The 122,885-nt window shown below is 45.2% G+C and overlaps 1 protein-coding gene and 1 pseudogene across 1 annotated transcript; one reads left to right on the top strand and one right to left on the bottom strand.

The window, feature by feature from the left end:
• Positions 1-19,525: 19,525 nt before the first annotated feature.
• BAALC (BAALC binder of MAP3K1 and KLF4) lies at positions 19,526-93,630 on the bottom strand. Its single transcript, XM_054590067.1, has 3 exons — positions 93,442-93,630; positions 32,413-32,579; positions 19,526-19,913 (listed from the first exon to the last, which is right to left on the bottom strand). Exons 1-3 carry the CDS (start codon positions 93,599-93,601, stop codon positions 19,803-19,805), a joined length of 438 nt encoding a protein of 145 aa, XP_054446042.1. The 5' UTR covers positions 93,602-93,630; the 3' UTR covers positions 19,526-19,802.
• LOC129084050 (CCR4-NOT transcription complex subunit 7-like) lies at positions 56,669-57,293 on the top strand (annotated as a pseudogene).
• Positions 93,631-122,885: the final 29,255 nt, after the last annotated feature.

Here is a 122,885-nt window from a genome sequence, read left to right as displayed (position 1 = left end):
TCCCCATAGGAAATTTCCAGGGCATCTGGGTTTTCCATCTGGTGACCGGTAGTTGGTTCAGGAAGGTCGCCCCACATCCCTCTCACCTCAGTATCAAAGCATCTTCAGGCCTGCTGGCCTCTCTTGGCTACTACCGAGGCCCTCATAATGGAGCGGGAAGGGCTTAGGAATGTACATTTTGGATGTTCTTCTGCACTATTCGAGGGTCATAGGCTCTCACACATGGTTGTGTCAGGCTGCCAATTGTATATGGATATCTCACCACACGGGTCTGGGGAAAGGCCACGAGGTCATCACCTCCCAGGTCTTCACCAAGGAGCAAGGCAGAGAACCTCTGCTTCTGGATCCCCCAATCCATTTGAGATTTCTCTGGAGGATCTCCTGGGCACAGGAACCTGCTTGGGACCCTCAATACCCATTTGTTCCTTGATTCCCTCCTCTTTCTCTCTTCATTACCTAGTCCAAAGGATGTTTATCTAATCTAGGATTTAAAACAAACAAAAAACTTGCCCTTGCATCATCAAAGACTCTTCTCAGTTTATGTTTATGATATCAACTTTATACCTTGAGTTCTTCAGGGGTATGGCAGAGATTGCTGTTTGCAACCCTATATCCAGTCTCCCTTTCCACTTTAATAACAGAGTGTTGATTTTATTTAGATCAGCTGTGTGCCCTATAAAAGATTATATTTTGGGGGCTCCCGTGTCCATGTGACTAAATATTGGCAAATGAAATATGAACATAAGTGTTTTGTGGGACTTCAGTGGTGGCTGTATGATCTGATTCAAGAGGAAAGGATGCTCTTGGCCTTTTCCTGGTTCCTCTTGCCTTAGATGTGGATATAATGGGCATTACTCCAGCAATCATCTTGTACCAGGAGGTAATCTTGCAGCAGCAAGCTAGTACTAGGAGACAGAAGCAGATTGAGTCTGAGTATCTGATGACAATATCAGCTATACATTACCAGACTTCTTTTATAAGAAAAAGAAATAAATTTCTATATAAATTTCTTCTGAGAAATAAATTTCATTTTCTGTTTTATGAAGAAGCCAAACCCACTCTAAACAATGTTTAACAAGATTAACAAGGGTGTTTTTGAAAACGCTTCTCTCTCAAGCTATTTTGTCTGTCATGCATTTCCAATGTCTACATTGCAACCCAAAAGGTAAAAGTGGACTCATTTTCTTTCTTTGCATTTATATTCTAACAGCCTTTCTTTAAGAGCCATAAGGAGGACATCTTGCTGCCTGAAAGAGTGGAGAAAAGAAGGGCAGTATTAATATTTCAAAGTGTTGTCCTTACACATGAAATTTATCCAAGCAGTCACCATGCCTTGGACCAAAGCCTGGAATTTAGAACCTTAAAGATCTAAGAGAAGCCCTACAGAGATATGAAAAGTTATGAATAAATTTGGTAATATCTGAAAGCAGCTCTTCAGGAGTTTGTTTGAAAACAGCGGCTGCAAACCACATATTCTGAACTACCTCTCCCAGCTGCTACTCAATACCCTAGTGTTCTCCCCTTAACAGCGGAGGCATCAACATCTGTATCACATTTCTTTGTATCTCCTATTGAATTTCACATTCTTAGTTAACATTTGGTTATTGGTATGGAGCTTATCCGGTTGCCCCTTTAATGAATGGCACAACTCATCAACTTCATGAATAACTTACCACTCCTCTGTGTTGACACTTACAGCAAATTCTTCCTTCTTAAGGAAGTAATAGTTATTTAACCATGGTTAACTAAATTAAGTTTCCGAAATAGGTATATATCACAGGCATGTATGTCTATCTTAATTTTATTTTTTCTTGCAAGGTTGTGATTAATTTGTTTACTTAATTTGGTGGTATAGACATGGATTAACTCAGAAATCTAGAGAAATAGAATTAATTCCAATAAAAGTTCAATTTATATTAGAATACAATCAAATAAAAGTAAAGGAATTTGTTTCATCATCAAGAATTACCCTCCCTTTGAAGATTTACTTCCTCCATTTACTAAACATTCATAAGACATAATTTCAAGTTTTACAGTAAATAAATTAATTTGATTCTTTGATCAGACACCACAGGAACAACCATTTTGACAGGGAGGCCATGTGACATACTTTTTTCAGGATAGTCTTTTTTTGTTGAATTAGTATGTTTATGTTCTCCCTATCCCACAAGGAATATCACTCAAAAGAATATACACAATCCCAATAAAAATAAAATACAGAATCAGGATCCAAAAAATAAAAGGGAAAATCAAGATCAGGTTAAAAAATATGTAAGTACATAAAACCCAGGAACCTGAGCCAGCTATTGTTTCCCATTTGTCTCTGAGCTTCCGGAAAGCCAAAGCAAAGGACAAAGCACAGTGCCACATAATTCTCATTATTAGAAAAAAGGAAGCAGACAACTTCCTCAGGAGGCACATGTTTTGACGTGGCACCAAATTCTCAAAGAAATTTATCATTTGGGACTTTATGGGGGCCCTGAGTTGCACAGTGGGAAACTCCTCAACAAACTTCACAAAGTAGCAAAATGTTGTGACTCACTTTTACTTTAAACCAAAGCTGAGGAAATAACCCTTCATCAAAATTCAGTGAATGACCTCCCAAAATTGGACAAAGCTTTGAAGGAAATTACTATGAATGTCACTTTTTAAAAAATCATGTTCAAACAAGTTTGGAAACCACTGAGTTAATCAAAGTCAAGCAGGGTTGGTTGTTTGTTGCAGGATTTCTTGGAAATGTTGAAATATTGTGCATTGAGAGGGCTGAGGGGACTATGTGATGCAGTGTTTCTTATTTTACCACAGAATTTTTCTTCTGAGGTTCACCTATGAATAATCTCTGAATCCTCTGACACATAGTTTGTTAAGGGTGAGCCATGGTGAATTGACGGAAGTACAATGACGGGGCAGTGCAGACGCACCTGTGTTAAAAGCAGATGCTTTGATGTTGGGCACATTTGGGTACAAATTCTGTCTCTGACATTTACTAGTTGCATTATACAAACTCACTGAGCTTTCATGTCCTCATTCATGAAATGAAGTGTATTTATTAGAAATGTGTGTGGTGCAAGGAACAAAAATTCTGTCAGAGTTAGAGGTTTATTTTTCTGATATAACAAGACCAGGGTTCAGCGACCCAGGGCCAATGTGTCTCTTTGTGAATATTGCCTGGGTCTAGGTTCTCTCTGTCTTTCTGCTTTGACATCCTTAGCAAGGAGGCCTGTCTTCATGCTTGCTGACTCATGGTTGCAAAATGGCTGCTGCACCTTCAACCTCACATCAGCATTTCAACCATGAAAAAGGAGGAAAGGTATATAAATTACTCTTGAATAGTCTATACATAGTGTCAGCCATAGGGGAATAATAAGAGACTCTCCCTCAAATGATTATTTTGAGAATTAAGTGAGATAATGACTGTAGGGTATTTACATAGTGCCTAGTACTAATGATCAACAAATATCAGTTATTAATATGCAGAGGTTGCCTTGGACTCAGTGTGATACAACTGTAGCATTTAGAGCACTTGGAAGAGTGAAGAACAGTCTTCAGCCAATGACCACTAAATCCCCCTTTTCTCAGGGGGCTAATTGGAGCAAAAGATCAGACTCATACTATTATTCTTTTAAGACTCTGGAACATGGGCAGGGAGAGATACTAGCTGAAAGCAGATGCTCTGGAAAGCAGACAAGCAGGAGGGAAGCTGGCACCCTAGTGCACCAGTAAGAAACCAGCAGGACTCTCCACAGGGAGAGACTCATTCCATCCCCATGAGGACGCATGCCGTCAGGTTCCCAGGCTAGAATTTGATTAGGAAACATTTTGATGACAAAGTTTGGTAAAATCCAGTAAATTTCTATATCACAAAATATAAACAAGATGATTATATTTTGAAAAGTCTCAATTCTAAATGTTCTGTCCCATTGTCAGGCCCTGGGTATAATGAATAACTATATCTAGAGATAACATTTCGAAATGTTTATTAATAATCTATTAATAAATTTATTAATAGATTATTAATAAACCTACATAAATCTAATATTGTAACTGTAGATTCATTCTTTTTCTTAGTTTTTTGGGGGAAATATTGGAATAAATGTTATATATATGAGGGGAAATTCATTGGCAATTAGAATGAAAAGAGAAAAAGCGTTACAAAAATAACTTGGGACTAAATTTCATAAGTAATGAAATGCAGGTGACAAGGAGGGCAATGACACTGATGACAGTGGCTGAGGCCTAATCAACACCTGCTATGTGCCAGACACTGTTCTAAGTGCTTTGCAGGTCACGTCATCAGTTCTAAATAAGTAATCTTGCCCACATTTTTAACATCAATAACTTAGAGTGACCATTTTGTGCCCAGCAGCAGCACTTGGTCCTGACATCGAATCTATGATGTCCCTTTGCACTTTTACTGTTCTCATTCCACAGATGAGGAAGTCGAGCCTTACTTAGCACGACAGCTACGTCGCTAGTACCTGAGGTGCTGGAACTTGAGTAGACACCTGTCCTCCTCCTGAGCCTAAGCCCTTAGACCACGCTTTATGATATAAAATATATACTTGTATGTGCATAGCTTCTATAAGAAAGTTTTTAACCTCTTTTCTTTTAAAAAAATGAATTAGGGATTTATTTCTAATGAGTCGAGCATTGCTCCACGGAGAGACAAAGTCTGGACTAAATGACTCAGGTTCTCCTCTAGCTACACAATTTTTTTTTTCATCACAGTATCTATCTATATCCTTTAACAAGGGGGAGGGAAAGCAAGGCAACAGTGAGTCATTCCCTGTGCCAGGCCAGCTTCTCATTCTTTGGTGCTGAGAGGAAAAAGATCTGACCCAGAATCACCAAACTGTTTGACTCTCTGCTCAACTGATTTCCAGCGAAACAATTGGCTGGGCCACATTCCACATGACCTGATTTATCTCAAACATCAGATCATTCTCTTTCTTTCCTCTTCTCTCCCCAAACCCATTCTTCTCCTCTGCCCTTTGAATTCTTTGTTCCTTTCTCCCTCAGCCCATCCAGCGGTTTTTCTGGTATCTCAAGTTCATTGCCAGAGAAGGTCACATTGAGCCCTCAAAAACTTAACGTGGAGTGTGAGTCATGTTCTTGTGAGCAGAGCTTTTGTTGTTTCCTGATGGCCCCAGGTGACATCGTCTGCCTTCACAGCTTTCATTTCAGGACATTTAGAGAGCAATCTCAGAGCTGTTTCCACTTGGGTGGACAAAACAGGAGTCTGGAGGAATAGGTGCAGTATCTGGGTTAAATTACCTTTTGCCAAAATAAAAGAACAAAAATTATCTTGTTCCACTCAGTATTTTCAAATGTTGTTTTGTTCTTTAAAGTTGTATACTTCCTATGTTCAGGGGCCCAGGGTAGGCTGCCTCAAGATACCCCACAATGGCATGTAATTATTTCAAACTAGAATCTCCTGAGAAGCAACAGGAATGAAAGGAGCTCTCTAACTCTTTTCTGTCCCCCTAAAGCAGGAGATCAGTCTCATGTGATAGGTGCCCTCCCTTCTCCTGAGGGCTGAGGGACAGCAACCTTCTCACAGGAGTTATAAAATCCAAAGTTGAAAATCCCCCATGTAAACAAGGCTGGTAGCACCCGTACTAAGTTACTACCTAAGCCCAAACCTGGCTTAGATTCCCTTCTAATGAGCACTCCCTTTCTTGGTCCTGTCAATTTCTCACAAATTTATTGTTTCTTTGTCTGAAAAGTATAAAAGCATGACTAGTTTTATAGTCTGAGCCTCATTATATGATCTGAGCATCATATGATGATTCTCCTGTGCACAGGTATTAAATTGGTTTTTTTTCCTCCTGTTAATCTAGCCTTGTGTCAATTTTGTTTTATTATTAGTCCAACCTTAAGAACTAAAGAAGGGGGGATTCTCCCCTCCCCAACACCACTGATAGCCACCATTGGAGAACAAGCAAATAAAAAGAACATAAAGAATAAAACCCAAGTAGTTTATGATGTCTAAAAACACCTCAGCAGAGCTTAGATATATAATTTAAAAATGTAGATTCTATAGTATGGTGTTATAAGATTTAATAGTAATAATAAAACCCAGAATATCCTGAGAGCTCTGATTATGGACCTGTGCTTTGCAACCCTTATATATTACCCATCACAGAGCAAACTGAAATTTGTCCTTGTCTTCTCTTCCTGTCTACCCTGACCTTCCTGTCTACCCTGACCTTCCCAAATCTGCCTTCTCTTCCCTTCTAAACAGAATGGCTTGCCCTTCTTTTCTAAAGCAGTATCACTTGAACCTATTAAAAGTGATCTAATATAAAAGGGTGGAAGAGGACAAATATTGATAACAAACTTATTCTGTGCCAAGCAATTTCACATTTTACACATTAGTTAATCTCACTTAACTTCAACACAAGCCCATTAGGCAACACCTCATCTTCTTTTGATGGAGGAGGAAATTTAGGCCTAAAATCTTTTAAACAATTCACCCCAAGTCATACAACCAGTAAATGGTAGAATTAGGATGTGAACCAAAGTATGTCCAACTCCAAAGCCTGTGTTCTTTCTTCTCTATCAGTGGTTCTCAACCCCAGCTTCATAACACTGTCACCTGGGGAGCTTCTAAAAATATGCTGACACCTCCTAAAAATAAAAATATGCCCCACTCTAACCCACTTAAATGAGAATTGCTGAGAGTGGGCCTGGTTTAAGCATTTTTTTAAAGCTCCCCCAGTTATTCTCATGTGTAGCAAAGGCTGAAAAATCTCTGTTCTATGCTCAACTCCATGTTAAATACCAAGGTTGGAGAATGAACAAACTATTACAGAGTCAAAAACATATATGATTAATGTGTAACAACCTATAGGTTGTGAGGTTCTTTTGACACTTATCCCAAAAAGGCTTTACTTCCCATTTTATTTGCTGCTGCAAGAAATGCAATCAGCATAGTTTTTTGGCAACTTGAATTTGGAGTAGGAAACTGAGCACAAAAACTCAAACTGTTTTTCTCCAGGTTGCCTCAGTAGTAAACAGAGTTTGGTGGGATAATAAGAGAATTTTCAGCCTTTCGTGCAATCCGAGAGTCCTGCCACGTCTACTTGCCCACTGCCCACTGCCTGCTCTGTTCTAGCAGCTTGATGCCAAAGCCCCAGGTGCAAATGCATCTTAAACCTGGGGCAGATCAGAAATTGCTTCCCACCTTGTTTCAACACCCATGTTTCTGAAAGACTTCATAAAAGCTAAGGAGATTATGCCCCAGCTTGTAACAAAAATTTACCAAGAAGGAAGAGAGAACTAACAAGTTCTACCATCTTTGGATGTATCGAGGTGAAGGCTGGTTGCAGAGAAACCTATCATGATGTGTATGAATCCTCAGAGGCAGAAGGTTTGAAATTTCTCCCTTATAATCTTCTCAGGATCTTCTGAAGGCGTCAGCATTTAAAAGTCAACGATCCTTGTGGCGGGACAGCTCTGCAGCATGGAGATACCAGGCAATGAGAGCTCAGAAGAGGAATTATTGCGGGGAGAGGGAAGAGAGACAGGAAGACTCTTTCCGAAGGAGCAGAGAACACTCAGCCAGCACCGCAGTTTCTTTGATTGCCCTTCACTCTGCAGGTGCCAAGAAGAGACAAAAAGCATTTGCAAGAGCTTTGTCTTCATGGGGAATAAAGGCAACGTCCTTCAACTTCTGTCTCCTAAACCGAAGAAGTAATCCGAGGACGGGGAGAGCCAGACAGCAGCAGGCTGGTGAGGAAGACGTCTGCAGCAGGCCCGTCTACCAGTTGCCCTCAAATCCTCTAAGTGGGGCCGCCTGCTTTGCTTCCTCGCCTAGCCAGGTGTGCTATCAGAAGGTCAAGGGGCTGTTGTCTTCCCTTTTCTCTGGGTTAAGGACTAACTTTCAAGTGTGCAAGCTGAGTCAGAGCCATTCGGTTTGTCTTACTGTGTAAGGAAAACGAGCCTCCCTTAACTGAGTTTGTGTTTCTAAATGGTAAGTTGTCCCTGCTCCCAGTATCTCAACAGAAGACATGTCAGTGACTCAAAGCATCAGCATCTTGATTTCCCAAAGAGAAAATTAGTATTTGTAACTGTCAGAAATATGATTGATCATAAAAGCTAAGTAAATAGGGCTATAAGCAAGCACTTTGAAATATATCTTTGTAATTGAAAAAACCCACTGGTTTTTGTTTCTTTTTAGAAGAGGAGGTCGTTTAGACTCGACAGCAAACCAGAAAACTATCAGTTCGTTTTTGGGGCGGACCTACCTCGTCTTCCCGAGTCGTCCCCCAGTGCCGCACGCCCTCCCCAACCCCTTCAGTCAGGCTTTGGAGTTTTAAAGGTGCGGTCCTGAGAGGGGAGGGCGTCAAGAAAACCCCAAGACACATTTGTAGGATTGAAGTGAGACGGTGAAGGGACTCGAGGCTCTTTCCCAGGTGAGCCCCAGAGGGAGGGCAGACAGCGACAGAGAAGGAGCAGCGTGGCCTGTCTGGGCTGCGGGGCCTGGATACCCCCGATGCTACTGAGCCCAGCCTAGCACAGAGCAGTGCAATCGCCTCAGCGGGGCTTAAGCTGCACCAAAGCACGGAGGGTCTTGGCAGCAGTTTCCTGCGCCCAGCAAGGCTTAGATGCCACAGAATATTTCCTGTGCACCCATGACAGTGTCAGAGAACCGCTGGGTCAGGAGGGGCCTTGTAGGCTGGAAAGAAAAACCGTGCAGCCCAAAGCCCCATGCTCCCTCGCGGGAGTAGGTTACCCTCCTTCCACCTGGGTGAATGAAGACTACATTGTAATCAAAACTAGAACTTGATTAAAAAAAAAAAAAAAATTGTTACATTTCTCGAAAGCCTGGTGTGCGGACTGATCTTCAAACCGGCCGCGGTGTCCGGCGCAATCCGCACCGTCTTCCTTGCGGACTCAGGATCTATCAGTGTACACAGTTATCAGGCCGTCCAGCTGGGCCCGCCGCTCCTCTGCCCCTCCCTGCCATGGAAAGCACATGTTTAGTGGAATTTAGAGGTCTTTGGGTAAAGACAGAAAAACACAAAGTCTGCTCCTTACCTCCTCACATTTTTATCTACAGATGAGAAAACATTTCCATATATCATTTGTTTCTGTCTATTTTATGGTGTAAACATCTGTTTTAGGCATTATTACATTTTATTTCCAGAAATCCATCTTCATAATCTTTTCATACAATCTTAAGAATGTTCTGCAACTTTTTCTCTCTAAATTCTTTAAAATCACAGCATGATGCTCCTCTTAATGAGACACCAAATGGCATCATCCTGAGCTTACAGTTTCCTTGCATTTCCTTGTCCTAATAGCTGGATGGAAGCTAAGGTTAGTGGATAAAAAAGTAGACCAGGAACAGGCCAAAAAAGGACTTTAGGGAGGAGAGCACTTTGTGTCCAGACTTCAGAATGGTCCTTCTTCCCTGGGTCGTCACCTGGAATATCTTACCTGACCTGGCCGAATGATTCCTCTAGGTCTTACTGTCTCCAGGCCAAGTATCTCTGCTTCCTTTGGCTTTTATCTAGGTCTTCTGGCCAAGAGGCCAATTCCCACAGCTCCACATAAATTGTTCAAGTTCCTAGGAACCTGTGCAACGTACAGGCTATCACAGGCCCTCAGATAGTTTGTTGCTGCTTGGAAAGTTGAGATCACAGCCAGTTGATAGTCCTGGTTTTAAAAACTAGCCAAGAACTCCTAATTACATGACTTTACCTGAGTTATGCAACAACTCTTTAATATAATTTATTTTATTTTCAATTACAGTTTACATTCAAGATTACTTTGTATTGCTGTCAGGTGTACAGCATAGTGGTTAGACAGTCACATACTTTATAAAGTGTTCCCCCAATATTTCCAGTGCTCACCTGGCACCTCTATGAAACAATTCTAGTGGGTCACTGCCACAAACGAAGCGATCTCAAATGTAAGGGTATCTGCCACTTCCCAATGAGAAGAATCAAAAAATTTTTTTGAGCTGATAGAGAAACTGACTAAAGGTGATGGAAGGAGCCCAATTTTGAAGCAGATATTTGGCAAGCCAGTCTTATTAGAGGGTAGCAAGTGCTCTTGTGGCAGGATAGGAGGGAAGCTCAGAAAATTCCTTGGCTAGTGGAATGGGGAAACTGAGACAGATAGCTGAACAAACTGGCCAAGCAATTAACAGGCAGATACAGAGGGTCACCAGGGCAGAAAGCCACAGGGAGCCTAGCAATGGGCAAAACTGGTGCCTTTCCTCCACTGGCATATCACTGGGCATTCAGTTAGAACCCCTGACCTTAACCTTCTCAAGATATCGCCTAGGCCTCAGTTGTACTTCAGTGCCAGGCCCAGAAAAGCAGCAAAATCAGGCAGGCAACACCGAGGACCAGCTGCTATAACTAATGACTCCCTGCCCACACCTGGAAAAGCTAATGAACGGTATTGAGATCCTCGCCTAAGACCGCTGAACTCCCAGCCTTTAAAACCCTCAAGACTGAAGACCCCGAGCGTGCCTTGCCCTCCCCCATACTCTTCTTCACGCCACAGGCGTGCATCTCCTAAACTCTAAGTGGGCCCATGAGATTTGCAACCGGGGGGAAATGGGTAGAAGCAGCTGGTCCTGGGCTAAGCCCCTGAACCTCTCTCCAAGGCCCCCTTTTCTCTGACTTTCCAGTGAGCTGACAGCAGCCAGCCTAGGCTTCTTTCCCCTAACGTTTTTCGAGAGCCAAAGCAGCACAGCCTAGGCTGTCCTGTTGCTTCTTCTATTCTAGGCCCTTCCTTGTTTCACTGTCCCCAGCTTTAGTAAACGTACTCTCACAATCGCCTGGACTCCTGTTGTGGAATCTTTCCTACACGAAGTCAAGAACCCACACGCTACAGGCCAGCCTGAGGCAGACCTGCTTCGGGCCGGTCCCTATCCAGTAACGCTCTGAGCAGATCCGCATTTTAGAAAGGCAGTTCTGTCAGCAATGTGGAGTCCAAATTAGGCGGGGCGGTAAGAAGACTTCTGCAGAAATCCAGGCGAGGTGGCCTGCGTGAAGGTGGTGGTTGTGAGAGAGCGGAAAAAGCAAATGTGAGAGACGGCTGGAGAGCGTGTGAGGCAGGATTTGATAAGAGAACAGTCAGAGCCAACTCCGGGTTTCTGTTTTGGACAGTTTGGTGGAGAGTGGGCCATTGACTGTGAAATGCAAGACAACTTGATGAGAACAAATTTATGGAGCTCGGAGGTGGTGGTAGGAAGGGAGAGAGAAAGGCAAAGGGTGGAAGAGAAAGGGTGTGACCGCAGTATAAGCAGAGGGTCAGGAGAGGCAGCTGCGTTTGGGGAAATTTATTCTCTCCTGCCTCTCTCCTACCAGCTTACATCTCAATATTGACATGAGGGTTAATCATGGGGGACCATCAGAATGATTCTCTTTGTTGCTCTGATTATTCCAGGAAAACATGGCAATTACCGCTCCGTAATTTCCTCTCAGGGAAGACTATTTCTCTTTCAAAATGAACATAATATTTCATTGACAGAATAAAATTGAACAGAATGAAAACTATCTTCCTTTGAAGACAAGAATAAACAAAGTCTCTGACTGCAATCACTTCCGCCTCAGGTGCCATCACCAAAGGAGAGAATGGCTAGGAGATCATTGGCCTAGGAATAAAGTGATCAACTTGTCCTGGCTGCCTGGGAGTTAGGTGGTTTTAGTGCTGAAAGTCCCACATCCCCCAGTCCCTCAGTGGTAACCCTTCCCAGGAGTTAGACTTGGATTCTAATCCTGATTCTATTGCTGACTGGCTGTGAAAATGTGGGACACAGTTTTTCTGGGCAGTTTTCTCATCCTTAAATTGAGGGAAAGAACGCTCTGTACAGTCTCTCCTGACATGAGCTCATGCAACTCTATGAATTTAAATATCATGCATTGCCAGTGTGATATTGCGATTTATAATAAGAAATATATATTTGGTCTTTGTCAGATTCTTGGCACAGAGCTCCTAAAACCTGTGCAATTTCCTGAGAGCTGAGAGCAGAACTAAAAAATGTTTTGTATTATGCGAATGAGGTGACTTTTAGAAAACCCCTAGACAACCTAAGGTTGGGGGCTGGTTACCAGGGAAACCAACACGTGATTAGGGGATTCGAACTCTGGTTCCACCTAGTGACCTAGTAGGAGAGAGGGACTGGAGATTGAGTTTAATCTCTAATGGCCAATTATTTAATTCATCATGCCTGCATAATGAAGCCTCCATGAAAAGTAGGGTTTGGAGAGCTTCCATGAGGGTGAACATGTGGAGAGGTGGGGAGAGCAGTACCCCCGGAGAGAGCATAGACGCTCCATGCCCTTTCCCCCATACCTAGCCCTAGGCGTATCTTCCTTCTGGCTATTTCTGAGTTACATCCTTTTATAGTAAATCAGTAATCTAGTAAGTAAAATGTTTCTCTGTGTTCTATGTGTTGTTCTAGCAAATTAATGGGACCCAAAGAGGGGGTGTTGGGAACCTCTGGTCTATAACCCTTCAGCCAGAAATACACACAAGTAACAACCTGAACTTGCAATTGGTGCCAGAAGTTGGGGTGGGGTGAGGGGGGCAGTCATGTGGGGCTGAACCCTTAACCTCTGAGATCTGGAAAGATCTGAATTTCATCCACCAGGCCTTGCCTGTGTCCTGAAAATTTCAGGGTTGGATCACAGTTCAACAATAACAGATTAGAAATCACACTCATGTTTATCTTTATATGCCGGGCACTGCCCGAAGTGCTTTACACACATATCCTCACTAAATCTTCCCACTGCTGTGAGATGCTGTTAGCAAACAGGGGCATGAGGAATGAACTAATAAACAGTGAAACTGGGGTTCAAACCCAGGGAATCTGATTTAAGACTCCATCACAGGGTTTTAAAGACACTGATTCTGTTGACCTGCTAGGCCAGTGTTTCCCAACCCTGGCTGCACACGAGGTCCTTGGAGAAACTTTGAAACATCTTGATGTCCAGGTTGCAGCCTAGACCAATGAAACCAGAATCCCCGGGGCTGGCACCCCAACATGAATAGTTCTGAGAGCTCCCCGGGTGATTCCAGTGTGCAGCCATATTGCAAACCATCGTGCTAAGCAATCACAATTATTTCCAACTGCTCCTTGTTTTTTAACTAGAAAACAATTCTGTTCCATTTTGTTCCTTTCTACAAGCAGTGGCTAAGAGGCTATAGCGTGCAAGACACGGTGCTGCCCCTGCACTGACATGTCCTCTCTCCTTGGGGACCTAGCTAGCCCAGGTCTTCATTATCCTAGTACCCAGAGGAAAATCACTTGGATTGCTATTAATCATTTAGATTACTTTTACTAAATTATGTAACACTTAGGTTTTTTTAATACATTTCAGAAAGACTCAAAATTTGATTAGAATTACCGTCAAAGGAATTTTACTATTGTGGCACAATTCAAAAGATAGCTATTACCTTTGTAATTGTTAAGGGAGAAAATTTAAAATAAACGAAGGCGAACTTTGGCAGATTGGTATCTAGGGTGCTATCATCGATCCTGACGTTAGCACTGACAACTTGGAAGTGCTGAGACACTAACACTGTAAAAAGGGCTGTGAAATCACTTGCTATCCATTGTGACAGGAAGGAAATTAACATTTATTGAACACAGAGCATGGGTTTTTATAAATAGGCAGACATTGGTTCAAATCCCAACTCTGCCATTTAATAGTTAAGTGGCCTTGGGCCTTTAAGTCTCAGTTTCCTCATCTGTAAGGTGGGCCTGACAAGTCAGGCAGGACTACTTTATTGATTAGAGAGAATGTGTGACGCACCTAGTACTGTACCTGGCACAGGGCCATAATTATTATTATATGGCAGACAGCATGTTATCTACATGTGCTATCTCACTTAATCCTCACGATCCACTCTCAAAAAAAACAAAAACAACAACATCAACAACAACAAAGTGCTGTTATTTTCACAGACAGGACGTGAGCCTCAGAGAGGCTCCTCTATTTGCCCCAAGACACACAGCTATTAGAGGCCAGGTTAGGATTAGTCTCCTGCACCTGAAGCCTGTGTTCTCTGTTTTCCCCGGCTGTCTGGCTGCCACCTCCTGTTTCATAGGCCACCCCACTGCTGACTTATCTACTAGAACAGAAGGAAATATCCTCTGGATAATGACATGCAATTAAGAAGGCAAACAAAAATCTTCGGCTATCTCCCTGGCACATGGCAATGTTATGAAAAGGGCTATTTGGATCAGAAAGGGCAATAGTTATCCTTTCCTCTTTAAGGTGGAGTTCCACTTTGAGAAGGCCCAGCTAAGGAACTAAAACTGCAAAGCTCGCTGAGGCAGTAAGTGTACAGACTTAGTTTTTTGCTGGGTGATGTGCTATCTGATCACATCAGAATCTTCTAACAGTTTCGTATTCCCAAGAGAATTAAGTATACATTTCTTCTGATTCTGGCTTTATGTTCTTCTATTGGCAGTGGGGTAAGGGGAGGTTCTAGGACCAATATGAAGGAATTTAAGGATAATTAAATATTGACGAAATAGCTTAGGAGCTCACTGCAAGGGAGACTGGGAACTAAGCCCAGAGGGGTGGACCATCCTCCCCACCAAAAACACCTTCTCTCACCCCATCTCACCCTACTTTACCAAGAACCCTCTTGATCAAACCAAAAAAGTAGAAATCACACTGACTCCTCACTTTTCATCGCTTTCTACAGCTCATCGATCGGCAAATTTTAATGTTTCCCTTTCCAAACTGTACTCAGCCCTCACCCACTTCTACCCATCCCCACAATCACTGCTCCCTTCCCGGTCACTGCCGTCTCTCCCCAGGGCCCCCGCGGGAGTTTCCTAAGTGCTCTCCCTCCGGCCCAGTCTCCTATTCACATCCGATTCAGCATTCACGGCCATCTTACATTGTTGTCACAATCTACGTGTCTCTGTTGTGTCTGTTTCCTCCATGGGGATACCAGCTCCCTGAGGGCAAGGACCAAGTCTGTTTTATTCCTCCCGTTACCCCAACTTCTGGCACACTGGAGCTTCTTGGGAAATGCATACAGGGTAAACGAGAGAGGGTGTTGATACATAATTTTAAACGTTAAGTTATATCTGAAATCTGCCAGCTCGCAAAGTGCTCCTGAGATTGACTTCCTAGACTAGTGGGAAAAGACTCCTGAAAAGAACATGAGAACGATATATTGGGGACAGTCTGGAGCAGGGCTTTCAAACACAAAGGCCCCAGGGCTCGAGCAGGGAACAGGAATGGGGAGGCTGTCTTAGGCAAGCCACAGTGATGAAGGCGGGGTCACAACCTGGAGACCCCCCAGCTTCAGCTAGTGCAGCTTTATCAGCTCCAGCTGACTGTTTCTGAGGGGCAACAGGGCCTAGGGGTCAGAGATGCTCCAAGTTTTGAAAAGAAGATGGAAGGTTTATGTATCTATTGGAATTAGGTCTAGCTGTGAGTAATGAGGCAGCTTAGATGAGGTCAAAGTGTATTTCTCTTTCTCAAAAAGACAACTGGAATGTGCAGTCCCGCGCTTGTAAGGGGCCAGTGGAATCAGGGACCCAGGCTTCTTCCAATTTGTTTCTCTACATGGCATGTCTTCCATTCCCAAAGTTACTTCACGACCTAGTGGACGGCTGTGGCTCCAGCCATTACCTCCTCCTTCCAGGGAGCAGGAGGGAAAAAGGGAAAAGAAAGGGCCTGATCATTCTTTTATTAGGAGACTTCTTGGAAGCTTTCAGGCCTCACTCATTTCATTTCATTGGCCAGCACTTAATCATGTAGCTACTCCTAGCTGGAGAGGAAGCTGAGAAGCGTATTCTTTATTCTAAGTGGGCATGCGCCCAGCTAAGGAAGAAAGGGAGAATGGATATTGGAGCTCTAAACTAGGAGTCTCTGCCAGAGCAGGCTTTTTCTGTAAGTTTCTCAAGTTTTAACACCACGACAGCCAAATAAAGAATGTCTGCCACCTGGTGTAGCAGAGCGGACAGTTTTATGAACCCTACTTACTGGAGCAAATTTAGATGGGATTCATTTCTGTGGCATGTGCACAGCCAGAATGCAGCTAGTGCAGGTTATAAACAGGTAAAAGTTAGCAGGACTTAGATAGGAAGCTCAAACAGGAGCCTGTTCAGGGACCCTAGGAGATGGGGATAGGGTGGGAGTACCGTGGGGAGCGGGCAGCAGGAAAAGGCTGAGGACACAGTCCTTCACCTGCACATCCAAGAAGTGCTCGGTGAGCTGGCAGAATGGGGAGGTCCTGGCTGCCGCGACTCCCCTCTCCTTTAGGCCTTCGCGGCAGTTCCGAGGGGGGCAAGTTCAATCTCCTTGGAATCATGTAGAAGTCTTTCTTCTTTCTGACCTTCACCAAAGGTGCCGGCAGAATCATCCCTCTGAGGGAATGAGCTCCACCCAAACCCCCTAAGAGCTCACTAGCCCTGTCTAGTTACTGCCACTACCGTCTTAGACTTGGACTCAGTGTTGTCTCAGGCTCCAGGGCAATTCCCCTCCAAGTGGCTGAGTCTCCCAGCCATGCTTGACCTTCTTGCCAGGAAAGGTACCAGGTACCATGTTATATGATGGAAAAAGCACTGGATTTGCAGTCCCAAGTTCTCTCTCTTGAATTGCTGTTCCATCACTTGCTGGTTGAGCGGACCACAAATATAATACTTTTATGACTATAACTTGGCCCTAATAGTGTTCTCCTTACCTATTTCACAAAGCCTTTTGGAGAACGCATAGGGTCACTTATGTGAAAGGTCTTTACTTAAAAGAGAGAAAAAATCTAAGCAGCTCTAAATACAAAATTAAGGTCCCAGTAAAGATTCTTTGTAACTGTCCATATGTTTGAAATTGAGAACTTTATCGACACAAACTTTGCAAAAGAAAGTGTTACGCTACTAGGATAGTAAGAATTAGTTCCTATACACATGAACATTTACCAGATAAATTTCCGGTAACATTGTTTAGCTTCTGGTCACTGTCTTGGTGAAATCTAGATCTTTTTGCAGAGGGGCAGGTCATAAACGTCCTTTATTCCCTTCTCCCCCAGAAGTGAGAAACTATTTCTGTATACAGGGTCTAGCAGAAATAATGCCTGCTTGAGTGTGGTTGGTAGGGTAATATGGGTGTTACAATTCATAGTTTTAATTTGAACATTTCACCTAAAATGTCATATGGTGTGCTTGGGTGTGATATTGTTATATTACAGAATTATATGCTTATGATTTTGTAATAAAAAAGGACGTTATTTGTGCCAGACCCTGTACTGGGTTGGCCAAAAAGTTCATCTGGTTTTTCTGTAAAATGGCTCTAGTAGTGCTTAGTTGTCTTTAACTTCATTCAAAACAATTTTGTTAGATTGTATTGTGACAGCTGCCACATCAGTGTGCATTTTAAAAAAATTAAAATTGGTGAATTGTTGTCTAGCCATTTTAATGTTGAAGGTAGAAGAAAATACACAACATTTTTGGTATGACATGCTTTATTATTTCAAGAAAAGGTAAAAAATGCAATTGAAACACTAAAAGAGATTTGTGCAGTGTATGCAGAAGGTGCTGTGACTGATCAAACGTGTCAAAAGTCGTTTGCAAAGCTTCATGCTGGAAATTCCTCATAGAATGATGCTCCACAGTCAGGAAGACCAATTGAAGTTGATAGCAATCAAATTGAGACATTAATTGAAAGCAATCAATGTGATATGACATGGGAGACAGCCAACATACTCAAAATATCCAAATCAATAAAGTTATTGGTGAAAATGAAAAACGTGTCTTTTGTTTTACAGAAAAAACCATATGGACTTTTTGGCCAACCCAATAAAACAGAGACTCCCTCTCAAGTTGATAAATTAAAAAAAACACGCAGCAGCTAAATGGTGGAAAACAAGGTTGTAAAGAGAAGCTCGGCTTCGCTTGTGGCTGACAGCAGTGACCGGTGCAGGAAACGCCCTGCACAAAACACAATGCACATGCCCTGGGAGACTGAGCCCTTCAACTTGCAGGAGCAATGCCAACCTTTGACGGCTGGGGGCTCCTGCTGAGTAATGCCGGCGGGGACATAGGAGTCACAGGTTTTACTTTTACTTTATTATACTTATTTAAATGTTCAAAACATAAAGTTTCTGAAAAGCCCTTTCTCAAAGAATCAGAAAATGATAGAGGCTTGGGAACATTGCAGTTTCATGTATGGTGAAAGTCTTGTACAGTGACTAGGAGGCAACCCAGAATTTAAGGCAGAAACCTGCCCTAAATATAAAAGTGAGATTACTCTGCAGGGCAATTCACAGCACAGTGTCTCAGTCAGTATCCTCATTATTAAGTCCACTGTCAGATTCAAGATACACAGTGGTGACTAGTCGGACTCCAAATCTCTCAGCATCTGCATGGTCCCTGACACAGGGTTGGCATTTAATGTTTAACAGATAAACAATCTACTGAATGAAGGAAGACAGGAAGGACAGAAGGAAGGGAGGGAGGAAGTAGAGCGGGAGGAGGGCACACTGCCCACTTGTGTTTGAGAAATAACAGAGTTGGCAGGTAAGGAGACTGAATGTCTGGATTGTAACCTGCTGATGTCAATTCTCTAGGCTATGTTATATAAGCACACACCATCAGGCTGCCTGTTTCTGCTACACATGGAGTTTATTGGTATCAATTGGTACAACTTTAGTCCGTCCTTTCCTAAGCACATGCTACATCACTTTGGAGTAAAATGTATCCACTTTACCATGTTTAAAGAAATGCTAGAAAATTTTATTTCTATTAAAACATATATATATATATTTGTTTTTTTACTGCATTAGCTACCTGGTTCCCAACACAGTGCATGTCAATCTAATGTCAGTGTGAATGCATGTCCACCAGCTACTGACTTTCTAAAGCGATTCCTTTGCAGATACCAAAGTGGCATCGTCCTGGGGCTGTGCACAGAGAGGGTAAGGGAAACCCCGTGTGCAGCCAGCATGTTCTGAATTTACCTCCCTCTTATGAGCAGTGTCCACTCTTGAAGTAACAATTGCAAATGACCTGATCAGAGAGAGAAAACATTCAAGAGCACAAGCAAAAGGAGCTGGAAAGCTATAAAAAATGCAAATCTGGCTAAGCTATCAGGGGCATCCTTGATTGAACGCATTGACTGCAGCGACTGTTGTGTCATGGCTCAGCGGCTGACGCGGACACCAGCATGGGGTGGGGGTGTTGAACGCAGAGGAATGGGTGTGCCTGCATCCTAGAGACCTCCCAAAGGCCAGCCGTGGGTGTTGGTGGGGTTAGCATGAGCTCAGGAAACAAGAATAACAGGGAGTTTTCCTGTTTCTTGATTTCTCATGTATCTGCGTTTGAGGTCGGGTGAGAGCCAGCTTTTACGGGAGCACAGTACGCTTGTGACGGTGGCATTCAAAAAGAAAGAATGGAAAGTAGTGCCTGAGACGGTGTGCACTACTGTGACCAGGAGGGCGCAGAGCTGACGTGGACTCTTTCACTCTTGGCATCCACCCCTGCTACCTTCTCTGCGTCATAAACTGGCCTGTGGCTTTAGCTCAGCACTTCTAAGCCCGATCTAAGTGCAGACGTTGCAAAGAAGAAAACCGAACTGCTCATTTTCAGTTTATTACCATATGTGAGTACTGTGCCAATACATTTATGTGAAAAGCAGGAGGCTGAGGATGTCCCAATAGCTCAGGCAGCTGTTGGCTGCTGGGTGAGACAGTCTCTCAAGGCACTCAGCAACGTTCACAGTCAGCAAGGGGCACCCACTTCTTCAGGGTTCCTTGATGGGGTCCAGTATGTGACGGGCACCAAAGAAGTCCATCTGCCTTTCTAGTTAGACACTCTGCTAGTTGACACAGTTCTTTGTGATTCTTCGACTTCTCTCCACCTGTCGGACGCTGTCTGTCATATTAATGGTGACTTCTTTTGCAGGCATTCGCTTAGCATCTCTTTTAGCCTGTTAAAAAGTTTAACACGGTGAATTGAGTTACTAGGAGGTATTCAAAGGTCCTCACATTTGCATTAGCCTCTTGAGATTGTTAGACACACACAGATGGACACACACACACACAGAGGCAGCAAGAATGACCCACAAGAACACATGCACATGTGTTCCTGTTCATAGGCTTCTCCATTGAATCTCTAATACCAAAAGCCTAGCACTGAGTCTGGCATAAGGCATGCTTGGTGAAACATTGTCGAATGAATGAATAAGCTAAGGTCCATCAAAGCGTAACATGAAAGGTTTCACAGCTGGTTTCAGTAGAGCAGTTAAGGGTTTTTGAACTTTGGAGTCAGACAGGCTTTGGTTTAAACACTGACTATAGAACACTATGGGCACATTTTTTCTAAGGTCTCCAGCCTTTAATTTCCTCATCTGTAAAATGGGGAATAATAATAGTACCTTCCGCATATGGTTATTTAAGGATTAAATAAGGTAATTTATGTAAGGTACTTAGTGCAATCCCTGTCACTAAATAAAAATGAAAAAAAAAGGACTTAGTAAGTATAGTAAGTAAAAAAATAGTAGAGTATCCACTCCCAAGTGAAGATACACCAAGGATAAAATTCCAGAATTCATTTTAAATACTAAAGCATTGACTAAACTGTAAGTTCTTCAATCATATGTGCCCAACCCCCCACCTGCCCCCAAGAAGAAACAGCTTTAACTAGTGAAGGGCAATTCTGTACCTATTCTACTCAATGACCACATGCTTGGTACATGTATGAGATGTGCTCTGTGAGTCGTCCCCATCGTGGATGGACAGAGACATGCCACCGACCCCCATTCCAGGAAGGACCTTCTGCCCAGCCGCTGGAGGTGAGTCAGCAAAGAGCCTCTAGCTGTCCCTTAAGAATGGCTTCAGCTGCAGAGAGCCACCTCCCCAGGGCCTTGTCCTTCCCAGGGCTGCCCAGTGAGGGGGCGATGAATGCAGGGATACAAAAGCCTGGCTATTTGGCCAAAAGCGGCCCGACAGGACATTTATCTTCAAAGCTCCACATGGGGTGTGGTCAGCCAACACCATAGTCAGGCCTGGACTGTGACTCAACTTCCCCTGCTGGCTCCTGCTTCCAGCCCTCCCTCCCACAGGCGGTGACTGGGCACTTTCAGTGAACATCCCGTCTAGTGACATCTCAGAGTCTGCTTCCTGGGGAACACATCCAGTGTCTGATCTGCAGGAGCAGCTCCCAAAGCATGAGTATCTCCCTATGCTGGGTGTGAGTCTACTGATGACAAATGCAAATATTTAATACAATACAGCCCCCGAACGCAAGGCAACTACTTCACCTGTAGTTCATCCAAAGAAATGGCGGGCTCTCACACCACTGGAGAGAAAGAAATTGCTCTGTTGTCTTTATTAACAGATGACATGTAGGCTTCTCTCATGTCACCCAAACCCTGTGTCGTAGCTGTTGGTGACGCCCCTCACAGGTTTCCTTTACTTAGCTGGTGCATCCATCCCCCAGCCGCGGGGAGTGTCCTCTGCTAACTGCTCACAGCAGCACCCTTCTTTTGAGAGCTGTCTTCATCTGACTGAAGGCACTTTGCCAGAGGTGCCCAAGAGGTTACATCCTAATTCCTGGAGACAACCCAAAGCCAATACTTGATTGTAGGGGCCACAAAAGGGTATTCCTTTTGCCTCAAGGATTGTAAATCTATGATGCCACTCATGCTCCGGAGCTCCCCTGGGATCAGGCTGGGGCCCCACTCCAGCTGTTCAGCTGGGTTGACGTGTTTGCTCAGGTTGGTCCTCTGCCCCACCCTGCTTTCCCCACTCCTTATGGGTTTCACCTGAGACTCTCTCAATCACTCACTTGTATGAGAATCCTGATGCAGGCTCTGCTTCTAAGGAACCTGACCCAAGGTAATATTCTATAGGAAATTTGAGGGATGTTTAAGGATAATTTTGAATACAGGCAATTTTAGCCTTATTCATTGACTGCATGAGTTAGGATTTCCTCTTCATGTTCCCACAGTAGCTAGCACAGTCTGAAACATAGTGGGCTCTCAATTTAACTTTGAGTGAATGGACAAATGAATGCATAAGCACACCATGTTTGTCCTCGTACCCTTGCTTCAACAACCTGTAGTCAGCGCTGTCTAAGGCGTCAGTCTGACACTCAGCTCTTTCAAGCCCAAACTGGCACCAGGGCTAGTGGTGATGTTGATGGGTTTATTTTTCCCTAAAAGCAGAGGACTCGTAAAGTCCCACAACCAATCTTGTTTCCTAAAGAAAAGTGTGGCAATTATGAGGCTAATGCCATCTGATTTCAGGTGTTACTGTATACAAGCTTTGAGGACTGGGGACGGACGGCCGACACAGAGGCCTGATTGAAGCGAGCCAAGCTGACAGCAGCATTCATTCCCCTCCAGCGGGGGGGCGGTACGAGAGCTTTCCCGAATGGAAATGTAAATTTTCCGAACTGCCTAAATGCTTTCCTTAGAGTTGTTGGCAAGATTTCACCAAAGAGTATTAAAGATTATACACAGGGAATGTTCTCCTCTACATTTTAGTCTGTTTTTCTAAGCTTAAAAATCTAAGCAAATATTCAGTAGATAGTTGATTCTTAATTTGGCAACTAAGTAAAGAGTCAAAGGCTATAAAATAGGCATTCCCAGAACAGCCACAGAATATGTATGGTATCAACTCAAATACAAGGGGGGCAATTTCTTAAATCTGGGTATCAAAAGAACAGCTTTGGTGCCAGAGAGACCTAGATTTAGCACAAGGCTTTGCCACCTACCTGTTTGCCAGCACAAGACCTGTTGTTTTAACTTCTGAATCTCAGTCCCCTTCTCTGAAATTGGGGAAATAATGCCTGCTTCTTAACTTGTACCAAGAGAATTAAGCATGTCGTGCAGCACTCCAGTGACAAACTCCAGTTTGCCAGAGAATGACCTATTTTGGTGCTGTTGTTGTTGTTAAGCTTTTATTTATTTATTTTTAGAGAGAGGGGAAAGGAGGGAGAGAGGGAGAGAAACATCAATGAGTGGTTGCCTCTGACACGCCCTCAACAAGGGATTTGGCCCACAACCCAGGCATGTGCCCTGAGTGGGAATTGAACCAATGACCTTTTGGTTCACAGGCAAGCACTCAATCCACTGAGCCACACCAGACCAGCCAGGGCAGAATGACCTGTTTTAAAATAAAGTCCTGCATCCTGGGAGCCTCCTCACACAGTTAATTACCTGAATGATAGCCATTAACATTAACCCTACTCACAAAAATGATGGCAGTCCAACATACTAAATTTACATAGAAAACTCGAATTCTTCTGGAACTATAACTATGTCTACTTCTTTTAAACAACATCAATAATAACCCTATAAGATATGCACTTGGATAAAGGACAAACTGGAGTTCTGTCTTTCAATGATGGGCACAGGTTTCATGCCACAAGCAAATCCATTTTCAAATAATTGAACTGTATTTCATTTAGAAAAGTAAACAATTGGAACAACAGTGCATTTTATAAAAGAGAAGCTTTCAGGTCTGAGGCATTAGTGGGAAGGCGCCCACCCCTTTAACGGCAGCTCTGATATTCAGGGGGTCAGGCACTATAATTAGAATTTAGAAAGCTCAGGTTTCAAGCCCAAATGACAGGGAGAAAGAATACGAGAAAGAGAACCATGATGCCATATTATTTTCTATAGAAGTTCCAAGAAGTCGCTTTGCCCTTCTATGAGAAAAGAGCAATACAGACATACAAAGCAATTATGTCATTTTTTTCCTTAGGGTCTATGAATTTTTTAAAAACATTGATGTTTTCCCCTCTGATGTGGTTTTCAACCCACTAAACCTTTTTATTTAACCCACCCTCTTTATTTAATGAGAGGGAAAACAAACAAACGAAAAGTGCCTTATTGCAATTGCTGGTTTAAAAAAAAAAATCTTATGGTTCTGAACTCAATGATGACAGAAGCCTGCGGGGCACCTTTAGCTTTTTTGGCTGTCCGCTAAGTCAAGTCTTCATCCACTTCTAAAATTCTAGTTTGGTGAGTTTTATCACCACTTACTCTTGTTAATGGGCTACCTCTTGTTTCTCACTCAGTTTTACAGCTTTTCAGTTCCCCCCTTGCCTCCTTGTGACTTCTGCAGGTTTGGTGCTCTGTGAATCATTGATTTCAGTCCCCTTAATACTGCCTCTTTAATTAGAAGTAATTTATTGGCTGCCATTTCTCAAGGGTAAGCAGATGGACTGTGATAACTTCCTGGCAGCCTCAACCCCAGATGGACTTGTTCCTCTTGGGGTTGAAAGTCAATGCCCCAGACCATTCGCTGCAAAAGAGGGGACAGCTGGCTGCTCCAGGGACGCCCGGACTCAGGAGCGCTGCTAAATCTGCTCAGCCTTTTCTCACTCTCCCCGCAAATGGAAACAGAGATGTTTCCACAAATATATCTATGTCTAACATGAGGTTGGAGGACCCTTTTCATAGTTCCTTGCAGACAAAAAACAGCTGAGCTTATGATTTATCAGACACTGATTTCCTTGTGTAACTATTATTTTAAATATAAAAGCAATACATAATTATGGTAAAAGAAATCCAGAGGAGAGGAGGACACAGTGGAAAGCAACAGTCGCGCGTGCTGGCCACCCCGTGCCTCGCCCAGAGGTAATGGGTGAATGATTTCTTATGGAGTGTGACTGGGTTTCCTAAAGCACACCCAAGCAGAGGGCTACCTCATTCTCCCTTCCTGCACTCTGTTCATGCTTCCTGGCCTTGAACCGTGGCTTGATTATAGACTTATTTGCTTGCTAACTTGCTTATTTTCTACACCCTCAGAAAATTATAAGCTTTAAGAAAGAAGGGACCCAGTTGGTTGTGTTCACCACAGTATCCCCAGCGTCTAATTTAGTGCCTGTCCCGTAAGAGACACCCAACAGATCATCTGATGGAGAACACATGTGTGAATATAAATCTTAGAGAGAGGGAAAAAATCACTGGAAATAGAACCTGTTTTTGTTGTCCTGCCTCAATTCAACTTTCCAACATGGTTCAGGTATGCTCCTAATTGATTGTTCCTTGCACTGTTCCTAAGAGATGACTGGGACTGTTACTGTGTTCCCATTCCTGAGAGGTAGCTGAAGTCACTCAGGCCATACAGTTTGCCCAAGGCCAAGGTCAATATAGGTGGTGAGCTGAACTAGAAGCAGTGGCTCCAGCTCCCACGTCCAGCCCCTACAACTGCCACAGCTCACTCCAAACCCTCCACCGTTCGGTTTCAGGTAACGGGAAGGAAGACCGTGGGGCCTGAGGCAGGCAGATCTGGGTTTGTATTCCGACACAGCCAAGCCACTGCTCCCTGTGCCATGCCGAACACCGCCTTTCCAAGCGTGTATTCCCAGGTGGGGAGTGAAGCCTCTTACCTCTCAGAGTTCTGAGGGTTAAAGGTAACGCCATACAGAGTGTGTCTGGCTCACAGCAGACACTCTGAAAATGCTAGTTGTGTCTCTCCTCCTTCCCAGAAGATTAAAGATTGAGTCTTGTCAGCTGTAACTCAAGACATTTCTCTTCTTTTCAGTCAAATCCCATTAAAGAGAGACACACAGATGATAACAAAGTTGTAACTATTCCCGAATTCCATGATTTATTTGCTGCTGCTTCATAAATTTTATGGCATTCATGTGAGGTCAGGAAAAAATTCAATCTTAGCAAGTCCACCAGGGGCCAGGTTGCTGCCTACAAAGACAGGGATCAGAATATGCCTCAGACAAAACTCCAGAGCCTGGAGCAAATCCTGTGCAATGCACAGCCCCATGCAAGGTACTCACTTAGGCGAACTCAGCCTGGGGTTTTTATCTCTCAGGTATCAAGTGCCAAAAGCAGGTGTTGCTTTGCAACTTGAACCTCAGATAGATCAAACACTAGGAAGGCGGTAGAACCTGCTTTAGAAAAGCACTGGGCTCCCACAGGATCACATGGTGGTGGTGCTGGAGGGGCAATAGGTGGAAGTAGGAGGGGCTACTTTCTGATTTTAATGAAGTATTAGGCTAGTCTCACTCAATCAACATGTAGTTGGTGAGTGTTTACAAAGCACCTAACTCTGAAGTCAGCTCAGGGGGCAAGGGAAGAATCCATAGAAGGAGGAGGAGGTTTCTGTCTCAAGAGGCTTCTAATAGAATTGGTTTTTCTGCAGACACTTCATGATAGTGAGTCTCACAATTCTTCATCTACATAAGGTAGCAGCCAGTAGAAAGATACTTGGTGGAAATCACTACACGCACACACCCCCTGCCCCCGCCCCCACATTCCCTAGACTGCCAGGATTGAAAGAGTGAATACCTCCAGTACCCTTCTAAGAGGTCACGCTCTCTTGGGTTTTCCCCAATAGTTTATTTTACTTTCTCTCTCCTTTTAATGTCACGTTTTCGTTTTTCTAGGAGAAATTCGCATTTACTTTGCACACTCTTCTCCGATACCTCATATGACTGCCATCCAGGAGAAATTCTGGGCGGCACAAACCTCCTTTCTGGGTTAGGCCTCTGGCTCTGGCCACAGCCATTTCTGTAAGGCTACACCCATCATTCCTGGACTGGACCAAGCCTTGCCAACAGTCAGACACTGCAGGGAGGGAGAGTAGGAGGAAGAAGGTGAGCTGAGAATCAGTCCAGGCATTGGCTAATCCCCTTAGCATGGGGTCTGGTCACTTGGCCAAGAATAATAAAGCACCTCAGAAAGATGCAGCTTCTGAAGACAGGAAGCTCACCGGGAGGCCCGCCACATGCTCCGAGCTTCATCTGCGCAGAGCCATAGCCACCTACAATTTCTGCCTTAGCCGAATGCTTGAAGAGGTGGTTCTGGGAGAGAGAGTCCTAAGCCTGAGGAAAGGGCACATTCCGGTTGGAGAGTGAAGATTTGGAGGCGGCCAGAGTTCCTGAACAAGTAATTAACAGGAGAGAGCAAGCCACTGCAGAGCTTCCTTTTGTGCTGTTTGATGAGCTCAGGAAAGGAGCTGGGGAAAGGGGACTGAGGCAACGATTCATCACTGATGTAGAGCTGAAGGGGCCCCGAGTGCCTAGAGGAAAAAGGTGCCACAGAGAAAGAGAGCTCCCCACTGAGACAGCCAGTTCCAATTTGTGAAAGATCATTTTTGTCACATTGCTTTTGCCAGTCAGCACCCATTAACACCAGGCATACAACAGAGGCCAGAGGGAGCTGACAGAGGAAAGGTACGGTCTGTTTGATGGAACAGAAGTGGAGCGGGCTCAGAACGCGAGATGCTGCTGTTTGCCAGCATTGTAGCCCCTCATCACACTTCAGAAAACGGCCTGAATGCGGGGTGATTTTACCTTTGTGAAATGGAGTGATTGTCGTCACCTACCAGCTACTTCAGAGCAAAGGATGTGCATGCCTTTTCTACCCTTGGGTGGTCGGTCCTGGAACCTAGATGGCGCCTGGTACCTATGCGGTGCTTGGTAAACAAACAGTAGATGAATGAGCCCAAAGACTGCTTCTGGGAACTGGTGAGAAAGTTTCCAGGCCTAGCAAGGATCAGCTCTAACGCACAAACACGTTTTGGGTCTGGATGGGGATGCGACAGGCGGCACACGCGTGAGGATGCATGCTTCGTGAATGCATTCTTCTGGGGAAGGGGAGCTTTAAAAAAGCACCAAAGACCCATCAGGCAGGCGGCCTGATGCCATACAGGGCACACTATGCAATGCTGACAGATCACCCTGGGGGAGCAAAGGAAGACAGGAGAGGGTGAGCAGATACTGCCCAAGCCAGACACTGAAAATGCAGGAAGCTTTCGCCCAGAGTATAAGAGACAAGCTAGGAAGAAGTGGTAGGTCAAAGCCCTGGAGGGAATAGGAAGAAAACTAATTTCCTTGGACAGATTCTAGGCAGCAGAGAGCTGTGATAGTCAGAGATGGCTCTGCTGACAAACACTGAAATCAGAGGGACGCTCATGCTGTAAACCGACACCTTAGAGAGAAACCTTTGCCATAGCCCTTCAGGGACTCAGGACATCTGGTGGCTGGAGAGGTCTTGGCATAGGAAGCCCACTGCTGCACTTCAGCAACAGTCTGAGCACTGCAAGTTATCTTTCCCTGACCTTGTTTTAAGACAGTTACAATGTAGCCATTGTTCATTGAATTGTGAAAACAAAAGCTACAGGGATGGCTTATCGGTTATAGGCAATCTGCCCAGGGCGCTTTGTTGGTTGGGTGAGTGCGGTCCTCACTCTCAGCGACACCGTTTCCACAGCTGCCGGAGTCCCGGGATCTGGGTCCATCTGGCTCCGCTTTAATTCCCACCCAAGATCCCAGCGTCTGTGGGTGTGGACTGAGGGGTGCCTTTCTCAGCTCTCTGCAGGCCTCCATTTTCCTTTGTGGGTTAGAGACAACCATGTGAACATCTTAGCATCACTGTGAGCATTAAGTGAGATAATGTAACAGTGTGCTTAGCACCCTGTTCTAAGCCTAGAAGGCTCTGCCTAGAAGGACAGGCCTAAGGAAGGACTAAATCCCAGTAACTGGCCTGAAATTCTTATGTTCCACAACCAGAATTCATCACCTGCCCGTGAGCATGTACACAGGCATAGCCACTTTGGGAAACTGTCAGAATCTATTAAAGCTGCATACATCCCTACCTTGTGAGCCAGCAATTTCACTGCTACATATAAATCCCAAAGAAGCGAGTTTCCACAGAAGGGCATTCACAAGAATGTTACATGGAAACAACCTAAGTGTCCTTTGACAGATGATAAGATACAGAAGATGTGGTACATACAATGGAATACTACTCAGCCATTAAAAAGATGAAATGCTGCCATTTGTGACAACATGGATGGACCTTAAGGGTATCATACTAAGTGAAGTCAGCCTGATGGAAAAAGACAAGAACAGTATGATTCCACTCATATGTGGGATATAAAACACAAAGCAACAAATGAACAAACAAACTCTAGATACAAAAAACAGAATAGTGGTCACCAGAGGGGAAGAGGATGTGGGGAGGACAGACAGAGTAAAGGGGGAGGGGGTCAAACGTACGGTGATGAAAGGAGACTAGGTTTTGAGTGGTGAGCACACTGGAGTGTACACATGGTGTGTTACAAAGCTGTATACCTGAAATTTATATAATGGTATTATTAACCAATGTTATCCCAATAAATTTAATTTTTAAAAATGTTAATGGCCATGCTGTTCAGAATAGCCCCAAACTGAAAACAGCCCAAATGTCCTTCCAATAGAATGAAATATATATAATAAAAATGAGGAAATTATTGCAACTTACAGCAACATGGATAATTCTCAGTAGCATAATGTTGAGCAAAAGGAGGCAGACACAACATGCTGTATAGTTCCATTTGGAAAAATCTTGAAAATAAACAAAACTGGTGTACAGTGCTGGATGTCAGGAAAGTGGTTAGGCTGTGGGTGGCGGGTGGTGCCCAGGGAGGGGATCAGGAGGATTCCTGTGCCAGGGACAATGCTCTATGCCTTCATACAGAAGATGGGTATGCGGGTGTGTCACCTTATAAAAATGCATTGAACTTATGACTTGTGCATTTTCCTGTGTGTATGTTATGCGTGGTAAATTACATCATTGCTCCTACCCATCTCCCTGCTGGGAGCAGAGTACACTTCCTTGCCCTTCTGATGCAAAGCTTGTCTATGTTACTTGCTTTGGCCAATAGGAGGTTGGTTGCTATGATATGAGCAGAAACATGAAATGTGCCTTGAACAGTTAGGTTTTGGCCCTCTTGGGTTTCTGCTGTCAGGGAGGAAAAAAAAAAAATTCTTTATGCCCTTCAGGGTTCTTCTGGCTGGTTTAAGAATTCTATTGACATGAGCCAGATTAACAGGAGAAAATCAAGTTTCGTTTCATACCTATTGAGGTCTCACAAATAGGGGACCTAAAGAAATGATTCAAGCAGGCAGCTTTTATACTTTTTTAGACAAAGAAACCATAAATTCATGAAGAATTGAGAAGACTAAGAAACTTAGGCGTGGGTGCTTAATCCGCGAAGAATCTAGGCAATGTTTATTTACACAGCCCTCTCAGCCCAGGATTCCCTATCTCTGCAGACAGGGAGGTCTTTCACACAGGAGGTTTCTTTCCTGCTTTCAGAGAGACAGAGAACAGTCAGGCAGTCCTTTCTGCACCAGCTGTTTCTTAAGTAACTTTAATTAAAAATCATCAATATGCCAAAGTGGCATATTTTAGGGCAGCCTGCCCTGAGCCCCAAAACTGCCATTGTCATGAGAAGAAGATACCTCAGAAAGCCACTGCTGTTTTGGACTGATTCCCAGAATAAGACACATAGAAAAGGAGGTTCAGTTAGACCTGGAGCCTGGAGTCAGGTCTAGCTCATTCAAGTTGCAGCTGATTATGAAGGGGAAACAAAGATTGCTGTTTTAAGCCCGTGAATGTTGTGTTTTTCAGTACTATTATGACAACAGCTGATTAATACACATGATTCTTCAATAAAAAAGTACTTTATGATCTCTAGGCTCCCCCTTTCAAAATAGTCACCTGTTTCAATTTAAAGTTACTAACACCCACCTCCAGCACTTAAAACACCCACCTCCAGCACTTAAACAGCCTAGTCATATCATGCAATTAAACGAACCTCAGTTTCTCTGTCTATAACATGGGGATGATGCTTACTTCCCAGCGCTCTTGGGAAGGTTTATTGAGTGAGCAGCTCCAAAAGTGCTCTGTAAATTGCAGCACACAACTTTAAAGTGATGGATGACGAGGGCTGGAAGTGAGGTGGGAAAGCAAACGTGTGGGCCATGTCACACACCAGGCCAAGCTGCTTCCTCCTTACCAAGGTGCATCCTGGCCCAAAGGGTAAGGTCACAAGTGTGGGGAGTAGGCTAGGGGACAAATGTCAGGGTCCATACGAGCGCTTCTGAGTGTAGTTCTGTGGGGCCCAGTCTGCCCTGGGAGATAGCACTGACAGGGCTTCTAGAAGGCCAGTTTAGACACAAGCAAAGTAGGCATTAAGAATCCTGGGAGGGCCACTGCAATCTTCCGATCTACTCCCTACCCACTACCTTCTACGGTGCCCATGAGTGCTTCATTTAGTTGGGTTTTGGCACTGTGTGCCTAACCATCTCTATGAATCCTTACTGCCTTGCTTTTTCTTCTTTTTTTAAGCATGTCTCACCTGAGGACATGCTATTGATTTTGGGGGGGGGGGGGGGGGGGCAGTGGAGGGAGGGAGAGGGAGTGAGAGGGAGAGAAACATTGATGTGAGAGAGAAACATCGATCGGGTGCCTCATACGCTCCCCAGCCAGGGACTGAACCCACAATTTAGGCATGTGCCCTGACCGGGAATCAAACCTGCACCCTTTCGGTTTATGGCACGATGCCCCAACCGATTGAACCACACTGGCCAGGGCCCTAGTGCCTTTCTTATGGCACTTCTCAGTTCACAAAGACCAGGCCCATCTGTTCTCTCAGTTTGGTATGACTTCTGTTGTGTGGATAAGGAACTTGAGACTCCGAGAGATGAAAGGGATCTCTGCAAGGCTACTCAGTTAATGAATGTCAGAGCTGAAGTTACAACAGGGTGTTTTTTTTTTTACCAAAGCTTTGAACGGTAACTCATGGACATGAGCAGGAATTCTATCATTCCATGACCGGCTGTACCCTCAGAAAGCAGGTGGCATAGGCCTGAGGGGACAGGACCAGTAGGTTTTGACAGGAAAGAGGGGAAAAATGGGTTTGGAGTATCCGGTAAGCAGTGGGCTTTGACTGGGGGTGGGGACGGGCATGAGGAGGAAGAGGGAGGGAGACAGACAGGGAGTGGAAGGAGGAGGAGCCTCCAGAGCCTGAGCCTGCCTCCTATCGTGTTCATTCCCACGGGAGGAGCACTTCCTAACAAGAGCTCTGGGAGGAAAGAAAGGATCAGAAAGGATGCTAGCTGGGCCAGGGACACCACAGTCCTACTTCCTTTCTAACAGCAACGGTCTGGGGGTGATGCTGCCACCATGTTCTGCAGCTAGAGTCCCCCGTGGGGCCTCCCACTGCCCACCTGCTGGAGGGTCTGAGGTAAAATGGCAGGCCAGTCCCCCATGACCACACTGATCATCCTTTTCACGTTCCCTGCCTGCTCCCCACCCTGCCAGCCCCTGAGACTGGCTGACTGTCTGGCCTGAGACTCGTTGCTATAGCCAGCACAGTCCTCGTTATCCAGATAGTGAGACAGGAACGGAGCTGTATTTAAGCAAATACACGTCCTTTAGAGCGCAGATATCAAGGACCCATTTCAGTTGATTCAACAAAATAGAGCAACTCTCAAGGCAGGGGTTGCGGTATTGGGTCTTGCTATTTTGTTTGCAACGATTTTCTCTTGGGTGAGGCAGAGAATGTCCTCTGGCAAGGCGAATCTTCACTGTTCCTTCCCTGGGTACAGTCTCAGCTTGGCCCTGCCCTGAAGCCAGCTTCTTTCCCTTTCTCCAGTCTCAAGTGTGTCTCGTGGCTGTGACCTACCTCTGTGGCGCGAAAACCATTCTGTTTGTGGGTCAGAGCGCCTGAGCTGAGGCTCTGAGGATTCGGGCACTGGGTCCCACAGCTCATTTTCTTCTCTGGGTTGGATGTTCCGCCGGGGGCTGTAGATCGGGGCACACCACTGGCAGGCAGGCCACCTTCCAGCACACCTGGCAGGGGAAACAGAGAACGGCGCTAGAGTCTTGCACATGGCAATTCCTACAAACAATCCCCAAGAGCCTGGAAAAAAAAAATACAGCCAAGAGAAGAAAGAAGACTTGCCAGAAATCCTGCCTTGCCAAGTTACCCTTTTCTAGAAGAACATGTTTGTTTTGTTTTTGTTTTTGTTTTTTACAAAAATGAGATTTAAAAAATAATTTTGTAACCTGAACATATTCCTTACTACATCAATGGCATTTCTCCATGTCATGAAATAGCATCATATTCTTTTTTATACATAGTCCGCTTCTGTGCGGAAGTGTCACCATTTATTTTACTAATCCCTTCTAGTTGGAGATATGTTTTCACTTTTCCAAAACAAATGTTGCTGTAATGAAACTCTTTGTAGTTAAAGTTTTACTTTTAGTTACCTCCTTAAGGATGAATTCCTAGAAGTGGATTGATCACAGGTTTGAAGGTTATACAGATGTTTTGTTTTGTTTTTATAACCATACTTCCATCTCAAGGTGTCGGACTATGTCCCTCCCATAACAAATGCCAAGAAATTATTTTTAAAAAATCAAGGTTTAAATAGCCTTACTGAAACCCAAGCGGAGGGCTACAGTGAGGAATTCATGGATAAAGAGCACCTGGTAGAAAAGAGAAGCAAAAAAGCATGAGGGTCAGTACCCAGAGGGAGGCAGGAGGCGGCCAAGGTGGCCGGAGAGCCACAGGGAGGCCCGGAGCGGCCATTCTGCTCCGCCTGCTGGGGCCAGTCAGCCGCGCTGGGGCGGTCTATGAGGGTGGGATATCGGGATATCCTAAGAGCTATGTTTGGTCTTCGTCCCCAGTTCCTGGCACAGAGCTTCTAAAACTCTTATAACCCTGAGTGATGGGGTGATGGAAGCCTCTTTTGTTACGAGGAGCGTCATTGGTCCTTGTCCTGGTACGGGGCACAGAGCTCTTACACCCCTTGGAACTTCGTGAGTGATAGGAGAAAGAGCAGCACCATTTGTTCTAATGAGGCAGCTCATGCCCCTGCCCCCCCCACCCCCACCGCCCAGACAGCTTCAGGAGGAGGGCTTTTTGCCAGGGAGGCTTAACCTTGATGAGGAATTTGGAAATTTTCGGTCTCATCTCCCAACACCTGGGGAGGGGAGAGGGGCATGAGACTGAGTTAATAGTTGATCATACTTATATGATGAAACCTCCATAAAACCCCCAAAATGACAGTGTTTAGGGAGTTTTAAGGTTAGTGAAAGCGCCCCATGTGCGAGGAGGGTGGTGCACCCCAGCTCCGCGAGGGCAGAAGCTTCTGCATTTGGGACTCTCCTGGAGCTCCCCCTATGTACTCTTCCTCTGGCCGTTCATCCGTACCCTTTACAATGTGCTTCACAATAAATGTTAGTAAAGTGCTCCTGAGTTCTGACTCATTCTAGACAATTATCTGGTTTAAGTAAGTATTTCTCAGGACAGAAGAATATGAAATTAAATATCCTTCCAAGTGCTCAGTAGGACAAATAAAAAAAGAAAAACCTAGACAGGTCTTAGTGAGATTTCAGAATGTCACTGATAACAAGAAAAGCTTTAGAAGAGGGGGGGAAATCAAGAATGAGATTGACATCAGAGTTTTCATCAACAGCCAATGGATGTAAGAAGACCGAAACAATGTATTCAAGATTTCAAAGGATGCACACATTTTAAGGTCTTTTGCAATGTATCGCCAAGTTCATCCCTATAAATCTCCAATTACCCTATTGCCCGTTTGCTAACAGTATATGAAAGGGCAATATTCCCCAAACCCTCACAAACACGGAATATTTTCTGTTTTGTTTCTCGTCTTTGCCAGTTTAAGAGGCAAAATAAAGTATCTCATTGCTTGGATTTACACTTCTTGGTTTATCAGATATATTACATTGTTTATATGCCTATTGGCTGATTGTGTGTGTGTGTTTTTAATTGACAAGTCATTTGCCTATCTTTCCTTCTGGAGTGTTTGCCTGGGTTTGCTTTTCATCAAACTTAAGGAAAACAAACAAAATCCTTTCCCAGAGTGTTGAGAAATTGTTTGCACGAGGCGGAGCAAGTGTATCTGCTATATTAAGGGAGGGAGAAATGGCTGACTAAGCAGAGTGATGAGGCCCCAGTCCTGACACAGCTGAGGGAGCAGGGGGATGGGGGAGACATGTCCACATGTCACCCGCCTACTCTGCAAACTGCTGGGAGGCTCTCACCTGTGGCCATGGATAGAAATCAGGATTCAAAGCATTGAAAGTCACTGTGGAAAGTGCCTCGTCCAGAATTTCCTGACTGGCAGGCCCTCGTACATGGGATCCCTGTGAATGGGTTCCAGATATGCAGAGAAACGGGTTCCTTCAGCTGGGCTGACCCCAAACCTTGGCACCCCCTTCTTCCACCAGATAGGGGCCTGCACCCCTTTTCTTCCCATCTCCCCTCCGTCCTGCACCAAAAGGGCCTCCAATGCATGTGCATGACACCCCAGCACACACACCCAATCTTCATCTCCCCTTCTTCCTGCGTGCGAACAGCTGCCTCCGGCCCTGCGCAAAGCAGGAGTAGGTACGGTGTGAATGGGCGGGTAATCCCAGAGTCCCGGCTCCCACAGGAGAGTCTAGAGCAGAGCTTCTCAGCGTGGTCCAGGCACCAAACTGTTGTTACTGGTCTGCCGTAGGATAAGAATAAAAAGCGCAAGCACTTAGAAATTTCTATGGCAACTGGACATTGCTGGAACATCCAAGAGTGAGCTTGTTTGACTGAACTTCTCTGATTAAGTGAGGTACAGAGAAGTTCTGGTGCTGTCCGACACACGTGCTGAGACAAGAGTGGTGAGCTGTGCATTAGTCAGGCACGGTGTTGGTCTGTGACCGGCGGGCAAGGAAGAGCAACCGGCCCTGAAGGAGGGCTTCGGGCTTTGGTGGGTGTGTCTCCTTGGCCCCTCGATATTTTACCCTGTGGGGATGGGTGGGGTCAAGGTGGGGGTGGAGAAAGGGGGCTTCTAAAACACAAGGCCCAGCTTAATGAAGTCCAGGGCACAACCGCCTTCGGCCCTTGGGCTAGCCAGTGCTACCTTTACCACAGTGTGCCATATGAATGTTACCCTTTTTTTCCTTTAAAAAAATTTTTAAAACTTACTGTTACAGATTTATTTGATATTTGAACAGAATCAACAAGCTCAGACCCCCATGTACAGATTGCTTCATGGTTGTCGGAGACAAATGTTACCGTTTTCTATGTGGGTCATGACTTGATACCTCGGTCAAGGGCGGGTGAGAGCCATCCCGTGATGCCCCACGGTGATTCCAGCCCAGGTGAGGACAGCCACCACCTTTTCATCCGGAGACACTTCAAGATGTGCACCTGACCCCAACCTCCCCATGCCCACAGCCAGTCCCTGTGGGGGTTCGAGAACAGGGATCAGAGCTTCCTTTCCCCTTCCCCCCAATGCAACCCAGTTTCTGACCCAGGATGAGAGCCCCAAGGGGGGAAGGGGAAGCTGGAGGCACCAGGGGCCAAGAGCAGGCAGCAGAGGACACCTCACAAGGAGGTGGACAGACAGCAGGAAGTGGGACTGAGGATCACACAGGGCTCCAAGCCCCAAGCACACGCTCCACTGTGCCACGAGATGCCACTTACCAAACACAAACTCTGAATAAAATTATTAAGACCTTCAAGATGGCGCCTACAAGCATTAAATCCTAAACACTGGGCCGCTTTGAGCCTGGCAGGCCCCACACAGCTGCACTTGCTGCAGACCCAGGAAGGCCGCTGACACCGGACAGAGATCAAGGCAGCGCTGCTATGGCTGAGGTGCAAATGGCCAGTCCTCCCCTGTCAGCAGCACCTCCGTGCCTGGACATCTCTGCTGAGCCTCAGGGCTCCTGGCAATATGGTTTGACACACACTCACTCACTTGGTCCCGTGTTTTTAGTTTTTCATTGGCGGCGGAACAAAAATCAGAACTACAATCTCCTAAACCCCAATACAGGGACTTCCTCTACTATTTTATAAGAATAACCATGACTACTTCATGGGGCTGTTGTAAGGATTAAACAAGATGCCATATATAAAGGTTCTGGCAGTGTCTGGCGCATGCATTGCACTTGCTATTATTTATGGCCCAGTACCAGCTTCCTTTTCTCCTCATGGCGCCCCTATCCATTAGGCATGTAGTGACATTCTTGATTTATGAGACCCACAATCAGCATCCCTTAAGTGCTTAATGACTAATGATGGGCCCGCCGAGCCTGATGAACAAGCAGAGAAGCTCTGATAATAAGCTCTGATAATGGGCTGGCCTTGGGAAGCACCATTGCCAAACAGGGAGCAGGGGCCATCTGTCCCATGTCAGGTGTCCTTAAGAGGTCACCACAGGGAGTTGGGAATATGGGAGTCGTTTATGGTTACTTCTGCCTGCAATAAACCAGGTGATTCTGCTGCATGGATTTAATTGCTTTTGTATTTTCTAATTCCAAAATTAGTAGACACAATGTTAGAAAACTTGTAAACTACAGAAAACACCAAGGAAAAATAATTTTTACCTCATCACTCAGAGATATCCCATTTACCAGGAGGTATATGTCCTGTCCTCCCAGCAGATGCTGTCAGTGCCTGCCCAGGTCCACTTACCTTACCCCAGTCCCCTTCCTAAAGGAAGCCCGCTCACCAGGAGAGACCGGCCAGTTATACCTGGATCAGCCCCTGGCCAGTGACTGACTAAAACTACTTGTGTGACGGGGAGGTGAGGCGGGTGCGGCTGTTGTGTGTACAACAGTCCAGCCCCCTTGCCTCTGAGCAGCACAATTTCCATCCCTTCACTCCGAAGCACCCCAAGAGATTAAGCTGAGCCTAGACTAATTCAGAAACCGCATCTTTGCCCACTTCCTTCCCCGGCCCGTCCTGCTTCCCCCCTCCTCCCTCACACAGTTCTCCCAGGACTATCTCCAGGAGCCACTTGCATGAAATGCCCATCTCAGGCTCTGCTTCCAGAGAACTGCGCTAAGACAGTGTATACATGTACCCGACATTGCTGGATATATTCCTTCTGCACCCCCATACTCACTCTCCCCTCCTCTCTACCCTGCTCTGCGTCTCAGGACACTGACCTGAATGAGCCAGGTCCACAGGCTCCTTGCACACTGGCTTCTACGTGGGTTTGCCAATGGGCATCACTAGCTATTGAGGGAAGGGGTCTGCAGTAGCAGACTGAGGTCGTCTTTATCCCCCTGGTTCCCTCCTGCAGTTGCCATGGGCACTCTGTGTCCCCTGTACACTTCTCAACCAGAGGAGGGTACAGAATCTAGAAAGGGCCAAGAGGCCGTGCAGTGAGGAGGTTCCTGACGACTTCAGGGAGAGCTCAGAGGAGTGGTGGGAAGAAGACAGACGGCAAGTTGTTGAGTAGGGAGTTACAGATGCTGTATCAGTCAGGGTTCTTAGCAGCAAATGACAGAGGTTGAATGCAGTGAGAAAGGTAGAAAAGCAATTTTTTAAGTGATCTGGGACACACACAGGCTTTCCAAGAGGGCTGGAGGTGAGGCATGGAGACCACCTATCAAGGAACAATGTCTCAAATCTCTCCACGGAGCCTGGTCCACAACCCTTGACCTTGGAAACCTCAGCATTGCTGTTATGCTTATTCTAAAAAAAAAAAGAAAAAAAAAAGTTAGCGTTGTTTTTCTGAAATCCGTTTACCTGGGAGTCCTGGATTTTATCTGGCCATCCATCTGGGGGAACATGGCTGTGAAAGCTGTGTCGGACTAGACGCTGAGCTCCACCTGCCTCTCTACCCCACGCCATGCCTCTCACACCTGGCTGGTGGGACAGTGACCCTTAATTTAGAGAGAAGAAACCGATTCTCTGTGTTTCCAAAGCTTGTGGTTGCAGCAAATATTTACATTTCCTTAAAGGAAAAACTCCCAAGTAGGCAGCTTTCAAATTTTAATGTGCCTGAGCCCCACCTGTGGTCTCTGTTAAACGGCAGATCACTTCATCCAACCCTCAAAAATTCTGATTGAGTGGGGGCCCGAAATATGCATTTACCAAGTTCCCTCTTTTCCATTCCACCCCCTATGATGCTGAGGCAGGGAATTTTAAAGACTGTACTTTGAGGCTTCAACAACACCGCAGGTTTTAAGGGTTGCATGCAAAGTGCCCATCTACATTCTTTCCACCGTGATTTTGGAAGTAGTAAATTGAAGGACACTTGTGTGCTGCTAGGTTATGTCTTTCTTTGATACGCCTCACAAGATTTTTATTCCATCCAGAAGACACGCCAAATCACTAATTTTCCCAAAGATAGGGAACAGCTGTGTCCAAAGCTTGCTGAGTTTCTTGCTATTTTGGAAGTGGAGCTTGGAGGGAAGCAGAGAATAGAAACTAAAAATAATAGCTGGAAACCACGTGGAGAGCAGACCAAGGGGCAATTCCTCCTTAACTCTAGTACCTGACCTTTTTTGTTTTTTCCTGATGAAGGTGATCAGAGTCTAGCCAAAGTCTGCAATCACCTGAAAGTCATTCTCCTAATGACTGAAAACCAAAGTACAAGACAGTAGCAATCTATTTGGGAAGAATCTCTTAAAGTCAAATCAGACAAAACTCTGGCTCATCAAACACTGTCTAGGCTCAGGCCCTGAAGAAATGATTGATGATAATTTTGTCAGAACTGGGGTATATATCGAATAAACTGCAACTGCAGCCAATTACCGAGAATGTCTCCTCATTTTTTGAAATGAACTAGAATGGGAAGGTGTTTGTTATTTTCAATCTGATGAGTAATTTTTGAGCACACGCTGTGTAAGAAGGTGATATGTGGCTTTTGGGTGGCTAATATAAGAAAATCCTTTAAAAGTGATGAGTAACCATTATATTTATGGTCAGTTGATTTTGGGCAAAGGTGCTAAGACAATTCAACAGGGAAAGAACTGTTTTATCAACAAGTGCATGGAACAACTGGATATCTATGTGTAAAATAATGAAATTGAACGCCTACCTTCCATTATATACAAAAGTTATTCAAAATGGATCAAAGATCTAAATGTAAAAACTAAACCTATAATACATTAAGGAAAAACATAGGCATAAATCTTCATGTCATTGGGCCAGGTGATGGTTTCTTTTAAAAAATGACCCCAAAAGCACAAACAACAATAAAAAAATAGATAATTGGACATCATCAAAATTTAAAACTCTTGTACTTCCAAGAGCACCACGAAGAAAGTAAAGAAATAATTCACAGATATATCTGATGAGGGATCCTTATTCCCAAAGAACTCATACAGCTCAATAATAAAAAGATAAATAACCAAATTAAAACATGGGCAAAGGATCTAAAGAAATATTTTTCAAAAAAGTCATGAAAATAGCCAATAAGCACATGAAAAGGTGTTCAACATTCTTAGCTATCAGGGAAATACAAATTGAAACCACAATAAGATACAGCTTCACAGCCACTGGGTGGCTATAATAAAAAGACAGATAATAACAAGTGTTGACAAAAATGTGGGGAATTTGAAATCCCCATACACTGCTGATGGAGCTATAAAATGGTACGACCAGTTTAGAAATCAGTCTGGCAACTCTCCCAAAGGTCAAACATAGAGTTACCATATTACCCGGAGATTCCACTCCTAGGTATATACTCAAAAGAAATGGCAAAAACTGTACAGGAATGCTTATAGCACCATTATTCATAGTAGCCAAAAGGAGGAAACACCCTGAATATCCACCAACAAATGGATGCATAAATATGGTATATAAATACAGTGAGATATTATTTGACAACAAACAAAATAAAGTACTCATACATGCTACCACATTGTCAGGTCTTGAAAACATTACGCTAAGCAAAAGGAGCCATTAACAAAGGCCACATGTAGTATCATTCCATTTATATAAAATGTGCAGAAATAGGCAAATCTATAGATAGAAAAGTTGATTAGTGGTTGCCAAGGCTGAGGTTGCTGGGGAGACAAAAAGGAGTGACTATTAATAGATAAGATTTATTTATATGGTGATGAAAATGTTCTAAAATTGATTGTGGGGATAGTTGCACATTTAATTGTACACTTTAAATAGATCCCCTGTATGATATGTGTATTACAGCTCAATATAGCTATAATTTAAAGAATGGTAAGCAACACATTTGGGAACATTATATTGACTAAAAAAAAAGCACATTTGAACTTGAACAGCAATAGTTGGGCAGAGAAACTGACCAATAGACTTAGGCAGTCTATAAGAACAACTGCAGTGCTAGCCTAACAGTCCCCAAAGGCCATGGATCCTAACCAGGAGGGCTCCTGTTCCCTGGGACAAGTCACCAGCCTGTCATACCTGTACTTGGTCATGGGAGTTGGTGGTGGAAAGGCTTCCCCTGGTACCCAGCAGCATGCAAGAGGATGCCTGCTGAGAGCAACAGCTGGAACAGACAGGGCGGCAAGAAGAAGCAAGCGGAGTCCTGTCTGTCCTTGGTAAAATCGGGCCTGATACATATTGGAGTAGGACCCACCCATATGACCTAATTTTACCTTAATTATGTCTTTAATGGGCCTATTTCCAAACACAGTTACATTCTGAGGTACTGGCAGTTAGGGTTTCAGCATCTGAATTGGGGGAGGGGGGAGGCAGGGTGGTGGTGGCACAGTTCAGGCCATAATACCTTGTTTTTCCTTTTATAAATAATGCTCATGTTTTTCTTATATAAGAAATAGATGTTTCATGTAGAAAACTTGAGCTCTGGTAAGAAAACAATTAAAAAATGGAAATTGTCCATAATCTTACTAATGAGAGAGAACTGTTAATTTTTTGCCTATTGTGTCCACTAACTTTTTTCAGTGCACAGACACACATAGTTGTTAAGAAATGAAATTATACCATAACACTGTTCCATTTTCCCTTTTCTCTATCAACATCTCTACTCAGCTTCATTCCTCCTTCATCTTCTTCTTCCTTAGCATAGGTCACTTACGCCTTCTTTTAGCATTTGTTTTCCAATCAGACAATCATTTGAAAAATATTTATTCGGCACCTACTACAGGCCCAGCACTACATGGGGGTTGCAGGCTCTCCTTTCACTCACCATCTTTTTCTTCCTGACTGTCCCTGTCTTTACCTCAGTCCCCCAGCTCACGCCAGAGAGGATACCAGGAGATGGATGGCAAAGACTGACTTCTCGTTGGAGGGAGAAGGAAGACAAGAATACAAATAAGCATTGGCAAACTCTCTTTGAGAAATGGAGAGTGAAGCAAGGCAGAGAACATTAAGAAGACTATAAATCTTATCTGTCCATGTATCTGACTTCTTCCTCTTTTAAAAAAAATTTATTTTTATTGATTTTAGAGAAAGAGAAAGGGAAAGAGAGAGAAACATCAATTTGTTGCTCCACTTATTCATGCATTCTTTGGTTCATTCCTGCCTGTGCCCTGACCGGGGATTGAACATCCCACCTTGGTGTATATGGTTGATGCTCTAACAAACAGCTACCAGGTATCTTCTTCCTCTTTCATGTGACTCAGTTGGGATTCCACTTTCTTCCTCAGGCTGAAACTGCCTCTCCAAGGAATTGCTTACCTGTGCAGTCCGAGGCATTCTGACAAGCGTGCAGTTATCATGGAACGCTTCCCAAGGGTGATGCGTGGGAAGAGAGGGGTTGGGTGGTGGGACAAGGACCCTGTGGGTCACACAGCACCTACCATGGCTGTCATAATCCTTGCCCAAGGCCCTGTTCACCATGGCCCCATGTGCTAGGATAGGGAGGCTTACTTCAATCTTTTCTTCTTATCCCACTTCTTTCTGTGCTGTGACAAGATATTCTGCTTGTAGCCTAGCTGCTTGCCACAAAGTCTCTAGATCTAATCAGTCAGGGATTTAAAATCACCCTTCCACACAGTTCTAAGGGTACCTGGCCCTGTGCTAGGCTTCCTGCATGCCATTTAGATTCTTCTGCTTAGTCACTGAAATTTTTCCATAGGGAAAGAGTCTTCCAATGTAATTTTTCTTATTCCTCAGTTCAATCACTTTGGGGGTGGTAGCCCTTTAAGAAAGTGGCAGCTGGTCTCCTGGCTGTGTTTTCACTCCTTGGCATTTTCTGGGTTCAGTACAACCAGCTTCCACAGCAGGCTCTTTCCAAGGATGGCGGTAGCTGGCACTGGACTGTTCTCTTGGGTGGACATTAGAAATTAGCAAGTATGTCTTTGTTAGGCATAAGAAGTATATTTGGGTCAGTCAGAAGTAGGAAAATTAAGTCAATTGAATTGTTTTATTTCTTGAAATTTAAAAATCATCCAACCAATCAATCAGTCCTCTAGGCTCTATCTACCCTGTGCCTAGCCCTGTGTGTTATCAGAGGATACAAAACACATATCCAAATCCTTTATGCTTCTGTAATTTAATTGGCAACTCAACAGGCTTTTTAAGAATTACTGAAAAACGGAGCTGGGCAAAATTTCAGTAACAAGATATTTTTCACCTCTCAGAATGGCAAAAGTTAAGAAGCCTGATAATGTTAAATTTTGAAAGGGTGTAAGTTAATGGGTTCTCTCACCTATTGCTGGTGGGAGGACAAAGAGAACCGTCTATCATGAGGGACAACTGGCAGAATCTATTCAAGCTTAAAATGTGCACACCATTGTGATTCAGCAATTCCAGTCCTCAGTGTCTATTGTAGAAAACCTCTCCCCATTGCACAGAGGCCTGTGGAGGACGTTCTTTATTCCACTAACAGTGAAAAATGGAATTGATGTAGCCATTCATCAGCTGGATAATTAAATAAGCTGTGGTTTACCTATATTATAAAATTCTATTATCAGAGTCCAGTGCAGGCTACTCCAAAATACCCCACAAGTGGGATGCTGATAACGTTGACTTAAAGTGACTTGACAAGCAGCCAGTGCAAGAGGGCAGGTTGACCCTCCCTTGTCACCTTGGACACAGGAAACCTATCTGCCCTGTTAAAGGAGCTCTCCTCGCTCCAGGGCATCTAAGGGAGTCACCCTTATTTCAGAGTGAAGGAGTCTAGAGCCAAAAAGTTTATGTAAACAAACCTTGTACCCCTTTACTAATTTACTCCCCAAGCCTAAACTTGGTTTAGATTCCTCACCAATGAGCACCCAAACCCAAGTGTCTTTGTCCTATCAATTCTTCACAAATTTATTGTTTCTTTGTCAAAAAAGGATAAAAAGTAGGCTGGTTCATCATTTCTCTGAGCATAATTTATGATCTCCTGTGGGCATGTACTAAATTGGCTTTTCTCCTGTTAATTTGGTCTTGTGGAGATTTTATGATTAGTCCAGCCATAAAAACTCAAGAACAGAAGGAGGACTTCCGCCTGCGCAATGCTATACAACAGCCTAAAAGTATAAAGTAGATTTTAATAGATAGACGCCTAGTGTACAATAATGAGTGAAAAAAGCAAGATGGTAAATATGTACAAATCACAGCTTTTATATAAGAAAGAAAAACTATGGCCCTGGCCGGCCTGAGAACCAAAATGTTGACAGTCCATTTCTCTGTCAGGGGGCACATGCCTGGGTTGCGGGCCAGGTCCCCAGGAGGGGGCGCACGAGAGGCAACCACACATTGATGTTTCTCTCCCTCTATTTCTCCCTTCCTTCCCCTTTCTCTAAACATAAATAAAATCGTTTTTAAAAAAAGAAAGAAAAAGCTTATTATATACCATGTTTTTGCTGTTACATATTTTGCATAAGGATACATACATATGTGTGTGTGTACTTGTGTACATGCAATGAATTGATAAGAATATCTCTGGGGAATAGGCAGGGGACCAGGGCCAGAGGGGGATTAATGGGGCCTTGTGTATAATATTTCTACTTTTACAATATATGACTTGTGAAAGAAAAGTGATTTTTTAAAAAACAAGGCTGCCATATTCTGCCTTTTCTCATTAATAAAGGCTTTGGACCCACCCAGAGTATTTGCCTATGTAATTTTTAGCTACTGGATCACATTTAATCATGAAGTATACTATCGAAATTTGTAATCAAATATAATGACACACAAGAACAAGAACATACAGTAATTAACACCTGGCTTTTAGCTTATTTTACAAAGAGAATTTGGTCATTTTAAAATGAAGAGGTGCAATGTCTGACTCTCTGCATGGCAGTCAGTAATGTTCACTGAGACACCCTAATGGTTCACGGGGATGGGATAGATTGCAGTTGCTCCTAAGAGCCTGGGGGTCGCTGACATGACTGAAATCAGGCGTGGTTAGTCCTCACCGAAGAGGGGATTCCGGAGCAGCACTTTCAAAGGGAAGCCTGGGGGCTGCTCACATGAAGGCTGGTAGAAGGCATGAAACGAACTTTTCACTGGCGGGCCGCTGCTGGGGCCAGCCCCGCGCTCAGAGTTATGGACACAAAGGAAGACCCCTGCAATAACTGGTAGCTAAGTTGGAAGTGGATTCCCACTTATACTTCATCACGGCAACCTTGTAGTAAGTCTTACCCCTCTTTTTTTTTTCAGAAGAGGAAACCGTGGTTCAGAGAGGATAAGGAACCTGCCTAAGGGCTGATAGGCTCCCTCCCACATTTGCCAGAATCTAAGACCTTCACTTTTACATGCATTTATGTTTAAAATGCATCATTTAAAAATTTTTTTAAAAAAATCTTTAATAAAGCCTACTCTCCCTTTTCAGGGCTAGGCAATAATGAAATGTATGGTGTCATCAAAATAAATGAAAGGCTTTTTGTTTGTTGTTTTAAAGATAATCGGCAGCTCAGAGCTTTATTCCTCCAGGGTGGGGCAGATCTTTAGGATAATTTAGAATTCAAGTAACTTGCCAGCAGCATTGGGTAGGTCACACTGATGTGCAGATGAGTGTATTTAATTAAACTTCCTTGGTGTGTTTCGTACCCCTCAGTGCCCTGAAACTGTCCTCCTGCCAGGTGCTCAGCCCTCTGGGTCACCCGGTGAAGATTCACCATTTGTCCGCTAACCCTCAGAAGCCTCTGCCAGGCCCGTTTTCCCAACTGCTCCTGTTCCAGGGGTGCAGCCAGTTGGCCTCTGCTCCACGCTTGCTCTAGGGTGGAAAATAAATTCCAGGGAGGCTCACAAACCCAGCGTGTGCAGACGTCCAGGGATCCAGTCCAGGGAACGGAGGGAGGCTGCCAAAGTACGAGAAAGGCAGGCAGATGTGAATTCCAGCCTCCCCGGGGCAGCCAGGACAGTCTTTCGGGACTATGAATCTGATCCGGGCCCACCCCTTCATCGACTTCTCAAAGGCTTAAGGATAAAATCCCCCCTCCCAGGGTGCACCACAAGGCTCTGTGACCGCTCCTTCCGCTTACGCCTTCCCGGGTCTCTGATCCCCCTCTGGTCTCTATGTCCCGGTCTTACTGGACAGCAAAGGCACCTCCCTGCCTTGACAACACTGTCCCTTCCAGTCAGAGTGTTCTCTCCTTGGCCTGGCTAATTCTCCGTTTCAACCTAAACATGACTTCCTTAGGAGCCCTCCCCGGACTACTCCCTCATGCAGCTTGGCTCCCTGTTCCCCCCCATAGCACTGGTACTGCCTCGTTGGAGTGCTCCTCACTGCTGCAACTTTGGGTTTCATGTCCACCCGCCCCACTGGTCTGGTTGCTCCATGACGACAGGAGCTTGGCGTGTTCATTACCATGCCTGGCATATATTAGGCATTCAAGAAATGCTTGTTGAAATGTCTTGAACCATTGAGCAGGTGGCCAGAGCTGCCATATAGACCTCTACATGTGAAGTGTTTTCTCCCTTAAAGTATTTAAAGAGCTGGGATGCCAAAGGCAGACGCACAATCATGAAACGTGCTTGCTGTTCTGATCTCTGGGGCATTCGGGGGTGTGGGGAAGAGCTCACAGAAACAGTGATGCAAGCCCCCAACAGAGGCCTGTCCCGTACCTCCAACCACTTGCCCCATACACCTCTTCAGGTGGCTGTGGCTCCCAAAGGCTGCCAGTCAAGGCTGGTGTATTTCCAGGACCCAGGGCTGAGTGCAAATGTGACCATAGCTCTGTGGTCTTCCCAGATTTCACTTCATGCCGCAGGAAGGAAGGATGGCTTCACCTATGAACATCACAGCCCTCTGGCGAGAGCAGTTCAACATCCTCAGCCTCGGTTCAGTGAAGGTCACCCTGAAGCCAGCCACAGAAAGGGCTGGGACAGAGCCAGCAACCGTGCTGGGCAATGCTGCCTGTCGGCTGGAAATGGGTTTGGTGAGAAGCGAGTTACACTGGGCGTTCCTTTCCTCTCTTTGCAGATGGCTGCATCGCCAATGGGAGGTGGAGACTGATGACCGGCCCCAGAAAGGTGCTGAGGGCCTGGACCCTGGGCTGCCTTTCGAGCCGGAAGAGCTACAGAGCAAACTTCATGCAAAATGCTCCCTCCTTTCCATTGATGCTCGAAATTCCTTACCCAGGACCTTTTACACTATGATTAGTACTAAGGTTAAAATTTAGTTAGGGTTCTTGCCTGCTAGTATGACCTCACAGCTTACTTCTGGGTGGAAGAATCCAGGTAATTAACCACTGGAAAGGAAGTCAAAGAAAAGGGAGACTATAAATTGATTTTTTTACTTAAGAGGCTTTAGGTAGAGAAAGCATGGGAAGGGGATGAGAGGTGTCAGGAAGAGGAAGAGGAAGGACAGCAATTTGAGGACAGGGGAGTCACCGCCACTGTCCTCACTGGTTTGTGAGAAAGTCTGAGTCACAGGATTTTAAAGAGGTTTTGTAGTGTGTCAAAGGGAAACTCCTTCCAAAATCCTGCCATTTGTGACAACATGGATGACCCCAGAGGGCACAGTGAAATAAGTCAGACAGATAAAGACAAATACCGCATGGTACCACTTACATGTGGAATCTTTAAAAAAAAAAGATAAACTTAAATTCATAGAAACAGACAGATTAGAAAATAGGCTGCTAGGGGCTGGAGTATGGGGGAAATAGGGAGAGGTTGGCAAAAGGTAGAAATTTCAGCTGTAAGATCAATAAGGTCTGAGGATTAATGTATAACATGGTGACTATACATAGTTGATCACACTGTTATTGTACAATTAAAATTTGTTAAGAGAGTAGAACTTAAATGTTTTCCCCCAAAAGGGGTAAACGTGTGGTGGTAGATGTGTTAACGGGATTGGGGGTGGGGGAATCCTTTCACAAAGCGTACACTTATCAACTCACACTACTTTACTAATTACTAAAGTATACTTTAAATATCTTACAATTTTATTTGTCAATTATGGCTCCATAAAGCCCCCAAATAATGAAATCCTTCCTGTGTGATATTCTTCTTGTGAGAGAGCAGGATTTGAATCACTTTTGATTCTTCATTTACTATCTCTGAATCTGACTTTGTTTTGAGACTGAACCTCTTGGGGTTCTCGTTGTCTGTGAGCTTAATGACTTAAATTCCTGTTCATTCCACAAGCATCACTGGTAGCCAGCGTGCTGTGTGCCTGGCAGGAGGGTGCTATGCGGGGGGCCGCGGGGGGGCGGGGGGGCGGGGGGGCGGGGGGTGGCGGCAGGCACTGCCTTGGAGCCAGGCAGGCTGGGATCAAGTTCCAGCTCCAACCCTTGCAAGCTCTGCGACCTTTCAGAAGTGACTCAATAATAAAATTTACCTTCTTTTTTGAGGGGGGAGGTGGGGAGGGAGAGTGGTCTACCATGTGTCAAACTCCCTGCTGCAATTACTACAATTTTACAGACTAGAACACAGTGCCTCAAAAAGGCCAAATAATTTGCCCAAAAGCAACCAGTCACTGGCGGAGCCAGGACTTCAAAGCCCAGACCCATGTGACTCCAAAGACATCGTGTGCCCGTCTACTGTCTCTGTGCTTGCCCCACTACTTGGAATCACTAAGCCTCAATTTCCTTCGGTATAAAATGAGAATTATGGTGTCTGCATCAAAGATTGGTGATCAAAGAAAAAGAGAAGGCAAGCCTGGCTCTGAGCCTGGCACACAGGGTAGATTTCACACCTTCCCACTCCAAGCACAGCAACATGCAAGACTGATTTTAGATCCTTTCTTGACGACAAGGCGAGGGCACCAGGTGGGTGAAAGGAAACAGAGAAAGGACATAGGAACAAGCAAGTATCAGCAAAGATCAGCTTCACCCGGTCCACAACTCTGCCCCAGATCAGGTCAGGGTGGAGCAACCCCTAAAGGGCCTAAGACCCAGAGACTAGGGGGTCCTGGGAGGCCAATCAAGAGATCGGAAGGTTGAGCTGAAGCGGGAGCCCCAGATTACAGGGCAGATGGCTGTTACCTAGGGTCTGTTCACTGCATGTTATCCGGGGGCTGACATGTGACAGGGACAAAATATAAAGCATAGTATTCACAAGCCTTCACTGTGCCTCACCTTCATTAGAAGGATAGACCACTTGGAGCTTAGCCAGCAACAGGGCCTTTGTTGGGCCGAAGAGAAATGGACAGAACCAGAGAAAACCAGGCTGTGGTGGGACAGTTCATGCGGTTGTGAATATTTATCGCATCTCTCGGAGGTGCCTGGCTCTGTTCCAGGGCTGGGGAGGCAGAAGTGAAGGAGAGACATCCTTGCCATCTGGCAATGATACCTGGGATGTGGGGAAGAGAGATGTCCGAGAGGTATCGCTGGTGGCAGAGTATAAAACAGGCCAAAGGGAGGCAGAGGCCAATCCTGGGCAGTCATACGCACTTTGTGAAGGAGTTTGGATGGTGGCCTGTCAGCAATCACAGCCTTGGAGCAGTGTGGAGGATCCGTTTGAAGGGCTCAGACCTGAAGGCAGGGAATCCAGCAGAGAGCTTTGCCCTCAGGGACCTGCCTCAGTCTAGTTTCCCTCAGCGGTCTGGATGCATTTTTGAAATGATTGTCTTCCCAGCTGGACTCACCAAACTGGAAACCACACTCAGAAGGCTGCAACTGGAAATTATGTCACTTTGGAAAGATGGCTTTTGCCAAAATACACACCTGACAAGTGCAATGGAATATTTAGAAAGAAGGGGGGGGAACAGTACTAAATTAGGATAATTATCTATAACTACAATCTGAAAGGTTTTCAGTGACAATTTCAAAAGGACCGAGCCAAGACGAACGGGGTTAAGCTCACTGTGTAGCTCGCTATTAATGCTTAAGGAGTTTGTGGTACCCAAAATCTCTTCTGTGGCAGCCACATAGTACAGAGATGCTGTGGGGCTTCTATTAGAAGCATCAATAAAAACTTCAGTTGGACTGATTTGATTTTTTGTTCCTGTAATACAATAATTGGCCCTAGTTCCTGTCTTTGCATCTTTGCCTGGACAGCTTTAAAAACAGGCTTAGGCTTCCTTTTTTTTTTTTCCTCCTGAGAAGTCAAGTTCAAGCTCCCCTTTTTGACAAGTTCCTGCGAGGTTCTGGGAGTAGGTACAGTTGGTTTTGATTTAAATCATATTATTACCATTCTTGATATTTACAAAAGGAGGTGGCTTTTCTAATGGAAGAATTAGAACAACATCATCCGTAAAGTCAATAACCTGCTTGTGAGGCCTGATTCCACGCCAAATGCACAGATTCCATTGTGAACCAGTTCTGCTGGGCTTGGTTGGTATAATAGGCCCAGGGGACGTGAAGCCTGAGAAAAATCAATATCCTGTCTGGGGAATTTTCCTCTAAGGCAGCTTTTCTTCAGTGTAAAATAATAGTAAAAGTGATTTTCTTCAAGTTTCACATTCTAAATATCCAGATCAGACCTTAGGGATACACAAAAAGGTAGGTAGCCCTGCAGAAAACTCCGTGAACCCAAGGTCATGTGGGGATTAGATGACACAGACACCGCTGGTCCTCGGCTTTGCAGCTTCCATCCAGGAAAATCAGAGCATGGGTTTCAAACATCACTGAGGAGATGGCCACTCGAAAAATCTTGCTCTCCACTCTTTGTTCTAATATTGTGCCCTCTCAGAGAACACAACCATCTTCACTCACTTTGCTCCCAGCTGATACCCAAGTCTACGCTCCTATCGGTTCATCTCTACCAGCATTTGCTGAACCGCGACACATGCCAGATGTTTCACCAGGTCCTGGTGACTCACAATGGCATCAGTGCGGTCCTCGCCCTGCAGGTATCCCATCTGGTGAGAGTCAGAAACAGAGAGCAATGCAGTCCTTATAAATCAAACGTCCAGTCTCAGAGATGACGTTAGATTGAAGGAAACAATGTTCAACACTCATAAACTGTTAGAAAGGAATCTAAATCCTTTATGTGCTCTTCCTGGAGAAAAACAAAGGGAGTTTGATTCATAATCCCCTGCAACACTTTATAATGTCCCCAGATAAATACTGAGTTAGTAATCTGGAAAACAAAATTAGGGGCATAATGAAAATACAAGGAAAGCTTCAGAGACATGGCGGAGGACGGATTAAAGAGGAGGAGACTGGAGGAAGGACAACCTGTTAGGTCTGTTACACTGTCTGAAGGCAAGAGGCCGTGAGGACCTCGGCTCCAACAATGGGAGGGATGAGGGTTGAGCAGGATGGAGTCAAGACACCACTAGGGAGGCCGAGAGGGAGAGATTTAGGACACGCTGTGGACAGTCCTGCAGAAGTAGCCGCAGCCTCGCTTTTCCGCATGGCGGCCTCCCAAGTCACGTTGGACTCAATATGTCTCAACTCATCATGTTTCCTTCGACCCAGTTACCCTTCCTGGCTCTCCCATTCATGCCGTTCATGCCAATAATTTTCTAGCCTCTGGCTTTAAAAGCTCGTGAGTTACCATTTCCCTCGCCTGCTTCTGCATGCTCTGTAATCAGGAGCCTGACACCAAGCCCAGCGCTCTTACCTTCCACACATCCTCCCAAAAGGCTCTTTGCCCTCCAGCTGCGTTTGCAAAGGGGACCGTGCACCGCCCCTCCAGGTCGCTGCAGTGCCTGCAGCTGGCCTGCTGGATCCCCTTATTCCTTCATCTGAGGTTTTAATGGCCCTAAAAATAAGCCAAAGGGAGTTTCTATGTATAGACAGCCCGCTTCATGTCAGGCACTGGGCTGGTTGCTCTATTTTATTTAAGTGTCACTACCGGAATGAAACAGGTACACAGGCATTTTTTCCCTTAAAAATGGAGTTTTATTTAAAAGGTTTGCTTAGAAACAGTACGTGGATATGAAGTTGAAATGTATTTTAAAGTCTACTGGAAATGAAAAGTACTTTCATTGCCATATATTTTGACTTTTCAAAGAAAATACTGAAACATTGTTTTAGAAAGTTGTTAGTTAAAATAGTGAGGTTTCACGAGCAATTTTTAGGAAAACTCTGAAACATGAATAAATTAAGATCCAAAAAATTATAAGTACTCATCACAGTTGAATACATCTTAGCATATTGTCAAGCAAAAATCAAAACGTTTATAAATTTCAGATACTGAAAGGTTGAGGAAGAGGAAGGTGGGGCTCTATGGGACCATGGAAACAGTAACTGGGGGAAAGGCAGGCAGTATTTCCTTTCTATTAGAGGTCCCGTTAGAACCACCCACACTTCCCAGCCCTCCTCCTGCCCATACCGCGTAGTTCCAGTTTGCTGAAAAACAAACTTATCAATCCTTTCTCTTATTTGAAAGGATAGAGTCTTCATTAGAGATCCCCTTCCTGACCTGTCTGATTATCCCACAACCCACTGTACACAACCTAACATTCTTCAACCATATGCCCCCCAAACTGGTAACTTTTTTCCAGTTACCCACCTTCCACTTTCAAACCAAGTGGTCTGGGTTGGAGTGTGTGACCAAAGGCAAAGCCAATCACCACTCTGTGTTCTCAGGGACCGTGTGATTGGTTCAGGGGCACCACCAGACACGAGTCAGAGAATCTCAGGACCTCTCAGGGGCTACTGGAAAAGAGCCTGTTTTTGCTATTGGACCTGACCTTGGGAGCTGTGAGGTGGGGCGGTGAGGTGGTCTGGCCGCTGTGAGGGGAGAGCCTCTCTGACAGTGGAGCCCCCACAGGAAAAGGGGCTTGAGAGATGAAGAGGGGGACAGGCGGTCCTTGACAGCATCAGAGCCGTGACCCCTGCCCCACCCCAAGCCAGCTCTACCCTTGGCCTTTCTCTTCCCTGAGCCAATACAGTCCTGGTTTTTTTGTTTTGTTTTGTTTTGTTTTTGCTTACAGTTTTGTTTTGGTGGATGTTGATTAGTTTATTGCTTGCTAACAAGAAAGTCCTAGCTGACACACAGTGCAAACCACAGCTAAGTCCTTCAATAGCACTCACCCAGGTTATCTAGTACCTGGGCATCAATTCACAAAAGATTCTCTCATTTGAGTTTAAGCTGGGATCTGCCCTGAGTGCAGACATGTCAGGGCAAAGCGGTGGGTGCTAGCAGCATATTTGCATTAGGAACTAAGGAGCCTCCCCCAAAATAACTTGCCTTAAGGGAAGGGAGCCAGACCCAGCAGGCCCCACCCAGTAAGGAGGAGAGCCAAGCCTCAAGGTCGGAGGAGGGAAACAGCTCTCAAGGGAATCAGTATCTGTCCCTCAGATCTGTCTTCTGTCCACAACCTCCCTGGGAGAGGAGGGGGCCACAAGCAAAATCTCAGAAAGCTATTTGCCACAAATTATCTAAGACATAGGATATAAGCAACACTACTTGGCGGTCCCCTCTAAAATTCCCACACAACACAAAAAGGTTAGAGGACTTCTCTCTACTTTACAATACAACCCTGCTCATTCTGGGTATTTTGGCTCAAGAGCAGGGCTCCTCACCCTCAGCATTATTGACATTTAGGGACAGATAGTTCTTTGTTGTGAAGGACTGTCCAGAGCATCACAGGATGATTGGCAGGACCCCTGACCTTTCTACTCACTAGGTACCAAGAGCGCGTGTCCCCTAGTTGTGACAAGCCAAAATGTCGCCAGATCGTGCCAAATGTCCCCTAGGGGGCAAAATCACCTGGTTAAGAATCACTGCTCTAGAGCAGCTGTGGCAATAACGATCAGTGCAACAACTTCTGGGCCCACAGGAAGTGGGCAGAATTAATGCTGCAGAAATAAATGCACCTGGACCATAGACCAGTGCCCGGAATGTGCAGGGGCTGGAGGTGTAGCAAGGCAGGGGTCAGTTTTTTAAGCAGAAAGTCAAAAACCAAAAAGTAAAAACAGGACCCCAAGGTAGCAGAACAGCAGCTGGCAGGACTGACTTGTGAGCTGAGCCCGGAGGACCCACGGAACTGCCTTGGGAAACTGCCAAGGGCTCAGGTCCTGAGAGGACAAGTTGTGGCAAGAAACAACGCAGCACGCTCTTTCCTTTTCACGTGAACCCATCTGTACCTGAGGCCAATGAGACCTGACAACACTGGGACTGACTTTGGAAAATCCCATAACCTTGAACAGCACTAAATAGCTTGATTGACAATTACCCACTACTGTTCTCTTAGTCACAAGTCAATTTACCAACGACCACAGGGTGATAAACTCCAGACTCCATTTCTGCGGCACAGGGGACAGACAGAGCAGGATGGTGTTACCAAGGCAAACTTAATCAACCGTCTCCAGGGCAGCAGGAAGAGGAGGCACTGAGACAGGTAGAAATTAATTCCTGTGGGCAATGGAAGTGCGGTTTGGTGATAAGAGGCAAGATCCTTTGGAATTTTTTAAAGGAACCAGATTCATTTATTCACTATTTTTTTTTTTTTTAATTTGGCCTCATGTCTAACGCTGAGGTGTTAGAATACATTGAGAATTGGCTTTGCTGTTGGACAGAGCTGGGGTCCAAACCCCGCACCCTCGCCTACTTGTTATGGGATATTGGGCAAGTTACTTCTGGGCATCTCCTCATCTTAAAAAACGGCTAGAGCAGGCCTAACACTTAGTAGGTGCCTTACCATGCTAGCTGACCTTCCATAAAGGGAAGCAGGAGGTGACTCCCGGACATTTGCTGAGGGGACAGTGATCATTTTGTGCTGTTGCTTGATGGACCCTGTGGGGGAATCGCAGACAGGCGAGGCTTGGTCCCTGCCCTGAAGGGGCTTGACACTTCATTCTTTAATCCCATCCATCAAACATTTACATTGTCTGCAAGTATAGACCCATCACGTGGGCTACAGTGAGACTAACGCAATTTCCTGGCAACAAGTAGAGAAGAAAAAAGAGGTCTTGTACAAAAAAGAAATGGAAGGACTCGGGGAATGCACTAAGTAACTAAGGAGACAAAGCAGTGAACGCAAAGTTCCCAAATTTTCACTCCCACAGTGCAGAGTATCTGAAGTTCAAAGCCCTTTGCACTCTTGTGACTACTTCGTTAATGACTTGGTTAATATTTTTTTGGTTTTAGAGGACAAGCCCTGTGAAGGCAGGGACTGTGTCTGACTTCCTCTCTACTATATTCTTAGCGACAGCACTTAGAAGATACTCAGAGATAGTGAAAGTCATGTGCCACATAAGGATGTTTCAGTCAAAGAGAGACCACATAAATGGTGGTAATTTCATAAGATTATAATCTCATTATAATCTTTTATACCATACTTTATACTGTACCTTTTCTATGTTTAGATATGCAAACACTTAACCATCGTGTTACAATCGCCTGCAGGATTCAGTACAGCGACGTGCTGGACAGGCTCGTAGCCCAAGAGCAATAAGCTGTACAGGGCAGCCTAGATGTCTAGTAGGCTATGTTGTCTAGATTTGCGTAAGAGCACTCTGTGATGTTTGCACAATGACGGAATCACCTAATGACACATTTCTCAGAATGTATCCCCATTGTTAAAGTGGGGCATGACTGTACACCTTGAATTACAAACATCACATTTTGTTTCCAAAATTAGAGCATATTTTTAAATTAATGTGCCTATGTAACCTTCTCAGTATTCTTTCCTCCTAAAAGCTGTTATTAAAATGATTTCACAGTCTGCAGAGTTCTTAGAATCGCAGAAACAATCTCATTCTCTAGCTAACTGAGCGATGGAAGCAGTGACTGATAAATTGCCCCAGTCTCCTGTGCTCCCATTAAAGATGAGGGATGGGTTTCCATTCCAGTTCTAGTGCCCAAGAAAATTCAGGGACTGAGATGTCTCATCATTCAACCACGTCTAAGGAAGACACTGTTTGCCATGGGTGTATCCAAAAGGTGAGAGAAACAAACGCAAATTTGAGGTAGGTGCACCTCACAGACATACCTCTAGGTAAGCACAGGTACCTATGGAATTGAAATACAAGCTATCCCCTGGAAATAAGGCGTCGTGCATGGAAGTGCAGAGAACGGTGCACACCTGGCGCTCCATGGATGGTATGGTGGTCTCTGTTCTGCCAGACCACCTGTGAGGCAGGAATTGGAGCCAGCTGGCTAGGGAGGCCTTGGCATAAAGTGCAGTGTGTTATTAGGGGGAAAGATAGTCTCTTCAATAATGCTGTTGGGAAAACTGGATACCCACAAGCAAAAGAATGAAACGAACCTCTTACAAAACTCACTACTCACAAAACTCAAAATAGATTAAAGAACTCAGTGTAAGATCTGAAACTGTAAAACTCCTAAAAGAAAATATAGAGAAAAAGCTCTTTGACATTGGTCTTGATGATGCTGTTTTGGATTTGTCACTAAAAGCATGAATAAATAGGCAACAAAAGCAAAAATAAATTAAGTGGGACTATACCAAAGTAAAAAGCCCAGCAAAGGAAACCATCAATAAAATGAAAAGGCAACCTATGGAGTGGGAGAACATACTTGCAAATCATGTATCTGATAAGGGGTTAATATCCCAAATATAGAAGGAACTCATACAATGCAGTTGCAAACAAATAAGCAAGCAAACAGACAAATAACAACAATGAAACCCCCAAAAAAAACCAATTAAAAAATGGGCAAAAGACCTAAATAGGCATTTTTCCAAAGAAGATACACAAATGGTCAATAGGTACATAAAAATGTGTTCAACTTCTCTAATCATCAAGAAAACACAAATAAAAACCACAATGAGATATCACCTCACACCTGTCAGAATGACTATCATCAGCAAATCCACAAATAACAAGTGCTGGCAAGGATGTGGAGAAAAGGGAACCCTTCTGTGCTGTTTGCTGGTAGGCATGTAAATTGGAGTAGGAGCAATGCTGACTATCAGTACCAACTACTGCGGTGTAATGGAGACTTGATAAAGGTAATTCAGCGAGGACCGACATTAATGAACGAGCAAGAATACCCTCCAGGAACTTCAACTTCCCAATTTAATTTTAAATTTAATTTGACAGAGGACATGTATGCCCAAGATTCTATAGAGCTACTAACAACATCTGGTATCCAGTTTAAAAAACATAAGGAGGAAGGAACTGAGACCCAGTACTTGGCAGGACTTCTTAGGACATTGGAGTGGCCCTCTGTGAGGGAGTCAATTGGTTATCATTTCATAGCAATTATGATTTTGGTTACTTGACCAAAATCCTGACCAATTCTAACTTGCCTGAAGGAGAACTTGACTTCTTTGCGATCCTTCGATAATTTTTTCCTGTCATTTATGTTGTGAAGTACCTCATGAAGAGCTACAAAAGTCTCAAAGTGTGTACAGGAAGTCTCTCCAGAGTGAGAGCTGGAACAGATAGGACCACAAACATCAGGCAGGATCTGATTCATTGTTCACAGGAATGGCCTTTTTCGAAATGAGAGAAATGTTCTTTGAAGGCCATACTGATGATGCCACATATTGTGGTCATTTGTGTAGCCTTGGTTCAGGTTCATCCCATGTACAGAATGGCACAGGGAATGCATATGAAGAGAAAGCAAGCAAACTGTCATGACATGTAATAGTCCTTTTAGTTTTATTTTATTTGAGCTACACACATGCTTATACATAGGTTTTATCTCTGGTTGAATCCCTTGAACAACAAACTGCTTTTTTTCTTTCATAGCTCATTTTATTTTTTTATTTCAGTACTAAATTTGACCCTTTCTATCTCAAAGCTTAAACAGAAAAGCATTCAGGTTAAATTTGGCCTTAACTTAATGTACTGGTTAGCAGGTACGTGTGATGGAGAGGAGCAAAGCGAATCACACAAACTTGAACAACTTGAGCTCGGCTTGTGTTTCCCCTTTCCCAAATTAACTAGCACCGACTGTAATTTACTTCCCTGTTGCATGTCTCCCTTCCATTCTGTGGGAGTTTCAGCTTTTTGAGATTGTGGACCATCCAGTTGGAACTTCAGAGAGTGATTCTGACTCATATCCTCTGCTTTATCAGAAAATTTGGTTTTTTCTTTCTCTTAGCTGGAAAAAATAACCATCTGCCAACTTTATAAAGTATTTACTTGTCTTTAACCCATGGAATATAGCACATACATTGTACAAATGGTTGATTCAGCAAGACTACAAAAAAAAGGCAAAAAAACTACTGAGAACCTTAACAACTGCTGATTCTGTAGTAGTGTTCAATCTTCCAAGCACACCTACTGTCTGTCTGTTTCTAATTGGCATGTGCAGCCTGCTCTGTGACTGAAGGGCTTTTTCAAACCACCTTTACATCCTTCAGGAAAAATCCCTTGTTTGTGATTAGATGTTTATTGTTTGCCAGGAAACCAGTCTGCAAGATGTTGAGGCTGCGGTTGTTTTATGATAGCACACTTCTCTTGACCTGCTTCTTTTCATTCCATCATTATTCACCTTTATTTTAATTTTAAAAAATCATAGCCACACTTAGCTCTTAATTTGTTGATTATACCAATCAATTTCATTAGAGTCCAAAAATAACAAATCTGTAGGTGTATTTTGTACCTAATTAAATTAGAAGAAAAAAATGTGCTTTCATGGTTGTTATAAAGATAAAGAATGTAGAGGTTTGGGACACAACAACAAAATACAAATATATATATATATATATAGTAGCTATATGTGTATGTGTATAGATAGCATATAGTTAACATTTAGCAAATAAAATTACCCAAGGAGTGTAGTGTTTATTTTTTGTGTATATCTCTGCTATCTATTTTATATATATAGACAAAAGAGACTGTAAAATATTTAGCCATGCAGAATATGTGACTAGACCACATATGTGAATAGCCCAGAGCGTGTGTAGGAAGACATTTTGGTAATCATTAACTCTACCCAGAAATGATGGACTACAAGTTATGATGTGTGATATCTATACTTTAATCAGTAATATTAGCAAATCTCCAAATGGTAGCTACATTGGTTTGTTTTCATTGTACATTTTTTATTCATGATATTACAGTGCTGTAACTGGGTGGTCCTTTTTAAACAAAACATTATTTGCAAACCCAGTCTGCCACCCAGTCTGTGGTGCTTTGTTACAGCACCCCTAGGAAACTCATACACTTAGTAATCAAAGAGAAAGGACTAGCATAAACCAGAGGGTATTATGTCTTTAAAGCTTTGGTAAATAAAAGCTTCAGAAATGTTTTCTTATTAAAAAAAAAAAAGAAACCAAGAAACTCTACCATTTGCAACAACATGGATGAGTCTTGGGGGAATTATACTAAGTGCAAAAAGTCAGACAGAGAAAGATAAATATTGTATGATCTCATATGTGAAATCTTAAAAAAAAAAATTTAAGAAAACTGAACTTGAAGATTAAGTCCTTGGCCTGCTCTTGGAATTATTCAAACAACTGAAGTTTTTAAAAGTTTGCTTTTGTAATAATGACAACAATTGCCATTACCCTTTTGGAAAAAAAATTTTTTTAAATAAAAAAACTAAACTCACAGAAACAGAGTGGAATTGTGATTTCCAGGGATTGGGGGGTGGGGTTGAAGGGGGTCAAACTTCTACAAGATAAATAAATTCTGGAGATGTATGACTTAGCGACTATAGTTAACAAAACTGTATTGTACACCTGCAAGTTTCCAAGAAAGTAGATCTAAAAGTTCTTACCACACATACACACACAAAGGAAATAGATGTGTTAACTAACCTTATTGTGTTAATCATTGCACAATATTTTTGTACATAAAATCATCATGTTATACACCTTAAACCTATCCAATATTATATGTCAATTATATCTCAATACAACTAGGGAAAAGATAAATTATAGTGCTTTATTAGTACATTTGGGGTTAAACCCTTAGGTTCAAAAGTACCCTTTAGAGACACTGTGATTTTTTCCCCCACAAATGCGTTAGAAAGTATTACTTAGCATAATGGGTTGAATTGTGTCCTCCCAAAATTCCTATATTGAAGTCCTAATCTCCAGGACCTCAGAATAGGACCTTGTTTGGAGACAGGGTTGTTACAGCTGTAATTAGGTCAGATGAGGGCATTAGGATGGGCCCTAATCCAAGAAGACTGGTTTCCTTATAAAAAGGAGAAATCTGAACTCAGACACAGGAATGCAAGGAGAAGCCATCTGAAGGCAGAGATCGAGGCCACATTCTACCAGCTGAGGAACCCTAAAGTTTGCCAGCAAACCACCAGGAGCTGGGAGGCTGCATGGAGCTGAGTCTCCAGCACAGCCTCCAAAAGGAACCAACCCCACCCACACCGTTAGCTTGGACTTCCAGCCTCCAGGACTGGTAGAGAATAAATTCCTATTGTTTTAAGCCACCCAGTCTGTGGTGCTTTGTTACAGCACCCCTAGGAAACTCATACACTTAGTAATCAAAGAGAAAGGACTAGCAGAAACCAGAAGGTGGCAGGTGGCCGAACCCTTTTTCCAATGAGAATGGCTGTGTTAGCGGGCGGAGAGAAGCCTGGCGCACAGACTCCAGTTTGCAATCCAGTCCCTCCAGCCTCCCCCCAGATTCTTGGGTTTCACTTAACTTTGAGACCTGGGGCAGAGCCACACGTGTTAATCTCAGCCACCAGTGTCTTTTTTCATAGGAAGGAATTAAAGTAACACAGGAACAAGGAAAGCTACTGTTAGACTTTAGACTTTGATACATTAACTGTGTGTGTTAAAACTTTAGAATAACCACTAGAATATGCAAAGTTTTCAAACTAGTATAGAGGGAAAAATATCAGAAATGAGGAAAAAATCCAAAAAAAGATTAAAACAGAAAAAAAAGTTTGAAGGATAAATTTGAAGAATGTACATGTTCATTTCTCAGCAGAAGGCGGTGGGGTGCTCCCAAGAGGATGGGACCAGTGGGAGAGGAGGCCCCGGGGTGGGGGAGGTTCCGGATGGTTAAACAAAGGCAACGAGAGAAGCCACCAATCCAGGCCGAGTCACGTGATCGCCTAGCAGTTATCAGGGCCTGGCCAGGGTTTAAAATCATGATTTTGCAGAAGAGCCAATCAGCTATATATAAAAGACCAAATTGGGCACAAAGTTGCTTAGTGAGCATAGAATCGGAGCAGGAAGAAGTAGAAGGTTTTGAGTGGTGAGGCTGGGGACAATAAAGACAGCTAGTAGCTGTCATTATACTCGTGCCCTCCCTTTACACAGGGCTCAATAAAAAAACTGAGACCTTATTATTATTTAGCTCCTGCTTTGACCAGACTCCAAAGGTGCCCCCTGCATCAGGCAAGTTAGAAATCAACTGAGTAAATGAGAGCTGTCTGCGGTTTAGTCCAAGTAGGTCCCCTGAGTCTGCACCCTGACGGCCTTCTGTCGTCAGCTGCAGGTCATCTGTCCTCCTAGGATGAGTCACCACCTCTGGTTGCTGCTCTCATCTGTTTTAAGCTGAAGAGTCTCCTCAGCTTCAAGTTCCGGGGGTGGCTTCTTACTGTGTTTTTATTCTCCCCGCCACAAATACTTGCAGGTGCTCACATACATTTTGAAGCCCCTGGACCTATAAGGGGAGCAGAAGGCAGCATGAACCAGAGGGCCACAGTCACCAGCTGTGTGACTTTGGGTAAGTTACTAAACCTCTCTGAGTAGCACTTTCTCACTTGTAAATCAGGGATGAATGTTAAGAGATTACATGAGATCATCCCTATAATGCACCTAGTTTACTGTCTGTTACATAGTAGGTGCTTGATAAATGGCAGATCTCTTCCCCTGCAGCTCTCTACAATTTGACCCCAACTCTTACAGGAGACATAGTGTGGTAGGCAGAAAAATGCTCCCCCCAAAACCAATCTTAATCCCCAAAACCTATGAATATATTAGGTTACATGGCAAAGGGGAATTAAGTTTACTAATTCCAGTTAAGATGGATTAAGGCTGGTAATTCCAATTAAGGTTGAGATTTTTAAACTGACTTTAAAGTAGATAATCCTGGATTTCCACATGGGCCCAATATAATCACAAGAGTCCTTAAAAGTGTAAGAGGGAGTCAGAGGAGTGAGAACCAAGGGACAATGTGACCACTAAAGACAGGCACAGAGAGATGCAGTGTCGCTGGCTCTGAAGGTGGAGGAAGGGGCCATGAACCAAGAAATGCGGGCAGCCTCTAGCAGCTGGGCAGGGCAAGGAAACAGAGTCTCCCCTAGAGCCTCCAGGAAGGAGCACAGCCTCATCGACACCTCGGCCTGGCAAGGCTGCATCAAGTTTCTAACCTACAGAGCTGGAAGATAATACATTGTTTAAGCGACTATGTTTGTGGTCATTTGTTATAGCAGCAACAGGAAACCAACGCATCTGGCATGATGGGAGTTTTCCTATCCTACTTTCAGGGATCACACGTGGGAGCTGTTAGTACCTAACAATGCTCTGCAATGACACAAGCCTGACTTCTCTGCCTGGGGCTGACTTGAGCAATCATGCGCAGCATCCCACAGAGTACAGCAGGTGCTGGGGCTGGGCGGCTCTTCATCCCAGCCTCTGTCAGAAAAGAACTGACCCTGCCAGCAATTCTGTGGCAGCTGAACTGAAGCTGAAATATCCGCCTGCTGCACGGAAACCTGCCTTGTGACACCTGAGCCAGAGAGGCTCTTCCAACATCTGAACCACCTGGCCTGTGCCCCCTCCCCAGATCTAGTCCCATCTTCTCCTCTCTCACCTACATGTGGTGTGAGGCCATGCTACCTGGGCAGCGTGTCTGAACCAGCAGAGCCCTTGTGTTATTGTGTTTCTGTGCAGGTGCAAAGGCAAGAGGGCGAAGGGCTGATGACTAAACCCAGGGGAATAAAGACACATTTGGTGATGGAAGCAGTTGGAACCTGAAAGCAAAATAAGACATTCCCTGTTGTCCCCTACTTGCCATCATCTCCTGCTTTCTTGCTCGTCACCCACCCAGCAGCCATTCCCTTCCTTCTTGACAGACCCCCGTCTCCCATCACAGAGGCTAAAATGCCGGCCCTGGCTCCCCACAGCTCCCCAGCAGCCCCTCTCCAGCCTGAGGGGACAAAGCATGTCTGGTCTGAGATAGACATGGTAATATCTTCTCCTTTCCCAGTGATATGTTCTGGGGAGAGCATGTGATTTTGCTCTTTCCCTTGAGATGTAAAGGTCATCTTCTAGGGAGCTCCTGGGAAGGAGACCAAGGCGGAGACTGCATTCCTGGCCTGTGAGCGGTGTTGCATGAGAACAAGTGAAGACCTGTCCTCACAGCGAAGGGGATCTAGAAGGCTGACCTCACTGCGCGGGGGGAGTTAATGCACCCTGGAGCTGCTTGCTAGGGGAGATGACAAATTTCTTACTGTCCAGGAGCCCTCAGTGGGGATTCTGTTACTTGCAGCTGAAAGTTCTCTCACAGGTAAGCGTTTTGGGGTTTAACGCAGACCTCAGGGATTCCTGGTCACTTAGCTCCTCCCGATGGAGACATATGAACCAAGCAGACAACATAATCAATGACACGGGGTCCCTACCTTTAGGACCTCACAGTCCAATGCTATGCAAATGGAAACCCCTTCCTACCTGCTCCCGACTCTGGATTCCAGAGTCATGAAAATAGTGGGTGAGTCTTGTCACTTAATTTTCAACCCACAGTTAAGCCTCACTAGAGAGCACTGATTTTTGGATGGCAAACTTGTTCTCTCAAAAGCCCAGATAGTCCATATATCTGTTTAGCCTCTCTCCCCCTTCTCCACACCATAGAATGCTGTACAGCGCAAGGAAAGCCATCAGGGCATCGCAGAGGCTGAAGCAGGCACTTTGCAGAGTTCACCTCAACAGCGAGTCACCTTCGAACACTAACACTGTGTGGACCTAAGCAATAGCACGCTGGGCAGGGAGCTGGCTGGAGCCTCAGACAATAGCCTCAGAAAATGTAGTTCCAGTGTAGATGTTGCACAATTACAGATAAAGAAATGCAGAATTCTCAGATGTTAATTCTATGGCAAACCAGGGTTGGACAAGGGACAGCAAAGGAGGCAGAATGAAGACAAAAGGAGAAAATGCTCTGGACGAAGCAGAAAGGAAATGTCATGTTCCATTCTCAGCGAAGAGCTCCACTCACAGTCTTCATGAGGAGGGCTCAGGAGCCGGCCCCAGAAGGACTTGTGGAGAGTCCATCCAGGGTGTAAGTCCAGTTGTGTGTATCCATGGCTAGTGAACAGCACAGGTCTACTCTGGAAGACAGCTTGGGAGTTTCTCAGCTTCGCTTTGTTGCAAAGTCCCAGGTTAATGGGACACAGCTGTTACCCGATACTAAGGTGGGCCCTGCCACCAGCACAGCACAGAGCCACGTCTGAGCAAGGTACGTCCTGGTCTGGGTGGGCCTCACCACTCCACAGGGGCACAACAGGTGACTTCAAGCAGCAGGGAAGTCACAGTTCCTAAGAGTCTAAATTTCGCCTCCTGCAGTTACTCTGTGGGGCCTCTGGTCAAGCTGCTTATTCCCACTAACCCTTTGCTTCCTGGTCTACAAAATGAGACGATAGCCCCTACCCCACAGGTTGGCTGGGAGAATCAAGTGAAATAATCTATGCAGTATGCTTGGCCCATAGAAAATGCTAAGAAGAGTTAGTATTTATAGTAGCTACTGTTAACCAAATTCTCTTTTCTTCTCTTAGTGGCCATGAGGTCCAAATCCTCTGTGGCTGTGGATTCCCTAGGTCCTGGGGAAATCGGAACACAGTAAGATGGATACGCTTCAGCTACAGCTCATGAGGAATTTCATTAGTGGCATTGAGCTACCTCAGACCACTCATGCTACTCCCAGTCACAGCCTGACCCACCAGGGAACTTTTACAAAAATTAATGCTCTAAAATCAATTAACTTCCCACCAACCCAGCCCCTCCCCTTTGACCCCACACCATAACCACCCACATCCTTAAGACAAGGGGAATGGTAGGGAGGGACCCTTATGGGAGAGCCAGTGGCTACTGTTCTTCCACTCTTTGTCCTGAGAATGTCTCTACTTTTAAATATTCCAAAAGGTCCTAAACCCCAGGGGCAAGCCTAAACTCTACATCTTTTATCCCAGGGAGGCAAACCCCCTCTCTTCCCCTTTCCCTATCAAGCTTTGTTTTGTGGGATGCTGTCACTGAGGTTAGAATGTTCTAATCTAATCATCCAGAAAAGAAAAGGAGAGCCAAAAAGCCATTGATCTTGGGTTATCCAGGGTCACTTGCCTTAAAGAAGCTGGGCTGATAATAAAATCTGAGGATCTGATAATTTTTGTCTTGGTTCATTTTCCATACTGTCTTTATCTTCACATAATCATTACGATTACACTTAAGCATATTTTTCTCCTTTCCAGAAAGAGTGTTCCCAGGAAAGCTTGCCAAAACTCCAAAGATCTCCCGAGCAGCACTCCACCTTGCCCCTCACTCTGGCCTCATTTTGTCTGGTCCTCCTCTGAAATCCCACGGGTCCGTATTTTCCCGGTAACCTCTCCCTGGACCCTGCCATGAATCCCAGGAAGGAGGCCAAGGCTTGAAGGACACTGACGCTGGAAGTCTCCTTCCTTAAACTGCTCCAGTGTGTGAGGTCGACGCTCTGCATGTAAAATATCTGGGAGGCAGCTCCTGTGCCAGCCAGGCCTGGACTCATTGTCCGCCAAGTTTTTGTTCAGACGTTAGCATCCAAGTCTCGGTTCCAGAGGCTATTTCCTCCCCGGGGCCAAGCACAGGGGCCCTGGGGGAGCCAGCCTGGAAGTTCAGATTCCTGTGTGGTCAGTTCCCTGAGAGCCCATGGTGACTGGAACCAATGGGCCACCGGCACCACCATGCTCTGAACACTGCACAGGGTAAGCCACTCGCTTTCTTCCCGCGGGGGCTCCAGCCGTCTTCCGTTCTCCGTCTTGCAGTTACGTTCCTCTTACTAGCCCACCCCGTCCCAGGGTTGATCTCTTGCCTCTCCATCTGCTCCCTTGTTTTTAACAGCTCCCCATTTCTGCAACCCCATCTCTTATCATTCTCTTCTGGGCCTGCCAGTAATCTCAGAACCTGGCCATAATATAAAAGTAATACTTACGAGTGAAATTTTATACATATAAACTAATAAAGACCACTTTAGTAGGTAAAAAAGGGATGTGAATACAGCATTGTTATTTACATATAAATTAAGGCCCAGTTTTTCAAAAGCAATGCACACAAGGAACTGCCCTTCTGCCAGCACCCTTTGCACACTTGAAAGGGAGAGTTTTTGCTTTTTCCATATTTCCTCAATCCATTGTTATAGTTCTAATTTGGAAAAATGTTCACAGAAAAGGTTTTAATAAAGTTTCTTTATTTTAAAGACTGTTTTGCTCTTATTCACAAAGAAAATTTTCTTTCCATGCAGGTAAAGAATTTATTTATGCTCTGCCCTGAGCCCCGAGACTGCCCTCGTTAGACCCCCCCGCCCCGCCCTGAGGCCCTGCGGCCATGCTGACCCTCCCTGTCCCCCCACCGCCTTCATACTGTTCCCACTCACTGCTGCCTATGCATCTCCAGTGAGGGTCTGCCCGCAGCCTCGTCTTTCCAGTAAGGCCACCAGTTCTTTCAGGACAGAAACCCAGTGTTAGTCATCTTCCAAGCCTGGAGGCTAGTATAGTACCTGGCATATAATTGGTGCTCAAAAGTTTAATGACTCCAAAATGACTGCCTCAAATCCTTTTTGGATTAAGACAAGGTTTAACTGAACACCCCTCCCCCACCCCCTGCCATGAACTAGCTGTTTGCCTCTGGGGAAATGGTCTCCACTCCCATTGCTCAGCTATAAAACCAGGACTAGGGAATCCCTAAGGCTCCGGTGCTGCTAAGCCTGCGACTCCTCACAGGGCCTATTGCATTTCTGCCCAACACAGTGACCCCGTAAATGGTAGTTTTATTTGTAAAGAACAATTATCCAAAACTTGGGGATGTCAAAAGATGATTTAAATCATGCCAGAAGTACTTCCTTACAAGCTCAGCCGAAAGTCTTCTGACTCTGGACCCATGTCTATAGTCTAAAATCATGGTTCTCAGCCAGGCTGACTTTCCCCCAGAGACATCTGAACACGCTTTGGTTGTCAACTGGGGGGCAGCTATTAGCATCTAGTGGGGAAAGGCCAGGGATGCCATTAAATCTCATATAAGGCATAGGACAGTTCCACAACAGAGTTTTCTGAACCACAAATGTCAGTAGTGCCAAAGTTGAGAAACTCAAGAGTGTACAACTTTGTTTGCACTTTTGATTAGGGCCCAAACAACTTACAGTTCTTTGAACTGATGAGTGATGACTTTCTTTTCCATCTGATAGAGAAGGTAACCCCAACGACCACAGGTTTTTTTCCTCCTCATAGGATATAACAAGTTTCGTATTTAATTTAGCAATCTTACCTCATATTTCCTTCTTTCTATTGCCTCCTTTATAAAGTTCCTCATATTCTCTTTTTATCTGAGTTATTTATTTTTTAAAAGATTTTATTTATTTATCTTTAGAGAGAGGAGGGGAAGGGAAGGAGAAAGAGAGGGAGAGAAACATCAATGTGTGGTTGCTTCTCACACGCCCCTACTGGGGACCTGGCCCGCAACCCAGGCAACGTGCCCTGACTGGAAATTGAAACGGTGACCCTCCGGTTCCCAGTCTAGCACTCAATCCACTGAGCCACACCAGCCAGGCTATTTTGTTTTTAAATTAAACTTTTTATTTTGAGATTATGTGTAGATTCACACACACATGTAAGAAATGCTACCAAGAAATCTGTGTGCCCTTTACCAGTTTCCCCAGAACTATAGCACAAGATCACATTGACATTGGTACAATCCACCCATCTTACTCAGATTGCCCCAGTTTTACTTGTACTCACTTGTGTATTTGTATTTAGCCCTATACAATTTTATCACATGTGTAGGTTCATGTATCCACCACCAGTCAAGAGACAGAACAGTTCCAACAGCACAAGGATCCCCCGTGCTACCCTCTTAATAACCACACCCTCATATTGTCTTTTGACCTGGCTTTATCCTCCTGCTGTAACCCTCATTAATGAGTTAAACAGTGAATTGCATCTGCTTACTCTTCGTATGAGAATTAAGTTTTTAATATTTTGAGAAATACACACTGATATATTCCTTTGGCATTAATGGAATTATCCAATGGTGTAGCAGCTCCAGGCTGAGCGCTGATGACAAGGGTAGACCAAGTGGTTCCTCATTTCTGCACCAGAGAATATATTAATGAAAACCATTACTCTCTGTGGCCAGAACACAGGGTGACCTTGAGAAAGCTACTCATTTTCTTTGTGATTCATTTCCTTCTTCTGTAAAATAAAGACAACAATAAATCCTATTTCAAGGAGTTCATGGAGAATTCAACTACAGTTGCTTCTCAACTTACAATGGGGTTATATGCTTGTAAATTCATTGTAAGCTGAAAATACGTTTAATAGACCCAAACTACGGAACATCAGAACTTAGCCTAGTCTACTTTAAATGTGATCAGAATACTTACATTAGCCTATATCTAGGTAAAATCACTTAATACAAAACCTATTTTATAATAAAGTGTTGAATCTCGAGTCATTTATTATGTATATCACTTTCATACCATTATAAAGTAGAAAAAAATCTAAGCTAAGCCACCTTAAGTCAGGAGTCATCTGTAGTTAATACATAGAAAGCACTTAGAATACTATGGTAAGTTCTCTCATTTAATACCCATCACAACCCTATGAGGTAAGTACTAGTATTATCCCAATAAACAGATAAGAAAACCAACGTTAAGGAAGTTCAGGTAACTACCCCAAAGTCTCGATTTAGTAATAGGCAGAGTCAGAATTATAACTCTGGACTCTGTGATTTCAAGTATCTCATTTACCCTACTCACTTCGTGAGGACATTGGGCCGCTGTACTCAATAAAAACTGGAGGAACTGGAGGAAATGGACTGCTGAGAGGGTAGGAGATTTTGCATGGAATTGGTAACTATCAGAGCAACAAATTCTGAGATCCAAATACCCCCGCCATCTTATTTCTGGAGTTTGAGAAATATCCTCCTGAACAATGAATTCAACAGCAACCAAAAAAAAAAAAAAAAAAAACACACAGGGAAAACCTTTGTAAAATGAGTAAAAAGATATTTTGCCTACATTCTCTTCCCACACAAAGCTGGAAACACACAGGGAAAAGAAACCTGGACTCATTAGCTTAAACTCATTTAGCAAAGAGGAAGATAGCACAGTAGAGAGGCAGGATGGGAGGGAGTGGTGAGGGGGGAGGATGTGTGGAGCCCAGAGCCTACATCCTCAAAAAGCCAAAGTTTTTCACTCATAGTTCTTCCTTAGAAATATTGATTTAAATTGAGGCACAGTGAGAAACTTCCTGGATCACGTCTTAGGCAATGAATCAATAGCCCAGGAAAGGAAAGCTCGCAGTTGGAAAAGGCTGGGAGGAAACCAACCAGAGGCAGAACTCGAACTATCCTCGCCAGTCCTTCGTATCTTAACTGCTGTGGCACTAGGATCGCACAGGGCGAGGTCTCCAAATGCAGGGCCACAGACAGGCGTGGCTGCCCCAGGGCTGGTACAATGAGGAAAATGAGTTATATTGTGGGCATGTCTGCCTGGGTGCTAGGATGGTCCATGTCCTTTCCTAGCAAGGCTGGTATGCTCTTCCACCTTTCTCCTCTTCCACCCACTCGTGGCCCTCTTCCCTGCCCCCCCCCTTTTTTTTCTATAACACTCATTTCTAACGTACCAAGTATTTTCCTTTAAAAAAAAAAATCAATCCATTATGCCTTATTTAGGATTTAAGCATGAGGGCAGGGATTTTTGTTTATTTTGTCACTATTATATTCTGCAGTGCCTAGAACAGTGAGTGCCTGGCACATAATAGGTGTTCCATAAATATCTGTTGAATTAATGTAGAAATTTTTTTTCTCACGTGTGTGAAATATCCTTTCCAATGTAGTGGCCTTTTTCACGCCCTGATGGCAAAGTTAAAAATTAGCGGATCTATATTAGCCTGTGCAAACACTCGCACTTTTTTTTCCTTTTTAATTCTATATAATTTTTTTAAAAATTTACTGGCCCTTGAGTTCCAAAGAGCCTGGGACTCTGAGGCCCCCGGGAAGGGTTTTGGAGTAAGGGGGCTTGGTTTGAACCGGGCTCCACCAGCTGTGCATCTTGGGAAAACGCCTTTATCTCTGTAAGCCTTAATTTCCTCACCTACAAAACAGGAAGAGTCATTGAGAGGGCGACACAGAAAGCAGGGGCCTGGTATGCGGCAGCTTAGTTCCACGAATGAAGGACGCTGACCACTGCAGCTCAGCTGCGGCACAGGCGGGCTCCCCCAGGGCCCCGTCTCCAACGCCCTCTTGGGGTTTGCGCTCTTTATTCCTGCAACACTGCCCACAGCTGGGGCTGAGCCAGACCAGGGACACCCAAAGGCAATATCCTAGAATTCACGGGAGCTAATCTCGGTTCACTATTCAACTCATTTACTATAAATAGGAATGATTGAATTGGAAGGTTTCCAGGCACCACTTCCAAATTGCTGAACTTTTTATTTGTCACGGGGTGGGGGTGGGGGAGTGACTTCGAAGACCCTTATAAATGGAGAGATTGATAAATGAACTCCTTCCCCCTGGATGACTAGAAAAGAGAGGAATAGGGTCAGGAACCGTTGCCAAAAGGATATCCCTCAGAAATGATAACAAAACCACCCTGAAATGAGAACATAAGTGAGAAAACAAGAACCATTTCATAGCAATTGATTTGCACGCATTTTCAATTTTGTATGTTTTGCTTTTCTTCCAGCACAGCCTTGCCTTTTTTTGGAGTTCATGCTATTAGAGACGTTATTAAAGGCAATGGAGTTGTGGAGGCAGAGGGAGGGTGAGGACAGAGGCGAGGCCCCGGCGGCTCAGCCTTGAGAAGGGGAGAGCTGAGTCAAAGCAGAGCGAGGTTTGCAACTGTTTTGGTTTTGGTTTTGGTTTTTTTTGGGGGGGGGGGTGCAGAGAGATGAGTAAGTGAGGAGGGTAAGGCCGTCCGCCCCATTCTGACAGGCTCTGTCCTGGAGCTATCCTGCACGCAGACCAACCTGCATAACTCCATGCAACGAAGTTGGAAGGGGGAAATTTCCTGTTAGAATTCTTGGCTTAGAGACCCTGACAGTTTTTTCCTGTTGAAGGTGTATTTTCTGTCCTATTTAGAGTGCTCTGTCCCTTCAGGAGTCCCCTGGGACGTTGCCTTTGGTGAGATCTAATGGCATTCACTCATGGAGGCTGGAATGGAGCTGAGGGAAGGCATCTTTGCAGTTCAGACTGTGAGCACAGAAGGTGAGCTGGTTGGCACCCCCGGAGCTGAAGCCCAAGGGTTTGGAAGAGCAGCGCCTGTGGTATGAGGGTCGGGGAGGAAGCCCTCCCAGGGCTTGGCACCAAGTTCGCTTTGCTCTCAGGCCCCTGGCAAAGCCTGTCATGGGAAGCTGCAGCCTTGATGCAGTTTGTTCTCCCCAAACACACAAATGACTTTCTCCTTTATTCCCGGAACACACAGGCTCTCCTTTTTTTTTGGATATGCTGGAGGTGTTTCCCCGACAACCAAACTGGAATTTGTGCATTTGTCCTTTCCCGCGAGAAGTCCATCTTGATGGAGGAGGCTGGAGGGGAGGATGCAAGTCCCAGCCCCCTTTTGGCATCTAATGAGCCATCAGTTTCTGGGGTTTGAACCCTCCAAAAGCAGTGCTGTGTCCTGGTTGCATAATTTTCATTTTTGGAGTTGTGGATGGATCAAGACCACCAGCATTCTCTGCAAGGACGGCTCTTACTCATTGTGAGAACAGTGTCTTTTTCATAGCCTCTTCCTTCTTTTTATTATAGCTTTTTTAAAGATTTTATTTATTTTTAGAGAGAGGGGAAGGGAGGGAGAAAGAGAGGGAGAGAAACATCAATGTGTGGTTGCCTCTCATGCACCCCCGACCACGTAGGCATGTGCTCTGACTAGGAACTGAACCAGCAACACTCTGGTTCCCAGGCTGGTGCTCAGTCTGCTGGACAACACGAGCCAGGGCTATGTGTAGCTTTTTAAAAGTAATTTCTCAAGGACCTTTGGTTCCTATGAAAGTTGCAGGGCTGTGGCGCCAGGACCATAACTAATTCTGCAAGTTCCTTTCCTCACTTCTGGCACCACTGTTACTAGTTACCTACATTCAAATTCAACTTTGTCAAGGTCTTTAAATTGAATAATATTTTCCCTAATCCCCTTTTAATATGTTGAAACACGAGATCATTGATATCCAATTGATTTAACTTTCAATGTACAGGTTAGAAATCTCTGGCCTTCGTAGGTAGTTTTGACATAAATTTCACAAAAACTTTTCTTTACGAGATGCCTACTACATGCCGGATGCTTGCCTACATTTGGATCAATGTGTCTAAAAATGCAGGGTAGCAAACTCCTGGTGGGGGGCGGGGGGGCCAGGGACACTGAGGATATGCTCTCATGCTTTCATTGGGATAATTTTGCTCATCACCTTTGCAGAATCCCATGATTTGATGTCCATGTTTGCGTTGTTTTGAAGGCTGTGTTGGCACCAACTCCTTGAACAGTCTTAAAGTCTGAAGAAAGGACTACAGAAACAAGGCCTCTGCACTGCTTAAGCGAGGGGGGAATGGCATCATGGATTACAACCTCTGAGTTATTGAAACAGAGAAAAGGGTGGGAGACTTAAATTATCACCCAGCACAAGAAACTACAGTGCACTGAGCTGGAGTCGATGGCATTCCCACTGCAAGCAGGTCGGAGCACAGTTCCCATCCTGAGAGGTGCCGACGGCAATAAGTGCAGTGGGTGGTGAAAGATGCATCGCTGTTAAAATGAAAAATAACTATGAGGTTGATGGTGACTCCAAAGATGGCCCACTGTGCTCCAAAATCAAAAGCATCGAGTGGGCCAAAGTGAAATGGAAAGCCGGCAAACATACCTTTCTAGGACGAAAACCAACAGATTCCATTCCGTTTTTACAAAATCATCCTGATCAAATTAATGCTTTTGTTCAGAACGTTACCGGCTTTCAGAATATTTGTGGGTCTCTCCTTTGTAAATTCTTTTTTGTTTTATGACTGTTTATGAGCTGTAAGAAGTAGCTTTATCTAATTTAATGTGTACATTTTAAACTAGATTACCATTTAAAAAACAAACCCTGTTTAAGTTATCTCTGGAATCTATTAACCTTTATACCCAGGAAGTTGACATTAATAGCCCCATTTTATTATTTATTTCTTTATTCTATCATCACTTGAGGATATATTTATCTATTTGAGAGAGAGAGAGAGGGGGAAACATCGATCGGTTGCGTCCCATATGCACCCTGACTGGGGATTGAACCTGCCAGCGAGGTTGTGTGTCCTGACCGGGATGGAACGCACAACGTTTTGGTGTGCAGCATGATGCTCCACAAAATGATCCGCCTGGCCAGGGCAAGAGCCCCATTTTAAAGGGAAACTAGAGACTAGGAAATGTAGAAACTTGCCTCAGCAAACAAGAAGCAAGCCAGAACAGAATTTAGACTACCTAATCCTCACAGCCTTCTACTGATTTCCTAAAGTTAAAAGATGCTTCCTTTCATAGGATGTTTGGCCTCTGGGTCACTTTGTCAAAAAATAATTCACCCAAAACCAATTGCTGAAAGACCAATTTGCCAAGAGCTAATTAGTCAAATACTCTTTTCACTGAAAAAAAGAAAAAAAGAAAAAAAAAAAGCCCCAGGATCAGTCACCTAAGCACTATCAATTATTTTCAATGTAGTCTAGAAAAGTATACTGTAACTTCCTGCTGTCTCCAGCAGGAGACGCAGACAAGGGCAGGGGCAGGGTTGGGGCGGGAACAGGAGCAAAGCAGACGTCCAAAGTGAAAGTGAGGACAGCAAAAATTTATTTAAATGGAAGCCAGTCACTCCCACCTAAGAGAATCCTGGATTAACATGCTGAGATAAAGCAGCTGCAGCAAAGTTGAGGCGAAACCAAAGCTGGGTGTATGCGATAGATTCATTAACTAGCAAATTAATTTATGGAGAGTCTGCCTTTGGACTGATAGTCAACTCTTCTCTCATATAAATCTCAATTTTTAGTAGAAAGCCCATGTTGCCCGGGTTTCCTGAGTTCACTCAGGTTTTCCCTCTGACCTGAGAGGTAAACAGATGGCGGAGAGGGAAAGTCTCCTAGGGAACCCTTCCTCAAGGCTCCTCTCTCCTCACCTTGCTCTCTCTCCTCCTCAGCACCCTATGGTTGCCCAGCATTTATTAATGTGCCCTGTAGAATCAGTGTATCCAGCGCAATGAGAAAGCCTAGTGATGGCTGCCAGGCCAGGCGAGGGACTTAGTTACAAGTGATGGAAGGCCCTTAGGAGAATCCACGCAAGGGGATGAGAAGCTGGATTGCATAGGAGAATTTGGGGGACCCAAAGTGGATTCTGGCAGCGGGTGGGCCCCCAGTAACCTCAGAAGGAAGAGGCAGTGGGAGATGGAGAAGGAAGTCCTGTTGGGTTCATTGTTGCTGGATGATTTTCTAGTTTTGGGGTCAAAATGAATGAAGATATATTTGGACTTTCTCTTCCCCCCCCCCCCAAAGATCTTATTTATTTTCAGATAGAGAGGAAGGGAGGGAGAAGGAAGGGGAAAGAAACATCAGTTGGCTGCCTCTCGCACACCCGCAACCAGGCACCTGGCCCACAACCCAGACATGTATCCTGACTGGGAATCAAACTGGGGACCTTTCTATTCAGAGGCCAGTGCTCAATCCACTGAGCCACATGAGTCAGAGTGCACGCATTCTCTCTCTCTCTCTCTCTCTCTCTCTCTCAACCTGGTTGGTTTTCCTAAACTTCAGCTAGCTCTGTTTGGCTTGATGGTTTTCCAAAGAAATCAGATAGGCATTTTAAAAACTAGCCAGAAAAATATGACACATACAGATGTGTGCTGCACCAGGACAATTTTTAGCATTTGAGAAAACTTAAGACAAACACTCAATGAAACTGCCAGATAAATGATACAGAGAACAAATCCCTGTTTCAGAGAAAATCACCTTCCATTTCTCAAAGCACATTCAATTTCTAAGGAAACTGAAAATTTCTCAAAGCACTTTCCATTTCTAAGAACACTAAATCGCATAATTCGATATCCCTCTATATTACTTTCCTGGGGTTGCTGTAACAAAGTACCATGAACTGCGTGGCTTAAGACAAGAGAAATTTATTGCCTCACATTTTGGAGGCTGGAAGTGAAGTCTGAAATCAAAATGTGGGCAGAGTTGATTTCTTCGGGAGGCCCTGAAAGAAAACAGGTCTCACGCCTCTCAGGTCTCTGGCTTCTGGTGGTCGCTGGCAATCCTTCACGTTCCTGGACTTGTAGGTGCATCACTCTGATCTCTGCCTCTGTGCTCATGGGACGTTCTCTCTGTGCCTGTGTCCAAACTTCCTTCTTTGTATCAGGACATTAATGATCAGATTAGAGTTCATCTTAACCCAGTATAATCTCATCTTAATTTGAATGCACCTGCAAAGACCCTTTATTTTAATAAGATCACATTCACAGATACTGGGGACTAGGACTTGAACACAGGGCTTTTTAAGGGACAAAATTCTATCCATTACTTCGTTCGGTAAAAACCGCTGGGAACCATCCAATCAATTTTCTACACTATAGCCAAGGTGCTTTTTAAAAAACAAACAAAAACCAAAACAGACTCATTGAATTCCAATTTTTAAGTGAAAAATTGCATAATTGCATTGCAATTAACCCTGTTCTATTCCCAAATCCCACTAAAACATGTGTAGGCAATCTTTTAAGGGTATAAGCCCACCAGGACAAAGAAAAGAGGAGAGAAGACAATTACAAAATTTTGGAAGCTGGAAAGGTTCCTGCCTGAGCGGTCCAAGAAAGATGAGTCCTAGGCAGACAAGAGGGAAGGAGGGAGGGGGGGCGGGGAAAAGGGAGGGAAAGGGAAAGTCAAGGAACACATAGCAAGGACTCATGGACAAAACCAAAGGGGAAGAGCTGAGGGAGGGAAGGAGGGAGGGGGCAAGGGAAAGTGGTGGGGGGTAGGCAGAGACAAATGTATTTGAAAAAATAAATTAAAATAAAATTAAAAAAAAAAAAGAGAAGCAACATGGTTCATGTGTCTATATCCCCAAACAGCACAGGAATCGGATACTTTTAGAAGCAGAAGAGAAGAGGTTTGTGGAAAATCAGCCTAAGAAGCAGCCAGAACCCCAGATTCTCTCCCTACACAGCATACACGGGTGGACAAAATACGTAAGAACTCTGGGCCAAAGTGTGCTTGAGCATAGCAAATAGCCCACCAGAATGTGTCAATAATGAAGACTGGCAATTTGAGTACTTAAGAGATTGTACCTAAGTGCACTGTGCCACCGTGACATTCTTTTGAGTTAATAAAGCTATTGTAATCATCATAACCTGCCTATCTTTTTCCATACAAACTGTAAACCTACATTTGCCCACCCCTGTATTTGAATGACCGCCTTCTCTCTGCCCTGAAAGAGGGTGGAGTTTTATTCTCTGGATCAAGTTTCTGAACTAAGGATCACTAAGAACAATGGAGGTTAGGGATATTATACTGAAAAGGGAGCATGTAGATACAAGACTTCTTTCCCCACTCAGACACACAAAAGTCCTCTAGGTAGGAAATTGGAAGAATCTGTTCAGTGGAATCTGGTTACCCCACCCCCCAAGAAAAGGCCTAAAAAATACAAACATTAAGAGTTATTCAAAGGAATGACCCAGCCAGACACTGTACAGTGAAGAGTGTTAACCTCTAAGCTTGTAAGTAGAGCTTCCAACAAACATCTTAGTTCCCTCTCCTTGTACCTGAGTAAACAACCAAGGCTACCAGACATTTGAGGGAAGCCTCCAAATGAGAGACAGGAAGAAAAATAAGCAGGGGAAAAATAAACTTTAAATAATGAAGACTGTACAGGGAAAACAACCTAATTAAAATCACCATCAGAGAGCTACTGCGTCTAAAAAATGAGAATAGGATGCTATAAAAAGGAACATTCTGAGAAACAAAGGAAGGTCTTAGAAGTTAAAAACAAAGTAGGAGAAATAAAAAAATTCAACAGAATGGTTGGAAGATAATGTTGAGGAAACTTCCCAAAAAGTAGAGCAAAAAACCGAAGAGGTGGAAAGGAGGAGAGAAAAGACAAAAAAATTAGAGGACCAGTGTAAGAGAAAAACAAGTTTTTGAGAAAATGTTTCCATCATTGAAGGCTCTTAGGTTCCATATGAAAAAAGGCTCATAGGAGGGAGGAAGGAGGTCAGGGAGAGAGGCACGGGTTGGGGTGTGAGAGGCGTGCAGATTTCACACAAAGGATCATAAATCACAATGACATCGATTTTCTAGACAGCAACTTTGGAATCTAGAAGACATGGAGCCATATCTTCAAAACTCTAAGGGAATGTGATATCCATCCTAGACTTTTACATCCAGCCAAACTATCAATTAAATAGAGAAGGCATAAAGAAATCTTTTGAAAGGCAAAGACTCAAAAAAAGTGTTACCTCCCACACAGGAAGCTACTTGAGGCTATTCTTGGCCAAATAAAAGGAACAACCATGAAAGTGGAGGACACAGGAATCAGGAATATGGGATCAATTCAACACAAGGGAGAGGCCAAGGGGGTCTTCAGGTTAATGGTGAAGAGATTGAAGCAAAGATCTGAGTAGGGAGCCTGAAAGCACCCAGTACTGACAGTATCAGTTCGGAAGGTTCCAAGGGCAATTTTTCAAAAAGAAAAAATTGAATGTAGTTCCTAATGTGCTTAAACATGTTGAAAGGCGGTTTATACAACCAGAGCATAGTTTAATGTGAATTAGTGATGAGTTCAAATTTTAAAAAAATTCTTAGTGCAGTAACAATAAAATATTGTGTGAAAAGATAAGTTGTCATGGTATAGCTGTGATAGTGTTTATAAAGTCATAATAATACAAACATGAACACTGATCTCACCAAATTATGTTACAACTATATTTGGGAGTCAAATCCCCACCTTCCATGTGGGTAATCAATAAGCCAGGCCTTAAACTTGAAATATCAAGAAAAGAGACATAGTTGCACATTATTTAGAAACACGGATGTAAAGACCAAGAGAATCAGCTGCAAGAGTTGAAAGTAGTTACCTCTAAGGAACTGAAAAACTAGGAAACATAACAGAGGACTGTTGATTTGCATAGCAAGCCTTTTAGAAACTACTTGTATTTGACTCCAAAGTCTGAAAAGTACTTAAATTTTTTTACTGTAATTGGATCAAGTTACTTTCTGCTCAAAAACTTTCCAACATCTCTCTTTGCTGTTAAGAAAACGTCATTAGTATCGCCTGCAGGGGCCTATGTGACCCAGCCCCCCGACTCCCCAAGGCTGCCCCCTCTCACGCCTTCTTTCTGGACACTCCAGTCACCTGGGCTGTCTTTGACTATGTCCTGCACTTTGGAAGTGCTCTCTAAATAACTGCTGAATAAGTACACTCATTCATTTAGGGCAGGGATTTTCAACCGGCGTGCCCCGAGAGGCACAACCTGCATGTCCCAAGAAATTTTAAAACATGTAATACCTGACTATTTCGTCAGGGGCACTGACCTCTCCCTTCAAAAAATGACAACAGCCAACACAACAGCCATCTGGTGTGAATGAATCAAAATTATACATATTTTTTGCTGGATTGGCAAAAAATATATTGTTTGGTGTGCTGCAGAATTTTAGTAATTAGTTTATGTGTGCCATGAGATGAAAAAGGTTGAAAAATTGCTGATTTAGGGTAAAAAATAAAGTTACTTCCCTGAATGAGAGGATACTAACATTTGGTCTCTCTCAGTCTCAAGCCTTTTAATAACAACTATTTCTCTGTCGTCCCAAGGTAAAACCTGCGTTAAAGAAAATTAAAAGGTAAGTAACAAAATACATAAATACTTATGGCACCATTTGGGGTATAAGAGTGGAGCTAAGTGGCTCATTAAGGCAAAAGTATTGCATTTCACCTCAATTACCACTCATAGAATTAGAGTCTCAATGTCTTATGAACCAATTGTTAGAAATAATCTGTAAAACGTGTATTTTCTGAGTCCATTTACATTGGAAACATCTAATATGTCCTGTGACTCTGGAAAGTTAAGTCACTTTGGGAATGATGGAGTATAATGCATTTTAGATGCTGTGTTTAGCATTATACACAAAGAAAGACATTAAATAGGTAAGATTTTAAGAGGATTATTATCAGGCTTTCAAAGAGGAACAAGCACCTCATTAATTGTTAATGTGTTCATTGGGCTTGAACAAATTTAACACCCAGAGTCACACGCAAACATATTTATTTAAGCACCCTAGAGATTTTTTGTTTTTTTAAAAATAAAATCAGGTCTTCCAGGATGATAGTAAATCACTATCTCCTCTCTCCAACATGCTCTCTATGGAAGAACCTCTTTACCAGTGTCCTTGCCCATTCTAAAAAATGGTATCTGCCATAAAGGACCCACCCCACCCCGCCCCACCCCGCCCCGCCCCGCCCCGCCAACCCACTATCTTTTCCCTTTCAAGCCCTGGTTTAAGGAGGTCCCTGGCAACAAGGAAGTATTATGGAGCCAGAAAAAGACCAACAAACAAAAAACAAAAGCTGTTTGAGGAGGCAGGGCTCTGTCTGCTTGCCCACTCTCTTTTTTTAAACATTAAAAATTATACTACTTTCTTTATAAAAATGTATCAAGAGTAGTTTGAACAGTGCTTGCTTTCTTCTCATAATGTAATTTACCATATGGAGTAAGCATCTTTTCTATGCCTTGGCAAATCATCATACTCCTAAGTTTGGATCAGCTTTAGAAATATATCCTCCATGCTTTCAAAGGCGTGAAATATCTCTGAATGTTCCCTTAAGGTGAAGTGTTGCCACCTCCATCACTTCCTCTGAGATGGGTTCTTCCTTTACAACACAACTGTTTACAACTATTGACATGTTTGCCTTCACTAAGTTCCTCTGGCCGCATATCCAGAACTACTTCTTAAACAGAGGCAGCGTCCACATTTCCATGGTCACCTACATCTTCTATAACTCTATTTACATTCCACCCAAATCCTGCAAAGTTTTTTGCACAGTACAGTCTTGCACTGCTGTGCAAAGCCAAGAGTGCCTGAAATTCTTAGAACCTGAGTGCAAATTTCACAGCAGCATCCTTACCTGAGCTTGCAGATTCACCAGATAGCTTAACATTAGTCAATTCATGCAGACTTCTGAAACGATGAAACCAGGAAGCTCCTGCCTTTCTCTGGGTGGTACCACGATACTGTTTCCTTCCTAAATCCCACTCAACTCCAGAGCATGGTTTGCATAAGAAAATATCTAATGCCTTCATGAACTAAAGTTATCAGCGATGCTTTAATAACCTTAAAAATTGCCTTCAAAATGAGAAATGCACTTAACCCCATGTATTCATTCATTCCACAAACATTGTTTGAGGGCTCTGTGTGCTGAGCTACTTACGCATGTGTTTGAGAGCTGCGACTAATAATGGCGTGTCCTGTTCTTTCCTCTCTACCACATTTCCTTCCCGGTGAAAGACAATGGCTCTTAAACCTGCCTGTCCTTTAGAATCACTTCAGACAGGAGCAAGCATTGGCACACAGCCACACTCATTCATTGATGTATCACCTATGGTTGCTTTGCAGTTAAAAACAGCAATGTTGAGAAGCTGCAACAAGGAGCACATGGTCCGCAGAGCCTCAAATGCTTACCGTCTGGCCCTTCACAGAAAGGGCCTGGCAACCTCTGATCTAGGGAGGTCGATGGATGAGCAGCATCGGCATCACTCAGGAGCTTGTTAGAAAAGCATAATCCTGGGCCCTGTCCTGGAACTATGGAATTGCACTCTGCACTGACCTCAAGGACCTGGAAAACCGGCAGGCTTCCTGGACTCACCGCATGCTACCATCCCAGGCTACCAGAGAGGGGCCTTTACTTTACATTCTCCCAGTGCCTCGAGGGATGAATAAGGAACATGGCCCCAGCCTGCCACGGTCGCTGTGTGCCCCTCGGGGTCTCCCTCCAGCGGCCAGGAGAGGCGAGCACCACTCTGGGTATTGCCGTCTGCAGAAGAAGTGGCCCCATCCAAGGTCACTTCCCCTCCTAGAGGTAGCCTGCATCTCTGGCCTGGATGACTTGGGGAAAATGCCTCTCAATAAATAGCTGAAGAGCCATCCTAGCTCCAGAGTTCCCCAGGCCATCAGCTGAGACCCGTTGGCAACAGCAACTCAACTTCTCCCTCTGCCCTGTCCTGCCTTCCTCACCCCTCACCGGTGTTCCCTAGAGCTCCCCCAATACAAGCCTGCCTCAGAGTCTTTCCTGGCACTGTCTTTAAGGAACAGAGTGTTATAGCAGAGATAAGTTGTGCCCATAAGCAAGAAAACTCAAAACAGAATAAGCTCCCTAGAAGGTGAGCGCTAGAGGGAACAGGTGACTGAGATGGATGTGCAGGAGCCTGTAGGGCTCTCAAGGCCATTTGCCGGGCAGTGGGATAAGGCGCTTCAGACAAAAGGCTGCCCCTGAGTCACGCTGAGTGGAGCGGACTCGCAGGCAACTAGTGGAAGATGAGGCTAGAGAGAAAGCCTTAAATGCCAGACTAAGACATCTGCATTCAGTGGACAAAGGGAAACCATGAAAGGCGTGGAGCAGGAGAATAAGGGGGTAATGATCCCAGCTGTGCTTCAGGAATCTTTACCGGCAATGGTCTAAAGGGACTGGAGTGGCAATCAAGGTGGGGGGCGAGGCAGTTAGAAAGCTGTTGCAAATGACTGGGTGAAAGGCAACGAGGACAGGAGCTAGTGATCAGCTAAGGGGCTGGCTTAGAATAAAGACCAGAGGGCTCAGAATAATCCAGACCCGCCTCCCAAACCGCCCTCAGCCCCTTACAACCTGCATGCACTTGAGCGAGTACCTCACCTCTCTGACTTCCCCCACCTGTAAAAAGGGGATAACGAATCAGGTACTAAATATGTAATGCCTGGCACATGCTGGGCATGCAATTAACAGAACCGCGCTCGGGGGCAGGGGCTGTGTTCATTGGTGTCTGCACACACATCACTCATCGCCCATCACCCCAGCAAGCAAATCTGAGGCTGGCTGCTCTGAAGACGGTCCTTGACAAGTGATTATTCTTGGACATAATAATTTAATGAGGCCTCAATTTCAAACACGCCTGTTGTTTATTGAGGTGCTTAAACCTGAATCGTCCCTCTTCTGGTGCGGGGGCGATCTCCACTTCCACTGTAACAGCCGCGTGCCCTGTTGTTATGACGACCGGTTTCCCAAACAGCTATCTTCTACAAACAGTTTAGGTTTCCTTATGCCCAAAAGTCCACAAGCCCCTGAGACAACAGCAGGGTGATATTTTTGAGCTTCCACAGGAAATACTGTCAACTCTTTATTTATTTATTTTTTTACAGCTCTTTAAATTAGCCAATTGGCTACCTGCTGCTTCTCCAACAAAAGCCCCAGCCGAAGCATCAGCGTGGCCCTGCACAGCGAACCCCATAAATGTTCCTACTGGTTGGAAATTGGTGCCACCGTGTATCAGCTGTCACATCAGTTTCCCACTGACGTTCACTATGCAGGAAAATGTAGCAGAAAACAAAGGTATACCCCGTATCTCATAGACACGTCAGAGTCTGATGTCAACAGGCTGCTCTGAAAGATTTAATTTAGAGTACTGTTGCATTATTTCTAACACTACTTCAATCCTATCACATGTGTTTTCCAGCAAATAGTCACCTTTTTGAAGTCACTTAACACATGGAAATTTTAGAAACACAGTTATTATTATTAATATTGCAGAATCTTAACACCAGCCATTATGTCCTTGTGGTTTCTGGCAGTTCATCTCTCCCTCCTCACTCCCCTACTTCCTTCCCTTCTTCTCCCCTGCTCCTGCTAATCTTCCCTCCTCTCTGACTTAGCTGTGGGGTGAAGGGTGCAGTCACCAGCTCTCATCGCAGCCTGGCCAGTATCTGCCCTCTTTTATTTCCTTGCCAAAAGGACCCAGTACTTTAAGGGTGCTATGTGTCCAGCTAAAGTGGTGATTTCCTTCGCTCTTGCAGCCAGATAACCACGTAACACAGTCCTGGCCAAGGAGACTCAAGCAAAGCTTGCTGGGATTGGGAAAGCTATTGTTTTACAGATTAAAAGAAAAAAAGATGGATTGTTCTTTTCTTCATTTCCTTGTCATCTATCTAAAATAAGATGCTGCAGCCCTAGCGAAATAGCTTAGTTGGTTAGAGTGTCATCCTGATAGGCCGAGGTCATGGGTTTGATCCCCAGTCAAGGCACATACAGGAAGCAACCAATGAATGCACAGATAAGTGGAACAACAAATCGATGTTTCTCTCTCTCCATCTCTCTCTCTCTAATCAATCAATAAATTTTAAATAAAATAAAATAAAAAGATGCTAGAGCATCTTACAGCTGTGAGGAAGAAATCTACATACCAAGGATGGAAAGCAATAAACTAATGAGCCTGGATCCTTGGTAGCATCCTTGAGCAGTGTAGCTGCCTACCTCCAGACTCTCTGTAAGTGCAAAAATAAGCCCTCCACTTGCTAAGCCACCCATGTCCGGTTCTTGCTCATGCCACCCAACACAATTCCTACCTGAAGCAAAAGATGAGGGGATTCCCTTCATTCAACAACTATTCACTGAGTGTTTACTCTGTGCTGGACACTGCTGAGAAAAGAAAAAACCAATAAATGAACAAGACAATGACAGGCTGTGGTATTAAGAAGGAAATAACCAGGCAGTAATCGGGGAAGGCTGGTCTCTCTAAGAAGGTGACATCTGAACTGACAGTTGAAGGGTGAGGTGGAGTCAACCATGTAATGGGTGGGAAGAAGGAGTACCATTCCAGCAAAAGCAAAACCCTGGTGACAGGACAGTGGTGGGGGTGTTCAAAGGACAGAGGGGAAGCCAGTGTGGCTGGGACACAGAAAAAGAAAGAGAGGGAGAGAGGAGGGAAGGAGGGTCTGGGTCAAGGTTGGAATTTTATTCTACATGCATAACAGAATTGAAAGCTACCAGAAGTGTTAAACAAGAAAGTGATAGGACCTCATATATGTTTTTAATACTTGTTCTCCCGATGACATGATGAATGACTTGACAGGGGCAGAATGAAAGGCTTGTCAGGCTACTGCAAGGGGTCCAGGTAAAGACAACGGTGGCCTGGGCTCAGGGAGGGCCAGTGGAGACACAGAGCAGGCCTGTGCCCCAGTGGAACTGCCTGTGATGTCCTCGCCTGGGCTGACAAGGAGCAACTTCGTCGGTGCACTTAGAATCCAAACAGGCCAATTTGCAGAGAGCATGGAGAAGGGTGTGTTTAAAATGCTGAGATGGCAAGAAGGAAATACAATTATAAGGTAATTGGAAGAAAAGATGGACGAATTCACAGCGAATGTTCTGATTGTTTTAGTATTCAGAGGGAAAGATTAGGATGGTGTCAGGAGCTATTACATGGGAACTTTCACAGCATATTAATAAGGAATTTAATAGAATTTCCAAGAGGTGGTAAAAACACTGAGTTCCTAGATCACCAACGTCATGACTTTCTCCAGCAATGCCAGGCAGCTGAGAAACAGGATGTGAGCAGAGGGCGAGGGTGACCCCAGTTTGTGACTGGAATGACAAGCGCAGTGCAAGGCCAAGGATGCGTGGCCGGGTTTGTGGCCAGGCAGCACTGAAGCACTGCACCCTTCATATTTGTGAATGCATCAGTTCTTTAATGATTGCCGTCCTACATTGTAGAAACTGAAACCCAGAAAAGCTAAGAAACTTGCTCACTTTCATGCAGCAGGTACTTGTCTGTTGTTAAAGTCTAATTTCTTAACCATTTAACTATACTATCTCTAAGCAAAATAGCAAGGAAGATGATGCTGGAAAGAGCAGGAAAAGGTCTAGGGTCTGGAGGTCATGATGCGCGTGAAAAGCTGTTGCTGAGGAAAGTCTCGCTGCCCGAAGCACATAGAAGTCAAAATACCACAGCACTGGCGTTTGGCGGGGGCGGGGGTGGGCGCGGGGCTTGTACTGTGAAGTCAGCCAGCAAGAAGACGGAAGTCAAGGCTCAGATCTGTACCCTTCTACCCCAATCCAGGGTTCGAACTGAGATTTAAGGGATTGCAGCACCAGATCATCCAGGACAGTGGGCCTTTCGCTTCCAAAAGGGTCCCAGCATTGGGGTACCAGTCATATCCCAGGCCCTTGGTTCTGTGGAGCAGAGCAGCTAAGATTTCACAAGTGTTACTCGTGAGTGGTCATCACAAGTATTACTCATAAACTTTGGTTCTGGATCTTGTTAGAAACAGGATAGGACCAGTTTGAACTGGTTCTATGGTGGCAAAGCTGGGTCGCTGGAGGGAGTGCATGAAGTTGTGTGAACTGAAAGCCCAGATCTGGCCTGGTGGCCCCATGGGTGTGGCTGTACCAAAGGGGGCTGAGCGGCTTGGAGAAGAAGGTCGAGGGGCTCTGGGTTGAACTTCCGGGCAGAAGGGCATCTAGCTAGCAGCTGCTGACTCGGCCTTGCCCAACTGCCCATTAAAATGCCCACGAAGCCAGAAGACCAAGACCCACAACATCACCCAAAACAAAGACTAACGGACAACCTAGTCCCAGATTTTGGGAGAAACTGGCACCACCTGTGAAGCAGATGGATCTAGATTAAGAAAAATCTATCCAGGTTTCTGGCTTTGCTTCATTACACAGAAACCACATGGCAAGATGTAGGCAGACACTCTGTACTTACCCCGTCTGACACAGACCCAGAGCTGGAAGCATACGGGGCTGTGCCAACCAGAACACTGGGCAGTCAGCCGGCATGGCCTCGGGGGCACCTGAGACTCAGACAGAGAGAGCTGGTCCCTAAACACGCGGACACACAGACGCCACACACATTCACATCCCACACACACACACCACACACTCACAAACCACACACATCACACTCACTTCACGTACGCACTGACGCCACACTCACGTCGCCGCCCAGCCACACTCACACAGCCCCGCACACCCACACACCACACGCACACTCACACACTGTGTTCATATCACCACACACACCGCACACACATATCACATTCACACTCATACCACGCACATTCACGCACACTCACACATACCACAGGCCATGTTTCTATATCCATAAAGCGACTGTAAATTCCAAAAAAACAGCTGGGCAGAATATACAATCAACAGCATACTCAGCTGAGCCAGTTGTGGAGCGTGGAAGGTAGTAAGGGAGACACGGGGAAATTACATACAATGGAGTCACAACTTGCATTTACCTGGGATGAAACTTACCTGAATTCAACTAACAATTGTTCAGCACTGAAAGAGGAAAGGGAGAAAAACCCTTTCTTAGGGCCTTTCCCCCTGCTCTTCCTCCATTCAAACTAGACTTTAGCTTTCACAGCCTCCAACTATTTTCCTAAACACAAAGAGAAACAAAAAAAAGTTTTTTCCTTTAGCTTTGGACTTCCAAGCAACTTAAGGGATTCTCCCAGACCCCTCCACATCTAAACAGGACCCCCAGAGAAGATGCGACATGTCCCCTAGACAGGGCCCAAAGGAAGGACGCAAGTGCGGACAGAGGCGTTGTTTTCCTCTGTGTGCCTCTCCATACTTTCTAAATTTTCTATAACGAACACTCATTACTTGGAAACCCGAAAAAAAATATTCTGCTCAAAGACAGTTCACCTTTCAGGAGCCCATCAGGTGACTGGGATGCGGGCAACGTGCTGAGCACCCCTGCGGGCCTGCTCCGGCTCTCAGCACAGGGAGGCGCTGCGTCAGCCCAGGGGTGCCCCCTCAGGGACTTGAGTCCCCAGCCTCTGAAACCCCGCAGGAGGCTCCCCGACCAAGGGGTCCATATTTCCAAGACAGCCTGAGGCGGGTGGGCAGAGCAGGGGACCACATTCACGCTCAGCAGTTACAGTGCAATACAGGGGCACTGCCCTGGGTTTAGAAACGAAAGGCCTGGATTCTGACCCAGGCTTTCCACCGCTTGGCTGGGTGACCTTGCTCAGGCTCTTTGCCTCATTGAATGCGTGTTTCCTTATCTGGTACAAGGTGATAATGACGGTTTTTGAGGTTATTTTAGTTATATAAACTAATGTCCAAAAGGAAACACCTTACCAATAGCAGATGCTCAGTAAGTGCTATTGGAATTCAAATGATAAAGAAATAGACGTGGTCCCAGAAAAAAGGGTGAGGCGGTGACGACAGAAATCCTCTCATTATTTCCAAATGTTCACAGTGTGGGTGCTCATAAACATGTTTATATTCGTTTTTAGGCTGCTATAAAAAACTACCAGACACCAGGAAGCTTAAACAACAGAAATTTACTGTCTTGCAGTTATGGAGGCAGAAGCCAGAGGGTGGGGGTCAGCAGGGTGGGCTCTGCGAGCTGAGAGGGGGTGCCTGTTCCATGCCTCTCTCCTAGCTCCTAGCGGCAATCTTTGGCCCCCGCGGCCTGTGGAGGCATCATGCCGATGTCCCGATCTCCGCTTTCATCTTCACACGGCGTTCTCCCTGTGAGTCTGTGTCCGAACTTCCCTTGTTATAAGGACACCAGCCATGCCGGATTAGAGCCCACTCTAATGACCATGCTGAATTGATTATCTCTAAAAAGACCCTATCTCCAAATAAGGTCCCATTCTGATGTAGTGGGGGTTAGGACCTCAGCATATAAATCTGGAGGGGACATAGCTCATCCCATAGCAATATTCTAAAACAGTTTTATCTCCAGAGAGATGGAGGGGTTGGGCGGGGCAGAGTGGGAGGAGAGCCTGTGAGGAAGTGAATGCTGTTCGTAGCTACGCTGGAAGGAGCAAGATCACAGCGTGGCTCAGGGCACACCCCTCCAGTCTCCTCTGCAGATAGAAGCAAACATGGCATTCAGACTGCGCAGAGGACCTCTGTGGGAATCCCGGCTGGAATACGATTTTCAACAGAAGCCAAATGGTCTTTTAAGAGTGGCTAGAGGCCATGGAAAAGCCCAGGCACCATTGACTGGCCTGGAACAACAGGTCCAGACATCCAGCTTCCCTAAGGACAGGACAGCCTCCCCAGCAGGAGGGTGCTGTGGATCACAGGTGCACAGATCAAGGGTGAAGGTGGGCCTCCAAGGGTCCAAGCCGGAGGGATCGCTGAGTGCAGGACAAGCCAGGAAAACACACTTCTCACTGACTGGGAGGGGACCATCTTCCTCCCACCAAGGCCCAAGCCTGGGACCCTAAATTCCTCTCTGGGTAGAGTCAGAATAACTTTATCTAGTGTCCAACAAATAGTAGTTCAGTGGACTGATGTCTAAGACAAAATCATCAAAGATACGACTTAGGAAAGAGGGTGCAAGACAGCCATACAAAACTGCATTTGTGTAGCTGGGTCATTCATCCACTTCTTCATTTTACAGTCACTGAAGGAATGTGTGGTAGATGGCAGGCATGCACATGTCAAGCACGTGGTGCCCAGTGTGGCAGGGCTCACACACTGACTGGAAAGCAAGAGGCATGAACAAGCCCCAGCAATGCAATGTGACCAGTGCTGAGCCTGTGGCAGGACGTGGTCCTTGTCTGTCCAGGAGACAAGGGTCATGCGAACAAGAGACTTCCTGAACTTTTACAAACAGCCTAGGTTTGTTACCACCTGTTTTTGTGGTGATTTTTGCAAAAAACCCTATAACCAAGAGGCTTGCTTTTGAGAAATTGGGCCATAGAGAGGCGGGGATGTTTTCTGCAACCCATCAGGTAGACAAGAACCTAAAAAGAAGAAACAAATGGGACTTTTGAGGAAAGAAAACGTCATCTCTGGGGACTACAGGAAGAAAATAACGGACACACAGAAGTTTTAGGAGATTTATTCACTCAAGAGACAGCACTCGATGTCCTGCGATAACTGGCACAGCATTAGGACAGGAGTACAATGGTGAGCGAAAAGACCCCTTACCTAATGGGCCATGTCCTTCCCAAGGGGGCAGACATTAGCCAATCATTATTTGAAACTATGACCACAAGTGTGAGAGGTGTGTACAGAGAACTGAGGAGAAGGGGGAGGCTTCGCCGTCAGGAAGCCCCAGGTACCCTCTACATGGGCACCCTCATCTCGGGGAAGGAACCCAGGTGGCCTTCTTTCGCCTCTTTGGGGGACCTGCAGGCACAGTACTGCATCCCCCCACCACCACTGGTGTCTTCAGGGGTCTCTACACACACTACACAGACACACACCACTCGGTCCCCCGCACTCCTCCCGCATCCTTCCCTCCTGCTGCGCCGTTACGTCTCTCTCCCCTGTGTTATTAACTTACTCATCTTTGCACCAAATGTATATTGAATGGACAAAAGCAAACAAAGGTCTTTTATCTTTAGTCTGTCAGCACAGGGAAACAAAGACCTGGGATTTTCTTTTTTTCATGGCACTATCAAAATGAATCGAGGTCAACAAGTTTAAACGTTAAACTGAAATAATTTTAACAAGAATAAATACAAAACCTCCAAATTTGGGTTACTGAAATCAATAGTATAATTGCAGGATTGTTGGGGGGGGGCAATTCATTCAACAAACACTTACTGAATGCCTATATTTCAGTCACTGTGCCAGGTTCTGGGGTCACCCAGTCACTGTGCCAGGAGCTGGGAATATGGCAGTGAAAACACGATGTCCCTGATGTCACAGAACTTAAATTCGACCAGAAAGAAAGATCTAAGGGTTTTAACTAATCACATGTGAGTCATCAGTATGTAGCTTGGAACTAGCCCTAGGTCCCCTTGTATCGAGAAGGGTGTTGATAAACCAAACCGTGTTTGGAGGAATATGGTGAAGCCCATGGAGGCCTGAGAACTGACTGGAGGACCCGTGGCGAGAGGAGGTGCAACAGCAGTTTTCAAATATTGAGAGAGTTGTCTGTGCACCCATGACCCCACAGGCCCAGAGTTCACCAGATAGAGATTACAAGGCAGCAGGAAGAGTTTCTCACACAGGTAACTGCTCCATGAAGGAGTGGGGCAGCCTTGTTCCCTCGGGAGAGGTATCCCATCCTCGGGGATGCTGCAGGAAAAAAACTGTGCTGTTTGGGACCAGACTAGACTATCAAGAGGTCAGACTAGTGTCCGAGTCCCATCAACTGTAAAGTCAAGAATTCTTAGTTAATCCCCCATTAAGCAGGAAGGCAGCATTTAGGAATAGAGGCTTTGGATTCTGGTCCTGGACTGGGACAAATCACTGCACAGGCTAAATCTCATTCTCTAGAGTGTAAAAGGGGGGCAGTAATAGCTCCCACCTACCCCAGCTGCGAGGATGAACTCCGGCGATGTGCGTAAGCACCGCTGATACAGTGCCTGGCCCTTGGCAAGTCATCAGTACGTGTTAGCTAACAGTGATATTAAGTGCTTTCATTTTATTTGACATTTCCATTTATTTAGGAATATCATTTTGCTGTAAGTCTAATTCTGCAATCTCTCATGTCACATTTACTAAATCAATTATTATAGCAGTGTAAAACTATAAAGTAGAAGCACTTAAGAGAAATTTGAAATGTTTTATTCTCCAGAGAAATTAGAAAAATGGCAGTACAAAAGAAGATGTTTAAGGGTTTAATGAAAGGGACTTGTGATTAAATCAAAGGGAAGCTGGGAAGCTATTAACATATGGAATGGCTGAGCTAGGCTGTGGCATGACAATCTATCTCCCGTCCTCCTTGGGAGACCCCCATCAGACGACGGAAGTAAAAATCAATCCAGCACACTGATTTTTATGAGGACTAAGTCGTGCCAGACCAATTTAATTTCCTTCTGTGACAGAGAAACAGGCTGCAGTGACACGAAGAAGCATTGGATATCAGATAACTGTGGCTTCAGCTAAGTCTTTAATTCCAGCCTACATAATAGCTGAATCTAAAAACTTAATTGAATTCTGCTGGCTAGTGGAAATGATCTCCAGAAATGGGAAGCAGAGGTTCAGAATCACTTTTTGAGTAAGGAGGAGGCAAGAAGCTCTTTCATTCATGGGACTGACAGAAAAACATGTCCCCCCGCACCACCACTGAACGCCTGTCAGGTGGCATGCGTTCCATTGAAGACACACTGCCCATGGTGCTAGCACAGAAGACAGAGAGGTGATGGGTCCACTCCCTGTCCTCATAGCCCATGACATTGGGGTGGCCAGCAGGAAGTAAGTTCAATTTGACACTAAAGGAATGGCCAGGGGCTCAGAAAGAAAGGACTTTTGAAGACGGAGGGAACTGTGGGGTAAGTAAGAACTCTGAAAATGTGGAATGTGTAGACCAGGGTAATTTACCTGAGTCCCATCTGCTTTGAGTAGGTGACCTCCAGAAGCCCTCTCTAGCTTTAAAATTCTCGTAATGAAGCCATTTTAGTGATTTTACAATCTGGACTCTCCTGAATCCAGACTTTCCTTTTGTCTCACGTGGGAAAAGTGTTGATGGAAACAGGGAGGAAAATGGCCTTCCGGCGTCCTATCTCAACACGTTCCCTGCAGGTCAGGGGCCCCCAGCAGCCTGGGACTGAGTTCATGGGTGGAGCACTGGTGGGGGGCGGACAGGGAAGAAGAAAAGAATAAAGAACCCTGGCTAATCTCCCAGGGTGGCTGAAATCCCGGATATTTGTCCTTTTCTCAGGTGACCACTGTAACTAAAGATGTCCAGTTCCCAGTCTGAAAAGTCCACAGGAATCAGGCCACTTTTCTAAAGACCCTGGGGACTGCCAGAGCACCTCCAGGGAAGCCTTGATCTTCAGAAATCTTCCTCTACCCTGAGGCCGATGGAAGTTTCTAGGGAGTTGAAATGATCCTGCCCACCCAAGAGTCCTGCCAATTTTAAGCTGCTTGCTGTCCTGGGACTGGAGCTGAGCTCTTCCCATGAAGGATGCAGGTCTTCAGGAGCACCTGCCGGGCAGGGCTGTCCACGGTTGGCAGGGTACCCCAAATATGCGTGCTTGTCCCAGGCCCCACCTGTTGCAGGGACCAGCTCTCATGGTGACTGATGGGCTATGACTCAGGATGGCAGAGGAATAAATGAATAAGCTTTGGAAATGAATAAATATGTACATATTTAGCCAGCACATAACTCTCTCATACCCATAAATATGAGCACAGGCAACATACACACGCACACCATATACTCCCAGTCACCTAGGCAACCATTCTCTGATGCCGTACTTTGTTATTTTTCACACTAGATCTTTTTAACCTTATTTCCTTGGAGTGCAGCTCTGGCCTTTGACTCTGAGGAGGAAAGGCTGTTACATATAACATTTACCAGGTCCGTTTTAAAGGCTTGTGTCTTATCCTGATTCTGACACTGAATTCAGCCAACACATCATTTGGAAAGTTGCTGAAAGCATCAGCAACACAGAATAACCATTCTGATTGCTACTGTGAGTCAGAAAAATTAGAGACAAATATAGTGTTAGGCCTTGCACAGTTCTCACTGACAGTTTTCGCTTTTTTGAAAAAGGGAATCACAAAGTTCATGTGAAAAGGGAGCCAGCTTTGGTCCTAAAAGATGGAGAGACCGATTCTCAAGATTAAAGTGACAGCTTTTATTTAGGACACATGGATTTAAGTTTATTGATCTTTTAAGAGTAGTTCACATTTCTTTCCTCCTCCTTATAATATATATATATATATAATACTTCAAATTAATCTTGTTTTCTATTTTAGATTTCATTATTCAAAAGTGCCAATAACATTAAGAAGTCAGGAAATGGTTAAAAACATTTTAATCCAAATAGTGACCTGGTTTTTGACAACATCCATGTAATAAGGAGTGAAATTTTGCCTTTTCACATCACCAAAGGCCTGCCTGTGGCAACAGTTAGTCTGTTTTCATCTCTATCCTGCAAGTATCAGTGTCTGGTAAATAATAATAACAATAATAAAAATTCTGATTTTGTGACTAGACCAGAAAGTTCTTTGCATAGCCTTCCATCAGAATTCTGCTGGTGGGGGGTGGGGGGTGGGAATGACCTAGTAAGAGTATTGAATTTATGGTCCTAATCCACTTTTCTGCGGTGCCTCACATAAGCACTGAGGCACTGAGGCTAGGGAGGGGAGTCTTCACTATGAAACAACTGCCTGAAAAGTAAGCTTCAGTGCAGAACTGACGGAGCCAGAGGGTGTTTATTCTGCCCTGAACTAGGATTCTGGTTTTGGAAGCTGTCGAGGGAGAAAAGGGGAGGCGACGAGGAGGACTCCACCCAGACAATCTGGGTTAGGTGCAGCGTCTCTAAGTCCAAGGAGAGAGGGGCCAGGTGGCCAATATACAGAGCAGTGAGCCGGCTGGGTACACAGGAGGCCAGAGCGGGCATGGACTAAAGGGGGGGCGGAGGCGAACCCGGGTGGAATGAGGGGTAGGTGGGCGTGCCAGGCGGGCTGTCCTCACACCCCACCCGCCCCAGCGGCGAGCCTGCCCTGGCAGAAGCAAAGAAGTCCTGGGTTTTCCCGAGGCGCGAGGGCTGGGCTCAGCCTCTGTAACGGTCCCTCTTTGACCCTGCTCCGTGAGCCTGGGTCTGTCAGTCTGTGCCCGCACTTACTGTCTTGTGGGTCTGTCTGCCTGTCTCCCTCCTCTCCTTGACCCCTGCCTACCTCCCGCTCCCCACCGTTGACCCGGCCTCCCCGCGCCTGGGGGTCTGCGGGAGCCGGGCTCACTCACCAGCGTGCAGGCCTCCCGCCTCGGGACCGCTGTCGGGGGCGGCGTTGCTGGGCGGCGTGTCCGAGTCGGTGTAGGTGAGCCAGGTGGACTCGGTCTCCCGTGTCCAGCTCTCGTAGTAGCGGGGCTCGATGGCATCGGCCCTGCTCCCGCCGCAGCCCATCCTCCCGCAAGGCGGGCTCGCCGGGCGGCCGCTCGGCTGGCGGCTGGGGCGGCGGTTCAGCCCCCGCGGCACAGCCCCGGCCGGGGAGACGGCGGCGACATCGGTCCCGAGCCTTCCCGCACCGCAGCGAGGCGCCCGCCGCGCCCTCTCCCCGCGCCCCTCCTCTCCACCGCCAAGGCCCTCCCCTTCCCCACCTCCCCTCGCCCTTGCCGCTCCCCCCACCCTACCCCACTCCACCCCACCCCAGTCCCCTTTCCCCGCACCCTCTCCGGGTGCGCCAGAGCCGGCGGCGGGCGAGGGGGAGGGGGGAGGCGCGGAAGAATGGGGGGTGGGCGGTGTGGAGAGGGGTCCCACCAGGGGTTTGGTCCGTGCAGGGAGTTAGGGCTCTCAGGCTCTTGCACATTCACCCATTTATCCATCCGTCCTTCCAACCATCCACCGTCCCTCCTCCCTCCCTCCCTTCCTCCTTGGGTCCATTCATCCATCTTGGGGAGAGCTGGAGTACTTCGGCAGGGACCCCAAGTTTTCTGCCACTTGTTTCAGTAACTGTGGCTATTATTGCTCACCATTCCCTAGTTCAAAAAGAAAGAGTACCCGCGCTGGGGACCTGCCGGGCAGTTCTAGAAAACGAAAGGAGGCCCCTGGAGCTGGTTTCAACCCTGGACAACTGGGGAAAATTATGGCCACGAAGACTTCAGGTGCCCCGCCCTCCCCTTATGTCTTAGCTGGTTTGGGGAGTAGAGAGTGGGACTTAGGACTTCTGAAAGAGTTGGACTAGGCTCTGTCGCTAACACCCTCTCCAGTGCTGCCACTTCCTGGTCTGAGCTTTGTTCTCAAGAAAGCAGAAGACCAGAACTGTGGGACATATGGACACCCTCTGTGGACGGGCCGGGAGGCACCGCTGGCTTCCATCCAAACCACCTGATGGCCTTGTCCTCATTCCAGGGTACACTGCCCAGCTCTCAGCCTTTTGTTCCTTGGTGCACACTCAGCTCAGGCTCGATGGGCAAACAAATGTACTAGAAGAGAGGGCTAAGAAAGGAGGATTAGAAGAATAAATTATCGATGACCAGGCACTGCCAGAATACATGGTGTTGAATGTTTTCACTCATTCAACACTTGCTAAATACCTATTATGGGAAAACACTGCTAATAGATATAATACCCATATAATATGTTGTGTATATTACCCATTGTCAAGAGACTGTACTGTGTAGTATTTAATACACCCTATAAAATATACAGAGTATAACTATAGTATTCATTATATCCTCTATAATTATAGAATGCAGACTAAAACACATTGTCTATAACATTCAGTATGTAGCATCCAGTAGATAGGCCAAGTCTAGGGCATTGTCTGGCACACAGTAGGCCCTCAAAAAATGTCCACTGAATAAACAATCTTTTGCAGTAACTCAGTTCACTTCAATTATTACAATTTAAGCTAAAGAAGATCCAGTTTAGGGCAGAGCTGTTAGATGCCCCTCGGGCAGGCACTGACCAGAATCTGTAAGATAGAAGTGAGTCAAGACTCGCTGACCCTGCTCCAAAGGCGGAGCCTGCTCCCACCCCACAGCCCAGGCTGGTCTTTCCTCTGCAGGCTTCGCTGCTTCTTTTAAGAGGGCCCAGCACCTTCGGCTGTGTGAGCTGGTGGTGGTGCAGGCATCCGGGATCCAGGTGTTGTAGTTGCCCCCGCCCCTTGGAATTCAGGTACCCTGTGCCCTTTTTTCTTTCCGCCTGAATATTTTGGTTTAAGAAGAACCAGCTCTCTGGGACAGAGCATTCTTAAAATCTCCAGAGGAGCCTCTGCTTCCCTTGGTTTTAGGGTAAAGTGCTCCTTTCATAACCAGCTACTTTGTGGACTACCTGCAGAGTAGTCCAAACAGAAAGAGAGCCTGAGTCAGGAGGTGCCAGGCAGCTCTAGAAAATGAAAGAAGGCCCCTGAAGCTGGAACATGGTGAGCAAGGGAAATGAGGTGAGCGTGAGAGGAGGTGGAGGAGGAGGCTGGGCCAGCCAGTGCATGGAAACGACGATAAAAATGGACTTTGGCTTTATCCTAAGAGCACTGGGAAACAGGGGAGGGCTTTAAGCCATGCATTGCCAGCATCAGAGCTGCTTTAGCAAACCATCCCACTGGGGACAGGTGCAGAACGGGTGGGCAGAGAGGCCAGAGTGGGTTCCGGGAGAGGAAGGCAGTGACGGTGGAGGATCTGAGGGGCTGGGTGAGTGGGATTGCCAGCCGCTGCAATGAGGACTGCTGGAGGCAAACCGGTACTGCAGCACGGTGCGGTGCGGGGGTCTGGAAATGGCAGGTCCGCGAGGAAGACCGTTCGGATTGAATCTGAGATGCCTGTGAAGTCTGAGTTTGCATATGTAAAACAATCAACTTCATTGCCAGAATATAGCAAAAGTAGCTTTATAAATGCTAACTTGCATGATCACATGGCTCCAAATCCAGAACTCAAGAGAGAGGTCTTGGCTAGGAAAATAAATTTAGGAGGCATCAGCATATGAAAGATATGTGAAGAAATATCTATTTCCCCAAATACCTTTATCTTTCCCATTTTGGTTTCCTGGTGCTCAATCTTCCCTATTCCTGGTGCCGCACTTCCAGCTCAATCTCTTCTGTCCTCAGGCTGGCTGTGTTTCTTAGGAAAGGCAACTGTTCTCTGTCCCAGCACTTGATTCCAAGTTTGATATTCCAGTCACTGCTTAACACTTTCTTCAGATATATCAAAGACTTGATAAGTGAAGATATTGTCCACACTCAGCATTGAAAGATCCTCCAGGCCCCCATCCCTCAGTTTTCTCATCTGTAAATGGGGATAATTAATTGCGTGAGGCTGTGTAAAGTGCTTGGAAGAGGGCCTGGCAGATAGAAAGCCTTGATCAGTGTTAGCTGTTGTTGCACCTTTGGAGCTAGGAGCAACCGTGGCTTCTGTCTCTACTAAGGAAGAAATATCTGAAATTAGTGTTTTCACATGTCTGGGAATTTGCTTAGCACACAGTAGGCATCTGGTAAATGGTAGTCTTTTACTTTTTCCCTTCTTCCTTTTTCCCTCCTTTATGACATTACTACTGACAGCCTTTCTGCAAACAAAATTTCTTACCACCGTTGCGCCATGATTATCACTGATGGAACAACCATCTGTTTCAGTTTTTTTCGTGGAACCTCTTCTTGCTATCACACAACACTATAAATTCAGAGAAATTTTAAACCCCCCAAAACTTAGAGGTCAGTTGATCCAGTCCTTTGATTTTACCAGGTAGGAAATCACAGCTCAGAGAGGTTTCTGGAATCACCCAAAGTCACAGAGCCTCTGGCTGATGGCTCGGCATTCTATTGGTTACAACCCTTTAGTCAGTGTTGAATTTTCTTCCAAAACTTCAGGGATAAATGTAATAAGTTATTTTAAACCATCTCTTCAGATTCTATATCTCGACTGGCATCAACTGATCATCTTTTTCCATCAATTTTTAAAGCAACCAAAAAAAAAAAGTTATTCTAAAGGGGGGAAGGTTGTAACAGGGGATTGAAAAGCCTTAACCAAAGCCACCCAGAGCAATACAGTAGATTATGTCTTTAAAAGCTATTGTTGAGTGGTATTTGTCACCTGATAGGATTCTCAAAATAATGTATCTGCGGCTTTAAGACCCTTTGTGGTAAGTAGCACCCCTGGCTCATTGCTATGGAAACCGAAGCAGTGGGCTAGGGCCCAGAAGCCATTCCACCTCCAGGTCTTATTTCTGTGGCTCTGCCCAACTATGGTAAGCGAAGAAAGGAGACCTTCAGTGAGGCAGTGGGGGTCCAGGACAAAACAGAAGCCCCACAGGCCCCTAAACCTGCTGTCAGGATCAGTCATCTGAAAAAGAGTAAATATAGATTCACTATATTGTTCCAAGTGAAAAATAACACAACTGAGGAGCAGTAGCAGCAGTAATTCTGGCCAACAGGTGCAGACCCCAGGGAAGTGTCCCTAGTCCTGCAGGCCACACCTCTGCACGGACCAGCGATGCTTCCTCCAGTTTCCACTGAGCGCCCCGCCCCGCCGCCGCCTCAGTCCCCAGTCCTGGCTAGCTGACACATGCTCATTGATCTACAAATTGTAATTTTGTGGTAAAAGATAAGAGCTCAAAGTTAGCATCCCCAAGCACAAAATGTGATTCCGTTCCCCACGCCTAGGTAAGAAAGCCAGCAAGAATCATTTGACACAGGCCAATTCATGCTTCTCTGGCCTTTGAAGAAAGACTCCATACCCAGGGGGAAATGCACAGTACACCTGAAATTCAGGCATTCCAGGCAGACGGGGTAAACAAGGGAAACCGAAATATTAAAATGGCAAGAGGATGAATGAGTTTTTGACCTGGTTTAAGAAGGTAGAAAAGGTGAAAGAAAATTTATAATAAAAATAAGAAAGTAATTGGATATATTACCACAAAATATTTATATAGGATATGAAATTTAAATGTGAAACTAAACACTATAAATTGCCTCTCCACTAATCTTTAAACCAAATAATTCTCATGAGAAGAAAGGTTGGCTCCTTTGGATTAATCCTAAAGAGATTCAGCATCAGAAGGTCCTCAGAATTTGTCTCAGTGCCTGAAATAATGTCCTGTGGCACTTTGTTATACCCCCAAACGAGAAGCCAAGACAAAGCAGCTGCTGCTGTTTCCCAGTTCCTGACTTCATTATACCTCCTTTCATTGATAAGATGTAATGAATAACTGATTTGTTCTCGCACAAGGGAATATGAGCCACATTCTACTGGAAAGGGCCTTGAGAGAAAAGTCTGGTGGTGATGAGGTGGGTGGGTAATTTTTTTAAATGACAAAACAACTTCAGGTCGTGGATAGTGATAGAAGAAAAGGGGACTGAATTAGAGATGAGAATAGAAAGCCATATTCCCACAGGACTAATTCCAAAGAAAATTCTGAAAACCCAGAGGAATTTTGATAAAACATCCACATAACATTACATATTCTTAAGGACCTTTAGAGCCATTGTATGTCTTCTATCATTATACTAGGTGAATTAATAATATTGTCCTCTGTACTTCCCCCTCACCTAGAACAGGGAAAAGTGGAGAAATTTGCCAAAGGTTATTCTAAATGTCAGGGAGAAAATAATTAAAGCCTACATCTCTTATTCCACAAGCATGGAGTCTTACTTCTATTTAGAGAAAAAGGGAAGGCCAGATTACTACTTCTTCCCGAGTTTGGAGAAAGAGGGCTCTCTATGGATTTGAATAATGCCTTCTACAATGTTAATTAAGAACAATGGTCCCATTTCCATTCATCGGCTTTCTCTGATTACAACTTCACCTTGAACCCATGAAGATTTTGACATGTGAAGCTAAAGAGTAGTTTGAAAATCAGCAGGCACCTCTAAGAATTTATTCTGCTAAAAAGAACTGAAATAGATGGAATAGATTTGGGCCAACACTTTTGGCAGAAGATTGCTGGTTTGCAATGCCAGGAGCCCAGGCGCGCAGGGCTTGGGTTTCTAAGGCAAAGCTCAAGATGTGGAACAGAACATTCTCACCTCTGACCATGAGCGTGGAGACAAACTGTTTCTTGGGGCTTTTGAAGGTTCTCAGAAATGTTCACCCACATAGCGCAAAGTAGGCCAGGTGATTGAGATTCTTTCTCAGAAAGAAAAGAAAGCACTTTCAGGCTTTTTTTTTTTTTTTTTTTTTCTGTTTGCTGAATTGTACAACAGTTAGCCTGAATCTTCAGTCATTAAAGAGACGCAATACACCTTATTAATTTCCTTTTGCAAAAAGTTGTTTTGCAAACAAAAATGAGTCCCAGGCAAGTGCAGAAAATACACCTCTATTTTCATGTTTATTATACTGCTCCTAGGGAGGGCTGGCTGTTAACTGTATGTGTATAAAGTTAGACCACACTACAGCAGAGCTCAGGGGAACAGACAGTGACTTCTATTCATCATTTCCCAGATAAGGGGGAAAGGACCACAGTCATTTACACTGTCAACGCCATTTGGCTCTAGCCGTTGCGATTGATGCCGTCATCAGATAAGGTACAGATATGATGAGAGGGGTAGCCATGCTGGGGAGTCAGGCTCTCTCTCAATCCTGTCCCTGTAAATTACTGTGGGAATGAGTCCCAGTCTGCTTCCTGCTAGTCTTCAGTCGACAGAAAAGCAATTGCCTTACTCTAAAAGAAAAACATGATTTCCTGATTATAGTAAATAGGGGGAAGGAAAAAAAATGAGCGGAGCAGACAACCAGGTCTTTCATTTAGAATTACCCGGTGAAAACGCTGCCTCCGGAGGGAGCTGGCAGCTCCGGAGCTGATGCAAGAGAGGATGAGGCACCCAGGGGCACTGTGAAGGCAGAAGCTGCCCATGTGCACGAAGCTCCCTGCACACTGCCCATTACCGGGGTTGATCTGACTCTGCCTGTGTTTGGGGGTAATTAAAGCAAGCTTTTCTCTCTTTTTTTTTTTTTTGCACTCTTTTTTTCCCCTCGAACAAACCTGTGTTCAAATTCTGGCCCCGATGCTTACCAGCTGGAAGACCATAGGCTCTCTTCTGTCTTTCAGTCTCATCTATGAAACTGAAGTGGGCATGGTACCTGCTTCCTAGTGTTACTGGGAAGATGGGGCAATGCAAGGTAAGTTCTGAACATGCTGTTATTTTAATCTTTTAAAGGGTTTTACTGTTGTCATTGTTATTCCTTGACCGACTGGGATGACTAGGTCTAATTTCTATCCTGCTTTGGACATTGCATGACTGTCCTTCCCTGTTGTTTCTCAATGTCCTTAAAGTCCTGGTATCCTCAAAGCAAGACCAAGAGTTAACCCCCCATGGGGCTTCAAAGTGTGGAGGCAGCTCTCCCCTTCTTTGTGTCTCCACCTGTGGCCAGAGAAGCAGAGGTCACAGGCAGACCAGGTTTCTGCACAGAAGCAGCTGCATTTTGTACCCGGAGTCACCCATGAAAACCAAGTGGAGCTACTGGAGGGTGCACATCCCTGCAAGAACACCCCTTCTGATAAACAGTGAATCAGCTACCCCCTTGGTGCAGGCAGACAGGCTTCCCAGGCTGAACGGGTGCCTTCAGAGGGCAGCACAGTTCTCCACCCAGCTTGATGACTAATAATAGCTAACATTTATGGAACATTTATATGCCCTAGTCTCTGTATAATAAATACTTCGAACACAGATTAGCTCATTTAACCTTCACAGCAACACTACGAGAAAGATGCTATTAAAGCCCCATTTTCATAATGAGAACACTGAGATTTAGGGAGGTTAAGTGACTTGTGATTTGTCCACTATGAACCGTAACACCAAAGCCAGGATTTAAACCCAGGTCTGTATGACACCAAAGTCCATGCACGGGTCACAATGCCCATTTCCCATTTGAGAGCTGTTCCCCTGGGGCTGCCAACATCTAAATCCTTGTGCCTGTCACTGACTGAGGTGAAGAGTTCCTGAGGTCTTCTCCAAGGGCAGACTCACTGCAGGGAAGCTCCATGTGCTCCCTGCTCTTCCAGGGACAAAAAATGAAAATTATTAAGGGTCTCGAGAGAAATTTTCCAGTTCCAAGCAGTGTCTATGCTGTGAGTAATCCTATTATGAATTGAGAAAAATAAAAGTTACTGGAAATAGTGTGAAAAATACTTCATCCACAGTTTAGAACTCCCTCACAAACCCAAGACCAAATCCATGACTATAAGAGCGATGATTTGATTGTGTTTATTATCTATGTCACATGGGGTGCTATCCTGGCAGTGCCGGGGGAAAATGAGCCTAGTAAAAACTGTATGGGCTGGTAGAACATTTGAATTATCTGCATTGTTGATTTTACCTCCTGATAGATTCTTTCATCAGGCTGAATTAGCTGAGTGATGTGCATTTCAAGTTCTCAGCTACTAGCAAGCAACAACAACAAAAGGACCTTATTGAATAAGCCCCATACAGGGGGAAAAAAAAAAACAGTGGATCTCTTTTGGATCTCAAGAATATACCCAGAGATATTCAAGAGGGAAACTGGGGGTAATTAGAGAATTAAAGAAAAGTAGGCTGCGTTATCCACCTGCCTAGACAAAGGCTCTGGTGGGCCGTATTTGCCTGAGAGACTGAGAAGTCTCTCAGAAGGAAGATTTGGGGAAAGCAAGCTTGGCTGCTTAAAAAAGCGAGGTCTTGGCTGCCAGAAAGAGGGATGGCTCTTAGTGCCACATAGTGCTGCCACTCAGATCCACGTCCTGCCCACTGCGGCCCCCAGCCTCCTGAACTCCCCTCCTCTGCGAACTTCCTAATCCTAATCCTATCGAAAGGAAGAGGCTATAAGCAAAACGAGAGAATAGTTTCACTCAAAGCTGTTTGCTATGAGAACATAAATGTCACTCCCTTGGCATTCTGCTACCAGGCAAAGCATATACACAAAAACAGGAGAGACCTGTGCTTTGGCACTTCTAAGGGTTGCATGTCCTAGCAGGAGACTGTGGTATCCAGAAGTGGTGGCACCCAGGGGAACAACAAGGGTGCCCAGTAGAAATGCCATGGTGTCTGGTGTAGATCATGATAACTAGTTTGGATTTTAAGAACAATGAAAATATATATATATTTTAAATGTCATTTATTTATGTTTAGGCAGAGGGGCAGAGAGGGAGAAAGAGAGGGAAAGAAACATCAATGTGTGGTTGCCTCTCACACGCCCCCTACTGGGGACCTGGCCTGCAACTCATGCATGTGCCCTGACTGGGAATTGAACTGGCGACCCTTAGATTCTCAGGGGGGCACTCAATCCACTGTGCCACACCAGCCCAGGCAAGAACAATGAAAATATTCTTATCAGAAAAGAGAATAATCCAGGTTTTGGTTTTTAAAAGATCATTTGTGTGGGGAACAGATTTTAGGGAGCCAAAAGGAAAAGTGGAGAGATCAGTTTGGAGACTGTTGCATTAGTCAAGGCAAGAGATGATAGTGGTTTATAGATTAAGGTAATGGCAGTGGAGGTGGAGAAAACAGATAAAATGGAGATATATTACAGAAATGGAGGCGAGAAGGCTGGCTGGCGGTGTGGATGTCGGGGGTTAAGGAAGAGGGAGAAAACAAGAATGACTCTCTGGTTTCTGCTTGTATATCTGGGTAGGTAAGGAAGACTTGATGAGGAATAAATTTGAATAAAAAATTCAGGAGTTCTGTTTTGCAAATCAACAAAATTGTAAATGAAAAAGGAGACATTGCAACAGATACCACAGTTCATAAGAGGCTACTAGAAACAACTAGATGCCAACAAATTCCTGGACAACCTAGAAAAAATGGAAAAATTCTTGGAAACATAAAACCTAGCAAGACTGAATCAGGAAGAAATAGAAAATCTGAATAGGCCAATCACTTGTAAGGAGATTGAATGAGTAATCAAAAATCTCCCAACAAAGGAGTTCTGTTTTGGGCACTTTGAAGCTAAACATGCCTAGTAGATAAGTAGGCAATTGGATAGAAAAGACAGGACATCAAAGGAAAGTCAGTGTTGGTGCCACGGACAAAAGTGAGCAATTGCAGAAAGAGAAAGTAGTGAGTGTGGGAGGGAGAGAAGAGAGGATGACTTGGGGTCAAGCCCCGAGGAAACCGCTCGTTAGAGAATGGAAATGAACTTGAGAAGAAAATTGGGAAGGGAGAAGTCAGAAAAGCGGGCAGAAAACCAAACAGATGTGTTGTTCCAGATGCCAAGAGAGAAGAACCTGCCAAGAAGAGAGTATTGCGTGTTAACGAAGGCTGCTGAGGGTTGGGGTGAGTTAAGGATGAAACACAGCCTGCTCGCGTTGAGGACGTGGAGGTCACGGGTGACTCGGTGGGAGTGAGTACAGCGGCGGCGCGGAGGCAGAGCCACGGAAGTGGGTTAATGAGTGAGTGAGCGAGCACACGCATCTAATTTTACTTCATCTTGAAATCCCACAAGAACAGCAGTAAAGTGATTGTCTTTAACATAAACCCATGAGGATGGTGAGATGGGGAAAGGACAAAAAAAACCACAAAATTTTGAGAGCTGGACAACGTTGAGATCAGTTTTAACTGATTTAGCAGCCTGAAGAAAGCTAAATCCTAAGTAGGTAGTAAGGAAACTAAAAACCAATACAATTTACACTTTCAAAGCCTCAGAAATTGGTAGCACCAGGAAACTTGAAAAGCAGAGGTGAGGCTAGGGGGCTGAGAATTGGCATGAAGAACAAGAAAATTGGTTGAAAGCACTTTAGAAAGAAATTATACCTACAGAATCTCTACCATACTCTGAGTGGTCTTTAAACAGCTCTTCCCAATCTGGCAGAAGGTAGGATTTATTCTTAGTGTGTGCGCGCGCGCGCGCGCGCGCACACACACACACACACACACACACACACACACTGGGGCCCTAGATGGGGGTACCACGTGGGCAGCTTAAGAAACTGTATGCTCACCTGTGCTGCAGCTCTTCAAGGGTTCTTCCCTGCCTCACCTTCCAAAACACAAGCACCGAGGAGTCTCTTGGGAAGCTAATCAGTCCAGAGGAAAAATTCTTATGTCAGGGTTACCCAAGGGAACAGCCAAGCCAGATTGCCCTTCTGTGAAGCTTACATTTGATAAGCTCCACTCATGTTAACAAAGCTTCAAATCAGCTTTGTGGTCCCTACTGTCAAGTGTGACCAGACAGCAACTATTGCCCTGTATCTTCTTTTTAAAAAAAAAAAGAGTATTTAATATGAAAGAGCCACTTGGAGATAACAAGAAGAAGAAAACTTCCAGAAAAGTATGTGTATTTAATATCCTCAGAGAGATTAGAGAAGATATTGCAACCACAAGAAAAACAGAATTCAAGTAAAAGAGGGCCTTCAGAGAAAAAAACAACAGCACCAACCAAACGCCCTTAGAAATTAAATATTTGATGGCAGAAATTAAAAATAAAAAGCTCAGTAGAAGGGCTAGAAAAACAAAACTGAAGCAAAAATGCCAAACGTATGGAACATGGGAAAGAAAACATAAGAAAGTTAGAGGATCCGACTGATCCAGGAGGCCCAGTACCCAAATAATAGGAGTTCCAGAAAGAGACAAGAAACAGAGAAGGGAGGAAATTACCAATGAAATAATTCAAGAAAAATTTCTAGAATTGAACTCTCAAAAAGGATGGAAGTAAACCTGTCCTAGAGCACATCATTATAACATTTCAGAACACCAGGGACAAAGAATAGATTCCATATGCTTCTAAAGAGAAAAATAGGTGACATACGGAGAATTAATCAGAATGTTTTTGGATTTTTCCATCACAACACTGGAAGCTAGAACACAGTAGAACATTGCCTTCAAAATTCTGAAGTTATTTTCCACATAGATTTTTCTTATTCCCAACCCAACCATCAGTTAAGAGGTTCAATGAAGGCAGTTTGACTTGCAAGGTCTCCATAAATCGACCTTCCATACACTGTAATCAAGAAGCAACTAGAAGATGTGTTCCACCACAACAGGAAAGAAGAAGAAGAGTTTGGAGACAGAGCCCCAAAAAAATAAATAAATAAAGAGAATCCCCAGGAAGATGGCAAAGGAGCCACCTAGGAGACTGTAGCCCCCCAGGCCTGGAGAGCAGGCTGGAGAAGACCTGAACTGGGAAGGGTCTGGGACGCATCTTCAAGAGGATGAAATTGATCGCTAAGTCAAACATTTTCCTAGGAGAGTTAATGATCACACTTGAAGATGCACTGGTGATAAGTACATAGATAATTAAGCAAAGAAAAAAAGATTATCCCCAGGAAAAATTAAAAGTTGTATGAGAAAGAAGTAGTAATCTAGATTTACTGCATGGCTCAGCTCTCGATATCGCTATATAATCACAATAAACACTGACTTTTGAACTAAGCAAAATTGTGATGTAACTATATCTTTCCTCGGATGTAAGGATGGTAAAGTGATGGGAAGAGTATATACATGTGCTGCAGGAAGAGGAAAGGATAAGAAATGGATCCTCATCCTCTCTAAGGGGAAGTTCGCAAATACTGCTTAACACCAAGGGATCAAGGAGTAGCATAATACTAGTATTGTTTTATGTAAAATCACAGAGTTAAATGCAAAAAAAATTAACAAAAAGAGTTAAGTAGTTGTCTCTGGTGGGGGAAGCAGAGCAGGGCACTGCTGTTTTTCACAAGTCTTACGGAATTTTTTTACTCTTTACAGTATGTGCATGAATCACCCTGCTAAAAATAGAAACGAAATAAAAGCAAGTGAAGAAGTGCACAAATGTTTTGAGATACTTGGTTCTAAAGGGGAACAGAAAAGCAAGTTAGGGTAGCTTGGGTCAAGAAGGGTGGGCTTTTTTAAAGACGGGAAACAGAGCACATTTGGGATGAAAATGGTCTACCCAGTGCAGCGCAAACGGGGGATTCCCAAGGGGGAAAAGTCTTGGAGGAAATTAGAGGATGGGATCTAAAGCCACAGGGTGGGAATGGACTTTGATATGGGAAGAACCCCCTTCACTGAAACCAGAGGGAAGAAGGAAATAGGTGCAGGCACAAATAGAATGGGAAGATCTGTCATGAGCCCACTCCTTGTCTCACACAAGATACAACAAGCCTCAACAAGATACACAGCAGAACACACCGGCAACTACAGGAGACGTAACACACAAACTAGAACCAGGCATCTTCCTCCCACCCTCCCACTGTGTGGGACACCAAACTGCCTCTGCTTGATGAATACCACTCCCACAGTGGAGAATATCCCTTTTACCACACGGAAATAAGAACATCTACATTTGAAAAAAAGACTTCCACCCGTAGTATGTTGGATTCAGTATTCTGGTGGGCCCTCTCCTGCTGCAAAACTACTGTATTTTGCCATGCATAAAGCGCACCAACATTTTTTAGTGCATTGTACATGGGATTATTAACCCCATGGTATGTAATCATTATACCCATGTATAATGCACATCCTTATTTTTCCCTCAAAAATTTGGGCAAAAGAATGCACATTATACACAGCAAAATACAGTATATCCCAGGTGAAGGATACTTACTGGTGCAATGTTGGGCTTTTTAGGAAACCGGGAGATTGCCAACAGACCCCTGTCCACAAAAAGAGCAAACTGCTAAGTGGAAATGAGAGCTGGAAGTGGTGATCTAGCAGGAAGGAACAGAGCTGTCCCGGTAGCAGTGGCATGATCTAGGAACTCTCCGAGGGCCAGCAGGAAGGACGGGAGCCAAACCTTAGACTCTTCCATTAAACCAGAACTCTGGAAGACATCCAGTGGTTCCAAGTTGGCAGTGCCCCCAGCTCTAGGGAAAGGCAGGTGCAAATCTTCTCTATGCACCCCCGTTTAAGCCTGGAAGATGCTCACAGATAAAGATCTAACAAATACGAACACACCCTCAGAAACCCAGGAGGGCAATGCCACCATGAGTGACAGTTGGCAGATGCACTTTAAAGAAAAGATAAAAAAAGGAGATAGCACATGAGTGTTGCTTTTCCAAGTCTGGCCTTTGGAACATGCGTACCACTATCACCTGAGTGCTTACAAAAATGCACATTCCTGGGTCCCATTCCAGACCTATGGATCCTGGGCCGAACTTAGGGGTTGAACCTAAGAACCTGTATTAATGTTCAGTCCCCACAGAGGGAAAACAAGACATTCAGACCCAGCTTTCCTCTCCACAGTCATATTCCTGTCCATTCATCATGATAGGAACGTAGCCAACCCATCATTAGAAAGCTAAAGTGAAACTAAGAAAATAGCTAAAAAGATAGCACCCCCTAGTGCCAGCAAGACATAAGAACTGAGCTGGCCTGGGTGCTGTCTGCCTGCTGTCAGAACACAGCGCGGCCCTAGTCCAGACCCTGAGCCCTGGAGACATTGCTGTGCTGGAATTCTGGTCACGGTTCAGTGACTACAACACACAAAATACTGTGATGGAAGGTGATAGGAAGTGGGGACATAATAATAGCTAATATCACAATAACTTAACATACACTGCGTCCACCAGGAATTCGGAGGGGTTTAGAGAATTCGTGCTGGGCTGTCTGGAGACTCTGCCGGCAGGACTACAGAGGGGCTGGGAGAAGACTCTCAGAAGCAAGAGAGAGTCAGGCATCGGCTGGGTCCAAAGAAAATGAGCCCATTTCAAACAGAAGAGCTAGGTTTGAATATAGAAGAGGCTGATTCTAATTTTCTTGGCCCAACCTCCATTGCCCTTATCCTGCAAAGAATATTGGGCAAAAATTCAAACAAATGATACCACAGCTTTGGTGTCTTGTAGCTTAAGGGGCCTGGGACAGGCTAAGAGGGAAACAGAAAATGCCTTGTGGGAACATTGGCAATAACAACAACAGCCAATCAAAGCTGAGCGGCGCCTGTGTGCCAGGTGGGGTGGAGTATTACAGCAGTCCTACTAGGCAGGCGTTGCTGCTAGTATTTCATGGGTGAGAAAGCCAGGTTCAGAGAGGTTGAGGAATTTGTTCAGCATTACCCAGCAATCAATTATGGAGCCAAGCAAACTCAGGACTGCTGCGAAGGCCGCATTCTTATGATTTTTTTCTGATTGGATCAAGTAGGTGATTTAATTTCACGGTTTAAGGTTTAGAAAAGTTCTTACAGGATGTCCAGTGGAAATTCCTTCCCTCACTACTGCCGCCAGCCACCCAGCTCACTTGGCACAGACAACCAGTGTGGCTAGATTGTGTGTGACAGTCCGGAGAGAGTTTGTGAATTTCCCTTTGCTTCTCCAGGGATAGCGACACCCCGTTCTGAACCTCACACTTTTCACTTAGGGAGGGTCCTGTGGATCACTCCGCATCAGCGCCTGAAGAGCTCCCTCCCGCCGCCCTCCCGCTGCCGGATTTCACCGCTGTGTGAGTCCAGGCCCTCAGTACACGCCCTCATCCGAAGACTTCCCTGCGTCTCCCTCCTTCCAGCAGCCCCTGTGCTTTACTGAGGGCAAATGCCACTCCCTCCGGAGGGGCCTTGAGCCTCTCCTGTGATAATTAGACTCCTCTAAGCTGCAAGACCCGGCAACACGCTCAGGTTCCCTTGACCTGTCGGAGTTGATGGTGACGACGCTAAAGAAAGAAAACTAGAGAGAGCTGGAGGGCAGCCACAGGCAGCGCAGCTCCGCCCCGGCACCAGGCGCCTTTGCCCGCCGGCTGCGAGGGGCACCACGAGCTGCCCTCGCTCTGCCACCCAGGCTCCCACCCCATCATCTGTGGTGCACCTGAGGGCAAACTTCCCCCAGGAGAGGGGCAGGGGCCCCAGGGCATGGACCCCTTGGGCAGGACCCACGCCTCATCCCTACAGGTATAGCCAGGGTGGTGGGGTCAAGCAGGAAAGAATGAGAGAATCTGTGCCTAAGAGTCCCTTTGTTCAGAGGCCTTGGGGACCCTTGCTCAGAGCAAAGTATGATAGCTCCCTCTTATCCACGGTCTCACGTCCCACAGTTTTAGTTGCCCATTGCCAATGGCAGTCCGCAAATATTAAATAGAAAATTCCAGAAATAAACAAGTCACAAGTTTTGAGTTCTGAGTGGTGTAATGAAATCTCCCAAGTCCTGCTCCACCCTGCCTTGGATGTGGATCACCCCTTTGTCCAGAGTATCCACGCTGTATACTCTCCCTGCCCCTTAGTTGCTTAATGGCCATCTCAGTTAGATCAACTGTCCTCGTATCACAGTGATTGTGTTCAAGTAACTGATATTTTACTAGATATTTAACAATGGTCCCAAAGTACAAGAGCAGTGATACTGGCAATTCAGGTATGCCAAAGAGAAGCTGGAGAAGTGCTTGCTCTAAGTGATGAGGTGTGCATTTACAGGAAAAAACATAGGAAAAAACATAGTGCATCTATGGTTCAGCACTGTCTGCAGTTTCAAGCATCCACTGGAGGTCTTGGAACTTATCCCCCACAGATAAGGAGGGACTACTGTAAACTCCTTTGCGCTGCCTCCTGCCCAGGAATCTCAGAACTGCCTGGGAGGGACTTGACTGATTGAATTCCTGCCAAGCAAGTGATGCTGAGCCACAGAGTCCCTCTTAAAGTCGCCTTGTTTTCAGGCCCAGGCTGATTCAGCCCTTGGAGGGGAAATGATCACATAAACCACTTATAAGCATTTCTGGCTTAAAAAATAATTTCATATTCCTTAGCTCACCAAAGTCTCCTGAAGTAGGCATCATCAGTAGCATTCCCATTCTGCAGATGAGAAAACTGAGAAAAGAGAGGCTACATGCATCACCCAGGACCACACAGCCAGTAAGTGATGGAACTGAGGCTCATACCCAGGTCTTTTGACCTCAGTTTGCATTTCCTTCTGATTTCTCGTCACTATAAGCCTTTTTGCATGTTCCCCTTCCCCTGCGCAGCCCTCCACTTCTCTCCTTGCAGTGCTCTCTCTGGTTGTTCTCATTTACTTCCTTGCCTTGCTCTGATTCCAAAAGGTTGGTGGGTCCCGGTTTCTCTCTCCAGCCCAGACTTTTCTCCTGAATTCCGTATCCGTACATCTGATATCCTGCTGAACACCTGCCTGTGGCTGCCCAAGTCTCCTCAAGTGCAACATTTCTGAAATGAAACTCTCTGTCTTTCTCCTTAACTGCATCTCCTTCCATGTCTCTATCTCAGCAGCAGTAGTTCTTCCACTTCTTAAGCATAGACCATGTGCCATTCGCTTTATACCCACAAGATAGGGGGTATTATCATCCCATTTTATAGATAAAAAAAACAAGGCTCTGAGATGGTAGCTTAGTTGCATGAGGCTATAATACTAAGTAGTTGGCAGAGCCAGGGTTCAAACTGAGCCCTGTCGGCATTGTTCCTACTGCACCAGGCTGTCTGGAAACCGTGGGGCCACAGCTGTTGACACTGTGGAACAAGCCAGGAGGTGTGGGCCATCCTTGACTCCACCCCCAACCACGCCCCCACTTCCCACTCCAAAGCAGCTCCAGAGCCAAGTCAACCAATTCTACCACCTAAATGTTTCTCAGTTGTACCTCTTCTCCATTCCCTGGCCACTCCCTCAGATCCACCCCTAAATTATTTTGCCTCCATTACTGAATAGCTTAACTAGTTTCTTTGTCTCCAGCAACAACCCCCACTCTAAATCCTCTCTCCTTGGATGAACTTTCTAAAAGAAACCTGATCACCACACTCCCCTGGTTAAGAGCCTCCAGAGGACGAAATCCCAACTCTCTGTTCCTGGTCCCGCCTGTCTATCCAGGTGATCTCTTGTTGGGTCTCTGCAATCTGGTGGCATCATTAATAAAAACGGATTCCTATCTTGGAGGTGTCCACTAACTGAGCCAACATGCACACACTCTCGTCGCACATGGCGCTTGTCCAGGATGTCTGTATTGGATACCAGTGAGAGCCAGTCTTATGCAAAACAAAGGCTGCAGGAACTATTGACAGGTCCAGAGTAAGCTTCTTGCTGCTGTCTACCCAATAGATTGTGTCTGTATTGTCTTTGGTACCAAGTATTAATAATTTGATTTTATGATAGTGAAGCCAATTAGGCCCCAGATGGCAGGATGTATTTCTGAATGATTTATTGCTCCACGCCTCATAGAAAAGTGCTCAGCGTAACTTTCCCAAACCATTAAACGGAGAGAGTGTGATCTGCGCTCTGCAGACAGGGAGTCTGTTGGTGGACGCACACTACTATATTCAATGCTCTGAGAAAACCAGCAATGCAGAAGGTAGAGCAATTTTCTTCTCAGAAAGTTTGTTCCCAGTTTTCTCTCTCATGTATCTCCAGTAACATCTTCTGAAAGAGTTTTCCTTCAAAAGATGTTTGGAGAAGCGTCAGAACAAAGTGCAGAGGCCCTAAGGCTTCTGGAATTTTGCCTCTTCTGAAGTCAGGATACATGCACAGGCTGGCCATGCTCTGCCTGGAACATCTTTGGTTAACTCCTACCAGTCGAGGTCTGGTTCAGGTGTCACTCCCTCCTTGAAGCCAACAGACATACACACACACGCTTCTGACATGCAATCCTCTCTGATCCTCACTGAACCTCTCATAATACCTCACTGTACTGTCTACCAGTTGATAGAAAATTCCTCTCGGACTGACTAGAGCTGAGAAAGAATTTGTAGGCGCAGGCTCTGGGGGCATGTTGCCACAGCAGCTCCTGCTTTACTCCCTCCCAGGTTCAAGTTCAGCAGGAAGCAGGCACCCAGCTCGGTTAGCAGGCCCGTCTCCTTGGTCACAGGCCTAACCACTGTAGCTGAGGGAACGAGTGCAGGATTGTTAGTACCTGTGGCCTGGACAGGGGCCACCTCTGAGGTTGGGAGGAGGCAGCCTCTCAGGTACGGTGTGGGCTCCGAGAGAAAAGGGCAGGGGGGTGGATGGATACAGGATGGCCCCAAGCCATCCCAGTGCATAGCCCAGAGCAAACACAGCCCACATCCCCTGTTTATTTACCTATCTTCCCAGGCAGACTGTGAACTCCCTGAAGGTAGACCGGATCTCTAACCTTCATACGCAGCCCTTAGCTCTTTACCTGGCATACCCTTGTTTTGAGTAAATGATAAATGGGGACGCAGGCTGTTCAAAGCAGGACTCCTACTCTGAAGGAGTTTATGAACTAGCCCAAGAGTTTCTTATACAGTGAAAATTAAAGTAATACAATGAAAGTGCCAAATGAGTGACTGGGGTAGTATAGTCAAAGGAATTCAAAGAAGGGACAGTTGAGGAAGGGGGTCCAGGAAACCTGCAGCCACTGCCCTGTGAAAGGATCCACGCAGCTCCCCCCACCACACCCCGCACAAGAACTGCATCTGGTGGCTGGCTCCTGCTTTCTCCTGGGAAGCGGGTCTTGCCGATCCCAGTCCCTGAGAGTCTTGGCTTTGACTCTGAGACCCAGGCTCTTCCTTCCCTTGGCTGCCCCTCTCTTCTTCCTCTCCCAGCCCCTGAGCGGCTGAGGCGCTCGGCCCGGGCCCGCCGCACCTCCCTCTGCCCAGCCCCCCCTGTGTCTGCGTGTGGCCGGCTCTCTGGACCCAGCCCTCACATCCCCAACCCACACAGCTCTTCCCCGCTTTGTTTTCTTTGCTGTGAGAATTTAAAATGTTTAGTAATTTTTTTTCTTTCCCTAACTGAGCATTTGAAAGCTGTTCAAGTCACTTAAGTCTTGCCCAGAGAAGCACGCTGGTGGCAGCGTTGGTAAGCTCTCCGCCAGGAGGCCACCCAGCCAGGCTTGCTGATCCCTCAGAATAACTGGAGGCACAGTTGGGAAGCTTTCTTCGCCCCGGTAGGCCACTTTCCCCCTGTGATTTTCCCACTGGAATTTGAACAAGTTTGGTTTTAAAGGGAGAGTCTTCAACTGGTAGAATTTAGACAAAAATTCTGCCCAGCAGATGTTGGCAGAAGTGAGGAAGGAGAGCTGGCAACAAGCAATTTCTCAGAGCACCCCCCCCCACCCAAAAAAAAACCTTTTGGTGGTTCTGCATTGCCCAGAGCACAAAGTTTAAACTCAGTAATAACTTCCAGGCCCGAGCCATCGCTCAGCACAACCTGCCTTGCGCTGGAGCCCCCAGCACCTCAGAGCTGCTCCTGGCCGGCCCCCTCCCCACCACCCTATGCCTCCCCTCATGCGGTCCCACCTCCTGTTTGCCTGGCTCACTGTTGTCTTTGAAGCCTCAGTGCTACTGTCACCTCTTCCCAAAAACTTTCCATGATTTCTCTGCCCGCCGAGGGGCAAGTGTTCCCATAACACACTGAATGCTTCTCATTCCTATGAACCAACTGAGGGTAGCAAATACCCATCCTTAGCATTTAATGCAGGGCCTGACTTGTTGTGGACATTCTATACTGTTTTTAAATGACAATGAATGATTACATGTCTGCATGAATGAATGTTTGCCTCTGGGGCCTCATCCTCCTCTGACCCCTTTTCCTTCTGAGTATCTGTTCCACGTTGTCACTGTTTCCTTTCTTCCCTTCTTTCCCTTCCTCCCTTCCTCCCTCCCTCCCTCCCTCCCTTCTTTCTTTTTTCTTTTCTTCCCTCACCCCTAGCTGCCATAAACATCTTCCAACAGGAAAGCTTCCTATAAACTCATCCTCACTAAGTATAAATGACTAATATGACAAAACATGCCTCCACCCACCTTCACCTCCACGTGGGAATTTAAAAAAACACAATACACAGTCTTGAAGTTAAAGGGATACAGTTATAATAGCAGATTTCAGAAATTGGCTGCAAGTGATCCCCTGGGATCCGTGAGGCCCTGCTGACCCCCCATGCGCTCACTCACTACACTTCGCCGCCGCTGGGAGCAGAGCAAACGGTGTGCAGGCATCAAAGGAGAGGCTGTTCCCCAGCAGAAGAATGACGAAGGAGGGGGCATCCTGCAGCTGGGAGGTCTTAGGGGTTGGGCGCTTGGACCCTGGATGCGACTGGACTGCAGTCCCAGATTCACTATTGTGTGACCTTGGACAGATCACTTAACTTCTCTAAGGGTGAGTGAAAATGCCTAGCTCACGGGGGTAGTCAGGATCAGTGGGGTGGTCCCTCTGCAGCACTCAGCGCAGTGCTTGACTCACGGTGCTTGCCGAATATTAAATATTGTTAGCCATGGAGACGTAACAAATCACCTCAAAGCTTAGTGGCTTATAACAATAACAATTACTTATTATTATCCCACAGATCTGGGGTTCTCCCTTGGGGTTGCTCATGCACGTCCAGTTCGATGGTGGGTGAGGCTACACTCACCTGAAGGTTCGTTTCTGTATCTGGCACCTGGGCTCCGAGCATGGTGGCTGCAGATTAGACACATTTCTCACATAGAGGCTCAGGGCTCCAAAGAGAGTGGAGGCAGGGGGCGGGGTGGGGGGTGGTGGCGGGGCAGCGGTGGCGGCAGGGAGGAGCGCGAGAGAGACATCTCTTTATGACCTAGCTCAGAAGTCCCAGAGCATCATCTCCTCCAGCTGTATTCTGCTGGTCAAGGCTGTCAGAAGGCCCAACTGGGTTTATGGCGAGGGAACACAGACTCCATCTCTTGAAGGCAAGTGGCAAGGTTGTAAAAAATATATGGGGTAGAAAATGTTGTTACGACCATTTTGGAAAAATACAATTTGATGCAGTATTATTATAGTTTCCATTTACTGAACACCTGCCATATATATGCCTTGTAACTTCTGTCATGTATTGTCTTGAAATATCTTAAAGCATTGGATTGGCTGATTAAAGTAGGCTTAATCATGGAAATATACATAATATGAGGGATCTGAAAGAATCAAAGAAAATAAAATCCTTTTCCACAGAAAGGGGGATTAGGGATAGTAGTTTAATAGCAAATATCCAGGAGTTACACACAAACCATAACTCAAATGGCATTCAATTACTCAAAGCAAAGCTTAGCAAATTTTGTTTAAACTGACTACTTGAGAAAATTAAACTAATTTATCTGTACAAGTTAAAAGTGATTTGCTGTATTTCTAACACATAGCATCTTTGAGGCTCTGGCAGCTTCCGTTGGCCTCACTATGCAGTGTTGGAATGCATTCGTCTGCTTTTCCTCTTATTCATCAGTTCCTTTAACCTCCCCACGGGCCCAGATGGGAAGGTGTCAAAGGGAGCAGAAACATCCAGGCACTCCCATGTTGTCTTACAGGCGGACAGGGTATACTAGATGGCTATGTACGTGCATGCAAACCAATGGTTAGTCACTGGGCCTGAGATCCTCTCCATTTCTGACATTCCCTAAAGGTCTTCTGTAGAAGCATGTTTATCTAAACCAAGGAAGTGGGTTATCTGGGAGGGAAACATTTTTACTTCATAGCATCCTAGGGGATCAGTTTGTCTTACCAAAACCCATAACTGTCTATCCGAAGGCGGTCCCTGAGGCGCAGGCGATGGAAAGGAGAGAGTCTAAGGCTGGCAGGGTGCTGTGGCGCCTGGGGCACCGCATGACTGCAGGGAGCATCTGGGCGTCAGAGCCCTGATAGGTGGTGTCCTGGATCCAAGAACAAACTTCATCTTTTACAACTTTTTTCCACAGCCTGCCCTACACGTGATGATCAGTCTCAAAGGAATGTGTATCAGTTGGGGGCCAGTCAGGAAAACAAAAACCACATGAGCTGTTCTAACAGAAAACTTAAAGCAAGTATGAAACGGCTTAAAATGTCAAAAGAAAAACTAAGGTCACACAGAGGCAGTAAATGCAGGATGCAGCTATCACCCCTAAGGTTAGGAGAACAAAGGAAAGAGTTTGGGGTTGTCAGAAATTAAATGCTTAGAGAGGGGCCCCCCAAAACTAGAACAATAGTCCTCTAAGAAAGAGACACCGCCCAGCTGGTGCTGGTGCCTGTGAGGGGAAGTGTTGAAAGAAGTTGAAGACCAGAAATTGCAACTGCCAAGGGAAAGGGCCAGAAAAAATGCTGGGATGGCGAGCAAGCAGAAGTGAAGTCTGTTCTCCACCCTCCCACCTTCCCATCTCCTTCTTGTGCTCCCTAGAGCCTAACAAGAAGCAAGCCAGCAGAAAGGAGACGTAGTTTGCAGGGTACCCACCCCAGCATCTCTGAGCAAAGTATAGAAGGGCATTGGAGCGGAGAGACCGTAGATTAGTAGCTGGCACAAGGTGTGTTTCAGGATATGCAGGGACTGGCTCTGAGAGCCTCTTGCAACATAATCACCTTCAGGCAGGTGATTCAGTTGACAACGTTTGGTTTCCCTTTCTGCTTTGATTGACAACAAACTTAGATTAAACTTCGTTAAGTAGAAGTAATCATCTTTAGACTGGATCATTTCTGCTGAACTATCTTTAAATTCACAAAATTTTCCCTCTCTCATCTCCATTTTGCTGGTAAGCCCACCACTGAATTTATTTACTTCAAATATTGTATTTTTCAGTTCTGCAATTTTCATTTGGTTCTCTTTATTGTTTCTATTTCTCTGCTGAGATTTCCTGACAATTTTTACAAACATATTTTTATATCATTGAGCATAGTTATAATGACTACTTTAAAAACCTTGTCTGCTCCTCATCTGGGGTATCTCTGGGTAAGCCCCCACTGATCTCTTCTCTTGATAATGGGGTACATTTTCCTGTTTCTTAGTGTGTTAAGTGATTTGGGATTTTAGGGTGGACATGGTGAAAGCTACATTGTAGAGACTCTGAATTCTGCTGTATTCCTCCAATGAATGTCCATTTTGTTTTAGCAGGGAAATAAACTTGGTTGGATGCAAACTGCAAACTTCGTCTTTTGGGCTGCAGCTTAAATTTCAGTTCAGTCCTCACGCTCTTTGCTGGGCTGCTTGAAATATGCCCTGTGTGTGCATTAATTAAGGATCAATCACAGATTTGGGCAGAGTTTACATACAGAATTTGGGGTTCCCTGGCTGCCTTCATTCCTGGGTTTCCCCGTCTCACTTTCCAGGAGTTGCAGCAGGTTTTGTCTTGGTATTTTAGCCAACTTGCATGGGGTGGAATGGAGCCTGCTCTCAGTCTAGAAGCCATAAAAACCAAAAACTCACCCCATAGCATTCCCATCTCCTAAGTATTAATTCCCCATCAGTTTCTTCAGGTAACTGTTTTTGCACTTTAATCAAAGCTAAATGGTACAATTTGTGGGAGCCTTGGTCTCATAAGAGCATACACTCAGCCATTATCAATAGCAGAACTGCAAGCAATCGTCTTTAGTTTAAATTTTATTATCACCCCAATGTCTTTTTTTTTTAAGATCTATTTATTTATTTATTTTTAGCGAGAAATGGAGGGTGAGAGAAAGAGGGAGAGAAACATCAATGTGTGGTTGTCTCTCACGCACCCCCTACTGGGGACCTAGCCTGCAATCCAGGCGTGTACCCTGACTGGGAATCGAACCGGCAACCCTGTGGTTCGCAGTCTGGTGTTCAATCCACTGAGCCACAGCAGCCAGGGCGCCCCAATGTCTTCCTACTGGTGGTGGCTGTGTTTTTGTTTTTGTTTTTTGCCTTTATCTTAGTGGTTATATTCTATTTGTGTTACTATAAAATGCCTTAAGTCCTTTTCCATAAGCAAGTAGTATATAAATAATTTATAAATAAGCGGATAGAAGGATCAAAAATTAAACTGCTGCCTTAAGAGGAAAGCTATGCATACTCTAAACAGGTTTGCTTGCCACACAAGTGGTTTCATAACTGGGGCTCAGATGAGTGGTTGACTCTGAGGGGACAACAGTGGCACAAGGTGAAGGAATATCACTGCAGCTCCGGAATTAGAAAGTGCGCACTTGAATACTCTCTGTGGATAAAGAGGGAAATGGAGTTGTAGTGTGCTAAGGCAGCATGCCATCCCAGGCCCTCCACTGGTTGCGCTGGGGGGAACTTGCCCTTTCTGTGAGGTCCTAATGAGGCTGTTGACCACTGTGCAGCGGCCTCCCTCTAGAGAGATGACCATGTGACCCAAGGTAACCAATCAGAGCTTCCCAAACCTAGCCAAAGAGGTCGGTTCAGGGGTGGAATATGACCTGAGTTGTCTTTGGATGATAGCTCTGTGGACGGTACAGAGACAAGTTCACTTTCTACTCTGGTTGCCGAGCTGGGAAGAACGGAGCAGGGAAGGCGGGCCCAGGAGACATCTCAGCCACCGCATGAGGAAATTTTGTTGAACAAAGTGAAGCACAGCTAGCAAAACTGAGAGACACAGAAACAGCCCTACATCAGCCATGTCTGAAACAAAGCCCACCCCTGGGCTGCCCAGTGATATGAACCAATGCATTCCCTTTCAGCTCATGCTAGTCTGGATTTCGGTTGCCCCCAGACAAGGAAGTTCTGACCAATGCCAAGAGCAATGTACAAGCACTAGAATTCATGGTAGTCAAGATATATAAGATTCTTTGTAAACTATGCAGCTGCTCTAACAATATTTCATGATTTAATGAATTCCTATCTATTTCAAAGTGCCTAAAAACCTGTAGAACTTAATTGTAATTTCTTCCAGTCATCTCAATTCACAAATAACTTGGTAAAGTACAGTTTAAGGGGTAGTCTCATTTCCTTCTTCAAATGCAAACAGCATTTCTTCGATGGATACCTACGGTTTTATTGCTGACTCAGGATTCAATCTAAATAAAATCAATGGAAGAGAACAATGGTTTCTAGCAGCCCATACATACATAATAGTTGTTTAAAACATGTCCCTTATGGGAACATTCTTTTGGCTGCAATAAGGTTATTGGGCTCTGTTGATTCTTTTATTTCCAGGAAAGGCAGTTTCAAGGTTAACATTTTTAAGAAATTAAGATTCAGTATGGTACAAAGAGAAAAAAAATCTTCCTTCTTTCTGACCAATGTTTCTTTAAAGCAACTGCTGTCGAGCTGCTTTTCTCTGTCCCTGGCTGAATTCTAAGAAAAGTTCCATAGCTTTTCCATAGTCACCCTATTAATGAATAGTCTCCTTTTTCAGGTGTTGGAAAGTCCAGTTCAGTCTACTATCAAAGCTAAAATCCCACCTCTACTTTAAAACACAGGTCTGACTCAGACGAAGAAAGTCGAAACACAGGAGGAGGCACATGTGGACTTCTTTCTCCCCAGCTCTTCACCGTGCTCAGATACTGTTCAGACCCGTCTGGCCTTGGAGCCAGGAGGCAGCACAGGTAAGGGACAGAGAGCTTCAGTACATTACCCCATCGGCCCAGGACGGTTCTGGAGCCAGTGCCACTGGCTCGCTGTCTCCCATGTGGAGCTTTTGCAGATTCCTCGGAGAGTCTCGCTGGCTTGTTGTGGGGGAAGGGACTGTCAGGGGGCATCAAGGGAGAAGCAGCCACCTCATTCTTCCAACGGCTCTCACTCTAAATGACTCTGTCTATGACTGTGTCCCCCAGCTTCTTACGCAGTCTCCAGGTAGGTGACAAGCCAAAGGTCTCAGAACTGATCTCATAACCTTTTAGTGAGTCCTGCAAAGATAAGCAGCTCTCGATTTTCCTTTCCCTTTGGGGTCACTGCTGAGACTCCCACACCCCGGGATGTAGGATCTACCACGGGCTTTCCAACAGCGTCCTCTGCTCCACGCTACCACCCTGAGAAAAGCAGTGTCATGGTGCCCCTCCATGGCACAGGTGAAGAAAATGAAAACGCCAGTTACACAGCTGCACGCAGAGGGAGGGGGAGGCTGGGCCCAATCTGAATGCTCTTTCCAGGGCACGCTCTAGTGTGGCGCTGGGAGCACCCCGCTACGGCCACCTGGGAGCAGCTGGTCACAGCAGCCCATAGCTCAGCCAGCGGCGTCTGGAAGGCCCTCTTCTCAGCACCACCTTGGACCACACAGACCTCCTGACCTTCCTCTGGACACACCAGGCGCTTTCTCCCGCTAGCACCCCTGCAGTAGCCTCTAGGGCCCCCAGAACCAAGCAGCACAGACTGCTGCCAGAACAGCTGCAGTGGCTTCCCTCACAGCTCTGGGGGCTAGAAGTCAGAAACCAAGGCGGCGGCAGGGCTGGTTGGTTCTGAGGGCGAGTGTGTACCATGCCTCCCTCCTGGCTTCTGATGACATCGAGAAATCCTGGGTGTTCCCTGGTTTCTAGAGGCATCCCCCCAACCTCTGCTCTGTCACTTTCTCCCCCAGGCCTTCAAGAGAACCCACGCTTAAGGAGGATGGAAATCTGAGGAATGCACAAAGGCCTCTTGAAAAATCTCTCTAGGATCCTGTGCTGATTATCTGCTGGCTTCATGATGTCTATTTTCAAACACCGACAGACAGTTCAGGCCCACCGTCCCCTGCCTGCCTGGCCCTTTGCTGAGGGCAGGAGACTAGCCCCATGAGGACGACATCATTGCCTTTGCTCGCCGAGCAGCAGAAACAGCCCCTAATACCAAGAGTTAGGGGCTTTTCCCACACCCTACGCTGTCTTGCTCTGAGGAAGGATTGTCTTAGCCAAATACAAAACCTGACAGGTATTTCTCCCAAATGAATCAGTGGGGAGGAGCTGAAGTGACTTTAAAAAAAAAGAATTGTAATATTTAAAGAGAGAGTTTTCTCTCCCCACCCCCACCTTAGGGAAAGGAGCCCTTAATATTCCCATCAAGGTTGACACGTGTGACTCCCAGGCCTTTCGTGCCTATAAAAGAATCATGATTCATCACCAGCCCCGCCAGCTGAGGGCTGCCCAGCACCCTCCTGATGGCGCGCCCTTCCCCAGAGCAGGGCCGGAGCACACCACTCCCAGCTGCACGTCACCAGGGCCTTCTGTTCCCTTCTTTTCAGACACTGGGGATGGACTGGGATAGCCTTAAGGCCGCCTTGGGTTTGCGGCAGATGCAGAGGGCTCTGCAGAAGGGCCGCTCTCCCCTCCTCACATAAACCGGGTCGCTTTAGCTGAGAAAGCAAACTGTATTTTTGTTTCTATTTCAAATTTTGTGCATAAAGAAAAAAATCATTTTAATAAACTTCACTGAAGTGTAATTGCCATACAATCAGCTACACCCATTTTATGTATAGTTTGACTTTTGATAAATAGGTACAACTGTGTCACCATCACCATAATCAAAACATAGGACATGTCCACCATCCCCAAAAGCCCCCCCACCGCCCATTTGCAGTTGGTCTCTCCCATTTCCACCCCAGGTGCCCACTGAGCTGCTTTCTGTCACTAGAGATCACGTTTGCTTATTATAGAATTTCATGAAAGTGAAGTCATGTAGCGTGTATTGTTTTGTGTTTGGCTTCTTTAGTTCAGTATAATGTTTCTGAGATTCGCTGATGTCATCGCATGTATCCATAGTTTGTTTATTTTAATGGCTCGGTAGTATTCTCTTATGTGGAAATATCACCACTGATTTACCCACTCATCTGCTGATAGGCCTTTGAGCTGTTTCTGGGTTCAGGCTATCATGAACAAAACTGCTATGAACATTAATGTGCAAGTCTTTATGTGAAAAATGTGCTCACTTTTTCTCTTGCACACCTGCCTAGAAATGGAACAAACTGCATTTTTAAGAACTCATCCAATGAGATGATGCAGACCATGACCAGGAATTTGGAGGAAATCTGATTTCTAATCACGTTGCAAGTAATTAGGAAAGAAAATTATAGTCTCCTAATTCAGTGAAACTCCACGTGGCGCAGGTTCCGGTGGGCTGGGCGTGGGGGTGGCAGCAGCACAGTGTCCTGGAGTACAGGGACGCCACCGTTCCTGGCTCTTCTCCAGTCTGCATGAGCTTGGACAAGCGCTTTACCTTCTGGAGCCCCAGTGAAATGAAAGTACAGCAGGTGCTCGAAAAGCATCCTTTCATTCAACATCATTTTGATATGTTAATGAGATCCCACAGAAACTTGACTCATTTATATCCGTTAATCTATGGTAAAATTGGTTTCTTATATGTTGTTTCACTTAAAGTCCTAGAACCTATCAACTCTGTTAATTGAGGACTTACTGTAATAATAGCCGGTTCTTACTTCACTGCACTCTAAGATCACCTCTTAGAAAATGTTTGGGTCCTTTAGGAGAATTTGAGCTATAAAAAGCCACAGTAACATACATTGTACTTACAAATATGGACTGGCTGTGGGAGGCCAGGCACAGAACAGACAGGTGGTGGGTACTGTTGGGGAAATATAACTAAAGCCAAAATCTTCTCCCAACCCAGAAACCCTCTCCACAAAGGTGGTGGAGAACAAAATCAGTTTTCTTACTGAATAAGCACTCAGTCAGAATGGGACGTGTGGCACAGGCAATCACTAAGAATGGCAGAGATGGGAAGGAATCCCACCCTCTTGTAGAGCCAAGCAGATACAGCCCAGCACAGACATGTTCTCAGGACAAACCATCGCTAGACTTCACGTGAGAGGACTTGGTGGCACCATTTGTCACACAGAGTTCATCCTAACTTCACCTGCTCAGGGGGGTGACCATCTATTAGCTAACTGGCTTTAACTAGAGGAAAAATAAGCTTTATTTTACAACAGGAGGTCACCTTACAGCGTGGGCGAGGCGCCCACTGAAGCTAGGCTCCTACCCTCCCGCCTAAGCTGGGGGACGGGGACGCTGTCTCCCTCGATGTTTGTAATGAGATGGTTCCCAGGTTCCTGAGGAAGACATTCCCGGGTCGTGAGGCTGACAAAATGCCAGTCTCGTTTAGAAAAGGATTTACATATCCTTCAAAGAGAGGAGAAAGTACTTACAACGATAAGTTTTCCAAAGTCAGTGCTCAAAGAAAAAGGAAAGAAATCTCTTCCTTTATTTTCAACAGAAGTAAACCTCTTCTTAATTTGCATTTGTCCTGAGAGTTCACAAGGAATGTTCCTGAGAATGATGCACACAACATAAATCATTTCGGGGCTCAGATCCCACCCTGGAGCCTCCGTCTTTGGGATGAGCAGAGGTGAGGGAAGGG

The sequence above is a fragment of the Pteronotus mesoamericanus genome, unplaced genomic scaffold, assembly GCF_021234165.1.
Source record: "Pteronotus mesoamericanus isolate MK-2021 breed Mesoamerican mustached bat unplaced genomic scaffold, CSHL_Meso_final scaffold_174, whole genome shotgun sequence".
NCBI classification, from domain to species: Eukaryota; Metazoa; Chordata; class Mammalia; order Chiroptera; family Mormoopidae; genus Pteronotus; species Pteronotus mesoamericanus.
The sequence above is the reverse complement of the archived record's forward strand: the minus strand, read 5'-3'. Positions and strand labels throughout refer to the sequence as shown.

Coding starts and splice junctions, on each gene's coding strand:
- BAALC (XM_054590067.1), bottom strand. CDS start 93,601: ATGGGCTGCGGCGGGAGCAGGGCCGATGCCATCGAGCCCCGCTACTAC. Junction 32,580..93,441: donor GGCGGGAGGCCTGCACGCTG/GTGAGTGAGCCC, acceptor TTCCCCTGCCAG/GTGTGCTGGAAGGTGGCCTG. Junction 19,914..32,412: donor ATGGTTTTCGCGCCACAGAG/GTAGGTCACAGC, acceptor ACTTTTTAACAG/GCTAAAAGAGATGCTAAGCG.